General features: G+C 39.7%; 4 protein-coding genes, 1 long non-coding RNA gene and 2 other non-coding genes across 10 annotated transcripts in view; 5 read left to right on the top strand and 2 right to left on the bottom strand.

Moving 5' to 3' along the window:
- Window positions 1-6,743, bottom strand: part of CARD6 (caspase recruitment domain family member 6) — a 13,725-nt gene extending 6,982 nt beyond the window's left edge. The window contains 3 exon segments of the mRNA XM_032136035.3: window positions 4,417-4,865; window positions 4,867-4,972; window positions 6,461-6,743. Of these exon segments, the coding sequence (XP_031991926.1) occupies window positions 4,417-4,865; window positions 4,867-4,972; window positions 6,461-6,743 (838 nt within the window).
- Window positions 6,744-13,241: 6,498 nt separating this feature from the next.
- Window positions 13,242-18,444, top strand: RPL37 (ribosomal protein L37). Its single transcript, XM_032136033.2, has 4 exons — window positions 13,242-13,562; window positions 14,139-14,274; window positions 14,482-14,566; window positions 16,220-18,444. Exons 1-4 carry the CDS (start codon window positions 13,560-13,562, stop codon window positions 16,287-16,289), a joined length of 294 nt encoding a protein of 97 aa, XP_031991924.1. The 5' UTR covers window positions 13,242-13,559; the 3' UTR covers window positions 16,290-18,444.
- Window positions 16,058-16,137, top strand: LOC116457163 (small nucleolar RNA SNORD72). The gene has a single exon (XR_004244933.1). It is a non-coding gene; the product is annotated as a small nucleolar RNA SNORD72 (small nucleolar RNA).
- A 30,755-nt stretch (window positions 18,445-49,199) lies between the features above and the next one.
- PRKAA1 (protein kinase AMP-activated catalytic subunit alpha 1) lies at window positions 49,200-85,395 on the top strand. Of its 2 annotated transcripts, XM_032135202.2 has the most exons (9): window positions 49,200-49,512; window positions 70,224-70,365; window positions 72,613-72,706; window positions 76,249-76,393; window positions 78,614-78,701; window positions 80,434-80,658; window positions 82,897-83,383; window positions 83,495-83,621; window positions 85,116-85,395. In XM_032135202.2, the coding sequence occupies exons 1-9, from the start codon at window positions 49,386-49,388 to the stop codon at window positions 85,358-85,360; spliced, it is 1,680 nt and encodes a 559-aa protein (XP_031991093.1). In that variant the 5' UTR covers window positions 49,200-49,385; the 3' UTR covers window positions 85,361-85,395. The 2 variants fall into 2 exon arrangements, with proteins under 2 accessions (XP_031991093.1, XP_031991095.1); XM_032135204.2 differs by lacking the exons at window positions 80,434-80,658; window positions 82,897-83,383; window positions 83,495-83,621; window positions 85,116-85,395 and adding an exon at window positions 79,180-79,682.
- LOC131381629 (uncharacterized) lies at window positions 56,881-92,119 on the bottom strand. Its single transcript, XR_009210506.1, has 4 exons — window positions 91,868-92,119; window positions 85,246-85,295; window positions 66,203-66,459; window positions 56,881-57,568 (listed from the first exon to the last, which is right to left on the bottom strand). It is a non-coding gene; the product is annotated as an uncharacterized LOC131381629 (long non-coding RNA).
- LOC116457157 (small nucleolar RNA SNORA57) lies at window positions 57,318-57,445 on the top strand. Its single transcript, XR_004244928.1, has one exon. It is a non-coding gene; the product is annotated as a small nucleolar RNA SNORA57 (small nucleolar RNA).
- TTC33 (tetratricopeptide repeat domain 33) lies at window positions 92,050-134,829 on the top strand. 3 transcript variants are annotated; one of them, XM_032135201.2, is made up of 5 exons: window positions 92,050-92,214; window positions 101,268-101,489; window positions 117,764-117,845; window positions 119,634-119,765; window positions 129,847-134,829. In XM_032135201.2, exons 2-5 carry the CDS (start codon window positions 101,269-101,271, stop codon window positions 130,198-130,200), a joined length of 789 nt encoding a protein of 262 aa, XP_031991092.1. In that variant the 5' UTR covers window positions 92,050-92,214; window position 101,268; the 3' UTR covers window positions 130,201-134,829. The 3 variants fall into 3 exon arrangements, with proteins under 3 accessions (XP_031991092.1, XP_058286071.1, XP_058286070.1); XM_058430088.1 differs by lacking the exon at window positions 92,050-92,214 and adding an exon at window positions 92,269-92,290; XM_058430087.1 differs by lacking the exon at window positions 92,050-92,214 and adding an exon at window positions 92,486-92,592.
- Window positions 134,830-144,179: the final 9,350 nt, after the last annotated feature.

The following is a 144,179-nucleotide window of genomic DNA, read 5'->3' as shown; positions in this document are numbered from 1 at the left end:
TTAAAAATCACAATATATGAATTTGTTTAAAATCACTAGATGGGCTAACAACTAATTGGAGATGACAGAAGAAAGTAAATATCTAACCTGAAGAACAGAGAGAAAAAATATTAAAGAAAACTGAGCAGAGTCTCTGGAACCTGTAGAACAATACTTTTAAAACTCTAAAATTCATGTACTTGAAGTCTCAGAAAGAGAGAAGAGGTGAGAAAGAAAACAATCTCGGTAAATAACGGCTGAAAAGTTTCCAAATCTGATTAAAAGTTTTTTTATAGATTCAGGAAACTCTGCAAACACTAAGAGAAAAAAAAATCACCCCTAGACACATCAGAGTCAACTGCTCAAAAAAAATTAAGAAAAAATCTTGAAAACAACCAGGGATAAATGACACAGCACTTACAGAGGATCAATGATAAAATGACTGAAGATTTAGCGTCAGAAACAACAGAAGCTAAAAGACAGAGGAATGGCATCCATAACATGTTAAAGGCAAAAGTTGTAGAATCCTATATGCAGCAAAAGCAACCTTCTGGAATGAAGGCAAAATAAAAATATCTTTCAATAAACAAAAGCTAAGAGAATTTACCACCAGCAGACTTGTACTAAGAGAAATAATAAATAAATGTTTCAGGCTAAAGGAAAATAATATAAAATGAAAACCTGGATCTTCAGGAAAAAAGAAAGGCCACAGGGAAAGGTAAACGTATTGGTTCCACCCAATGGTTGAATCCAACAACAAGCTGGAGGGGGAAGAGAGTCAATTGATACTGTCTATACAAGCTGACCTTCTATAGTGCAGAGCACACAAGGCAATAGTTTAAGCCTTTCTGAGACTGTGACACTGTGATATTTTTTACATAAAATTTCACATGACAAAAAGCATGAAGACCTTCCTTTGAGTTAAAACAATTTTTTTCAGTTCTCAGCTGCACAGACAAATATTACTTGGGAAAGAAACAAAGAATAGCCACATGCCTCCAGTTAACTAGAGTGGATGGGCAGCCATTAGAATTACATTGCAGATCATAACTACATTATTATTAAGACTTTTCTTGATCTGTTTTGCTAAAGATGTTAGATTGATTGTAATAATGTCCCCAATTAATGGCCTTCTGGTATCCATAGTCTTTGCTATCTTATTTTGCAAGAAGTAGAACTTGTTTTCCCCCAACCCTAAACCTGGCTTTGAGACTTGCTTTTGTCAACAGAATGTGGCAGAAGTAATGGTGTGATGGGTTGAAGTTTGTCTCCCTCAGAAAGATATGGAGTCCCCCAGTAATGCAGAATGTGGCTTTATTTTGTAAATAGCATCTTTATCTTTACAGAGGTAATTAAGTTAAAATAAGGTCATGGGGGGGGAGCCTAAATCAGTATAATTGGTGTCTTAATAAAAAAGAAAAATTTAGACACAGAGACATGCACAGAGGATAGATGATGTGAAGAGACACAGGGAGAAAATGGTCATCTGTAAGTCAAGGAATGCACGAAGCTACCAGGGGCTAGGAGAGAAGCCTGAGACAAATCCTTTCCTAGCACCTCCAGAGGGAGCATGACCCTGCTGATACCTTGATATCAGGCTTCTGGCTTCCTGAACTGTGAGACAATAAATTTTTGTTGTTCTAAAGCCATTCATTTGTGGTACTTTGTTACAGCAGCCCCAGGAAACAAATACAGATGGCATAGATGGCATGATGATCATTCTAAAGCTAAGACTCAAAAGGCCTTCACTACTTCTCTGTCTCCCCGCCCCCCTACCTTGCTCTCTCTCTCTCCTTTACCCTCATCATAAGAATATACTTGGCCAGGCACGGTGGCTCATGCCCATAATCCCAGCACTTTGGGAAGCCGAGGTGGGTGGATCACCTGAGGTCAAGAGTTCGAGACCAGCCTGGCCAACATGGTGAAACCCCGTCTCTACTAAAAATACAAAAATTAGCCAGGCGTGGTAGTGGGCACCTGTAATCCCAGCTACTCAGGAGGCTGAGGCAGGAGAATTGCTTGGAGGCAGGAGAATCGCTTGAACCCAGGAGGCAGAGGTTGCAGTGAGCCAAGATCATGCCACTGCACTCCAGCCTGGGCAACAGAGTGAGCCCCCATCTCAAAAAAAAAAAAAAAAAAAAAAAAAAAAGAATATACTGCATCTATTCTGAAAACAAGCCCAGAGTAGCCTGCTAGAATATGAGAGACCAACCTTCAACCACCTCATCACAGATGCATGAGTGAACCCAGGGAAGACCAGCAGAACTGCCCAGCCAACCACAGACATGTGAACAATAATAAACTCTCAGTGTTTGAAGTGACCGAATTTTCAGATGATTTGTTATGTAGCATTATTGAGGCCAGGAGTTCAAGACCAGCCTGGGCAACATGGTGAAACCCAGTCAGTACCTGATACAGAAAAAAAAATTTCATGAAAACAAAACAATATGTAAGAGACGCACTGCAATATTAGAATGTTACCTATGGAAGAAGGTAAATGGGAAATGGGGAAAAAAACAGAATAGATAAACAGGGGATTTTTGCAGAATAATGATGATACTATGCAATGAATTAATTAATTCAACCCTATGCACCAAATAAAATAAATAAATAAAAATTAAGAATGGGGCCCCAAAATAATCATGTATTAAGAAGTTATTTGGGGGTGGGGCAACAGGCATGGGTTGAATTATGTCCCTCACAAAATTCATATGTTGAAATCCTAACCACCAGTACCTCAGAATGTGATGTTATTTGGAAATAGGGCCATTGCAGATGTAATTAGTTTTAATAATGTTATTAGGGTGGGTCCTAATCCAATATGACTGGTGTCCTTTTTTATTTTGGCCAAAGGGGTGCACACTCAGGGACAAGGCCATTTGAAGGTGAAGGCATATCAGAGGGATGCTTGCATAAGCCAAGCAGTGTCAATGATTTCCAGCAAACCACCAGGAAAGCTAGGATCCTTCAGATCACATCCTTCAGAAGAAAGCAACCCTTGTCCAGGCACAGTGGCCCATGCCTTAATCCCAGCAATTTAGGAGGCCGAGGTGGGTGGATTACTTGAGGTTAGGAATTCGAGACCAGCCTGGCCAACATGGTGAAATCTCGTCTCTACCAAAACTACAAAAATTAGCCAGGAGTGGCGGCACGCACCTGTAATCCCAGCTACTTGGGGAGCTGAGGCACGTGAATCGCTTGAACCCAGGAGGCGGAGGGTACAGTGAGCAAGGTTGCACCATTGCACTCTAGCCTGGGCGACAGAGCAAGACTGTTTCAAAAAAAAAAAGAAGGAACCAACCCTGTCCATACTTTGATTTCAGATTTCTAGCCTCCAAAAGAGTGAGACAAGAAATCTATGTTTATTGTTTAAGCCACTGATTTTGTGGTATTTTGTTACAGCATCCCTCACAAACTGATACAAGGTGTGATGAGGAAGAAATGACTCTCTTCCTACCCATAAGTGGATTGTGAGTCCCCAAGATTTGAAATGAATGTGAGATGGTAGTTACATTTTCATCCTCTACTCAGAACTTAGTGATGTTTATTTTCCCAGGCAATATCACTCCAATGAAACACTTCTTATATTTTGAATTTTCATTAAGAAATATTCAGATTTGGCCAGGTGCAGTGGCTCACACCTGTAATCCCAGCATTGTGGGTGGCCAAGGTGGACAGATCACTTGAGCCCAGGAGTTTGAGACCAGCTTGAGCAACATGGCAAAATCCCATCTTTACAAAATACAAAATTAGCCTGGCGTGGTGGCTGGCACCTGTAATGCTAGCTACTCAGGAGGCTGAGGTAGGAGGATCACCTGAGCCTGGGAGGTAGAGGCTGCGGTGAGTCGAGATTGTGCCACTGCACTCCAGCCTGAGTGAGACCCTGTCTCAAAAAAAATTTTTTAATAAGGAAATATTCAGATTCAAGATACAAATAAAATTCTCATCAAGATGGCATTATGTGGACTGGATCAAGCCAAGTAACAATATTTTGGGATCTTAGCCATTTAACTGACTGTTTTCACTTAAATAGTCAAACCCATAATCCCCACATCTCTCTGGTCACAAAGGCACTAAAATAACTAAAGTGGTTTAACCTGAGGAATAGGTTAGCCTGAAATTAATGATTAGCAACTCCTTGTATGTATAATGGGAAATTATGATTGGCAACTCCTTATACGAACTACAGAAATTTACAAACTGACAATCAATATTTACTTTTGCTTATGCTGTCCATCATTTCCTAGGTCCTGGGAGCTCCTTTAAGTCAACACCTACCTCGAGGAGATTCCAGGTCAGAGAGACACGAGGAATTTCTTAGTAGTTGATTTTCTGCTGACGTCTGTCCCTTTTTCATCTCCCATCCCCATTATGTCATGGCAAGCTTATTAACTTATTAAGTTATTGCCTAACTAACTATATATGATATTTCCATACCTTCTATACTTTTCTCCTGTTCGTCCTCCAATGAAAGGCTGGTTTCTGATTCCTCATAACTTGGTTCTTCACCAGAGAACTCTGTGGTTTCTGAATTCTCGAAGTCCTCTTCACCATCATATCCAATGTGCTCTGGGTCATCATAAACCTCCTCTTCCACAGTGGCTTCTGCATCTTCAGGGGAGTCAACAGATCCTAGATATTCCTCTTTTCCTAAGTATAAAGAATCATCTAGCTCCTCATATCTCTGTCCATCCTTTATATATGTAATAGTTGCTGGAACTTCATATCCAGCTTTCTCAACTGAATATGATGATGTGACTTCTGGTGTGTCATATTCCTTCTCATTTTTCCTGGCAGACAAAGCTGTTTCCTTATAACTAGTTTTCTTGTCCCTGAAAAACTCAGAGGTTTCCAAATCCAAGTGTTCCTTCTCACTGAAGAACACTGATCTCAGGGGCCTCAGGCTGTTTTATTCCAGGAGAAAAAGCATCTTCTGAATTATTGCTTGCCCCCATAGATTGAGGAGGTACTATATTCTCATGTTTTAAAACTTCTGCAAAGAAAAGAATTGTTTTTCCCAATTAAGAAAAAGAAGCTGTATTATTATAGCTAGAGTTCCTGAGGCCTCAAAGCATCATCCCTCTTCTTTTATTTATTTATTTATTTATTTTGAGACAGAGTTTCACTCTTGTTGCCCAGGCTGGAGTGCAATGGCACGATCTGGGCTCACTGCAACCTCCACCTCCCCGGTTCAGGTGGTTCCCCTGCCTCAGTCTCCCAAGTAGCTGGGATTACAGGCATGCGCCATCATGCCCAGCTAATTTTTGTATTTTTAGTAGAGACAGGGTTTCACTATGTTGGTCAGGCTGGTCTCAAACTCCTGACCTCAGGTGATCCACCTGCCCTGGCCTCCCAAAGTGCTGGGATTACAGGCATGAGCCACCGTGCCCACCTGCCTCTTATTTCACTGGAGGACAGGAATACCTAACACCTCCTATATAACTTGCATGTCAACATGTCAACTTTCAGAACGTTCTTTTTTCCACTAAAAAAAAAAAATCAGATCACACCACTGTCTTGCTTAAAGTTTGAGTCCTTCCTAGCAACCTTACAGGGTAAGCAAATAAAACAAAAAATTTGAATCATATGAACAGTGTTTACTTGTGGACTTACTGTGACTCACAACAGACTCAGGTCTCCTGGAGTCATTGCTAATGAAATCTGATCACAAATAATTTCTAATCAGTAAGCAAATGGCTCTAATTTCGAATAGTGTGCTTTAGAAATAATAAAAATTTCTAAGCATATAAATCTTGTCCTAAATTAGGTATCATTAACATTCATCTTTTTATCTGAGCCTCTACCTCTCTAACATCCCTTAAAATAATTTTGAATTTTTTTAGATTCCTAGAAAAGGAGCTACACCTAGTCCTAGTAGTAATTTACAGAATTGCTAAACAACTGGAAGAATTGCTTTTTCATGGACTACTAGTTATCTCTGAACCATTTAAGAATTAGCACTGGAATTGCTCCAGAAAACAGCTGCTGCTGGCATTCTTATCACCAAAAAAATGAAACTACTGATTTGCCATCTATGTGTTAAAAATTATTTTCCTTGTATTTTCAAAATGGCTATACTAAGTGAAAGATACAGCTTGTGGTCTTGGCACTGTAAATAACCACACATTCACCTACTTGAAAAACAAACCCTGGATGGTGTTATTATTAAAGTATTTTCCTTCCAACTGTGAGATTTCAGCATGTTACTGCCAGAATAATGAGCGATTTATGTTAGCATTAAAACAACTGCAAGTTTTGAATACAGTCTGAAAAACAAATTATCGATTCCGTAAACCAATAAGATGTTAAATTTCAGAAACTTCTTAAATTCCAGTTTTTCCCTATTTCATATTTCAACGAAAATTATCTCCAGAAAAAGACTAACAAAAATAAAAGGCAACAGTTTTCTTTCATTTTTTTTTCTTTTTCAGAAAGTCTGCCCCCTCCCTCTCACCCCAAAAAGTATACAAAGTCAACTTACCATGCCTTAAGCCGCAAATGGCAGCTGACTGTGGAAAAGTACTAAATAAACACTTGAGAAAATGCTGGCAGGTCGCCTCTCCCTTTTTCTGTACCAAAATTAACAGCTTCCGACTTTTCTTCAGGAGATCTGTAACATTCTCCAGAGTCTCATACTCTTCCTCAGAAATCAGCCTCCGAGAAGTTAACGTGTCTAAGATAGAATCAGGATCATGTTGGAGGATTTCAAGCAACTTTTTTCTTTCTCTTTCTATGATTTCTGAGGGAGTACTCTCGGTAGCCATTGTTCCTGTTTCCTCTAAACCAGGAAATGGATTATGAAATCATCCTAACGAATAAGTAAAAGTTAAAAAAAGAATGACAAAGAACAATTCTATTTGGCTAAGCTTTAACATGTCAATGATGCCTACTGTTGGAGAGTGCAGATACAAGCAGTGGGGCAACCCAGCTCGGAGCACTCTCTGATCCGGGGTCCTTGTGGATTATTTATCTGCTCTTTTGAAGTCTTGATAAATTCTCACCATGACTCAAACTCAGGGTCACCTCCTCCAAGAAGTCGCTCTTGAACTTCAGGTTGGACTAGGTATTCCCTGATCAGAGAACTATACTATGATGCCAAGAATGTAAATTATTGATATTTGAGCCGGCCGGGCGCGGTGGCTCACGCCTGTAATCCCAGCACTTTGGGAGGCCGAGACGGGCGGATCACGAGGTCAGGAGTTCAAGACTAGCCTGGCCGACATGGTGAAACCTCGTCTCTACTAAAAATACAAAAAAAATTAGCCAGGCGTGGTGGTGGGCGCCTGTAGTCCCAGCTACTTGGGAGGCTGAGGCAGGAGAATGGCGTGAACCCCGGAGGCAGAGGTTGCAGTGAGCCGAGGGCTCGCCACTACACTCCAGCCTGGGTGACAGAGTGAGACTCTGACTCAAAAAAAATAAAAATAAAAATAAAAAAAGATATTTGGCGGGCATCTGGCAATATACAGCAATAAATAAATAAAATTGAAGACAGACAAAAATAAAACTTCATATCCTTCAACCCAGCTATTCCAGTTCTAGGAAATTATCTTAAAGAAATAATCAAGCAAATGCCCAAAGATGTATGTACAAGAATCTGCATTACAACATTGTTTACAACAGTAGAAAATTGAAAATAACCAAAATTGGGGTTTAGGGAATAAAATATTGACGTGTCGACAGTGAAACACCAAAGAACTGTTAAAAAGGATAAAGTACATCTCTACATATTGACAAGTAATGATATCCATGATATATTGCTATGGAAACAGCAAGTTATAGATCTCATTTTTGTTTTAAAAAACTTAATGTGTATATAGTATATGTATGTAATATGTGTATACAGATATACATTATATTTTAAAGAAGACAGTCAAGAGATATCCCAAATTTTAACACTGGTTATCTCTGAGAATATGATTACAGGGAGATTTATACTTCCACTTTAAACATTACTATTTAATATTTTACATTTTTGGTTTATTATTATTATTTATTTTAAGAAAATTACCTGGTTGGTCTTTATTTACTTCTTCATAGTTCACAAGAACCTGAAAGCGATCTGCATAACCAGCAACAGGATACTGGATGAATAAACTGTGATATTTCTGATAACATAATATTACATGGCATTCAAAAAGAATGAACTTCAGTGACCCACAATATAGAGAAATCATAACAATAGTAAGGAAAAACTGTAAATCCCAAAAGATTATATACAGTATGACACCCTTTTTAAAAGTTGAAAATAAACACACCCTTACATTTAAGAGTATACATGAAGTCATTAAAATTATACAAAACAAAAAGCAAAGAATGATAAATATGAAATTCAGAATGATGGTTACCTCACATATGGGGAGCTTGGGGATGGGATGGGATTGGGGAGGAGATCATGGATGTCCTACAATGTAGGAGGTGGGCCTATCACGGCTACTGTATTGTTAAAGGTAAATAGCTAATATATAAATAAAAGCAGAACATGCATGAACCAATGCTATTAGGAACCAAGGATAATGAGTAATACAATTCTGGTATCTCCAAGGTTAAAAAAGAATTTTAAAATCCTGGCTGGGCGAGGTGGCTCATGCCTGTAATCCCAGCACTTTGGGAGTATGAGGAAGATCACTTGAGACCAGGAGTTTGAGGCCAACCTAAGCAACATAGAAAGACCCTGTCTCTACAAAAACTTTAAAAATTATCTGGTCATGATGGTGTGCATCTGTAGTCCCAGCTGCATGGGAAGGGAGGCTGAGGCAGGACAGCTGCTTCGGCCCAGAAGTTTGAGGTTATAGTAAGTTACTCTAGCCCAGGCTTTTAAAAAAAAATCCTCATATGATATTAAAAATTAATATTAGGTAAGAGTTTTATAAAATTGAAGAGTTTTAAAATTTTTATTTACTTTGACCAATTATAATCATATATAATTATGGGATATTCAGTAATTTTATATGTATGCAGTGTAGAATGATTCACTCAAATTAACATATACATCACCTTCAATACTTATAATTTATTCCTCCTGTCTGTGACTTTGTATCCTTTGACCAGCACCCTTCCCTTCTCCGCAACTCCCAGCTTCTCTCTGGTAACCACCATTATACTCTAGGTAAGAGTTTTAAAATATGTATCTCAAAAGTATGGCTTTCAAGTGATGCATCCCACCTCATGCCCACAATTTGATTGGCACTGTCATAAAGATTGCCAATTTTCTGTTGTTGTTGTTCAACTTGATCAGGAAGGTACTTTAATAACAGGTTTCCCAAACCACCAGTCTCCTCTCCAATGCTCCACCCTACAGATGCTCCTTTCTCACAATAACCTTTCTGAGATTTCAAAGCCAATGGGAGAAAAGTGTTCACTTGAAGTGGGAAACTTAGCACTGAGATTTAAACTTCCTTCTAGAAGTTTTCGTTTTGTTTTGTTTTGAAACAGAGTCTCACTCTGTTGCCCTGACTGGAGTGCAATGGTACAATCATAGCTCACAGCACCCTCAAACTCCTGGGCTCAAGCAATCCTCCCCCGTCAGCTTCCTGAGTAGCTGGGAGTATAGGCTTGGCCAACCAGTTCAGCTATTTTTTTTTTTTTTTTTTTTGAGACGGATTCTCGCTCTGTCGCCCAGGCTGGAGTGCAGTGGCGCAATCTCGGCTCACTGCAAGCTCCGCCTCTCGGGTTCACACCATTCTCCTGCCTCAGCCTCTCCGAGTAGCTGGGACTCCAGGCGCCCGCCACCACGCCTGGCTAATTTTTTGTATTTTTAGTAGAGACGGGGTTTCACCGTGGTCTCGATCTCCTGACCTCGTGATCCGCCCACCTCGGCCTCCCAAAGTGCTGGGATTACAAGCGTGAGCCAAGCTCTTTTTAAAAAAAATTTTTGTAAAGACAGGGTTTCACTACATTGTCCAGGCTGGTCTCAAACTCCTGGGTTTAAGCAATCTTCCCACCTTGGCCTCCCAAACTGCTAAGATTACAGGCGTGAACCACATTTTTTTAAATTATTTGTAGAGATGGGGTCTCCCTATGTCGCCTAGGCTGTCCTGGGCTCAAGTGATCCTCCCACCTTGGCCTCCCAGAGTGCTGCGATTACAAGTGTGAGCCACCATGCCAGGCTGTCTAGTTTAAATTGTTTCTTGATGGCCGGGTGCAGTGGCTCACGCCTGTGATCCCAGCACTTTGGGAGGCTGAGGCAGGCGGATCACCTGAGGTCGGGAGTTCAAGACAAGCCTGACCAACATGGAGAAACCCCATCTCTACTAAAAATACAAAGTTAGCTTGGCATGGTGATCAATGCCTGTAATCCCAGCTACTTGAGAGGCTGAGGCAGGAGAATCACTTGAACCCGGGAGGTGGAGGTTGCGGTGAGCCAAGATAGCATCATTGCACTCCAGCCTGGGCAACAAGAGCAAAACTCCGTCTCAAAAAAAAAAAAAAAAATTGTTTCTTGATAACAGAAATTTGCATAGCACACACAGCCTTAGAATGCAAAGGAAGTGGGCTGGGGGAAGGGTGAGTGTAACCAGGATGTTCTCTATTATATAAAATATAGCCAGGAGGTACAAAATTGAAAGTATAGACCTCAAATCGGAATGAATAACACAAGACTAAAAGTTTTAAATGTGTTCTATTTTATTATTTTTTGGGGGGTTTTTTATTGTTGTTGTTGTTGTTAGGCTAGTCTCGAACTCCCAACCTCAGGTGATCTGCCTGCCTCAGCCTCCCAAAGTGCTGGGATACAGGCGTAAGCCACCGCACCCAGCCTTATTATTAGTTGTTGTTAATCTTACTGTGCTAATTCATAAATTAAACTTTATCATAGGTATGAATGTACAGAAAATTCTCCCTTGAATTGCTGCTAACGAATTTATGTGATGTTTTAAAGACAAAAGTCAACAGTAATTTCATGTATTGTAGAAATAAAAAGAGGCAGGTCTCAGTGCTGAGTCCTGGTGGTCAAGGGACTTGATTGTATCAGAAGCATGGATGCAGGACTTAACAGAGTTTCTATCACGGCCAAAAAGCAAAATGTCAGGGGGTGAATGCCTAGGCTAACAGCCTTAGATCATCCGTTTCAGATGTTGATCTAGTCCTGACTGGGCATAGTGGCTCACACCTGTCATCTCAGAACTTTGGGAGACTGAGGGGGGGCTGATCACTGGAGGTCAGGAGTTTGAGACCAGCCTGGCCAACATGGTGAAACTCCGTCTCTACTAAAAATACAAAATATTAGCCGGGCGTGGTGGCGGCGTGCGCTTGTAGTCCCAGCTACTTGGGAGGCTGAGGCACAAGAATTGCTTGAACCCGGGAGGTAGAGGTTGCAGTGAGTCGAGATGGTGCCACTGCACTCCAGCCCAGGTGACAGAGTGAGACCCTGTCTCAAAAAAAAACAACAAAAAAAAGTTGATATAGTCACTAGTCCTGACCTAAACCTAGCAATTGTATAGAAAATTGGAGGGTCTGACTAGCCTTCATAGACCTCTAGAAAGCCAAGGGTTTACTTGGTCAGGGCAAAATTTACATGGTTTGACATACACCAAAAAGAACCACCTAACACTAGAGAGGAGGAAAAATAATTCTCTCCTGTCTTCAGTTCTGGGAATGTCTGGAGTAAAGAGACTGACATAATGCCTGTCACACTGCTTGGTTCCTTAATGGTTGACACCTGTCCTACCTTTTCTACACTGACCTCATTTCTCATAGCCCCCGTGGTAGGCAGAATAATGGCTGTCTCCAAAGATAACAAGGTACTAATCCCCTTAACCTATGAATAAATTAGGTTATGTGGCAAAGGACAATTATAATTGCAGAGGGAATTAAGGTTGCTAATTAGCGAAACTGAAGATAAGGAAGTTATCTGGGTGGAGTCAACATAATCACAAGGGGCCTTAAAAGTAGGAGAGGGATGGCAGGGCACCCAAGCCCTTTGAGAGACCAAGACAGGAAGGTTCAGGAGTTCAAGACCAGCCTGGACAACAGTGAGACCTTGTCTCTACTACAAATAAAAATAAAAGGAAAAGAAAAAGAATAAGACGGATGCAGAATAAAGAGTAATGCAATGTGAGAAAGACTACAGTAGTCTCCACTTATCCAAGGTTTCCCTTTGCAGGATTTCAGGGTTTGTTACCCCATGGTCAACCATGGTTTAAAAATAGTTGAGTACAGGACAATAACATATTTGGAGAAAAAGAGACCGACCACATTCATATAACTTTTATTACAGTATACTGTTATGATTGTTCTATTAGTTGTTGTTAATCTTTTATGGTGCCTAATTCATAAATTTAACTTCATCACAGGTACACATGTACCGAAAAAACAGTATATATAGGGTTTGGTGTTGTGGTTTCAGGCATCCACTGAGGGTGTTGGAACTTAACCCACAGAAACGGGGGAAACTACAGTATCTCTGGTTTTGAAGATGCAAGGGAGCAATAAACCAAGGAGTTTGGGCAGTCTCTAGAAGCTGAGAAAGGAAAGAAAACAGATTCTCCCTCCTAGAACCTCCAAGAAAGGAAAGCAGCTCTGGCAACATTTCATTTTTAGTTTTTGGGTTTTTTTTTTTTTTTGAGACAGAGTCTCACTCAGTCACCCAAGCTGGAGTGCAACGGCGCAATCTCACTGCAGCCTCCACCTTCCGGGTTCAAGCCTCCCTCCACCTCACCCCGAGTAGCTGGATTGGCAGGCGCGCGCCACCACGCCTGGATGATTTTTTGTATTTTTTTTGTAGCGACAGCGTCTCCCTATGTTGTCCAGGCTGGTCTCCAACGCCTGGGCTCAAGAGATACGCCCGCCTCAGCCTCCCAAAGTGCTGGGATTACAGGCGTAAGCCACGGCGCCAGGCCCTTGGAAACTATATTGAGCAAGTTCCATGTGTGATTCCTTGGCACAATGAAATATGGGATCAGATAACTTGCCTCTGACTTTACTACAGTAACAACAACAACAACAAAATCACTGTCTGCCTTTCCCTTTACATTCTAAGCTCCAGCTGCATGCCTCCGTACTCCTCGCGACCTCTCACAGGAAAAGTCAGCGTTGGCCAAAAGCTTCCGGGATCGGAATGAGGAGGCGGCTGGAGAAGTTGCTTTCTCCTGAATAGGGATTATCCCAGGCGCACACGGTCATTACACGCCGGGGACGCTCAGTCGGTGCGGGTACCCCCGGGCAGGGCCAGCCTCGCATTCCAGGTTTTCCATGTGCCTAGAAGACAGAAATAGACGGTATAGCAACAGATCTGACTGCTAACGTGCGAAACCGATCAGTACTAGCAGTAGCACCAGCAACAGCAACACGAAAAGCAAAACTGTAATCTAAACGGCCCTCAGGGTCCAAGAGAGCCCGGCGAAGACCCGCCCATCCGGTCGCCAGGAAACTGGGAGTCCCGCCCGCCTTTCCGGCACCGAAACGCGATCGGCCCTGTCTGGTACCGCATCCTCCTCTTGACCCCAACGACACTACGACGACGGACGCTTGACAACGCTGCACCGCGCCCCGCAGGAAGTACTTCCCTGGGCGGAAGCTTCTGAGCGTGATATAGCGGAAGTGCCTTCTCTTCCGGTCTTTCTGGTCTCGGCCGCAGAAGCGAGATGGTGAGTTGTGACCGTGGTTCGTGTGAATCGCGTTCCATCCTCGTCCTTTGTGCCTCCGTGCTTGCTGTCCTTTGGGGGTTGGCAAGATTCCGGATAAGGGGAACTGGTGGGCAGGAAAGAGGCATGCGGTGGCCCTCAAGAGCCAGAAGAATGACTGCTAACTGGTGCCTGGGTGACCGATCCCGCCGTAATTGTGGAGCTAGAGCTGCATTGTGTCCTTTGCCTCGGTCCAACCTTTGGAGACCTTTCACAGCTCTAGCCTTGGTTGGGAGTCGAGGGAAGGAGTTTGGGAATGTTTGGCTCTGTGTAACAATGAAATAATTCATTGGTGATGCTGTCTGGCCGGAGTCTATAAAGATAAAGTGTATTTCAGAACATTGCAACTCTTGCGGAGGGCTTTAGGTAACGTAAAATGCGAGTAGTGGTCTCTGACTTGGCATTCGTGGAAAGAGGCTTCTCCCAAAGTTTCGACCTTTATGATTGCCTTTAAATTTTATCAGTAATTGGTTCCCCGGAGAACTCGAGTAAATCTAGAAGTTGCCAGGTTTCAGAACTATTTATTCCTTTAATGTGCAGACGAAGGGAACGTCATCGTTTGGAAAGCGTCGCAATAAGACGCACACATTGTGCCGCCGCTGTGGCTCTAAGGCCTACCACCTTCAGAAGTCGACCTGTGGCAAATGTGGCTACCCTGCCAAGCGCAAGAGAAAGTGTAAGTAACATTTTCCGGGCCAACTGTGTTAGCTTTTGTTTGTATTGCGCATAAGTGGGGGCATAGGTTTGAACTTTATTTGGTGCCGGTCTTAAAACTTGTACATCTGTATGCCGATGAGGTGGCATAGAACTCGTGTGTTAACAATACCTACAAGGTGTGTGGGGGGGAAAACCGTTTGAAATCTTTTCTGAACTTATGTTTCAGATAACTGGAGTGCCAAGGCTAAAAGACGAAATACCACCGGAACTGGTCGAATGAGGCACCTAAAAATTGTATACCGCAGATTCAGGTACAGTTTGTATGTTCGATCATAATTGGTCCTATGGGCTTGAATGAAACCCCCGTGTTTACTTGTAAACAGATAACACTACCCTGATGGTTACTGGGGATGAGATGTTGGAAGATTTTTATTTTTTGTTGTTGTTGAAGTAGGGTTTCACTATGTTGCCCAAGCTTGAGTGTAGTGGCACGATCACGGCTCACTGCAGCCTCAATCTCCCTAGCCACAGGTAATCTCACCTCAGCCGCCCGAGTACCCGGGACTACCGGTGTGCGCCGCCACATGCCCAGCTAAATTTGTATTTATTGTAGAGAATGGGATTTTGTCATGTTACCCAGGCTAATCTCGGAATTCCTGGGCTCAAGCCATCGGCCTGCCCAGGGTGCTGGGGTTACAGGCGTGAGCTACCGCCCCAGGCCAGATGTTGAAAGCTTTTATCTTCTGCCGCTGTAACCTTGACATAAGTTAGTTTGGATTTTATTAGTAGTTTTTTCACTAAACAGTAGTATAAATTTAAATATCAGTAGCATTGTTTGAACTAGGGTCCCAAAGTGTTGATATTTATTAGGTTTATCTTTAGTGTCAAAATTTGTCAAGATAGTAGTGAATAAGGTCTGGAGTCAGGCTTGGTTCAACAGAGAAAGGTTCAACCTTTCTCTGGGCAAGAGTGCTGTAGAAAACTGCACTGGTTGCTGCTATTGCCTTGCGGTCTTGTTACTCAAGAGTCTTGGCCTTAGAGTTATGAATGCAGAAATCTCAGCTCCGCCCTAGACTTAGCTGAGAGAACCTGCATATTAAAGAGGAGTTACTAAGAGATTAACCCATCTAAGATCTCAGCTAAGATTCAGAATGATGCAGACTTAACTTTAAAGCTGGTGCTCCTTCCGTTACTATGTTCTATTTCAGCAATTCTCAGCTGTTGATATTTTGGGCTGGATAATTCTTTGTGGTGGAATTGTCCAGTGCAAAATTGAATATTTTGCAGAATCCCTAGCCTCTACCCACTCAGTCTCCAGAGTGTCCAGTTCTAAAGATAACAAGGCAGTTCAGGGCTTTGTAGACACCCACAGGTGTGTTCATGTGCTGAAGCAACTTTCTTCGCATTTAGGGTCATAACGTTTTTGTGGACTTAATATTGAGTGGTCTGTTAGTACGATACAGGAGTTAAGAGCTTGAACTGAAGCCAGGCTTTTAAAAGTAGGATAGTTGACCTTAGCGTAGATACGGATGTTAAATAAGTTAAAATGCAAAGCTCTTGGTTTAGAAAATGTCTGCCATTAAACACGCTCATTTTTTTTCCTTGCTTAGTGAAAGTAGTTGGGATCTATTCTCAGCATAGGAAACCATTTTCACAAATAATCTGTGATCTCTTGCCAAATACGAACAAACATACTGGCCCAATGACTAGTATAGCCAAATAAGTTTTTGAGCCTTTATTGCGATTGTGATTAACTATATCCGAAAATGGGTATCTTTAAGCAAAGTGAAGTAAAGAATTGCAGCTTATCAGTGATGTTGTAAAAATAAATGTCTGAACATATGAATGCAGTATTGATTTCAGCATTGAACTGAGATAAGCGCATTGAAATCTGTTTAACAAAAATTAAAATTGATGCATCGATGTTGCTGAAGTAACTTGTTCTTGTTTTTGACATCGTGCAGGCATGGATTCCGTGAAGGAACAACACCTAAACCCAAGAGGGCAGCTGTTGCAGCATCCAGTTCATCTTAAGAATGTCAACAATTAGTCATGCAATAAATGTTCTGGTTTTTAAAAATACATATCTGGTGTTTGGTAAGGTATTTTTAATCAATTAGGCTTGTAGTATCAGTGAAATACTGTAGGTTTAGGGACTGGGCTAGCTTCATATTAGATTTACTTGTTAAGTGACTGTTTTGGAATGTTTACTTTTGGACTGGGGTTGTAACACGGTTTAAGGCAATGAGAAACAAGCAGAATTCCAGGAGTCCTTGAAGCAGGGGGCACTGGAAGACAATATAGCAGATTAAAATAGCACAGCTCATGTGGCATAGATGGATATTTAAGATGTTTGAGTAAATTTGAAAGAGTATGATGTTTAAATTACCTTTAGCAGCATGTTCATCTGCTATACTGTCATGACTTTAGGGGGATGATTATTAGTCACATAGAACTTGAGAGTACCACTGGAAACGTATGGGTAGGAGTGGCTTCTGTATTTCAAAAGATGATCTTATCCTAGTATCTGTAATGCTCACTTGGCACACCTGATTTGTGGGCTGTGTGTAAGGTAGCTAGCTAAGTGAAAAAAGCCTGCTAGGTGTGAGTCAACTTAAGAATATGTAAATAGGTTTGACAAAAAGTAGGGCTGGGTGCAAGTAAAGATTGAGCAGGAAATAAAGGAAAATCAAGTATAAACCCTGAGATTTGTACACTAAAGGCAATGATGTGGGACTACTTGGTCGAATTTTTTTAGCCCTCAACTTGGTAATTGGGTGTTTCTGTGTTAAAGCACTGAAACTTGCTGTCGTGCCTTCCTAGTTTTGGTGGTTTATTGACAGGGTTGGGTGTTTTTTTGAAATGAAGGGACAAAGTCAACTGGACTGCTGAGTGAGAGGGCAGGAGCAGTTGAAGGGAACATGAATATGAATGCTAGAACAGCTACATAAAATAGTGATGTAGCCAAGTCATGCCATTTAAATTATAATTCTCCACTGTGTTTAGAATAACATCTGAGGTTCTTAACCTGGCCTTGGAAGGGTATCACTTTTACTTGTAACCTGGAATGGCTTTATAATGTGCTAGCTAATTGCTACTCTCATCTTGTATTTTAACTCCGAATTTACCGTTCAGGTCTCAGCTTCTGAACATTCACTTGTAAAGAAACCCTGCTGATTAAATCTCTTGGGCTTCCTCCCGAAATGTGAGACTATACTTTAAAGATGTATGGTTAGAGTCCAATTGACATTGCCTTTCTTGTTTACAGATAGTGCAGTGGCACAATCGCAGCTCACTGCGCCTCTAATTCCTGGGCTCAAGTCAAGTGGTTCTCCTGCCTCAGCCTTGTGAGTAGCTGGGACTACAGATGCACACCACCACACCTGGCTAATTTTTGTGTGTTTTTTGTAGAGATGGAGATTCGCTTAGCTAATTCTTTTTGTATTCTTAGTAGAGACTGGGTTTCAACATGTTGGCCAGGCTGGTCTCGAAATCGACCTCATGATCCACCACCTCGGCCTCCCGAAGTGCTAGGATTACAGGTGTGAGCCACCGTGCCTGGCTGTCATCACCAAACTTTCAAGTGAAGATAGTCTATTGAAGATTGAACAATGACCTTGAAAGACAGCTGAGTTCCTATGGGTATAATGTAAAGCTGGTGAAGTTTGCCCAGTTTGGGCTTCAGAAGTCTAAGTCTAGTGAAAGTACCCTGACCCCCATATAAACAACCCTTGAGGCCGGGCACAGTGGCTGACGGCTGTAATCCTGGCACTTTGGGAGGCTGAGGTGGGCAGATCACAAGGTCGAGATCGAGACCACCCTGGCCCACATGGTGAGACCCCAACTCCACTAAAAATACAAAAATTAGCTGGGCGTGGTGGCATGTGCCTGTAGTCTCAGCTACTTGAGAGGCTGAGGCAGAGGTTGCAGTGAGCTGAGATCATGCCACTGCGCTCCAGCCTGGTGACAAAGTGAGACTCGCCTCAAAAAAAAAAAAACCCTTGAACTGATGACTCAATTTTCAAATGAAACAAAATAAGCAGTGGATCTTGCATTGGAGATGGAGTTAAACTATGTTGCCCAGGCTGGTCCTGGACTCCTGGTTTCAAGTGATCCTCTCATCTTGGCCTCCCAAAGTGCTGGGATTACAGGGACGAGCTACCACACCCCACCTGTTGTCTATATTTCTATCTTTAACAGCATTTAGTCCTGCCTTAAGTTATAGTTATGTATAGAGACCCGTTATACTTTAAATTTTTCAGCAGAAATTATGCTTTTATCTTCTCTGCAGTGTTATATGTAGGTGTGCAAAAATGTTAAATTTATTTTTCCTAAGTACCCCATGTGCTTTTCAACTGTCCTCTGCCTGAAAAGCCTCCCTCCAGCCCCTACTTCCCTCCCATCTTAGTTCACATGTCAGGTTGATTTGCCCCCAGCTGTCAAATAAAGCAGACTACCTGTTTCCACATGTAACTGGTTATGTTCTGTAAAGTTACAAAAATAGAAAGGTTGAATCTGTGGCAGCCAGGCGTGGTAGCTCACGCCTATAATCCCAGCACTTTGGGAGGCCAAGGTGGGTGGATCACCTGAGGCCGGGAGTTTGAGACCAGCCTGACCAACATGGAGAAACCCCGTCTCTACTAAAAGTACAAAAAAATTAGCCAGGCGTGGTGGTGCATGCCTGTAATCCCAGCTACTAGGGAGGCTGAGGCAGGAGAATTGCTTGAACCTGGGAGACGGAGGTTGCAGTGAGCTGAGATTGCGCCATTGCGCTTCAGCCTGGACAACAAGAGCGAAACTCCGTCTCAAAAATAAAAAAGGAGTCTGTGGCGTTGAAAACCTTTGGGAATTATACCTTAATTGTAACTCCCATAGTAAATGTGTCCTGCACTTAATAAACAAGTAGTAAAAGGCAGACTCATTCAGTAAACTAGTGAGCCAAAGTTGAAAAGTACAATTACTTCAGAGGCCTCACCTCTAATTGAGACACAATTATATATTATTCATATATATATATATATATATATGCACTTTATGATGGATAAATGCATGAGTTGCTGTGAGAGCGTTGGAAAGGAGTTTGTCACTCAATAGGTGAAGCCAGGCCAAGATTTAAGCTGAGCCAGGGAGGACTTGAAGGAATCATGATGAGAGAGAAGGTAAGTGGCTTTGCCAGCAATGAAACAGCTGACATAATGGTAACCAGTCAGAGGAGGGCATAACTATGAAACTGCGGACACCTTGGTTGTCAGGTTAGAAGGATGGGGTGTAGGGTTGGTAAGAAAAGAATTGAGGGAAGAGCAGTGATCAGATCATGAAGAATTTGTCTTGAGAAATTATAGAGGATTTAAACCGGAATGTTAGGAATAGTTATTCTAGCAAGATGAATGTGGAAAGTGTTAGTGTGCATGTGATGAGTCTTGAAGCTGGAAACTAGGTGACAGGTTCTTAAATAGTTCATGTGAAAATCATGACAGACCAAGGCAGTGGCTGTGGGGCTGTCGGGGAGTTCCCTACAGAGAACATCTAAAACTTGAATGTGCAAGTGAGTAGCTAACTTCCAAGCTTCCTGTTTCTGTATAATTTAAGCACGAAAATGAGAACACTGAGATTTGATAGGCATTTAGAAGTCAGAGTAAGCAAGAGGACTTGAGTTCGTCGATGAACTTCAGTAACTATCCTTGACTTAGTATTGGTGGAAACCATTTGTGAATTTACAGACTCCAAAAACAAAAGATAATTTAGAGTCTCAAAGTAAGATTTGGAGAGATGTCCATTGGAGACAGAAGTGGAGGGAGAAGTTCATTTGTTGACATATTTATATGTGGTGCACCTACTGTATGCCAAGCCATGTTAGAGATACCGTGGGAGCAAAACCAGACGTGGTTCCTGCCCTCTGACTCCAGTCGTTGCAGAATTAGCCCAGGAACTAGAATTGGATGGAGTCACACAAACCAAGAAAGGGGATTGTTTGACGGGGGCACTCGGTCACATGTGGCTGAGGCCAAAGAGAATGAAGATATATTTTAAAATTCTGGATTTGGCAAAATTTAGGCTAGTGTTTACTTTTCATAAACCTCTCTCATGTTAGAGCATCAAAGAAAAAAAGTTTGTCAAGAGGTCAGGAGATTGGGCAGTGAGGAATGGGGAGTTTCGTTTGAAAGACAACACTAGATACTTTTGGAAGTTTACCTATTCTGATGTTCCCTTTTATTGACTAAATGGTGCCCTTCATTCATGAAGCAAGTATCTATTTAGTGACTACTATGTGTCAAAAGCTGTTCTAGGCCCAGAAACTTTTAAATGGAAAACAAGACACTCTGCTCTGACAGATTTCAATCATGCATATACTGTATGTATGTTTGTGGAAGGTGACATAATAGACAATTGCAGATAGTGATAAGTGTGTAAAGACAAAGATACCATGAGCATAATAGTGGGGATGGAGGAACTTTTAGAAAGGTGGTTAAGAAAGCTGAATCATAAGGAGCCATTCTTTTGTCTTTACCTGAATGACTTATCATTCAGCCCTTTTTGAGTTTTGGGTTGCTTGCAGAGTTCAACCTTGCCTGTAATTGAAACTTTCTTTTGTAATAGCATAACTTAAGAACAAAGCAATACATTACAGAATTATTTTACTGAAGAACTTGTTTCAGAGAAAGAGGCTGTTTCATATTTATTAGCACATTTGGATTATATTTAGGTGTGTCTGTTTTTTTTAAAACAAAGGAGTTTGGATCATAATACAAGAGAAGCACAGGGCGAAGACTGCATAACCTCAGGAACTAAGAATGGAAGGACTGGCCAGGCCCGGTGGTGCACACCTGTAATCCCAGCTACTCAAGAGGCTGAGGCGAGAGAATCGCTTGAGCCTGGGGGGCAGAGGTTGCAGTGAGCTGAGAGAACGCCATTGCACTCCAGTCTGGGCGACAGAGCGAGACTCCATCTCAAAAACAAAAAAGAAAGAAAAAGGAAGGACTTTTTTTTTTTTTTTTTTTTTGAGGCGGAGTCTCGCTCTGTCGCCCAGGCTGGAGTGCGGTGGCGCAATCTCGGCTCACTGCAAGCTCCGCCTCCTGGGTTCACGCCATTCTCCTGCCTCAGCCTCTCTGAGTAGCTGGGACTACAGGAGCCCGCCACCACGCCCGGCTAATTTTTTGTATTTTTAGTAGAGTCGGGGTTTCACCGTGGTCTCGATCTCCTGACCTCGTGATCCACCCGCCTCGGCCTCCCAAAGTGCTGAGATTACAAGCGTGAGCCACCGCGACCGGCCAAAAGGAAGGACTTAAGCAAAATCTTCCTTATAAGTAGAAGGATGTTTTGACAAGAAAAGTTGCAATGAAAAAATGGTTCTTACGTACACGAGTATGTAGAATAAGCATCGTGTGTGGATTGGATTGAGATCAAATCATTGCTTTTATTTTTGTGTCTTTATACGGTGGGAGTATACCCTGGTGCCCCAGGATGAAGACTTGACCTGACCCATATATTTTTAGATTACAGATAACAAAAAGTATTTTCATCATGATTAGTTGTGAAAACAGTTTTATTTCAATAAGTAAAATGTGCAGTCCTATGTAATCGTCAGAAAGTAATCTTAATTCTAGCTTGGGTGTGCTTTAAACTGCAAGCTGGCAGTGGAGAGAGCACGATTCCTCTGATTTCAGCTTTCTCCTTATACTTTTCTGGTGCTGTGAGCTTCAAGTTAACTCCTCAGTGGGATTAAACTGTAGACTGGAGGTACGAAAGGTGAGGAGTGAGTTGGGGTGGTTCTTCCTTGGCTGGCTGGCTTCATAATCCCTGGAGCCCGCAGATAATTAAGCCGACTTTTTCTGTCTCCGGTATTTGTATGACCTCTTTGGAGGTTCCCTGCTGGGTTACCTCTCATGTAGTTCCCTTGTATCTGATGGACCCATCTCAATTTAAAATAGTCTGCCAGGTTCGGAGGCTCATGCTTGTCATCCCAGCGCTTTGGGAGGCTCAGAGGTGCCGTTCGCTTGAGCCCAAGAGTTTGAGACCAGCCTGGGCAACCTGGTGAAACCTTCTCTATTAAAAATACAAAAAATTAGCCAGGCATGGTGGTATGTGCCTGTAGTCCCAGCTACTCGGGGCTGAGGTGGAAGGATCGCTTGAGCCTGGGAGGTCAAGGCTGCAGTGAACCTTGATTGTGCCACTGCACTCCAGCCTCAGTCCTGAGGTTTTCTTTACCTCTGGGGGGCTATTTTATGCCGGCTGTCTCCTGAGTGTCACACATCTGGTCCTCAGGAAACATTCTCACATCCCTGGCCTGAAAAAAACAATTCAGGGAGATTGCATGGCAGCAGCCCTCTCCGGGCTCCCCAGCTAAATGGTTGTAGGAAACACATTTCAAAGCTCTCTGAAGGGTTTCCTTGAAGTTCCTTTCACTGGGTTTCAAAGTAGAAGGTAGTAACTCCTTTGTCCAAGAAGGCTGAATTGAGCACTTAGAATTCTCCAAGGAAATTTCTTCATTGGTCTCTATCCTAGACCCCTTCTGTATCCTTGATAGGCTGAGGATTCTAAAAAAATGACCAGTCTTACATGTGAGGGCTGGGATATAAAAAATAAAATAATAAATAATGATAAAACCTGAAAACTGTGACCACGTTCTTGAATATGTTTTCTTTGGGTTGTGTGTGTGTGAGACCATTTTGATAGTTTCCCAAAGTAGGAAAAATCCCATTCTAATAAGGTGTTACATTTATGTAGCTCTGCAAATAAACATCTAGCAAATGTAAAAAGAATTTTCTTGGCCTTAAAAAATGATTAAAATTATTTGAACTCCTGAGTAGTGTTGTATGAATAAAATTATAAAGTTATTTGGAGGAAAGTTATTTTTTAAAAAGACAACTGGTAAAACAGGGTACAGGAGAAAGGCCACCTTCCTCAAGTGAGGACAGTTGTGTAGAAGTGACTGAGGAGTGCCAGGCGCAGAGGCTCACATCTGTAATCCCACACACTTTGGGAGGCTGAGGCGGGTAGATCACCTGAGGTCAGGAGTTTGAGACCAGCCTGGCCAACATGGCAAGCCCCCGTCTCTACTAAAAATACAAAAATTAGGTGCTGTGGCACACACCTGTAATCCCAGCTACTCCGAAGGCTGAGGAGCAGAAGGATCACCTGAGCCCAGGAAGTTGAGACTACAGTGAGCTGAGACTGTCTCAAAAAAAAAAAAAGTGACCGAGGAGGAAGAGGCCAGGTGGCAAATGGAACAGAATCACCAAGGGTGAACAGGACTAAGGCAATGTAGTATATGGCTCAGCTACGTCAGAGTGGAAAAGGTGTAATTAGAGCAGAAACTATGATCCCTGTGTCACAGGGAAGCAACTTACAGAGAAGCAGCAGCTCCCCAAGGGAGGAGAGATAGGAAGCAAGAAGCCTCAGAACAATTGTCCTATTAGGGATTGCTCTGCAGAGAGAAACCTCTGGGAACATACCCCTGTGAGGCAGCACAGCACAATGCTTTTAGAATCGTACGAGAGTTGATAGGCCTCCATTTGTTTTGGAAAGGAAAAAACTAAGATACAGAGACATTATTTGTTAAAGGTATGTATTTGGTAATAAAGATGCTGACAGTGTTGCTGGAATGCATTTCTTTAATAAAGATATTGTACAATGAAATATTACTTTTGCAGCAAATTTGTTTTAAATAGGATCCATACTACGATATGGCCTGGATGTGGAATCACAGTGCTAATCATACGCCATAAAGTACAGAGATCTAAGACACCACTCACATAAAATTTTAGCATTGGGCCAGGCGCGGTGGCTCAAGTCTCTAATTCCAGCACTTTGGGAGGCTGAGGCAGGCACATCACGAGGTCAGGAGTTCAAGACTACCCTGTCCAATATGGTGAAACCTCATCTGTACTAAAAAATACAAAAATTAGCCGGGTTTGGTGGGGCGCCCCTGTAGTCCCAGCTATTGAGGAGGCTGAGGCAAGAGAATTGCTTGAACCTGGGAGGCGGAAGCTGCAGTGAGCCGAGATTGCACCACTGCATTCCAGCCTGGGTAACAGAGTGAGACTGTCTCAATAATAATAATTTTAGCATTGGGTTAGCTCATCTAAAAGGTAATAGCAAGCCATTTTCCAATAATTCTGATTAGATCAAATCTGCCCTTTTCTGATCCCCCCACAACCACAAGAAAGGTTCTATAAGAGCATATATTGTGGAGTAAAATCCTCAAAAGTTTTAAAATTTTTGAACAGTTAAATTTTGAATAGATTTCATATTTATCAGAGAGACAACCCTTGGGGTCTGAATAGATGTACTACCTGGAGATTTAAGGATGGCATCACATTCTGCCTTCTGGCATTTTTCAATGTCTTGAGTTCAGATCAATGTTGAAAATCTGTAGATGCAAGCATAGACAGGCACTATATATATGTAGTGAACTACCATGTTTTAGCCCACTAACCAAGATTTTCTTATTTCTTTGCAATAAGTAAACCTTGGGCCAGCCGTGGTAGCTCACGCCTGTAATCCCAGCACTTTGGGAGGCCAAGGCAGGCAGATTGCCTGAGCTCAGGAGTTTGAGACCAGCCTGGACAACATGCTGAAACCCCATCTCTACTAAAAATACAAAAAATTAGTTGGGCATGGAGGCAAGCAGCTGTAATCCCAGCTCCTCGGGGGACTGAGGCACGAGAATTGCTTGAACCCAGGAGGCGGCGGTTGCAATGAGCCGAGATCGTGCCACTGCATTCCAGCCTGGGTGACAGCAAAACTCTTGTCTCAAAAAAACCAACAATAAAAAAAAACCTGATTATTGGACTAAAACACGGGTAATTCACTATATACATACAAATAACATGTAGAGTATAAAAATTTAAACATTGGTCAGCAACAGAATAAAGTAAAAAAAAATCTAATAAAAACAGCATATCAGAGTTCAGTGAAGAGAAAGAAATAACAGTAATTTGAACATGAAAAGTTTAAGGGATTCAGGTAATGAGGGGCTGGGTATCAGAAGTTAAAGAGAACTCTAAAGAGAAAGAAATGGAGTAGCCACTATCCCTGGAGCTGAGATAGAGCACCCAAGGAGGAGTCCTCCTTATCCCCAGAGCTGAGATCTAGATGTCAGAGAAAGCGCAACATAGCTCACTAGATGATGTGTCTTGCCTCTGGGACATCCTGGAAAACCACCAGAAAGAGCACCAGTTGCACTGAGGAGGTGCCTTGTCAACAGCATTCTGCTGTGAAGCTGCTCAGAAAGGTTCTTTGGGAAGCTTGTAGTCATGAGGTACTTCTGGTCAGTGCACATGACAGGAGCCTAATGCTGGAGAAGCCACCACATTGCAGGAGCCTAGCCCTGGAGGGCACCTTTCTGACGTTTACCAATTATCTTTTTTTTTTTTTTTTTTTTGAGATGGAGTTTTGCTCTTGTTGCCCAGGCAGGAATGCAATGGTGCGATCTCGGCTCACCCTGCAACCTCTGCCTCCCGGCTTCAAGTGATTCTCCTGCCTCAGCCTCCCAAGTAGCTGGGATTACAGGCATGCACCAGCACGCCCAGCTAATTTTGTATTTTTAGTAGAGACGGGGTTTCTCCATGTTGGTCAGGCTGGTCTCAAACTCCCAACCTCAGGTGATCCGCCCACCTTGGCCTCCCAAAGTGCTGGGATTACAGACATGAGTCATCACACCCGGTCCCAAATATCATTTTAATACAGCTTAGAGCTTGCTATGGTTTGTATGTTTGTGTTCCTTTGTCTTACTCTGTTTTTTGCTGCTGTAACAGAATAACTGAGACTGGGTACTTTACAAAGAACAGGAATTTATACTGTTACCATTTTAGAGACTGGAAGTCCAAGATCAAGGTGCAGGCAGCTTGTGTGGGCCTTCTTACTGCATCTTCATATGGCAGAAGAAAGAAGGACAAGAGAACAAAAGGAAACTGAATTCACCCTTATTAATTCCACTCATGAGAGCAGGATCACCTCTTCTTTTTTGTTCTGTTTTTGAGACGGAGTCTCGCTCTGTCACCAAAGCTGGAGTGCAGCGGTGTCATCTCGGCTCACTGCAATCTCTGCCTCCCTAGTTCAAGCAATTCTCCTGGCTCAGCCTCCCAAGTAGCTGGTACTACAGTACATGCCACCACACCCAGCTAATTTTTGTATTTTTTTTTGCAGAGATGGGGTTTTACCATGTTGGTCAGGCTAGTCTCGAACTGCTGACCTCAAGTGATCCACCCACCTCAGCCTCCCAAAGTGCTGGGATTACAAGCGTGAGCCACCTTGCCCAGCCAGGATCATTTCTTAAGTGTCCCACTTAACACTGTTATAATGACAATTAAATTTCAACATACATTTTGATGGGGATAAATATTCTAACAATAGCTCACTCCAAAATTCGAGTGGAAACTTAATGTCCCAATGTTATAGTATTGAGGTGTGGGGCCTTTAGGAGGTAGTGAGGTCATGAGGGCTCATCCCCATGAATGCAAATAAGGACTTTATCAAACAGGCTTTCACACCCAGTATGGCCCTGTTTGCCCTAAGCCTTCCATCACATAAGGAAATAGTGTTTGTCCCCTTTTGTCTTTCTATCCCTTCCACCATATGAGGACACAGCATTTGTAAGGATGCAGCATTCAAGATACCATCCTGGGAGCAGAAATGGCCCTCACTAGACACTGAATCTGCCTACACCTTGATCTTGGACTTCCCGGCCTCCAGAACTGTGAGAAATACATTTCTGTTGTATATAATTGATATAGTTTGAATATTTATATGAATATATAGTATCATTTGAATATATGTCTCCACCAAATTTCATGTTGAACAGTAATCCCCAGTGGTGGAAGTGGGGCCGGGTGGGAGGTATTTGGGTCATGAGGGGTGGGCCCCTCATGGCTTGGTGCCATCCTCTAGATAGTGAATTCTCATGAGATCTGGTTGTTTGAAAGTGTGTGGCACCTCCCACCACTCTCGCTTACTCCTGTCATACCATGTAAGATGCCTGCTCCCGCTTTGGCTTCCACCATGAGTAAAAGCTCCTTGAGGCCTCCCCAGAAGCCGAGCAGATGTCGTTGCCATGTTTCCTGTATAGCCTGCAGAGCTATGAGCTAATGAAACCTCTTTTCTTTGTACATTACCCAGTCTCAGGTATTTCTTTATAGAAATGCAAGAATAGCCTAACAGAATAATCTACCCAGTTTATGGTATTTTGTTACAGCAGCCCAAACAGACGAAGAATAGTTTTACAACTTGCCTCCATGGTTAATCATCAAAGTGATTAATTCACTCCCAATCAAAACTTGTTTGAACATTGGTTTGCTAATGATCAAAAATAATTGTCAAACAGGCAGAATATCCTTGATGACCTGACACACACTTTTTCAACTCTAAAAGGGCATCTTATGTTTGTTTTCATAAGGAAGTACCTTTCTATGGCTTGCATGAACTGACCAAAGAGGGAAGAAAGTAGGGAATCTTTACTTTAACATAGAACTAGTAGGTAAGGCACACTGTTTAAGATCAGACATAGTGCGTTAGAACACAGCCACACACAGCTTGGTTGATTACATGATACACCTGATGCAAGTGGGCCTGGACCTGAAACTAGACCTAATAACTAGGAGGAAATTTTGGGAAACATTGGACTAGCATTCCCAACTCTAAACATGTGCACTATCACAAAGACACAATGTTTTACCCATGGAAATTTGTTGCTGTATTATTTATAATACAAGGAAATAGAGCAGCTGTGCTGGGATTACAGGATGTGGTGGCTCATGCCTGTAATCCCAGCACTGTGGGAGGCCAAGGTGGACAGATTGCTTGAACCCAGAAGTTCAAGACCAGCCTGGACAACATGGCAAAACCCCATCTCCACAAAAAATACAAAATTTAGCCAGGCATCATAGCACATACCTGTAGCCCCAGCTACCAGGGAGGCTGAGGTGGCAGGATCACTTGAGCCCAGGAGGTTGAGGCTGCAGCTGTGAGCATGCCACTGCACTCCAACCTGGGTGACAGAGTGAGATTCTGTCTCAAAAAAAAAAAAAAGAAAAAAGAAAAAGAAGAAGAAAAAGAAAGTAGAAAAGTAGAAACAACTGGCCAGGCGTGGCTCATGCCTGTAATGCCAGAATTTTGGGAAGCCGAGGTGGGTAGATCACTAGAAGACCAGCCTACCCAACATGGTGAAAACCCACATCTCTACTAAAAATACAAAAAATTAGCCGGGCATGGTAGCAGGCACCTGTAATCCCAGCTACTTGGGAGGCTGAGGCAGGAGAATCGCTTGAACCCAGGAGGCAGAGCTGCAGTGAGCCGAGATCGCACCGTTGCACTCCAGCCTGGGCAACAAGAGTGAAAAGTGAAGGCTGGGCATGGTGGCTCACACCTGTAATCCCAGCACTTTGGGAGGCTGAGGTGGGTGGATCACCTGAGGTCAAGAGTCCAGCCTGGCCAACGTGGTGAAAACCCCTCTCTACTAAAAATACCCAAAATTAGCTGCGCGTAGTGGTGGGCACCTGTAATCCCAGCTACTCACGAGGCTGAGACAGGAGAATCGCTTGAACCCGGGAGGTGGAGGTTGCAGTGAGCTGAGATCATGCCATTGCACTCCAATCTGGGCAACAAGAGCTAAACTCTGTCTCAAAAAAAAAAAGAAAAAAAGAAAAAGAAAAGTAGAAATAACTAAATCCCCTAAGTAGAGGTTGAGGTTGAGTTAAATAAATTATGGCACATCTTAATGGAATCGTAAAACAGCTCTTCAAACAAACAAACAAACAAAAACAACCAAGGCTTTACTAGCTTCAGTAGTCAAGATAGTGAGTATTGGTGTAATAATAGATATATAGACCAGTGAAATATAATGGAATCCAGATATAGGCTCACACATATATGGTCACTGATTTTTGACAAAGATGCCAAGGTAATTCAATCAAGAAAGGATAATCTCTTCAGCAAATGGTACTGGAACAACTAGACATCCATGTGCAAAAATAAAATAAAAATAGAGGCTCTGTTCTGAGACTTAGCAGAGTTAAATAAATAAATAAATAAGTAGAATCTCTGCAAGGAACTGCAGGCGAACAGAAAAAATATTTTTAATAAAATTAAAAGACTCTCAAACCTTGACTTGTACCACTAAGTCGGGATGGATCAACGATATAAATGTAAAACCTAAAATTCTAAAAACTTATGAGAAAAACAGGAGAAAATCTTTGTGACTTAGGGTTAGGGAAAGATTTCTTAGATACGACATAAAAAGCACTATTTTTTAAAATGATACATTGGGCTTTATCACAACTAAACCCTCTGTTTTTCAAAAGACACAAGAAAATAAAAAGACAGGTTTGGAGAAAATATATAAGTACATATATGATATGTATATATATATACATATATACCACTTGAACCCGGGAGGCAGAGGTTGCAGTAAGTGGAGATCATGCCACTGCACAGAGTGAGACTCCGTCTCACTCTGTCACCCAGGCTGGAGTGCAGTGGCATGATCTCGATCTCGGCTCACTGCAAGCTTTGCCTCTCGGGTTCACGCCATTCTCCTGCCTCAGCCTCCTGAGTAGCTGGGACTACAGGTGCCCACCACCACACCTGGCTAATTTTTTTCTTTTTTTTTTTTTTTTTTTTGTATTTTTAGTAGAGACTGGGTTTTACCATGTTAGTCAGGACGGTCTCGATCTCCTGACCTCATGATCCACCCCCCTCGGCCTCCCAAAGTGCTGGGATTACAGGCATGAGCCACTGAGCCTGGCCAAACCAGTTTTTTTAAATGGGCAAAAGATTTGAACAGATAGTTCATCAAATAATAAATATGCATGGCAAATAAACAGATGCAAAGATGCTCAACATCATTAGTCCTTAGGGAAATGCAAATTGAAATACAATGGAATAGTATTGCACATCTACTAGAATGGCTAAAATAAAAAATATACAATGACAATATCAAGTGCCAATGAGAAATTCTTTGCTAGTAGAAATGAAAAATGATATGGCCACTTTGAAAAAAATTTGGCTGTTTCTCACAATTCACAATTGCAAAGATAACCAACCTAAGTGCCCATCAACCAATGAGTGGATAAAGAAAATGTGTTATATATACACAGTAGAATACTACTCAGCCATAAAAAGGAATGAAATAATGTCTTTTGCAGCAACTTGGATGGAGCTAGTGGCCATTATTCTAAGTGAAGCAACTCAGGAATGAAAAACCAAATATATGTTCTCACTTATAAGTGGCAGCTAATCTATGAGGATGCAAAGGCATAAGAATGATGTAATGGACTTTGGGGACTTATCAGGGAAGTTCAGGAGGAAAATTAGGCATAAAAGACTATTTATTGGGTACACTGTACACTGCTTGGGTGATGGGTGCGCTAAAGTTTCAGAAATCACCACTAAAGAACGTATCCATGTAACCAGAAACCACCTGGACCCCAGAAACTATTGAAATAAAAAATTTGTAATGTGGCTGTTTCTTATAAAGTGAAGAATACGTTTACTATACAACCCCAGCAATCCCACTCTTAACTATATTTACTCGAGAAAAATGAAAACACAGAGTCTTGTGTGTGAATGTTTATAGAAGGCTATTCCTGCTCCAAGAACTGGAAACAACTTAAACACTGTAAGTAGAGAATGGACAAATAAATTTTGGTATATGCATACAATGGAATACTATTCATCAATAAAAATAAATGAACTACTGATACATGCAACACAATATGGATGAGTCTCAAAACAAAAGGATTATGCTAAGTGAAAGGAGTTGGATACAAAAGGCTACATACTGTACAGCTCTGTCTCCCAGGCTGGTGTGCAGTGCAGTGGCAAGATCTCGACCCACTGCAGCCTCCGCCTCCTGGATTCAAGCAATTCTCCTGCCTCAGCCTCTGGAGTAGCTAGGATTACAGGTGCTCACCACCACACCCACCTAATTTTTGTATTTTTAGTAGAGACAGGGTTTCACCATACTGGCCAGGCTGGTCTTGAACTATTTTTTTTTTTTTTTTTTTGAGATGGAGTCTCACTCTGTTGCCCAGGCTGGAGTGCAATGGTAGGATCTCGCTCATTGCAACTTCTGCCTCCTGGGTTCAAGCAGTTCTCCTGCCTCAGCCTCCCTAGTAGCTAGGATTACAGGCACCCACGACCAGGCCCAGCTAATTTTTGTATTTTTAGTAGAAACGGGATTTTGCCATGTTGGCCAGGCTGGTCTCCAAACTCCTGACCTTTGGTGATCTGCCCGCCTTGGCTTCCCAAAGTGCTGGGATTACAGGTGTGAGCCACCACGCCCAGCCTGGTCTCGAACTCTTGACGTCAGATGGACCACCTGCCTTGGCCTCCCAAAATGCTGGGATTATAGGCATGAGCCACTGCACCTGGCCACAATTCTCTTTATATGACATTCTGAAGAAGGCAAAACTAGAGGGATAGAAATCAAAAAGGCATAAGGGAATGTTTTTGGGTGATGGAGGTATTTCCTATCTTTATTGTGGTATTTACACAACTATAGACAGTTTATTTTCTTTTTTCTTTCTTTCTTTTTTTTTTTTTTTTTTTTTGAGGTGGAGTTTCGCTCTTGTTGCCCAGGCTGGAGTGCAATGGCGCAATCTCAGCTCACCACAAACTCTGCCTCCCGGGTCCAAGTGATTCTCCTGCCTCAGCCTCCCTAGTAGCTGGGATTATATGCATGTGCCACCACATCTGGCCAATTTTGTATTTTTAGTAGAGAGAGGTTTCTCCATATTGGTCAGGCTGGTCTCGAACTCCTGACCTTGGGTATCTGCCCGCCTTGGCCTCCAAAAGTGCTGAGATTACAGGCATGAGACATTGCGCCTGGCCACAACTATATACATTTTTCAAAGCTCATAGAACTCTACACCTAGGCCAGGCAGGGTGGCTCACATCTGTAATCCTAGCACTTCAGGAGGCCAAGGCAGGAGGATTACTTGTGCTCAGGAGTTCGAGACCAGCCTGAGCAACATTGTGAGACTCCGTCTTTACTTAAAAAAAAATTAATAAAATATATATATACACACACACATATATATACACATATATATACACACATATATACATACACATACATATATATATAAAACTCTACACTTAGGGTGAATTTTACTGTATGTAAATTATACTTCAGTAAACTTAACTTTGAAAAGAAAGAATAAGAGAAATTAGAAGACGATGGAGCAATACCTTCAAAATTCTGAAGGAAATGTTTTCCAACTTAAAACCCTATATATATCCAGCCAAACTATAAAGTGTAAGAATAGAATAAAGATTTCCAACAAATATAGTCTCAGAAAAATGTGCTTCCCTGAGCCTTTCTCATAAAACTACTTGTGGGACACGTTTCTCTTAAAACTAGGGAGGGAAAAAAAAGAAAAAAACACACCAAAGGAAAACTATGGCATACAGAAAACAATAAATCCAACACAAGAGAAGAAGAAAAGGCATATCCAGGATGGTGTTGAAGGAAAAATGTTGGGTGATAACTGTGAGATGGGAGTAGGAGGCAAACAGTTGAAGCAGGTAAGAAAGCTCCAGGATAGCTGTGTTCAAGATGAAACTGATAACACACCGCACGCATTTCAATGTCTTGAAATATTTCAGACAATTGGTAGAGAGTTTGGGTTGAATTAATAATAAGTACATAGAAGCCTAAGCAAGTAAAAAACATGATAAAGTCTTAATTCCAGACCAAAAAAAAAAAAAAGGCTTTTAGTAAAGGCCAATTTATAGCATATGTAATCCAATGAAGCACCTAGAAAATCCTGTGTTAAAATTTCTTAGTTAAGCAATCTAGACCCATTTCAGAAAAAGTATATCCGAGCAAATTCCTAACAGAAAGTGAACTTCCCTTGTAAAACCAACTTAATTTCTGAAATTAAAAGCTCAATACATTTCATGATATACTTGAATTTAGTTGTTTTACTCTGTGTAAGAGAAATAACAGATACAAAGACTGTGAGAATTAAATTAGTAATTCCATATACTGATTATGTATGTGTCTTAATTTGTTTGGGCTGCTATAACAAAATGCCTTAGACTGGATAATGTATAAACAATAGAAATGTATAGCTCACAGTTCTAGAGGCTGTAAAATCAACATCAAGGCACAGGCAGCCTTGGTGTCTGGTAAGGGCTCTCTGCTTCAAAGACGGTGCCTTCTTCTTGCTATCCTCACGTAACAGAAGGGAAAAGCAGCTCTCTGGGGCCATTTTAATAAGGCCATTAAATCCCATTGACAAGAGCAAAGTTCTCATGATCTCATCACCTCCCAAAGGCCCCAACTCTTAATATCATTGAGGGTTAGGTTTCAACATCTGAATTTTGGCAGGATGCAAACATTCACACCATAGCATTACGTAAGGAATAATGTTCTTTACAGAAAAAGAAAAATAATTAGGTCTTTATCTTTTCTTTCTTACATTATTAATTACTGAAACCACCAAAGCTATACAATTGCTTAGTTCTTTGGAGTATTTTCTCTTGAAATATACAGTTAATGGGCCAGGTGCTGTGGCTCATGCCTATAATCCCAGCATTTTGGGAGGCCGAGGCGGGCAGATCATGAGGTCAAGAGATCAAGACCATCCTGGCCAAGATGGTGAAACTCTGTCTCTGCTAAAAATACAAAAACATTAGCCGGGCGTGGTGGCTCTCACTGTAGTCCCAGCTACTCGGTAGGCTGAGGTATGAGAATCACTTGAACCTGGAAGGCAGAAGTTGCAGTGAGCCGAGATCGTGCCACTGTACTCCAGCCTGGCGACACAGCGAGACTCCATCTCAAAAAAAAGAGAAATATACATTTAATGTAATATTTGACAAAACTATACCATTGTAAGATTCCTTTAAAAAGTATAAACTATTTTCAAATGTTTGAAAAAATATATTCAACTGGAGACCAATCTTGCTTAAATGTTTTTATGTTTTATATTTTGCTTATTGCAAAAGCATTTGAGGCTGTCAGGAAAGATATGGATGATCCTTAAATGCACATTGCTAAGGGAAATAAGCCAGTCTGGAAAGACTATATACTGTATGAGTCCAATTATATGACATTCTGAAAAAGGCAAACTATAGAGACAATAAAAACAGGTGAAGGGTTAAATAGGTGAAGCACAGGGAATTATTATTTTAGGGTGATGAAACTATTCTGTATGATACTGTAATAGTGGATATATGACATTATACAGTTGTCAAAACCTACAGAACTTTATAGCACAAAGTGAACCTTAAAGTATGCAAATCCTCAAAAAAATCATTTTGGGTTGGGCGTGGTGGCTTATGCCTGTAATCCCAGCACTTTGGGTGACTGAAGTGGGCAAATCGCTTGAGCCCAGGAGTTCAAGGCCAGCCTGGGCAAAATGGCGAAACCCTGTCTCTACAAAACATACAAAAAATGAGCCAGGCATGGTGGTGTGCACCTGTAGTCCCAGCTACTCAGGAGGCTGAGCTGGGAGGATCAGATGAGCCCGAGAGGTTGAGACTGTAGTGAGACATGATCATGTCACTGCACTCTAGTCAGGGCTACAGAGTGAGACCCTGTCTCAAAAAAACAAAACAAAACACCCCATAAAACATTTTAGAGGTTGCGGTTGTGGTGTAAGGCCTAAAATTAAGGCTCAATATTATGTGTTGTCTTGACATCTGGTAAAACTGGGAGGGCCTTGAATTGCCTAGGGGTAAGTTCTCCTTCCGACTCTGCTCCCGTGTGTAAACTCCCCAGCCAAACAACCCTCTTTGTCAAATGGACGGGGCCAAGTTCTGTTAATCCCTGAGTAGTGGGTTTCAGTTTCCTGCCAGCTCTTGGAATTACTCAAACAACGAATTATATCCTCCACAGGAACCAGGGGCACCCCATCCTCTTGATACCACAAAGCCCGCCTCCCACAGCTTGATTGTTCATTCTGCTCCTGAATGCACAGTGTGGCCCTGAGTGGTATGCAGTGTTCTTTTCCAGGCTGTGAGTATATGTAACTAATAGACTGCTGTTCACATCATCTGTTCTGTGTTGGGTGTTATGTGTTTGGTCATCCCCATTACCCTAGGGCAGGAATCCCTCCCTCACCAACAGGGAGAACAGCAAGTGATTAAAACAGATTGGGAAAAATCCCAGATGGAATGCAGATTGTGACAACATAACCTGTCTGGTATGATACATGTATGAAACAACCTCACTGAAAAGAGTGGAGGATGGGCCAGGCTCGGTGGCTCACACCTGTAATCCCAGCACTTTGGGAGGCTGAGGCGGGTGGATCACCTGAGGTTGGGAGTTCACGACCAGCCTGACCAACATGGAGAAACCCCGTCTCTACTAAAAATACAAAATTAGCTGGACGTGGTGGTGCATGCCTGTAATCCCAGCTACTCGGGAGGCTGAGGCAGGAGAATAGCTTGAACTTGGGAGGCGGAGGTTGCAGGATGAGCCAAGATCGTGCCATTGCACTCCAGCCTGGGCAACAAGAGCAAAACTCTGTCTCAAAAAAATAAATAAATAAATAAAAGTGGAGGATGGCCAGGCATTGTGGCTCACACCTGAAATCCCAGCACTTTGGGAGGCTAAGGTGGGTGGATCACTTGGGCCTAGGAGTTCGAGACCAGCCTGGGCAACACAGCGAAACCTCATCTCGCTAAAAAATACAAAAAAATAGCCGGGTGTGGTTGCGTGCGCCTATAGCCCCAGCTACTCTGGAGGCTGAGATGGGAGGGTGGCTTGAACCCAGGAGGTGGAGGTTGCAGTGAGCCAACATTGTGCCACTGCACTCCAGCTGGGGGGACATAGTGAGACCCTGTCTTTCCACAAACAAAAAAAAAAAAAAAGAAAGAAAGAAAGAAAAAGAAAAGAGTGGAGGAAATAACGTGCTTATCTAGGGAAATGGTAGAGTCTAAGATTACCCTTGGAAATGAGTGGAGTCTGTAAGACTAAAGGCAAAAGGAATTGCACCAAAGCACTGGACTTAAGAAGATGATAAAAAAAATTGATACTGACAAGGATAAGGGTTAACAATTTGCATATTTCTATAAATGTACACTTGAACAATTAAGTAAACGGATAGTAGATTATGGAAGCTAGCGTTCTTACTGTTGGAGTGGGAGTTTATAGATAAGCAAAGGTAGGAGGCTAGAACAATCCATGGGGTAGTGGATTAGAATTGATTGTATGGATCAGTATGAAGTCATGTTTAGCTTAACATAGATAAGGATGTGCTATGGTCTGAATGTTTGTGTCCCCCCAAACCTTATATGTTGAAACCTAATCACCAATGTGATAGTATTAGGAGGTGGGGCCCTGAGAGGTGATTAGGTTATAAGGTTAAAGCCTTCATGAGTGGGATCAGTGCCCTTACAGCCAGAGAGCTGCCTTACCCCTTCTACCATGTGAGGACAAAGCAAGAATGCACAATCTATGAACCAGGAAACAGGCCCTCACTAGACACCAAATCTGCCAGCACCTTTATCTTGGACTTCCAGCCTTCAGAACTGTGAGAAATAAATTTCTGTTGTTTATAAGCTACCCAGTGTATAGTGTTTTGTTACAGCAGCTCAATCATATTAAGACAGGATGGTTCCACTGTGGAAATATTTAGAAATATGGATGTTTTCATTGGTTAATACGCACACATCTATTTCTTTGCTCTATCAGCAGATAGGATCTAGATGCAACAGCACTCTAGACACAATGAGCAAACCTAGCACTGAATCTTGGTTTCTATTACTATTCTCCAATAAAAGTAATCAGGACTCCTTGGAGAAATGGCTGATTCTAAAACTAGGGCAAGGGATATACAGAATGGGTCTGGAGCATCTTGTAGTGGCAGAAAGTAAGAAAGTGCTAAACAAAGAAACAATACAAACTATGTTGATGGAGGTATATCAAAGGGATACAGGAGCCAGCTGAAAGCGCACCCAAGGACTAAGGCTGGAATAACTTGAGCAATAAGATAAATTGACATTAGTTTATAATCCAGTGCATAAAATAAGCCCGTGAGTCCACACTGCTATAAATAAATGATTGATTGAATACATAAATAAATTGAAAAGAAGAGACAAATCTTCCACGAAGAATTCCAAATAATTTTGGTAGACATCCCACTCTAGAAAACAGGGAGCATAAATCACCATTTCTTAAGTGTGGGCTGTGCTCACTGACTTCCTTCCAAATATTACATAATAGAAAGGGGAGATAAACAGTAACTTTACATAGAAAAACCTGACAAATAAACCTTAGCCAGGCAACCAAGGTAAACGTCTACAGTGGTAACTCATGTTGACAGTATGTACCCTTGGTATGATATGGACCATTATCTCTGTGTTCTTCCTCCCCCAAACCCATAATACTAGTCTAGTCATGAGAAAAACACCAGAGGAATTCCAACAGAGGGATGCTCTACAAAACAATGGACCAATGCACCACAGAACTGTACAGGTCATCAAAAACAGAGAATGTCTGAGAAATTGTCAGAAGTGCCTAAGGAGACATGGCAACTGTCTTAGCTTGGATGCTGTAATATTGTTATAAAATAAATACATATTTGGGAGGCTGAGCACAGTGGCTCATGCCTGTAATCCCAGCACTTTGGGAGGCTGAGGAGGGTGGATCACCTGAGGTCAGGAGTTCGAGACCAGCCTGATCAACATGGAGAAACCCTGTCTCTACTAAAAATACAAAATTAGCCATGCGTGGTGGCGCATGCCTGTAATTCCAGCTACTCGGGAGGCTGAGGCAGGAGAATTGCTTGAACCCGGGAGGCAGAGGTTGCGGTGAGCTGAGATTGCGCCATTGCACTCCAGCCTGGGTGACGAGCGAAACTCCGTCTCAAAAAAAAATATATATATATATGTATGTGTATGTATGTATGTGTGTGTATATATATGTATGTGTTTATATATATTTGGTCTCTGCTGCTGGTTCCTAAAGCACTCATAAACAGGGGCACCAGGAAAATCTTTTCTTCTAATATTTGGTCTTTGTCTTCATTTCCTGACATGAAGCTCCTAAATCTCTTGGAATTTCCTGGGTGATAGGAACATTTTTTGTTCTAATAAGGCAACTTTTGATGGGCTCATGGACAGCCTTCACGATGGAGGCTGGGTACCAAGGGAGCCAACTATGGAATTAGAGGATTGAAACTTTTCTGTCCTACCTCCCAACCTCTGGAGAGGGGAGAGGGGCTGAAGGTTGAGTTTATTACCCATGGCCAATGATGTAATCACTCATGCCTACTTAATGGATCCTCCATAAAAATCCAGAAGGACAGTGTTTGGAGAGTTTCCGGACTGCTGGATATGTGGAGGTTCCTGGGGGGTGGTGTGCCTTGAGAGGGCATGGAAGCTCCATGCCCCTTCCCAGATGCTTTGCCCTATGAATCTCTTCCATCCAGCTATTCATCTGTATCCTTTGTAATAATATCCTTTATAATAAACCAGTAAACATAAGTAAACTGTTTCTCTGGGTTCTGTGAGTGCTTTACAAATTAAAAGAACCTGAGGAGGGGGTTGTGGGAACCTCTGATTATACCCAGTTGGACAGAAACATATACAAGTCACAACCTGGAGTTGTGGGGGTGTAGAGTCTTACAAGACTGAACGCTTAACCTATGGGATCTGGCATTACCTCTAAGTAGACAGAGATAGAAATAAGTCAGAATGGAATTATAGGACATGCAGTTGGTGTCTGCTGGAGAATCTGGTGTCAAAAGTGTTGTATTGAGTGGTGTTTGAAACTATAAAAAAGTTTTGTTTTTTTTTTTCCCTATCTCATTCAGTTGCTGTAACAGAATACCATAGACTGGGTGGCTTTTTAAACAACAGAAATTTCTCACAGTAATGGAAGCTGCAAGTTTGAGATCAGGGTGCCAGTATGGTTGGGTTCTGATGCGGGCCTCCTTTGGGTTTGCAGACTGCTGACTTCTTGTTGTAGCCTCATGTGGTGAAAGGAAAGAGCCAGAGACTTCTCTGGAGTCACTTTCATTTATGAGGGCTCTACCTTCATGACCTAATTACCCCCCAAAGATCCACCTCCTAATATAATCACATGGAGAATTAGAATTTCAATACATGAATTTTGGGAGGGACACAAACATTCAATCCATAACATCTAAATATAAGACAAGGCTCGGAGCAGTGGCTCATGCCTGTAATCCCAGCACTTTGGGAGACCAACGCAGGTGGATCACAAGGTCAGGAGTTCCAGACTAGCCTGGCCAACATGGTGAAACTCCGTCTCTACTAAAAATACAAAAATTAGCACTGCTACAGGTGGCACACGCCTATAGTCCCAGCTACTCGGGAGGCTGAGGCACAAGAATCGCTTGAACCCAGGAGGCAGAAGTGGCAGTGAGCCAAGATTCCGCCACTGCACTCCAACCTGGGCGACAGAGCGAGACTCCAATCTAAAAAATAAATAAATAAATACATACATAAATACATAAAGTATCCTGGATGGGATTCTAGAACAAAAAAAGGACCTTAGGTAAAAACTAAGGAAGTTGGAATAAAGTGAAGACTTTAGTTACTCATAATATATCAACATTGATTGGTTCATAAATCATAACAAATGCACTAAAGAATGTAAGGTGTTGATAATTGGGAAAACTGCGTGTAGGGTATATGATAACTCTGTATTAGTTTCACAATTTTTCTGTAAATCTAAAGCTGTCCTGAAAAATGAAGTCTATTTTCAAAAAGCATTTGGGAAGGCCGGGCACTGTGGCTCATGCCTGTAATCCCAGTACTTTGGGTAGCTGAGGTGGGCGGATCGCCTGAGGTCAGGAGTTCGAGACCAGCCTGGCCAACAGGGTGAAACCCCATCTCTACCAAAGATACAAAAATTAGCCAGTCATGGTGGCATGCATCTGTGGTCCCAGCTACTTGGGAGGCTGAGGTGGAAGGATCACTCGAGCCTGGGAGGCAGAAGTTGGAGTGAGCTGGAATCCTGCCACTGCACTCCAGCCTGGGTGACAGAGTGAGACTCCATCCCCCAAAAACAAAACAAAACAAACAAACAAACCAAAAAGTATTTGGGAAGCTTAGAGAATAATATCCAGCAAAGTAAGTAAGTAATAAACAAGGAAATAAGGATCTTAGGGGAAGGAAAGTAAGATAAATCAAGGGATGAGGTTAGAATACTAAAATGCATGCCTTTAAGTGACTACATCTTTGTTAGAGTTAGCTGTCAATGTGAGTCAGCTGAATTGAAAAAACTTTGCAGATTTGTTTCTTAGAACATCCCCCAGGGCCTGAGGCTAGAGGGCAGCAGCACAAGGTTGGAGGGAGATGAGCTGGGCCAGCTGCACAGGAGGTAATCTATAAGTGATATTATACACACCACCACCACCACTCCCACCCGCCCCCGGAGGCCTGAAAACATCACTAGAATTTCTATTTACCTGAGCTTCTTACCTGAGCTCTTCTCAGAGGGATGTGGTTAAACAGATCTACTTTGACAAACCACTTGGTCAGGGGCGGATAAAACTCCCCAACCCACAAATACACATCTAAGAAGTCAGGGTCTGGTTACCACAAGGTCATTGTTCGCTGGGACACTGATCCAGCAGTCCTCTTTCTCTGCCTTTCCACTCAAATAAATGTTGGACAGATTTTTTTTTTTTCTTTTGAGACAGAGTCTCGCTGTGTAGCCCAGGCTGGAGTACAATGGCACGATCTTGGCTCACTGCAACCTCTGCCTCAAGCGATTCTCCTGCCTCAGCCTCCCGAGTAGCTGGGACTACAGGTGCGTGCCACCATGCCTGGCTAATTTTTTGTATTTTTAGTAGAGATGGAGTTTCACTGTGTTAGCCAGGATGGTCTCGATCTCCTGACCTTGTGATCCGCCCGCCTCGGCCTCCCAAAGTGCTGGGATTGCAGCTGTGAGCCACCGCACCCAGCTAATGTTGGATAGATTTTTAATTAATTTTGTTTTAAAGGAGACCAAATTCCTGGTTTGAATGGAGAGTCAAATAATTAGCTTACTAAAGACATCTACATGTTTATCAGCTCTTTGTACTACCAAAGTATAAGTCAGTAAAAGCAATTCTAATGGTGACCAAAAAACAGGACAAATTACTCTCCCTTGCTGATGGTCTCAAATGATCCAAGGGTACAGTTTAGACTATCAGCATATTCTTCAGGTGCCCATCCAAGGATATACTTTCTCTTAGCTGATAAGAATAGGGCACCAAAGAATTTAGTTACGTCTTCTGGCAAATGAATATACTTTGTACTGCTGATTATGTATAGATACATACATCTGATAATCAGCAAGTCAAGTGAGGGGTGGGCAGGGTTGATATCAACACTAAAGAATCCAACCAGGACTAACCAACCACATCCGCATGGAGACGGGTCAACAGAGTCCTTGTGAACGGTGCCAAGATGTTCCCTAGAAGACAGTTCTGGGAAAACTGAGTGGCTCACGCCTGTAATCCCAGCACTTTGGGAGGCCGAGGCGGGTGCATCACAAGGTCAGGAGTTCCAGACCAGCCTGACCAACATAAGTGAAACCCCATTTGTACTAAAAATACAAAAATTAGCCGGGCATGGTGATGCACACCTGTAGTCCCAGCTACTTGGGAGGCTGAGGCAGGAGAATCACTTGAAACCGGGAGAAGGAGGTTGCAGCGAGCCGAGATCATGTCACTGCACTCCAGCCTGGGCGACAGAGCAAGACTCCGTTTCAAACAAAAAACCAAAAACAAAAAATAGGTCTGGGCCTGTTCTATAAGGGCAACTGAGCTTAAAATTCATCACTGTGAAGGGGTTGCAAATATCTTAGCCTAAAATAATTTTAAGACCCAGTGCGGTGGCTCACACCTGTATCCCAGCACTTTAAGAAGCTGAGGCAGAATTCCTTTAGCCCAGGAGTTGAAGACCAGCTTGGGGAACATAGTGAGACCCCATCTCTACAAAAAATTTAAGAAATGAGCTGGGCATGGTGGCACATGCCTGTGGTCCCAGCTACTCAAGAGGCTGACATGAGAGGATCTGTTGAGTCCCGAGGCTGAGGCTGCAGTGAGCCATGATCACACCCACTGCACTGCAGCCTGGGCGACAAAGCAAAAGCCTGTCTCTTTCTAAATCAGGAGCTAGAAATCATCTATCATAGGTAAGGGGAGACAGTTTTCTACAAGCTAATTTTAATCACTGTAACTTCTTGGGGAGCTTCTAATATGAATGGACTGCTGTTCTGTCTCTTCCACAGGTTTGTATTGCTTCAGGATCCTTTAATTATCCACGTTTTCTTAGTAAGTGCTTTGTCCTTGGATCCCTTTATAAAGTGGAGAGACCACATCCATATTCGTTGCTCCACTTCATCTGCCATCTGTTCGGTGATGACAATCTATAACACTGGGCTGACTTTTAAAAGAAATTAATAAGTGTTTTATTGATATATAATATTTCTACATATTTATGGGACACATGTGATGTTTTGTTGCATGCATAGAATATGTAACGATCAACTCAGGGTATTTAGGATATCTAGCATTTTGAGTATTTATTATTTCTATGTGTTGTAAACATTTCAGATGATCTCTTTAAACTATTTTGAAATATATAATACATTGTTAACCATTAGACTGACTTATCTTTGGAGTTATAGACCTGCATGACCAGTATCATCATGGATATCTTTACCTCTTTACCTGAAGTCTCTTTGATGTTTTTTTTGTTTGTTTGTTTGTTTTGTTTTGTTTTGTTTTTTGAGATGGAGTCTCGCTTTGTCACCCAGGCTGGAGTGCAGTGGCACAATCTCGGCTCACTGCAACCTCCACCTCCCGGGTTCAAGCGATTCTCCTACCTCAGCTTCCCAAGCAGCTGGGACTACAGGTGCGTGCCACCACGCCTGGCTAATTTTTTCTATTTTTTGTAGAGAAGGGGTTTCACCATGTTAGTCAGGATGGTCTTGATCTCCTGACCTTGTGATCCACCCGCCTTGCCCTCCCAAAGTGCTGGGATTACAGGCGTGAGCCACCAAACCCGGCCTTTTTGATGTCTTAATGTTACAAATACTCGTAACTTCAGTTGAACACCCATTCCTCTAAAATCCTACCTGAATCCTGGGAGGTGATTAAGATTCCTTCCTGGACGGGCGCAGTGGCTCATGCCTGTAATCCTAGCACTTTGAGAGGCCGAGGCAGGTGGATCACAAGGTCAGGAGTTCGAGACCATCCTGGCTAACACAGTGAAACCCCGTCTCTACTAAAAATACAAAAAATTAGCTAGGCATGGTGGCGGGTGCTTGTAATCCCAGCTACTTGGGAGGCTGAGGCAGGAGAATCTGGTGTACCTGGGAAGCGGAGGTTGCAGTGAGCAGAGATTGTGTCACTGCACTCCATCCTGGGCAACAGAGTGAGACTTCATCTCAAAAAAAAAGATTCCTTCCTTTCCCTCTCTATGCACATCACTCCATTCCTTCCTTTCTAATTCCACTTTACGAATAGGTGTTGAGTTTTTCCTTTTCGTACGTGGTGGCTGCCTCATTTCTTCATTAGGTGATTGCAAGTTTCCTAATTTACCACTTTGGTCTTGTTCTTCTCTAATCTATATCCTCCAAAATAAAGTCAGAGTTTTTAGAAATTTTTCTAAAAGTTAACTTTTTTGATTCTGTAATATATGCATAAGGCTCTAAATAAAAATTTACAAAGAGTAAACAGAGAAAAGTCTGCCCCTTGCCCCTGACTCTTAGTCACCTAATTTTTCTTCCCAAATGTACCTTACCCACAGCTACCAATTTTGGAGAAAATAATTTATTTCTAAATTGCATCTACTTCACATCTTTCCATGGCTTATCACTCTACAAGATAATGTCCAAACTGAGAAGCACATGAGGCATTTCAGGATTTTGTCTGTTTAACTTTAGTGGGTTTACCTCTCATTTCTTCTAACAAGTCCCTCTGTACATCAGATTCCAGCCCCTGTAACAATTAGCTCTTCCCTAAACAGCCTACTTCCCTCTGATTTTCTTTTTTTTTTTTTTTTTTTGAGATACAGTCTCGCTCTGTCACCCAGGCTGAAGTGCAGTGGCGCGATCTCGGCTCACTGCAACCTCCACCTCCCGGGTTCAAGTGATTCTCTTGCCTCAGCCCCCCTAGTAGCTGGTATTACAGGCGCCCAACACCATGCCCAGCTAAATTTTGTATTTTTAGTAGAGATGAGGTTTCACCATGTTGGCTAGGCTGCTCTCGAACTCCTGACCTTTGGTGATCCGCCCGCCTCGCCTCCCAAAGTGCTGGGATTACAGGCATGAGCTGCCGTGCCCGGCCCCCTCTGTGATTTTATATCTGCTCTTTTTCCTACCTGGAATGCCTTCCCCACGTTCTCTCCATCCCCCATGCCACCTGTTTTCTTTCTTTTGTTTACTTTTTTGTTTTTTTTTTGAGATGGAGTCTCGCTCTCTCACCCAGGCTGGAGTGCGGTGGTGGGATCTTGGCTCACTGCAACATTTGCCTCCCAGGTGCAAGCGATTCTCCTGTCTCAGCCTCCCGAGTAGTGAGATTACAGGTGCACACCGCCATGCCTGGCTAATTTTTTGTATTTAAGTAAAGAAAGAGTTTTACCATGTTGCCCAGGCTGGTCTCAAACTCCTGAACTCAGGCAATCCACCTGCCTCGGCCTCCCAAAGTGTTAGGACTACAGGCGTGAGCCACTGTGCCCAGACTTCTTTACCTTTTTATTTTTATATTTTTGAGACAGGGTCTTTGTCACTCAGGCTGGAGTGCAGTGGCATGAACATGACACACTGCAGCCTTGACCTCCTGGGCTCAGATGATTCTCCCACCTCAGCCTCCTGAGTAGCTGGGACTACAGGCATGCACCACCATGCCTGGCTGATTTTTTGTATTTTTTGTAGAGATGAGGTCTCACAATGTTGCCCAGGCTGGTCTCAAACTCCTGAGCTCAAGTGATCCTCCTGCCTCGGCCTCCCAAAGTGCTGGGATTACAGGCGTGGGCCACTGTGCCTGGGTGGCCTCCCTTTTTTTGCGTGTAGAAAACATCATCTCTTAATACTTCTCCATAAACAGATTCAAGTTAAAGCTTTGGCAGACCTCCACAGATAAAGGTTATCCTGACCTCTCATAATGGTCTTTAGCACCATATATGTTTTCATTTTTATTTATTTTTTAAGAGATAGGGTCTTGCTCTGTCACCCAGGCTGGAGTACAGTGGCATAATCATAGCTCACTGCAGCCTCTACCTCCTGAGCTCAACTGATCCTCACACCTCAGCCTCCAAAGTATCTATGACTATAGGTGTGCACCACCAGACTCAGCTAATTTTGAATTTATTTTTTTTTGTAAAGACAGAATCTCACTACATTGCCTAGACTTGTGTTTTTATTATAGCACCTATAACATTGCTTTGTCTCCTGTTAGAAGGCAGAACCACGTTCCTTTGTTTTTTAAGTCCCTAGGATCTAGCAAATTGCCCAGTACATAGTGTTTGTTTAACAAAAATAAAATATTAGTTACAATGTAGCTACAAGTAAGCTAAGGAAATATTAGGCTGCATTAATAGCAGTGTAGTACTCAGAAGTTTTAGTTCCAGCCACCATATTTAGAGATAGTCATTGGAGAAGTTTAATATCCACCTGGAAGTGTAGAGTCTAGTAATGCTGTAATGACCTTGAGAAGAAAAGACTCCGAGGAGGCACCTGCTCCCTTACAATGTCTAAAGGGCTAGAGAGGAAGCAGCTAACTGCTAACCACACAGTTCCTCCATGAGGCTGGACATTCTCCACCACAGTGTTGCTATGTCTTCATCAGTGCTGAGATGTACTGTAATTTATTTGTACTAATAAAAGCTACAGTACTTAAGTTTGCAAACAATTTACTTTTTCCCTACTTTTTTTTTTTTTTTTTTGAGACAGAGTTTTACTCTTGTTGCCCAGGCTGGAGTGCAATGGCACGATCTCAGCTCACTGCAACCTCTGCCTCCCGGGTTCAAATGATTCTCCTGTCTCAGCCTCCTGAGAAGCTGGGGTTACAGGCACATGCCACCACACCCAGCTAATTTTGTATTTTTAGTAGAGACCGGGTTTCTCCATTTTGGTCAGGCTGGTCTCGAACTCTTGACCTCAGGTGATCTGCCCGCCTCGGCCTCCCAAAGTGCTGGGATTACAAGTGTCAGCCACTGCGCCCGGTCTGCTTTTCCCCCACTTAAACTAAAAAGGAGTCAAGTAAGTATACTTCTATAGGCCAGGCTTGGTGGCTCATGCCTGCAGTCCTAGCACTTTGGGAGTCTGTGGTGGGAGGATCGCTTGAGGCCAGAGGTTCTAGACTGGCCTCGTTAATATAGGGAGATCCCCATCTCTACAACAAATGAAATGAAAAATAGTCGGGTGTGGTGGTGCACACCGTAAGTCCTAGCTACTCTCTCGAGGCTGAAGTAGGAGGAATGCTTGAGTCCAAGAGTTCGAGGTTACAGTGAGCTGTGATCTAACCACCGCACTCTAGCCTGGGCAACAGAAGAAGTGCCTCTTAAAAAAAAAAAAGTTACTTCTCTAGTGTAACTCCTGCCCACTTATATTCCAATACATTTTACTGAGATGGGGTAGAGTTACAACAGATAGGTCCGGAAACTGAGAGTAAGCCACAGTCTACCTTATCTTTGCTTTCCCCTGGTAGAATGTTGAGTATGTGAATATTCTCTCTCCTGGATGGGTGGGGGATGGTGGAATATAGATGACTGCTACTGTAGACCATGAGCTCTTTCAAGGTAGGGACCATGACTTTTCGTTTTTTAGAAAAATGAAATTTTCTATAGCGTCTGGCAGTTAACAAAAGCTTTAAGAATGAAGGAAGTGAACATTTGGGGATAGATCAATGGGAGAATGAAAGGAAGACAGGGTGGAAGAAAATGTGACAAAAAATTTAAAAAGGTAATTAAGAGAAAAAGCAAAGGAATACAGGAGGCTTCTTAAGACAGTAGTCTTACAAACAGTGAATTGGATTCAGTTTTTAACTCAACATGAATGGAAACAAAACCAAAATTAAAACACTGAGCAATTAAAGCTGCTTTAAACAGAGACTATGGGAAACTGGATAAGATGATGTCTAAGTTTCTATCCAATTTTTTGATCCATAATTCTAGGTTTTATCTCCCCAACAATGCTTTTAAGTGTAAATGCCATTTAATGACTATTTATTAAATAGAATTATAATCTACAACAGCACAAAGCAGAAACAAACCGATGTTTCTACTAAAAAAAAAAAAAGATTATGTTACTTTCTTGAGTTTTCATAGTTTCATGAAGAGACTGGCAAATGGATTTGCAAAACCCAGCTTCAGTTTGTTCCCTTGCAACATGCTCAGTGAGTGGTACACAGATGAGGTACTTTGCGATCTTTTCCTTTTTTTTTTTTTCCCCTAGGGGCACTCTCCCACCCTTGGGCCTGAGAAGAGATGTTGTCAGATCTTTTTCTTTCAGGTTAGAAGAAATGGCAGAACTTTCCTGGGTTAAATTCTAGATATAATAAAAACTTAAAGTAATTTAAGGTGCTATTTGGGGAGGGGAGGGAGTTTAAGGTTCCCTGCCCAACACGGGAATCCAGAGAGCTATTTCTGTTTTACAGAGATCCAAAATCCAAAAATTCTGCTTTACAGAGATGCCTTGTGTAGAAACTCACAAGGCAAACAGATAAAAGTGAAAAAGCCAGACACCAAAAGTTACAACAGTAACCACTATAACCACCTGCCCCCCAAATACATCAGTAATCAAAGATTTCTTAACTTTTTGCCCTTCAAACAATGTGCAGTCCTCAATACAGTAGGAACTTGATTAAGGCTAGCTGGAACTGTTTCCTGCTTATCTGGTGTAATTCTAAGCTCAAAGGCAGAAACTTTTGCTTCCCCTGCAATATCTTCCTTGGAACAAAACAGTGCCTAATGCGTGTTACTTTGATTTCAGAAACAGAGAGGCGAAAATCAGGAGAGTTGAGTAATTGATTTTTGTGGGATTAAAAATGACATTTTTAGTTTTTTTCTTTTTTTATACTGTTTTCATGAAGGTACAATTTTTTTGGGGGGCCACTGACATTGGCCCAATGCTATGACATTCCAAAATTGAGAGAATATAAACTTTCTAAAACAGAACACTTGATTTTGACTACTAATTAGAGGAGTGGAATTGAGTAACTCAAACATTTTATGAAAAATAAGCAGACTTTATGCTATGGTATGGTTCCATTTATGTTTATATAATAGACTAAGTATTACTCATTACAAGTACAATACATATTTGTTGATCCGGTTGATGTAACCGTTAAGCCTTGTTCTCAGTCCAAGTGAACGTATACATTTTACTGATAATCTAAAAGTATTAATTCCTATACACCAAAAGATCTGCGTATCATCCCCCTCTTGGAAAACATATTCACTTGCACATATCCCCGGCCTGCTCCTCGCAACAAAGCTTGCTTTGGGGAGGAAATTTCAGGATCACCTCCAGAAGAAAACACTGACAGCGTTCCTAGAGCCATCGTGATGCCCACTAGCAACTTATGGGCTCCAAGCGAAAAAAGAGCGCGGGTTCGTGGCGGGGGGGGGGGGGGGGGGAGCGGGGAGCGGGAAACTCCATCACAGACGCAAGTGAAAACTCCTGCGGCTTCTAGATTCCATCCCAGAAGGAAAGATGAAAACCAAGGTTAGAAAGCAGTGGCAGGGCGGTGTCCCCTGCCTTGCTTTAATTCACGCGGCTCTCGTTAACAAGCCACAGATCTGCATCACTCAAGCTGGCTTCCCAGTCCTCATCTCCCCTCTGGAGTCACCCGGAGAAGGCTCTTCTCCGACCGCAGAGTGGTAATTAGGGAAGATCGCAGCGGGCAGAAACTCCGCCAGAGGAGAAAGGAGCCTGGGGGCGACGGTCCGCCTAATCGTTCCAGGAAGCCCCTCCGCGTGCCGGTGGGCGGGCGCCCAGGCCCGAGGATGCGGGGCGAGGAGGCGGGTACTGGTGATTCTCCTGGCAGCCCCCGCCCGCCCCGCCAGGGGGAGCGTCTGCGCCCGACGGCGGCTGCGGGGCCTGCGCTGGCGGCGCAGGGCGGTGGCTCGGCTCGGCGGCTGCCCTCCCGCGTCCCCACCCCCTCCTCGCCCGCCCCCGGCGCGGCCCTGCCCGCCCCCTCCGCCCCCTCCCGCAGCGCCATGCGCAGACTCAGTTCCTGGAGAAAGATGGCGACAGCCGAGAAGCAGAAACACGACGGGCGGGTGAAGATCGGCCACTACATCCTGGGTGACACGCTGGGGGTCGGCACCTTCGGCAAAGTGAAGGGTGAGAACCCGCGGGACGAGGCTCGGCCCCAGCTGGGGAGCCGCACGACTTCCGCTTTCCGCACCTCTTCATCTTCCCCCGTCCGCTGCGTCCCTTCTTTCCACGGCTGGGCAGCCCCTGTCCCGGATCCTGCGGGAGCTCTCCCCAACCGCCGCGGGGCTGCGGCGCGGCCAGCACAGGCCGGGTGGGGGTGGGGTGGGGGCCAGTCGCCATGGCGACGGCGCCGCGGCCGGAGGGGCTGGTAGGTGCGAGGGGCTGGGATGCGAAGGTGCAAACTTTCCCAGGCGGGGCAGGCGGGCGGCGCGGCGCGCTCTGGGTGCTGGGAGGGGGCGCCGGGCGCGATCCCCGGGGAGGCGGCCTCTTGTGCGCCCGGGTTGTGCTCCCTTGGCTCAGGGCCAGCCCATCGCTTCCTTGGCGGTCCTCGGCGTTGTCCGTATTTCCGTCCTCTGTAGGAGGCTGTCGATTTACCGGCCCCTGCTGTTTCCCGAGTGCGAAATGTGTTTCCGCAGAAGTAAGGTTTCTTTGTGGGTAGCCTACATCATTTTTTTTAAAGGCCATGTCGTCGGAAAAGATCACTGGTTTCCTTCGGAGCAGTTAGTGAATATAAACTGGTTCAGTATTTGCGATGCATGGTTTACGTTCTGAATGAGACTGTGCCTTTAGTGTTTCCGAATTAACAGGAGTTTCTCCGTGCGAAACTTGGTTGTTAGTTCAGATGTTGCCTCCAGATAGTATTTATTACTTTATTAGTACAGTTCGTTTCCACTTATTTTCAAAGGTTATTTGTATTCTAATAAACGCTTTAAGTGCACATCATTTGAACTTTTGTTTTAAGAAAGGTGTATTGGGTGCATTGTACACCATTCGGGTGAAGGGTACGCTAAAAGCCCAGACTTCACCACTATGCAGTTCATCTATGTAACCAAAAGCCACTTGTACCCCTAAAGCTATTGAAATTAAAAGAAAAGTGTGGACTCTTTCAAAACAATATTCTGGAAATAAGCTTGCTTTACAGTCCACCAATTCTGGCAAAAAACGTTTAATTGCAAGTTTTGTGAGGCATGATTTTTTTTTCTTTAACATATTTGACTTTGCTCTAAGGGATGCAGAGAAAGGAAGTTTGGAACTGATAAAAATAATTCATGCATTGGCTTTGGATAAATAATAGACGGACTTGCATATACTGAGTTCTTGGTAAATATTGACTTGAAAGAAAAAAAGTTTGCTAAAGTCTGTACGGTAACTCAACTGAGCCTTACTCTTCCAGAGCTAAACATTTTCTGATTTTATTTAGGGTTAGAAGAGAAGAACCCTTCCTTCCCTTGTCATTTTCTGAGTCATAGAATTGGAAAATTGTTGTATATCCCACAGGGAAGCAACTGCCTGAACCTTCTTATGAAAATCGGCAAGGCGGACAATGTCAGGAGGAAGTAAGGAGCAAATGCCAGAATTGGGTAATAACAGCTCTTAGGACAGGTCCATATAAGGCCAGTAAGATGTTTTTTACCCTGGAAGTTTTAACTTTATCTTTGGCTATGATATTTCTTGTTAGCAATTACAAACTACTTTTTAGTTTACAAGTGTTTGTAAAAAAAAAAAAAAATGTTCATTTTTGCCCCCACCCCTTCCCAGAGTTCTGCCTGGATTAGGGTGTTCATCATTCCCCTAATATAGACTTGAATGCTTGCATAAAGTCAGGTCTTTTTTTTTTTTTTCTTTTTTCTTTTCTTTTTTTTCCCGAGACGGAGTCTTGCTCTGTTGCCCAGGCTGGAGTGCCGTGTGGTGCGAACTTGGCTCATTGCAACCTCCGCTTCCCGGGTTCAAGCAGTTCTTCTGCCTCAGCCTCCTGAGTAGCTGGGATTACAGGCACCCACCACCACACCCGGCTAATTTCATATTTTTAGTAGAGATGGGGTTTCACCATGTTGGCCCGGCTGGTCTCGAGCTCCTGACCTCAGGTGATCCACCCATCTCAGCCTCCCAAAGTGCTGGGATTACAGGCGTGAGCCACCGTGCCCGGCCAGGTCTATTTTCGTATTTGCTAAGTGGTTTTTGGCATGGCAGGTAGTAAAGCAAGAAGAGATTTTTCATCTTCTGGATTTGATCTGTGATATGGCTGTGACATGAATGTCTCCAGTGACTTTGCTGTTTCTTAACCTTCACTTCTCCACCCACATGAACTTCTCTTGGATTACCATATTATGTTAAAGTCAACAAACTCTCCAAATGTACAAAGGCCAATATTAGTCCAAGGATCATAGGTTTCATAGATACGGTTAAATCTGTTCATAATCACATTTGTTGATGTTGATCAGAATCTTTAACCTGTTCATTTTTCAAGTTAACAGTTGGGATGCTTTTTGCCACAAGTAATAGAAAATCCAGCTTCACCTAGTAAAGAACTTATCTGTGGTTTTCTCTCCACAGATAAGTCCTTCCAGCAGGGAAGGCCAGCATACCTCTTATGAGTCTCATTGGTGCATCCAGTCCCTCTGGCTAGGAATGCCATGTGCCAATTGGCTTATGCTTGTATTCCTAAGCAGGCATTAGCAAGGAGGATGGCATTGCCCTTGGAGGAATATGACCCACCCTTTGATGTGTGTGCAAGAGAGGTGGGTGGGTGGGAGACATCTTCTTTTTTTAAAAATTTGTTTTATTTTTTAAATTTTTCTTTAAGTTATTGGGGTACAGATGGTATTTGGTTGCATGAGTAAATTCTTTAGTGGTGATTTGTGAGATTTTGGTGCACCCATCACCCGAGCAGTATACACTGCATCATATTTGTAGTCTGTTATCTCTCACCCCCCTCCCACTCTTCAAGTCCCCAGAGTCCACTGTATCATTCTTAGGCCTTTGCGTCCTCATAGCTTAGCTCCCACATATCAGTGATTAGAACATATTATGTTGGTTTTCCATTCCTGAGTTACTTCACTTAGAATAATAGTCTCCACTCTTATCCAAGTCACTGCAAATGATGTTAATTCATTCCTTTTTATGGCTGTGTAGTATTCCATCGTGTGTGTGTGTGTGTGTATACACCACAGTTTCTTTATCCATACGTTGAGTGATGGGCATTTGGATTGGTTCCACAATTTTGCAATTGTGAATTGTGCTGCTATAAACATGCATGTGCAAGTATCTTTTTCAAATAATGACTTCTTTTCAGAAGGGATTGCTGGATCAAATGGTAGTTCTACTTTTAGTTCTTTAAGGAATATCCACACTGTTTTCCATAGCAGCTGTACTAGTTTACATTCCCACCAGCAGTGTAGAAGTGTTCCCTGTTCACCCTTTTCAACAAATGGTGCTGGGATAATTGGCCAGCCACATGTAGGAGAATGAAACAGGATTCTCATCTCTCAACCTTATACAAAAATCAACTCAAGATGGATTAAGGACTTAAACCTAAGACCTGAAACTGTAAAAATTCTAGAAGATAACATTGGAAAAACCCTTCTAGACATTGGGTTAGGCAAGGATTTAATGACTAAGAACCCAAAAGCAAATGCAGTAAAAACAAAGATAAATAGCTGGGACCTGATTAAACTGAAGAGCTTTTGCACAGGAAAAGGAACAGTCAGCAGAGTAAACAGACAACCCACACAGTGGGAGAAAATCTTCCTAATCAATACATCTGAAAAAGGACTAATACCCAGAATCCACAATGAACTCAAATAAATCAGAAAAAAACAAACAGTCCCATCAAAAAGTGGGCTAAGGACATGAATAGACAGTTCTCAAAAGAAGATATACAAATGGCCAACAAACATGAAAAAATGCTCAGCATCACTAATGATCAGGGAAATGCAAATCAGAACCACAATGTGATACCACCTCACTCCTGCAAGAATGGCCATAATCAAAAAATCAAAAAGCAGTAGATAGATGTTAGTGTGCATGTGGTGAACAGGGAACAGTTTTGTTTTTTTTTTTTTTTTTGGGAGCATTTTCCTTTTTTTCCCCCAGGCGGGGGGCAGAGGGTGCAATGACAGCTCATTGCAACCTCTGCCTCCCGAGTTCAAGTGATTCTTCTGCTCCACCTTCCCTAGTAGCTGGGATTACAGACGTGTGCCACCACATCCTACTAATTTTTGTATTTTTAGTAGAGGTGGGGTTTCACCATGTTGGCCAGGCTGGGCTCGAACTCCTGACCTCAGGTGATCCCACCAGCCTCGGCCTCCCAAAGTGCTGGGATTACAGGCCTGAACCACCGTGCTGGGCCGGGAGACATCTTCTAAGTACTTGGATAGTGTGGGGGGACAGGGTAGACACCTACACATAAATGGGTGTTGTTAGGAGAGAGAAAGGGGGACATGGATACTCAGTGAACAGGCAGAAATGGCCACTATCGTGGTGATGTTGGTAATTAACACCAACAGCCTTAATTATGCAAGAGTTCTTGCAAATAATAGGGTTAGCCATAAATTTAGACAAGTTGGAATAAAGAAAGCTTTAAAAATTAGTTACACATATTAGTAAATTTAACATGAAGAGGGATCTAATAAAATATATGATACTGATACGCAGAAAAAGTCTCAGTATGATATTCCAGGCTTATAGGAAATTTAATTTTGCGGGGAGAGTAGGCTGGAAGTTCGGAGTGATTGTTTCCTGTTATAGGCCAAAAAATTTGTTTGGTTACTTAGTGGTAGCATTTTGAGAGGAAAGTTTACCGAAAACTAGGGTTATTTTGTGATTATGCTTGAATTGTCTCTGTTGTTTCCAAGGCATCTTTTTTTTTTCCTTCTACTTATCAAGATGTTAGGTTCCATGCCCTTGTGGGCCTTCCCTCTGCCCAAAAAAAGCATGGATGAGCAAAGAGTCATATCATTAAAATGGCAGTCTTTGTTAGTTTTTCTAGAGAAGATGATCTCTTTGGTAGGCTGGGTGTATCTTCGGCAAATGAGTTGTTTATACATATAAACTATTAAGTTGGTAAGTCTTTCTTTTTTTTTTTTTTTTTTGAGATGGAGTTTCACTCTTGTCGCCCAGGCTGGAGTGCAATGGTGCGATCTCAGCTCACTGCAACTTCCACCTCCTGGGTTCAAGCGATTCTCCAGCCTCAGCCTCCCAAGTGGCTGGGATTATAGGCGCCCACCACTACGCCCAGCTAATTTTTTTTTGTATTTTTAGTAGAGATGGGGGTTTCACCACGTTGGCCAGGTTAGTCTTGAACTCCTGACCTCAGGTGATCCACCCACCTCAGCCTCCCAAAGTGCTGGGATTACAGGCATGAGCCACCACGCTTGGCCTAAGTTCGTAAGTATTTCTGTGTAAAACTGCAATTTCAGCTACATAGGTAACTGTACTCCTTGTGAATGAATCATAGTAGAAGTTATTTAAAAATTCCTTTAAGTAAAACATATAAACTTGAACTAGAGCTATATACATCAGTGTGAATGAATCTTAAAAATATAAGGTTAGACCTCGAAAGCAAGTGCATAAGAATATGTATAGTCTGCTGTTATTTATATAAATTTTAGAAACTTACAGAACCACTCATACAATGCTGGTAGAGTATAAATTGGTATCCTACCTCTACATGAGAGAGTGACAGCATTTATTAAAATTAACCTAACAACTCAACTTCTAGGAATTATTCTATAGATGTACTCATGTGTATGAAATAATGGGTTATTTGTTGCCATATTGTTGTAAATATTAATACAAAACTTTTGAAGTAACCTTTCTAATAGTGTAATAGTTATGGTTTATCCATATAGTGAAATACCTTGCAAACATTAAGGAAGAAAAAGGGAGGAACTTTGTATATTTTAGAGAACAATTTCCAAGGTGTATTTTTAAGAGGAAAAAGTAGAACAATGTGTTCAATATGCCTACCACTTATGTATAAAAGGCAGGGGCAAATCTGTATCTTAAATGTGACTGCTTTTATATATAGAGTGTGTCTGTTTAAAGATACACACAAGACTGGTTACGTTAGTTGCTCAGTATAGGGGACTAGGTACAGGAGGACATTGCGTTGCACTGTGGATGCTTTTGTACTTTTGAATTGTGTGTATAGTGCAGGTATTGTGTTATCAAAATATATACAATGACATTTGTAAAAATAAACATGAAAAATAATGTTACTATATTTTTTATAGATTCATACCCATGTAAAAATATATAAACGTGGGAAACACAAACACCAAATTCAGAATAGTGGTTACTTCTGAGGACAGATGAAGGATAAGGGAATCTGGGAGGAGTCATGCAGGGCTTGAGTTGTATCTGTAATGTTTTGTTGCTTAAGCTGATGGTGGCTCATGGGTATTTGGAATGCCCTTGGTGTGCTTGAAATGTTTTGTTTGCTTTCTTAAATTACCATCTATAGCTTTTAAAGCCCACCCTTCCCCAGGATTAAGCTATTTCCTTAACACATTTTTATTCTTTCAATTTTAAAGTGGGAATGAAATGGTTAGGTGTCTAGAATATCTTTAGTAGCTGTTTCTATCTTTGCTGCCTCTCTGTCCTATTAAAATCCTCTGTTTCAAAGTATGATCTTATTTCCCTTCAGGATTATATATCTAATTAGAAGAGCATTTGTTACAATGTTATGCAGTTAGACAAAGTTCCCTTTAGATAGCAATAGCCTGGTTGTTAGCTAATATTTAGTTGACTAATCTGCTATTCTTGTAAGGGAATGCTGGTAACATTTGCTCTGAGTAACGTGCAAGTCTTCCCTTTCATTTAAAAGCAAAACCTTAGCACTATTCTAAAAACTGACAGTCTGAAGAATAAAGTTTGAATTTTGAAAAAGGGGGGAATCCCTTAGTAGTGCATATGCCTGACAAAGTCCATTTACTACATTCATTGATGAACTATGGAACAGCATTTAGTTTGGCTACAACTGAGTTTACTCACTGGGGAGAATATTTAGCCTGGTTTTGAGAAAACAGTTTAGTTTCTGATACCATGCCAAGCCCTTTGTCCCTCTCACTGCACAGTGATGGTTGAGAGAGTGGATAGGTCAAAAGACTTGGGAGTCAGAAGACCTGTCCCAACTTGATCACAATAGCTTTACTTCCACAACTTGCAGAATCTTTTAGAGCCTCAGTTTCTTTATCTGTAAAAGACAGTACCTCCATCATAGGTTTATGCTCAAATGTGATAATGTGAGTGTCTCCTAAGCTATTAGATGCCATGTTTTAAAAAGTACTATGCTACTGAAGGCTGGGCGTGGTGGCTCATGCCTGTAATCCCAGCACTTTTGGGATGCCAAGGCGGGCGGATCACGAGCTCAAGATATTGAGACCATCCTGGCCAACATGGTGAAACCCCATCTCTACTAAAAATACAAAAATTAGCTGGCTGTCGTGGCGTGCGGCTGTTGTCCCAGTTATTCGGGAGGCCGAGGCAGGAGAATTGCTTGAACCCCGGAGGCGGAGATTGCAGTGAGCCGAGATTGTGCCACTGCACTTCAGCCTGGCGACAGAGCGAGGCTCCATCTCAACAACAACAACAAAAAACAAAAAAAAGAGAAAGAGTTGACTCCTGATAGACTATGAAGGCTGGGATACAAATTCAAAAAGCGGAAAACCACATGAGCTGGAACATTCTAGGCAGGGAGCAAAAAGCCCTATCCTGCTAAATAACTCCTACTGCTGTCGCTGTGTGAGGGTATAAAGAGCAGTTGATACTCATAAGTTAACATTTGTTTGGTTCCCAGTCTTCATGTACAGTGTGTTCCATTTAAGAAGTCATGATCATGTGTAGTACAATTAGAAAACCTGTTTTCAAAAAATATTACTTTTGTTAACTTGTTAATTTTAATGGTGAATATCATAGTTTAGAAAATCCACCCTCCTTTTCTTGTCGGACTGAATGTGTGGTCCTGCTCCTGTTATGTATGGAGGCAGAGGGAAAGGGCTCCGGCCCCCTCAAAATCATGTCTTTGGTGCCAGACGGTTCTGTTCTCAGTGGCCTGGATACTGAACTTCTCTGAGCAGGGCAGAACTGAGATCCAGTAGGCTCCTCCCCAGGATGCCTACGCTTTCTCGTTTGATTTCAGGTCTCCTCTTTCGCTTCCTATTGCAACCAATGAAGGCCATTCCTACCATGAGTAAATAAAAAAGAAAATCTATCTTTAATAAGTAACAATTGTATATATTTATGCGGCACAATGTGATGTTTTGATACATGTATACATTCTACACTCATCAAATCAGGCCAAGTAGTATATCTGTCTCCTCAAATATTTATCATTTCTTTGTGGTGAGAACATTTAAAGTTCCCTTTTTTAACTCTTGAAAAATTAATATATTTACTGTAATCATGATGCTATGCAATACAATACCAGGATCCTGTTCCTCCTGACTGTAATTTTATGTAGCCATTGGCCAATATCTTCCTTTTTCCCTCCAGCCCCACTTACCCCAGCTACTGGTAATCACCATTCTACTCTCTACTTCTGTGAGTTTGACTTTTTTAGATTCCAAATATAAGTGAGTCTCAGACACCTCTGACATACTGATTTCAGTTCCTTTGGGTATGTACTCAGTAATGGGATTGCTGGATCATATAGTAATTCTATTTTTAGTTTTGTGAGGAACCTCTACACTGTTTTACAAAATGGCTGTATTTATAGTTTCACCAACGGTGTATAAGTGTTCCATTTCTCTGTGTCCTTGCTAACACTTGTCTTTCACCTGTTTGATAATAGCCAGTCTAACAGGTGTGAGGTGATACCTTATTGTGGCTTTCATTTGCATTTCTCTTATGATTAGAGATGTTCAGCATTTTTTCATCTATCTGTTGGCCATTTGTTTGTCTTTTTTTTTATTTTTATTTTTGAGACAGTGTCTCACTGTGTTGCCCAGGCTGGAGTGCAGTGGCATGATCATGGCTCACTGCAGCCTTGACCTCCTGGGCGCAAGTGATCCTCCCGCCTCTGCCTCCCAAGTAGCTGGGACTACAGGCATACACCACCACACCTGGCTAATTTATGTATGTTTTATAGAGACAGTGTCTCACCATGTTGCTTAGACTGGTCTTGTACTCCTGGGCTCAAGTGATCCACCCGCCTCGGCCTCCAAAGTGCTGAGATTACAGGCATGAGCCACTGTGCCTGGCCGGATATTAGCTATATATCTGATGCATGATTTGTAAATACGTTTTCTCAGTCTTTGGGTTGTCTCTTCACTCTATTTGTTTTTGCTTGCTTGTTTGTTTGTTTTTTTGAGATGGAGTCTCCCTCTGTCGCCCAGGCTGGAGTGCAATGGCGTGATCTTGGCTCACTGCAACCTGCGCCTCCTGGGTTCAAGCCATTCTCCTGCCTCAGCCTCATGAGTAGCTGGGACTACAGGTGTGCACCACTACGCTCAGCTAATTTTGTATTTTTAGTAGAGATGGGGCTTCACCATGTTGGTCAGGCTGATCTCGAACTCCTGACCTCGTGATCCACCTGCCTCGGCCTGCCAAAGTGTTGGGATTATGCGTCTGGCCTGTTCGTTTGTTTTTTGCTGTACAGAAGCTTTTTAGTTTGATGTCATCCCATTTGTTTATTATTGCTTTTGTTGCCTGTGCATTAGGGGGTCATATCCAAGAAATCATTGCCCAAACCTGTGTCATGGAGCTTCTCGCCTAGCTTTTCTTCTAGTAGATTTGTAATTTCAGGTCCTAAATTTAATCCATTTTAAGTTGATATTTGTTAAGGGGTGAGATAAAGGTCCATTTCCATTCTTCTGTATGTGGCTATCCAGTTTTTCAAATGACATTATTGAAGAGACTGTCCTTTCCCCATTGTGTAGTCTTGGCACCTTTGTCAAAACTCCATTGATTATAGATAATATGCATTTATTCTGGGCTATCCATCCTATTCCATTGGTTGACATGTCTGTTTTTATGTCGGTGCCATGCTGTTTTAATTACTATAGGTTTGTAATATATTTTCAAACATGGTAGTGTGATGCCTCCAGCTTTGTTCTCTTTAGGCCTAAAGTCTATTTTGTCTGAAATAAGTATAGCTATCTCTCTTCTCTTTTGTTTGCATTTGTATAGAATATCTTTTTCAGTCCCTTCATTTTCAGTCTATGAGTGTCTTTTATGGTGAAGTGAGTCTCTTTATAGGCAGCGTAGAGTTGGGTCTTGTTTTTTATCCATTTAGCCACTCCATGCCTATTGTTTGGAGAATTTAATCTGTTTACATTCGAAGTAATTATTGATAGGTAAGGACTTAGTAGTGCCATTTTGTTAATTGTTTTCTAGTGTTTCTCTAGAACCTTTGTTCCTTTCTCTATTACTTTCCCCCTTTGTGGCTCGATTGCTTTCTGTAGTGGTCCACTTTGGATTTTTTCTTTTTATCTTTTGAAAAAGCAAAGACTTTTGCTTTGTAGTTGCCCTGTGGCTTACACAAAACATCTTATAACTGGTATACAAGCTGATAACAAGTTAACTTTGATCATATACACAAATTCTACATTTTTACTCCCCCTCCTCCATGTTTTATGTTCATGATGTCACAATATACATTTAAAAAATAATTTGTATCTTTAACAAATTACTGTAGCTTTATTATTATTATTATTATTTTTTTGAGACGGAGTTTCACTCTTGTTGCTGGGACTGGAGAGCAATGGCGTGATCTTGGCTCACCCCAACCTCCACCTCCCAGGTTCAAGCTATTCTGCTGCCTCAGCCTCCTGAGTAGCTGGGATTACAGGCATGCGCCACCACGCCCGGCTAATTTTGTATTTTTAGTAGAGATGGGGTTTCTCCATGTCGGTCAGGCTGGTCTCAAACTCCCAACCTCAGGTGACACGCCCGCTTCGGCCTCCCAAAGTGCTGGGATTACAGGTGTGAGCCACCATGCCTGGCTAGCTTTAACTATTTTTAATAGTTTTCTCTTTTAACCTTTATACTAGATATATAATTGATTTACTCACCACCATTACAGTATTAGTGTGTTTTGGGTTTGACAGTATACTTACTTTTTCCAGTGAGTTTTATACTTCTCATGTTTTCCTGTCACTCATTAGTGTCTTCTTTCTTCAGCTTGAAGAACTTCCTTTACCATTTCTTTTTCTGTTTCTTTTTGTTTGTTTGTTTGAGACAAAGTCTCACTTTGTTGCCCAGGCTAGAGTGCAGTGGTGAGATCTCCGCTCACTGCAACCTCTGCCTGCTCTATTCAAGCGATCCTCCCACTCAGCCTCCCAAGTAGCTAGGATTACAGGCGTGCACCACCACTCGCAGCTATTTTTTTTTTTTTTTTGTATTTTTAGTAGAGACAGGGTTTCACCATGTTGGCCAGGCCAGTTTTGAACTCCTAACCTCAAGTGCTCCTCCTGCCTCGGCCTCCCAAGGTGCTGGGATTACAGGCGTGAGCCACCATGCCTGACCACTGTTTTTCATTCTTTATCCTTTTTTCTTCCTCAGATCGTATGATTTCCAGTGGCCTGTCTTCTAATTACTAATCTTTTCTTCTGCTTGATGTAGCCTGTGGTTGAACCCCTTTATTGAATTTTTCAGTTCAGTTATACTATTCCTCAGCTCTATGATTACTGTTTGGTACTTCTTTAGAAAATCCACTTTTCAGCTGATAAACTAACTATATCCGTTTCTAGGGTTGCATAACAATGCCACAGACTCAGTGACTTACGGCAACAGAAAATTATTCTTTGCCAGTACTGGAGGTCAGAAATTTGAAATCAAAGGGCCATCAGTGCCATGTTTCTTCTGAAGGCTCTAGTGGAGAATCTGTTCCTTGCCTCTTCCAGCTGCTGCTGATTTTTTTTTTTTTTTTTTTGAGACGGAGTCTCACTCTGTCACACAGAATAGAGTGCAGTGGCGTGATCTCAGCTCACTGCAACCTCCACCTCCCGGGTTCAAGTGATTCTCCTGCCTCAGTCTCTCAAGTAGCTGGGACTATAGGCGTGTTCCGCCACACCTGGCTAATTTTTTTATTTTTAGTAGAGATGGGGTTTCACCATGTTGGCCAGGCTGGTCTCGAACTCCTGACCTCAGGTGATCTGCCCGCCTCTGCCTCCCAAAGTGCTGGGATTACAGGCGTGAGCCACCGTGCCCGGCCCTCTTCTAACTTTTTGTGGCTCCTGATGTTCCTTGGTTTGTGATAGCATCACTCCAGTCTCTGCCTGTCTTCAAATGGCTGCACTCTCTCGCTCGCTAGCACTCATGCGCTCTCTCTCTCTCTCTCTCTCTCTCTGTGTGTGTGTGTGTGTGTGTGTGTGTGTGTGTGTGTGTGTGTGCGCTCTCCTCTTCTTGTAAGGATACCAGGCATTAGATATAGGGTTCATCCTAAATCCAGTAAGATTTCATCTTAAATCCTTCACTAGTCACGTCTGTAAAGATCCTATTTCCAAATAAGATAACAATCAGAGATTCTGGGTTGACATGGATTTTGTGGGGATATTATTCACTTCACTACACTTGTTTTTATATTTTGTATACTTTTAGTTTTATGCTTTCTTTCTTAGTTTTTGAGTAACTTTTAAATTGGTTTGATATAATGTATTAGTAACATGTCTGTGGGCTGGGTGTGGTGGCTCATGCCTGTAATCCCAGCACTTTGGGAGGCTGAGGGGGGCGGATCACCTGAGGTCAGGAGTTCAAGACCAGCCTGACTAACATGGTGAAACCCCGTCTCTACTAAACATACAAAAATTAGCCGGGCGAGGTGGTGGGTACCTGTAATCCCAGCTACTCGTGTTGAACAAGAGGCAGATTGCGTAGCCGAGATCACTATTGCACCCACCTGGGAAAAAGGAATCTGTCTCAAAAAAAAATAAAAATAAAATAAAATGTCTGTGGAATTCTATGACATTGAAATTGATATGAGGCAGGTTTTCAGTACACTGGATTCATGTTCTGATACAGGAAGGAGGTCATAGTAGCAGTGCCTGGCACACAGTAGGTGCTGGTACTCAAATATTTCTTTTTTCTTTTTTTTTTTGAGATAGAGTCTTGCTCTGTCACCCAGGCTGGAGTGTAGTGGTGCGATCTTGCTTGGCTCACTGCAAGCTCCGCCTCCCGGGTTCACGCCATTCTCCTGCCTCAGCCTCCCAAGTAGCTGGGACTACAGGCGCCTGCCACCATGCCCGGCTGATTTTTTATATTTTTATTAGGGATGGGGTTTCACTGTGTTAGCCAGGATGGTCTTGATCTCCTGACCTCGTGATCCACCCGCCTCGGCCTCCCAAAGTGCTGGGATTACAGGCGTGAGCCACTGCACCCGGCCGTTCAAATATTTCTTGAATGAATGAATTTGTATGATAGAATGCATTTCTGGATAATTCTTATTAGTACAAGGAATTCAGTCTATTCTTTTCAAAACTGTATATACATTAAGAATTTCTCTGATATGTTTAACTTCCATTTATGTTTTATTGAAAGGATGTGTATGCTTACATGTCTTTCTGAGGATTATCTTTTTAAAAAAATCAAATTTCACTTACCATGTTCGGAAAAAGCATAACTTTTCGAGTCTGACCTGGGTTGAAGTTTTGGCTTTTCCACTCATTAGCTGTGTAACTTTGGGCAAGTTATTTCATCTTTCTGTGTCTCAATTTCCTGTAAAATGTTGCTAATAATGCCAACTCTTCCAGGTTGGTGAGAGTATGTCATTATGTTTGGGTACAAAGTGAGTATGCTGCAAATATTAACTAGTAAGTTGTATACCTTAATTATGTATTGTAAAGGAACTAGATTTATGGTGTAAAAAATTGTTTTTGTTAAAAAAAGCCCTTGTTTATTAATAATCACATCAAATTAAGTTGCTTTTTTCCTCTGTGTTCTTCTATGACCAAACAAGTGTTCCTATAGTAGGTGAAATCACTGTCAAGGATTGGTGTTATGTGTATATATGTCTGATAGTAATCTGCTGAACATTAACCAGAGTCAGGAAATGAGTTGAACTTTGGAAGGTAGAAATCTGAGGATTGGTGGTAGTGGTGGTGGGGTAGGAGTGGTGGAGCGGGTTGGAGGGATTGAAGTATATGGGAATGGAAGCTAGATACATTAAAATGACAGCTATTATTTATTTAGCACTTATGTACCTGGATAAAGGAATGCTATTGCATCTAAATGGATAGGGAGCAGCAGTCAGAGCTGAGATAAAGCTGGCTATTCAGAGATTAAAACAAATAATTCAGGGCTGATTAGATACAGATGGGGGAACAGGCCTGGGAGCAGTGGAAAATAAATAACCCTAAATAATAATGGCTACCATTTATTTATCAATCACTTCCTATGTGCCAGACATTGTGGAAAGTGCTTTACAAACACTATTTCATGTATCTGTTATAGTCACCCTTATGGAGTATGTGGTATTCTTATTTTACAGATGAGTAAATAGAAGGTTGTAGTTTCTTTAACTTGCCCAAGTCAAACATCTAGTAAGTAACTTCAAACAGGAATAAAACTGAGGTCTGTGCGACTATAAAATCTATGCTTTGTATACATACTGCTTTCACTTGTGCAACTGGAATTAGGGGTTCAACCCTATTCAACTCTACTCCCAAAAAAGGTGAATCTGCTAATACTACTTGTAATTGTTTTTTCCCCTTTGGAAATTTTTTTTTTGAGATAGAGTCTCGCTCTGTCACCCAGGCTGGAGTGCAGTGGCATGATCTCCGCTCACTGTAACCTCCCCCTCTCGGGTTCAAGTGATTCTCCTGCCTCAGCCTCCTAAGTAGCTGGGATTACAGGTGCGTGCCAACACGCCTGGCTAATTTTTTTGTATTTTTAGTAGAGATGGGGTTTCACCATGTTGGCCAAACTGGTCTTGAACTCCTGACCTGGTGATCCACCCACCTCGTCCTCCAAAGTGCTGAGATTACAGGCTTGAGCCACCACACCTGGCCTTGGAAATTTTTTTTCTAACTGATAAGAATACAAAGCAGCAAGTAAAATTCAAAAAGGATCACAGTGGAATAACTATTTTCATTTTAGCATATTACCATTTTTATATAAATTTCTTTGTGTAGCTAAAAAATGTAAAATGCATATTTAATTTGTTTTTCACTTTTATAAGAACATTTTCTATAGTTTTCCTATGAGAGTCTGTTAGGTTGGAATAACAATGTGTTAAACAGTTCTCTGAAATTGGTCAGCCTTTTGTTCTTACATAATACACTGTAATGAACATATTTATGCACATTTTTTTCATCAATATTTAAATCAGATTCTTAGAAGGAAAACTACAGATTAAAAAAAAAGATCCTGATCATGTAATTTGTGTGTGTGTTTATGAATTTGAATGATCTGTTGGCATTGCTGTCAGTGCACCGCCTCTCTTCCTGCCGCTGTGATATGATCATACTTTTGTGATTTCTTCTATTACTTCAGAAGGGAAGAAGTTATACCACCATACTTTAAAACAATTAATTTATAATTTGATGAAATGCTCAAGTATTAGAAAAAAGTTTTATGGTATATCTTGATTGGTTATGGATTTTGTTCTGTTTATTATGCCTTCTTTTGGGTTTTTTGGGGGGCTACTGTTATTTACAGGTGGATTAATATTCTCCTCCGTATTACTCGTGAGTTAAATTATACTCAATTCCCTATTCCGTAGTTACCACCTTCCCTCCTATTTTTGCCAATTTCCTCCTCATTTTTTGTTGTGTGTTCTATAAAATTTCCCATCACATTATTATTGCTACTACCTACTGTTTTCTAAATGATTTTAATTGTATTGTAAAATTCTTCTTGCTCTGCTCTGATTTCATACTTCCTATATTTTCTTATCACTCTGAAAATAGTTAATAAATTTTGCTAATACAATCATGCATTTCATGGATGAGTTTAATGTCTATTCTTTTTTTTTGTTTTATTCTTTTGTATTATAAGACTTTTTGCTTTTTCTCATTTTACTGTTATTTTTGTTATCATTACAGGCCGGGAAGGTCCCATAGCCCAGGTTGCTTTTGGTCAATACTGTTTTCCCCAGCAGCATTAACTGGCATGTAGGAGATGCTCAGTACATAATGCCAAAATAATGAATTTGAGAGAATGCTTTGAATTCCTATTCCAGTTCCTTATTAAATGACAGAATATATGTCCAGAGTTTTGGATAAGCTCTAATCGTTTCTTAAAGTTAATTGGGGTTGAAATTCAGTTGAGCAAGGTATCATAGGAGTTTGGTTGGTTTGTGATGGTTTGGGAGTCCAGGCCCAAATTGGATTCTGTCTTAATATTCTTTGCAAGTCTGAGTCCACCAGTATTATCCAGTATTGTGGCTATTTCCCAGTCCTGTTTCAGCTGAGCAGCTATCAAGAGAAAGTCTGTGCCAAGCCAGAGCTTGGAGATTCTTGGAGGATGTGTTTAGTACCATGCTTAGGTTTTAATGTACTTGTTCTAAGAAAAAAGGTACTTCCTGAAGCAAGCTTTAACAGTCAAGTTGGCTGCTCTTAATCACATCTAATTAGTACTGGATATTGGAGAAAGCCTTATTAGAAATTAGAATGTGCTTCATTTCCACAGTTGATTTCAGCTGTGATTATAGGGTTGCCTGCCTTCTTTCTCTTATACATTTCATACTACACCCCTATCCTCCTAATACAGTTATATCGTACTTTTAAAAAAACCTATATTTGGTTTTTTCATAATTGTGGCTGTGTAAATACTATTTGCTAAGTCAGTATCTATGAGTATGTTTTATTTCTTACAGAACTTTAATTTTACTGGCATTCATGAATTATCTCATTTTTCTCATTTGTTTAATTTTTTTTACCTAAAGCTTAATTTCTCACATCTTCCAGTGCCTTTGTAAAATCCCTCAGAAATAACTATCTTGGATTCTCTGTCACATTCCTGTCTGGATTTGTTGCCTTCTAGGCCTTCTCCATATCTGTTACTGTGACTTTGCTTCACCATTTTGAGATTCTCTTAGTTTTTCTCCTATATTGGATCTCTTCGTTGCTGGATTCCATGCCATCTTTCTTGGGTTTCTTCCTGATTTTGATGGAATATATATTCTCCAGTAGGTTCCTGAGAAAGAGTGCACAAAGGTTAAATTTTTGGAGACAGCCTCATGACTGTCTAAATTCTACTGGTGCTGATCATATCCCCAAAAGACCAAATCCCTAATGCCGTAATCCCAAATGTTGAAATACTGAAAGATCAAAATCTCTAAAAATCAGAATCCCTAAATTCTAAAAACCTCACAGATCTGAAATCCTGAAAATCAGAATCATGAAAGATTAAAATCCCAAATGTTGAAATGCTGAAAGCCAACACCTGGGGTAGAAATTAGTGCATATTCGGTTGTATGAAAGATAGTTGCATCATTTTACTTGCATCATATTAGGTGGAATGGATTGCCTTTTTATTGTATTTATCTGGAAATTAAGTATGGTTTAAGGAGATGGTTTATGGGTGCCAAATTGACGAGGGGTGGATTCATGGATTTAATTTTAGGTGTTAACTTGACTGGATTAAGGAATACCTAGAAACTTGTTAAGGCATTATTTTGGGTTTGTCTGTGAGGAGATTAGTATGTGAGTCTGAGTGGACTAGGTGGGGAAGATCTGCCCTCAATGTTGGTGGCCACCATTAAATCTGCTGGGGGCCCAGAGAGAACAAATCGTTGCCTTTCTGAGAGCTGGAACGGACTTTCCTTCTGCTGAATTGGACATCAGAACTCCAGGCTTGTTGGCATTTGGTCTCCGGGATATACACCAGCAGCCCCCTGGGTCCTGGGCTTTCAGCCTCAGACTGAGACCTGGTTTGGCTTGGTTCTGAGGTCTTTGGACTGAGCCAAACTACCAGCATGCCAGGGTCTCCAGCTTGAAAATGACCTGTCGTGGAACTTATCAGCCACTATAATTGCATGAGCCAATTCCCCTAATAAATCATCTCTCATATATCTATGTATATGTATATCTCATTGGTTATGTCTCTAAAGAATGCTCTCTGTTGAGAATTATGTCTGACGAGAATGCTGACTAATACAGATTTGGTATTGAGAAAGCCAAATATCATTCCTTCTTACTGTATTCCTTACAGCACAATGGAAGAGACCTGTGAAATTGTTCCCTTGCAAAAAGGCTGTGATAAATTAAGTATACCAGGCTACTTAATGGTGAAAGAGAAAAGTTTAAAAGCTAATTATTATTGGTGTTGTGAAGACAGAAAATCACTTAATTGCAATAACCAGATTTCTAAATGGTCAGCATATACTTACAAAATTTTTAGACCACAACCGCTCTAGTCTAAGCACAAGTGAATGTTTTGAAGATCATAGAAGTGAATATGCAGGTGAAAAATATGCAGGTGAAAAAAATTCAATCAGTTATGACTTCTGCCCTTTCACACATAGTGCCAGTTTGCTATGCTATGTATTTTATCTTTGCATCATTTCTAATATTGCAGGTATAAATTCTGTAAAGGCTTTTAGAGAATTCTAATTCATTTTATGCACTTTTTTTGCATATTTGACTCCATGACAATGCATTATCACAATGTGACGTAATGTGTAAACATTGTGCATGTACATAAAAATGTTGAAACTTGCTCAGTAAATTAAGAGATGTCTGTTTTGTTCATCTGTATTTGTGAAAGATAAAATTTCTCAAGATCTTGGCTCTTTGGGTGACTCTATTGCAGTTTTTATGCAAGCGGTAGTGACCCATTGCAGTTTCTGATCGATCTTGTCAGAAGATTCAGGTTGTCTGGTATTTCAGATGACCACAGTTATGAATCTGGGTGCACCTGATTACCAACCATAGTGATACGTGTTTATCCATTTTGCTTTTTAATCTATTTCTTCATGAATACATTTTATCTGTTCCTATTATACCCATGCAATGGTTGTTAGTATACCCGAGTGTTTATGCTTGCAAAAATATGTTATTAGTGCCTATTTTATTGTGAAAGGGGCCTATGAACTGTTCCGTTGTGTTTTTGTTTCTCAAATAAATCTTTTAAAAATGGAAATAAATGTCTTTTAGAGAACTTTTTACAAATTATTTTTCCAGAATTCTATTTTTAGGATTTTGTTCTTTTGGGATTGTGATTTTTGGAATTTTAGATTTTAGGGATTTTGATCTTTTGGGATTTCAACATTTGGGATTATGGCGTTTGGGATTGTGTCTTTTGGGATTATGTCCTAAACCCAAATTCTGTCACCACCGACTGTCTAGTGATAGCATTTAAAATGGAAAGATAAATTGACTTGATTTTTTTTTTCCTTTTATTTTTAACTGCATTTTGAAAAATAGAGGCTGGGCATGGTGGCTCACACCTATAATCCTAGCACTTTGGGAAGTTGAGGCTGGTGGATTGCTTGAACCTAGGATGGTGGATTGCTTGAACCTAGGAGTTTGAGACCATCCTGGCCAATATGGTGAAACATCATTTCTACAGAAAAATACAAAAAAATTAGCTGGGTGTGGTGGGGCCTGCCTGTAGTCCCAGCTACTTGGGAGGCTGAGATGGGAGGATCACCTGATCACCTGAGCCTGGGGAGGTTAAGGCTGCAGTGAGCTCTGATTGTGACACAGCACTCTACCCTGGGTGATAGAGTGACACCCTGTCTCAAAAAAAAAAAAAAAAAAAAAAATTAAAAAACAGGAAAAAAAATTTAAAACATAGAGAAACCAGAAAAACTAGAAACCACATGCACATGAACCAGAATTTCAAAGGTATAAGAGGTTATGGATGGGGAAATGTATCTGTGGCATGAGAGAGTCTTTTGGGATGAGGGAGCTGTTCTGTATCTGACTATATAATGCTGGTTACACCAATTTCTATATGTTTTAATATCCATATAAATGATACTAAAAGAAAAATTTCAGTCTGTATGTGTGATAGGTTAAAAGGTGAAAAATTAAAAGAATTTAAAAATACAAAAAGGTATATAGCAAAAATTCTCCTTCCCCTCTTTGTTTAGTCTTCTAGCTTTCTTTTCTGGAAGAAACCACTGTTACCAATTTCTTAGGTATTGTCCTATGTAATCACTCTTAAACATCTGAACATTGGGATGCATCTGGCAAAAGAGAAAAGAACTTACATTTGCTTAGCTATTTTCTGAGGATGCTAGATAACTACTCTTATAATATATGTCTAAATATATTATTATTTTTATTTTGTTGAGACAGAGTCTCAATCATCACCCCAGACTGGAGTGCAGTGGTGCGATCTGGGCTCACTGCAACCTCTGCCTCCCAGGTTCAAGTGATTCTCCTGCTTCACCTCCCAGGTAGCTGGGATTACAGGCATGTGCCACCACCGCACCCAGCTAATTTTTGTATTTTTTGTTTGTTTGAGACAGAGTTTTGCTCTTGTTGCCCAAGCTGGAGTGCAGTGGTGTGATCTCGGCTCACTGCAACCTCTGCCTCCTGGGTTCAAGCGATTCTCCTGCCTCAGCCGCCCGAGTAGCTGGGATTACAGCTGTGTACCAGCGTGCCTCGCCAATTTTTTGTATTTTTAGTAGAAATGGGGTTTCACCATGTTAGCCAGGCTGGTCTCGAACTCCTGATCTCAGGTGATCGGCCCGCCTCGGCCTCCCAAAGTGCTGGGATTATAAGCATGAGCCACCACTCGCGGCCATTAATTTTTGTATGTTTTAGTAGAGATGGGGTTTTGCCATGTTGGCCAGACTGGTTTCGAACTCCTGACCTCAAGTGATCTACTCGTCTCCACCTCCCAAAGTGCTGGGATTACAGGCGTGAGCCACTGCACCCGGCCAGAAAATGTGTAAATATATTATTAGTCATACTTAGTACTAATTTATTAAATTACTTCTTTTACAGTTGGCAAACATGAATTGACTGGGCATAAAGTAGCTGTGAAGATACTCAATCGACAGAAGATTCGGAGCCTTGATGTGGTAGGAAAAATCCGCAGAGAAATTCAGAACCTCAAGCTTTTCAGGCATCCTCATATAATTAAACTGTAAGCTCTGTTTATATTAAATATAGTCCAGTCATCTTTTCATCTTTTTTGTTAACCTACTTAATGTGACAAGTGAGAAAAATGACTGACACTTCTTTTTGTTTCCTGAGGGTTTTGAAAAGTTTCTTCCTAGGCCGTGTGCGGTGGCTCACACCTGTAATTCCAGCATTTTGGGAGGCTGAGGCAGGCGAATCACCTGAGGTCAGGAGTTCGAGACCAGCCTGGCCAACATGGTGAAACCCCGTCTCCAGTAAAAATACAAAAATTAGCTGGGCATGGTGGTGGGTGCCTGTAATCCCAGCTACTTGGGAGGCTAAGGCAGGAGAATGGCTTGAACCTGGGAGGCGGAGGTTGCAGTGAGCTGAGATCGTGCCATTGCACTCCAGCTTGGGCAACAAAAGCGAAACTCTGTCCCCCCAAAAAAATAAAAGTTTTTTCCCATTCATGTATTTTTCTAACCCCACTGATGGTCATTTAAGCCTATGTTCATGTTTTGCCCTTGTGCTTATCAGCTGTTATCTTCTCATTCTTTCCTGTCTTCTGGAAAGATGCCCTTCTGGTAATGTTTGGTGCCCCATTGCTGTAAAACCAACAATGATCTGCTAATAACAACTCTTGACCTCCAAATGCCCACATGATGTCAGTTAGCCTCACTAGTGAGAATGCGGTAGTAGAAAGGGTTTTTCCGCATCCTGCTTATACCTGAACATACAGATAACAAAATTTCAGGAATCCAATATTTCAAAAGGGCAGTAATCTTACTGTTGTTTTACAGTTGCCAGTTATAGAGTCTACAAATAACTGTTTCCTGCTCAGCTTCTGCTTTGTTATGCGGGCAAGAACTTAAAGCTGCTTAGGTTTTTCTCCTGAACTGGCTGACTCAAATTTGTTTCGCTCTTACCTCTTCTCATTTGTTGAGTGCTATGGTTTTAAATACCATCCATACGCTGACCACCCCTAAATGTACATCTCTTGCTTTAAGATCTCTTCTTTTTTTTTTTTTTTTTTTAGACAGTCTTGCTCTGCCGCCCAGGCTGGGGTGCAGTCTCGGCTCACTGCAACCTCCACCTTCCGGGTTCATGCCATTCTGCTACCTCAGCCTCCCGAGTAGCTGGGACTACAGGCACCCACCACCAAGCCCGGTTAATTTTTTGTATTTTTAGTAGAGACAGGGTTTCACCGTGTTAGCCAGGATGGTCTCGATCTCCTGACCTTGTGATCCACCTGCCTCGGCCTCCCAAAGTGCTGGGATTACAGGTGTGAGCCACCGCGCCCGGCCAAGATCTCTTCTTACACCAGACTCATTTGCTCACTGCTGACTTTACATTTCCATTTGGATGTTCGCAAGGCATTTAAAACTCAACCCGGCCCAAAATGAACTCTTTATTACTCTCCCAAACCTGCTCTTCCCACAGTTTTCACCATCTTGGCTAACAGCCAGTTACCCAGGGCTAAAACTTAGGAACCATTTTTAACTTCCCTGTTTCTTTCACTTTCTACCATCCATTTCCTTTCTTCCTTCACAATCAAGCTAGGATTTGATTGCTTCTCAGTTCCTTTATTGCTGTCAGCCTGGTCTCAGCCACCTTCATCTGTCTCATGAAATCCTGAAGTAACCTCCTGTGGCTACCTTTACTGTTGACAGTTAATTCTTCACACTGCTGCCATAGTTTTCCTTTTAGTATGCCAGATCACATGACTGCTTAAAACGTACGATAGCTTTTCATCTTCCTTGGAGTAAAAGCCAAAGCCTTATCATGGCTTATAAAATTCTGTGTCTTCTGGCCTGCAGTTAACACCTTTGACTCTACATCCTATTTCTCTCTTAATATTCCTCAAACATGCCAAGCAGGCTTCTACTTGGGGAACTTTGCAGTTGCTATTCCCTCTCCCAGTTTCACTTTCCTCCTAGATAATTACATAATTTGTTCCCATTCTTCTTTTAGGCTCAGCTCGAATGTTACTTTATTAGAGGCTTTCCTTTAGCACTCTGTATACAAAGATTCCCCTTTATTTGCTTTATTTTTCTTCATAGCGTGTTCCACCACCTGAGATATTGCTTATTTATTTAGTGTCTGTTTCCTGGTTCCTGGAACATGAACTCCATGAGAGCAGAGAATTTTTGTTTCCTGCAGTTTTCCTAGCTCCTAGCCTAGTACCTGGTATACTATAGGTGCTTAGTAAATATTTATTGAATGAATGAATATACGTGTTTTAATATTCGTAGACAATGTTTTCTCTCACCAGGTACCAGGTCATCAGTACACCATCTGATATTTTCATGGTGATGGAATATGTCTCAGGAGGAGAGCTATTTGATTATATCTGTAAGAATGGAAGGGTAAGCTGTTCTGCTTTAATTCTGTATGTATTTTGTAACCCCCCTTTATCCTTTACTAGCATCAAAATGTCAGCAAGCAATTTTAAGAGGTCTATTTAATAACCAGTTCCCTTAGTCATATATTTGTTTAGAATCATAAACTATTTAGAACTAGAAGGGATCTTAAATATTATCTCCTTAGCCTGTTTATACAGATGTGGATACTGAGCCTCATAGCTTATATGTTTGCTCACAGTAACGTGATTTATTAATGATGGAATTGGCTTGAGACCCCAGAACTTAGAATCCTCAGACTTATGCTTCCAGGGTATACAAATACTTTGAATATGTATCTTAATGTAATTAATCGTTACAAAATATATTATTACTTAAAGATCTAGTCCTTACTAGTCAATTCTAGCCACATTTAAATTGCATTCATTTTTTGGTTTCAGAAATCTGATATACCTGGAGTAGTAAAAATAGGCTCCACGAAGGAGGTAGGAATTAGATATAAAGAATTTAGAGCTGGAAGGAACTTTATAGGACATTTTGAACACTACCTTAAGTTACAGATACAAAAACTCAACACTGCCCTCTGCCCATACTTTTTCTCATACCCAGGTTATGTGGTATACAAAAGCCCCTTTGTGGGAGAGCTGTATCTAGCCCTGAAAAGAAAGCTTTTCTCCCAATCTTAAGTTATTTACATTACTCATTCATTTGTTCCATATAGCATGTCTATTTACTTTTATCAAAGTCAAACTTATTAACCAAGTTAATTTTGATTTTACTATTTCTTAACATGATTCATTTCTGTTTCAGTTACTCCCCTTTACTCCTGCTTCTCCTTACCAAAAAAAAAAAAAAAAAAAAGTTCTGCCTGGAGAAACGGGAAACAGGCACAATTGATATATTTTTTCTTATCTTTTCTGTTGTTGTTTATTTCTTGGTTTTACCTTGTGGGTATTTCTTCAGTTTTACCAGTTGAATATTAAAATTTCAGCACCCATATTTTCTATTTCAAAAGTTTCTTATTTTCTGAAATTTTCATTTCTTTAGTCTGCTGTTATTTGCCTCACAGATGTAATAACCTAGTCTGAGGATGGCATTTTAAAAAAAGTTTTCCTCTGTTCCATCTTGTTCTGTACCTTCTGTGCTCTCTGCATTCATTTTATTCATTTTTGTCTTTGATGCATGGCCCTTCTTCAGATATTTGGTGATTCTTGACTGTCCACTAAATATTTAAGAATAGGGTGTTAAATGGCAGGCTCATGTGGGTAGGACTTATTGATTGCTGGGTTTTCTCATAGCTTGAATAGGTAGGGACTTGTCTATTTTATTACTGTATACCAAATGCTAATAATAACAAATACGTTTTCTTGGATCAGATATTTGCTCCAGAAGAAACCTTCCCATTTCCTTAAAGGCCTTAGCTTAGCTGCCAGTGCTGCAGGAGCTGAGTGGGGAAAAGAGATGCAAGTCTCACTAGTTAATATGTTGACTTCGTCTTAGCCCCCATGTTTTCCTTAGGATGCCTTATCCCTGCCTTGGTGTCCTTGAGAGCAGAGCTGGTTCAGCCTTACTAGAGTAAATTATAGGTCTTACTCCCCAGTATGGGTGAGTTTAAAAGCTTCTTACTTCAAGCACTTGTCCTGTTTTCAGCTCATCTCTCACTTCTACCTTGAGCAGTTCCCTATGTTTCCAATTTCTAAGGCTTCCCAGGCTTTGTGTGCAGATGTTTATTTTTTACTGGTTTCTACCCCTATAGGCGTAGGTTTCAGCTTTCTCTTGTAGGCTTAGTCTTTATTACTGTTTATCTATTGTCGTCCTTGGTGACTCCTCTTGATTACTGCTGTCTCTTTTGTTCTTTTTGTCTTTATATGCGTCTTTTATTGCTGATGCCATTTTAGTGATGTTTCAAGAGTTGGAGACAAAAGATTTAATCTGCTATGTTTAATTGGAAATGTATTTTGACTTTTCTAACCTTCCTTTATAGACATCCCTTTCTCCATCCTTTGTAATTGTACTTGTTACTAATACAGTATAATTTTCATTTTTGTAGCCTGTCTAGTTATTTTACTTTTTATATTTTGTTTAATCGTTTTCTCCTATATTTTCATATTTGAACAGATACTCTTTTTTTTCCCCATGAACCTACAAATCTAGAAATAAAAGTATTAGAATGCTAAAGGATTAGTATTTTTCTAGAGGAACAGTATCTTATAATAGTTTCTTCTTTCAAAATAAATTACTGATTTGTATTTTCTCCCAGATTATCCATGCCCTTTAAGGTGTATGTCTGGTTTTAGAATGCTAATTTGTGACCTATGTTAGAGAATTGCATATTGGAGTCCTTCGCCTAGAGGATTAATTGCTTATTTATTAAATATGACTTCTTGGGAGCACGCATGTCCAAGTAATGGTTGTCACTTATGTTGAAAAAAGTGATAAGAATATATGGATACATAGAGAAGTTTAAAAAAAATACTTCAGGCCGCATGCAGTGGCACATGCCTGTAATCTCAGCACTTTGGGATGCTGAGGCGGTAGATTGCCTGAGCTCAGGAGTTCGAGACCAGTCTGGGCAAACATGGCAAAGTCCTGTCTCTATCAGAAATACAAAAATTAGTGGGCGTGGTGGCATGTGCCTGTGGTCCCAACTACTTAGGAGGCTGGGATGGGAGGATTGCTGGAGCCCAGGGAAGCCGAGGCTGCAGTGAGCTGTGATGGCACCACTGCACTCCAGCCTGGATGAAAGAACGAGACTGGGTCTCAAAATATAGATAAATTTAAACCCCCCCCCCCAAAAAAAACCAAACAAAAACAAAAATGTAGTTGCTACATAAGATTTTTTTTTAGCAAGCATATTAAAGATAAAATGCTATGATATTTTATTAAATGAATTAAGGTGTTTCTTGTTAAAATGTCTTCTATTTTAGGACATACAGCAACATAGTTGCTTGCTGGTTTATGAATAGCGCTTAAATATTACTTCCTCATGGTCTAAAATAGTATCCCCCACCCCACTATCACTCACTGCACCCATATTTTGCTTTATTTTTCTTCAAAACAGTGTCACTCCTTCAGACTATATTTATTAGTCTATTTTCATCAACTAGATTAGGGTCTTTGTTTTATTCATTGCTGTGTAATGAGTGTCTAAAGCAATGTATAGCACGTTGAAGGTATTCAGTAAATATTTGTTAAAAGAATGAAAGATTAAACATTTCCAGCTTATAAAAGGAAATATGCCAAATTTCAAGTAGATATTGAAATTATTTGAAATAACTCATGAGATATAGAGGAAGGCAAGCTGTTACAATGTAGTCATATGCAAATGATAATATTAGAAACTTGAGTTACTGATTTGGGTTCCAAGACCATCTTAGCATTTCTGTTTTGTGCTGAAGGTATCTCCTCCTCATGTCAAAAGTATCTTATAAGTGAAGTTCATTCGGAAGATTTTCATGTTTTTTGACAATTTTATAGGTTGGAGAATTATAGATAGGACAATTTACTTTGAAAGACACACCTTTAAAAAGCCTCTCTACTTTTCTTAGCTGGATGAAAAAGAAAGTCGACGTCTGTTCCAACAGATCCTTTCTGGTGTGGATTATTGTCACAGGCATATGGTGGTCCATAGAGATTTGAAACCTGAAAATGTGCTGCTTGATGCACACATGAATGCAAAGATAGCTGATTTTGGTAAGGATAATTTTATAGTTTCTTAACATTCATTTCTAATGTTCTTATAGTTTCAATGAACCTATGTAGAATTCTTCAGATAACTGTAAAAGATTACATAAAGTAATAGACTGAGTATATCAAAGTATTCTGTTTTGTCTGTGAACATACAAAAAGGAGAAAAGCTAAGAAATCATCTTTTCTTAGCTTTAAATGTCTTTATTACTATTACTATTATTTTATAGAGGCAGGGTTTCGCTTTGTTGCCCAGGCTGGAGGGCAGTGACGTGATCATAGCTCACTGCATCCCCAAACTATTGGGCCAGGTGACCCTCCTGCCTCAGCCACCTGAGTAGCTGGGACTGCAGGCATGCACTACCATGCCAGGCTAAGTTTTGTCTTTTTGTGGAGACGGGTTCTCACTATGTTGTCCAGGCTGCTCTTGAACTCCTGGCCTCAAGTGATCCTCCTGCCACAGCCTCCCAAAGTATTGGGATTACAGGTGTGCACCACTGCACCTGGCTCTTTAAATATCTTTAAAATTAAATTTTAAACAACTTAAGTTGGTAGCATTAGAGAGACTATTTGAAAAGAGTATTATTTGTGAAAGAGAAGGTAGCAGCTTTATTTCCAGTATGTTCAAAAGAATCAAATATGGAGAAGGAAAGTGAGTGGGATGGAATTATTTAAAACTTTGAAAGCCAGAAGTGAACTATGTGAATTTAATTATTTAAAATTATTTAAAACAATTTTTTAATTAAAAAAATTTATTTAAAAATTATTTTAAAATGTTTTAACTGATAGTAAATTATAATTTGTTTAAAGAACATTTTGATTGTCAAAAATGAATTTATTTTGGCTGGGCGTGGTGGCTTATGCCTGTAATCCCAGCATTTTGGGAGGCCAAGGCGGGTGGATCACCTGAGGTCAGGAGTTCAAGACCAGCCTGGCCAACATGGTGAAACCCCATCTCTACTAAAAATACAAAATTAGCCGGGCATGGTGGTGTACACCTATAGTCCCTGCTACCCTGGAGGCTGAGGCAGGAGAATTGCTGGAACCCAGGAGGTGGAGGTTGTAGTGAGTTGAGATCGCCTGTCCGGCCTGGGTGACAGAATGAGACACGGTCTCAAAAAAAAAAAAAAATTATTTTTTCTGTATTTCCTATATAAATTGCCATTGACCTTACTAAACCTAAGAGAAAAAGGAATCTCTTCAGTTCTTTTCTTTAGGTTGGTTTTAGTTCAAATCAGATAACTTTTTTTTTGTTTGTTTTTTTGTTTTGAGACAGAGTTTCACTCTGTCACCCAGGCTGGAGTGCAGTGGTACGATCTCGGCTCACTGCAACCTCTGCCTTCCAGGCTCAAGTAATTCTCCCACCTTGGCCTCCCAAGTAGCTGGGACCACAGATGCGGGCCACCATGCGCAGCTATGTTTTTTTGTATTTTTGGTAGAGATGGGGAATCACTATGTTGGCCAGGCCGGACTCGAACTCCTGAGCCGAAGTGATCCGCCTGTCTTGGCCTCCCAAAGTGCTGGGATTACAGGCGTGAGCCACCATGTCTGGCCCAGAGAACATTCTTATAAAAATTTTCCTCAGTTTTGATAGATATATCTATATCTATAACTATATTTAAATGTTCAGAGATTAACTGGAAAATGCCAACCAAACCTGAGCTGGTGGTTTTGGTGTTTTTTTTTTTTTTTTTTAAATAGTAATTGGCTAAATTATTTGAATTTCTTATTCCTCAGTTGATTATTTTTATAGGGTGCATTTCTGAGGGAGCAACAGTTTCTTTTTGGAGTAAAACTATGAGGGAACTTTGAAATTCAAAATTACTGTTTTTTTTTGTTGTTGTTGTTTTTAAAGAATCAGAACAGGCTTAATAGGAACTTTGAATTTTAATCCTTCTATTCTTCTGTTATAGATTATTTTCCCTAGTAATTTCTGTACTAATAAAACTTAAACATGCCAAGTTTTTTCTAATAAGCAAAATAACCAACAGCTTAATATATTTGCATTAAACTCTAACAGTGCACTAACTTTAAATGTTGAAATAGATTACACATTTTAGGGCATAATGGCAGAATATTTGGCTACAATAGACCATAGGATTTTGTTGAAGCAAATAACAAAATGATGATTTATCATTTTAATGCAAACTCGATTTTATTGTTTAATGGGATTTTAATTTTTGTCTTTGGGAAATCTTTTGAGTAGCTGATTTTGTGCACTTTCAGGTCTTTCAAACATGATGTCAGATGGTGAATTTTTAAGAACAAGTTGTGGCTCACCCAACTATGCTGCACCAGAAGTAATTTCAGGAAGGTAGTATTTGATACCCTGCCGCCCTCGATACATTTGAAATTGTCTTTTTCTCCTAGATTTTGTTAGTCTGTAGTGTCATATTTAATTCTAATGAAAGGAAAGAAATATAAGCCTTATTCTTAACCACATTTATACGTGAATGAGGGTTAAGGACTACAAGTCAACATTATATTAAAGTTGTTAGAAGAGAGTACATTAATTTTTTTCCCAGGTGGAAGAAATGGGAAATTTAAAACTAGGGTGTTTAAAAAGTAGGTAAGACACTGGAAACTTGAATAATACAGAAATATCTAGTAGTTAGAAAAGGATTACTATTTACTTAGAGGAAAAATTAAACATGTAATGTGTAGCTTTAATTTTTTACATAGATGGCATTTTGTAGTACCTTTATGTTTCATGATAAAACGTCTTGGGGAATTGGGCTGAAGTAATCTTTAGACTTCATTTATGTTGAATCTTTGTTCTTTAAACCTTTTAGAGACTGCAATATTATAAGAATTTTAACCTCTCAATTTACTAACTACCAGCATTGAGAACATGAAGATATTTGTACAGTGTCACTTTTTGAATAGTTTGGAAAACAGGAGAATTTAATATTTTTAAGAGTAACTCTTTGTCCTTCACTATACTACTGAAATTGAAAACAGAAGCTGAAGTTTGCTAGTTTTTATAATGAACTTTTAATAACTTTTCACCCAAACCATGCTTATTTGTGTGAATGTTTTGCATCTTGATTAACTCAATGCAGAAATACTGTAGTATTTTCTTTCCGTTTTTATAAGCTTGTTGGCCTAGACTGCTCAAAGAAATGAGATTTGTGTAAAAATACGGCTGTAAGGCAGGAATACCTAATTTTAGATTTGTCAAGTTTCATCTTTTTTTTTAATATTAACTTAATGTCAAAAATTATTTAAAAATTTTTTTAAAAAATTGTGTTGTCTGTCTTAATTCTTTTAGGAATAAAACAATTCAGGACATGGAGACTGTGGAAAGTGTTATTTAAATAAATAAAAAGAAATGTTATAACTGTGCATATATGCAATGGGCTATTACTGAAATTTAATTTTTCTAGTTTGGATAAAGTCTTTCTTCAAGCTCTTGGTGTATGAGAACTTTTACTTTCAAAATAATATTTATCGATCAGTTCAGCAGTACATAAATTTAAAGAAATCCTTTTCCTGAATCCAGACTTTGAATGGGTGATCTAACTAGTCTGCAGCTAGTTAAGGCACTTGACTACAGTGCACTGCAGATGGGATTTAAAAACTCTGTGAACCAATTTGCCTGGCTTTCTTTCACAGCCTCAGGATCCTCTCACCTTGGTGTAAGGGGTCTTGTTTTATTGGGATTGTGGGATCAGAGTCCATTACTAAAGAACATTCTCAGTTGATGAAATGTCACTTAATCTCTCCTCTGTAACAAAAACCAATGGTTTTAAATTGAATAGTGATATGTTTGTTCAAGATTTGGCCCTATTGTTAGATCCCATCAGGGCCATAGTAAATAGTAGAACAGAATTTTAGCCATGGTGTGTAATTTACAAAACTTCTTGACGTTTGTTTTCAAAGATAATACTGATGGAATTAACGTTATGTGTAACATGTAGTAGTGGCTATAAAAACCATATTCTGCTTATGAATTCTTTATGAAATATCCATATTTGAAGTTTTTGATTAACTGATTCTTAGGTTAAAATGATTCTTTAATCCAATTGGGTTATTTCCTGTTACAGATTGTATGCAGGCCCAGAGGTAGACATATGGAGCAGTGGGGTTATTCTCTATGCTTTATTATGTGGAACCCTTCCATTTGATGATGACCATGTGCCAACTCTTTTTAAGAAGATATGTGATGGGATCTTCTATACCCCTCAATATTTAAATCCTTCTGTGATTAGCCTTTTGAAACATATGCTGCAGGTGGATCCCATGAAGAGGGCCACAATCAAAGATATCAGGTAATAAAGCAGTTTGGAAGTTATCAGATCTAATAGTATCCATGATAAAAGTTATGTGAAAAAAAAAAGTTGCAGAACAGAATATACAGTGTAATCCTGTTTTTATGTGAAAAAATAGAGTGTATAGACACATTTATTTTATTTTGTTATCAGAAATACATAGTAAACTGGTTACCTTAGGGAAGTAAGATTAGTAAGAGGGAGGGCTTTCACTTTTTACTTACACATCTTTGTTTTGAAGTTTTTACAGTGAACATCATATTACTTTTTAAATTAACAAAAAAGCTAATGAAAAACTGGTGCTGTGGCTCACACCTGTAATTCCAGCACTTTGGGAGGCTGAGGAAAGAGGATCATGTGAGCTCAGGAGTTTGAGACCAGCCTGGGTAACATAGCGAGGCCCCATATGTATGTATATCTTTTATTTTTATTTATTTATTTTTTTTGAGACAAGGTCTTGCTCTGTCACCCAGCCTGGAGTGCAGTAGTGTGATCATAGCTCACTGTAGCCGGTAACTCCTGGGTCAAGTAATCCTCCCACTTTAGCCTCCCTAGTAGTTGAGACTACAGGCATCCACCATCATCCCTGGCTGTTTTTTGTTGTTATTGTTTTGTTTTTTGTTTTTGTTTGTAGTGACAGGGTCTTGCTATTTTTGCCCAGGCTGGTCTTGAACTCCTGGCCTCAAGTGATCCTTGTGCCTTTCCCTCCCAGTGTGGGGATTACAGGTGTGAGCCAGTATGCCTGGCGTTAGAATTAATACTTTTCAGTAGTAAATTTGTGGGTTGCTGTTTGATTTCTTATCTCATGAATTAATGTATTTTTTTCTCTTTTTTAAATCCCAAGTAATGAGATTTAGTTGACATGTTTTTCCTGGTAGTATACATTGAATTACATGCAAAATTCCTGTTTTGTAGGTAAAAGTCAGTATTACCAGTTTCATCTGGTTCAACCTAATAGTATAAATTAGACAAAAATGATGATGACACATTTTCTTCTCAAATTTGGGTGAGCCATTTCTGATGAAGACTTAAACAATTTTATTGCAAGCTTTGTTTCTTTTTTTTTTTCCTCCTATGGAAATTTTGGTCTCTTTTGGTCTTCTAATGGCTAGACTGCACATTTATCTGAGAAGGAAGGAAGAAATCAGATATAGATCTGGGAATAGTAAATACGAAAGCATTAGTATAATGAAGAAGAAGGAAAGATTATATGTGGAACTTGAAGCTTGATTACTTTCCACTTACTACACATGTTTTAGACTAGCTAAAAAAGAGACCATGAATGGCAGGGCATGATTTTATCACCAAAGGGAAAGGACAAATCATTCTCTAAAATTTATATTTTAAGATATCTAGGTAAGAAATGTTTTTGCTTGTATTTTACCTATTTTCTTCCAATTAAAATGTAATACATGACAATTGAAAAGACTTAGAAAAACACCAACAACAATAGAGAATAGAAAATTATCTTTAATCCCATGACCCAGAAGATAACCATTGTTCTTTTTTTTTTTTTTTTTTTCCCTCTCTGGATTTTATTTAGTTTTAGCAAAGTGACATAGTTCAGGTCAAACATATTCTTAAATATGTGAAGTTAGGGAATTAGAATAGGAAATCATTCAGGGCATGGCCTTTCCAGTCACACAGAACTGGGTTGTAATCCTGGTTCTGTCACTTAACTGTCTTTGTGACCTTGAGCATGTTCCTTGATGTTTTTTTTTTTTTTTAACCTCAGTTCCTTCATTTAAAACAAAGAGATATTATCTTCATATAATTGTTTCGATGATGAGGGGAGATAGTGTATATGAAGTGTTTAGCATAAACTTAGCACATAGTAAGTACTCAATAGTTGTCTACTATTTTTCTTGTTGTTATATTATTTTCACTTAACATTATATCAAAAGAGTATTATAATGAAGCTACCTAATATGTTCTCTTTCTAAGCTGGAAATAAGCTGTTCTTTTCATTGTTTGTCATTGTCATTTGTCCCATAACTTTTTTCCCCCATTGCTGTATCAATACATTCTCCCTCTTAAAACTGGAGGGAGATTGGAGCATTTCCCTCGACATACACAATGAAGTGCGAGCTAGAAGAGGAAAATTTCAGTGCAAAAGGTGACAATAATACAGTATGAATATAAATATAAATTAGGTCATATTCTAAATTCCTTAAACTGTTACTTTCAGTCTCAGCTCTATTCAAAGTCCTTCTCCTGATCCTGCCATTTTTCTCTCAGGGAACATGAATGGTTTAAACAGGACCTTCCAAAATATCTCTTTCCTGAGGATCCATCATATAGTTCAACCATGATTGACGATGAAGCCTTAAAAGAAGTATGTGAAAAGTTTGAGTGCTCAGAAGAGGAAGTTCTCAGCTGTCTTTATAACAGAAATCACCAGGATCCTTTGGCAGTTGCCTACCATCTCATAATAGATAACAGGAGAATAATGAATGAAGCCAAAGATTTCTATTTGGCGACAAGCCCACCTGATTCTTTTCTTGATGATCATCACCTGACTCGGCCCCATCCTGAAAGAGTACCATTCTTGGTTGCTGAAACACCAAGGGCACGCCATACCCTTGATGAATTAAATCCACAGAAATCCAAACACCAAGGTGTAAGGAAAGCAAAATGGCATTTAGGAATTAGAAGTCAAAGTCGACCAAATGATATTATGGCAGAAGTATGTAGAGCAATTAAACAATTGGATTATGAATGGAAGGTAAGAAAGAAAGAACATTTTGATTATTAGCATATTTGGTAAACCCATAGTCTATAAAATGTTTTATAGAAGAATTACTTTTGACTTGGTTTTTGTTATACCATGTGCTAGGTTGTAAACCCATATTATTTGCGTGTACGAAGGAAGAATCCTGTGACAAGCACTTACTCCAAAATGAGTCTACAGTTATACCAAGTGGATAGTAGAACTTATCTACTGGATTTCCGTAGTATTGATGGTATGTACATCACACAAAACAGCATAGATTAGACCTTGTTACTAACTTGATATTTTACTCTTTGATTCTTTTGAGGCTTCTTGACTTGTTCCTAGTAATTCAACTGGAAAGGAATAAAAAATGTGACTTCTTGTGCCTTTGCAATATTAACATTTATGAATCTTATTATTCTTGTAATCTTATAGCATATTGTCCTTTTAAGATTATCATCTTGTAAAATCCTTAAAGCCAGGTGTAGTCTGATCCTAAGGTGATAGTTTTCTGCTGCATTTGTTTTTTTGGTGTAGTTCATTTTGATAAGAGACAATGCTTTATTTAGAAATAAATATTGACTCTTCTGTAAGCTTTTATTTATTATTAAATAAGTTTTCAGTTAAGAATGAAGTTATGGCAGTTCTTCATTGGCCAATTCAATTGCATTAAGCTACACTGTTGAGCGTAGGTGTGGTGGCTTAAGCCTGTAAACAGCCCAGCACTTTGGGAGGCTGAGGTGGGAGGATCGCTTGAGCCCAGGTATTTGAGACCAGCCTTAGCAACATACTGAGACTCTGTCTTTACAAAATATTAAAATATATATATATATAGTATCACCTTTCCTTATGGAAGGTTGCATAGAATTATTAGATGAGGTTCACCTTTGAATTTTTTTCTTCTTTATAAATTCAAAGATAGTACACACATAGTATCAGAAAGACACAGGTTTGAGCCATGATATGTTGGCCAAACCAGTTTGTCTGGTTATCTTTAGGTCCATATAGTATGTATCTGCTAACATATACTAATGCGGTCTGAAATACGGAATGAGTTTTATTTTTCTTGTATTTGGATCAAATTTGCAACCTTAGATTTACTAGTACTGGGGTATACCAATTGAATGCCCATTTTTGTTTTTGTATTGTGTTCCCAACCTTAGTTTTTCTTCGATTTTTATTCATTGGAATTATTGCTCTTTTATGAAATACTAAATGAAATATGAAGGGAAAGTGGAAAGTAAAAAGCACTGAGCTGAGAGTTAGGAGAGTTGGGTTCTAGACTTACCTTTTTGTTCACTTGTTACCTTGGGCAAATCACTTCTCTGGGTTTGTTTTCTTATCAATAAAGTGAGGGGTTGGATGAGATGGTTTCCAGTATACCTTCCAAATTTTAAGTGCATTGATTCCATGACTTTAATATAGAGGGATTACTTTTTATTGCTATAGAATAATATTTATTAATCCCTAGATTGTTGGTTTACTGGGCTCTTAACGTTGGATTGCAACTGATGAGTAGCTATACTGTACCCAACTTTGATTAGCTATCTTGAGAATACATACTGTATGTAAAAAAGGTGAATAGTTTAATACAGGCTCATTGACTATTTTAGAAGGTATTTAGAATAAACGTGCTCTTGATAGCTGGCCAGCAGCCCCACTTAAAGAAGCAAATTCAATACTGTTACAAAAATTTTTGGGAGAAGGTCATAGACTATAATAAATTGAAATTCTTTTTACCCAGATGAAATTACAGAAGCCAAATCAGGGACTGCTACTCCACAGAGATCGGGATCAGTTAGCAACTATCGATCTTGCCAAAGGAGTGATTCAGATGCTGAGGCTCAAGGAAAATCCTCAGAAGTTTCTCTTACCTCATCTGTGACCTCACTTGACTCTTCTCCTGTTGACCTAACTCCAAGACCTGGAAGTCACACAATAGAATTTTTTGAGATGTGTGCAAATCTAATTAAAATTCTTGCACAATAAACAGAAAACTTTGCTTATTTCTTTTGCAGCAATAAGCATGCATAATAAGTCACAGCCAAATGCTTCCATTTGTAATCAAGTTATACATAATTATAACCGAGGGCTGGCGTTTTGGAATGCAATTTGCACAGGGATTGGAACATGATTTATAGTTAAAAGCCTAATATGCAGAAATGAATTAAGATCATTTTGTTGTTCATTGTGCAGTATGTATATAGCATAATATACACAGTGAATTATAGGTCTCTCAGGCTTACTTGATTTTTGGCTATTTTATATTTAGTGTACACAGGGCTTTGAAAATATTAATTTACATAAAGGCCTTCATATATTATTACATGTTATATATTTGCTTCATAAATTTATTCAATAAATATTTGCCTAGAATTCTCAAGACCTTTATAGGTGGTTTTGTTTTCTGGGCTCCTTAACTTCTTAAATAGCTAGTATCTTCCAGCAGTAGTAACAGTCTGGATAACTTCTTCCATATCCCTCCCTCTTTGTTTTTTTGAGACAGTCTCAGTCTGTCACCCAGGCTGGAGTGCAATGGCATGGTCTCAGCTCACTGCAACCTCTTCCTCCCGGGTTCAAGTGATTCTCCCGCCTCAGCTTCCTGAGTAGCTGGAACTACAGGCGCGTGCCACCACACCCGGCTAATTTTTCATATTTTTAGTAGAGATGGGGTTTCACTATGTTGGCCAGGCTGGTCTCAAACTCCTGACCGCGTGTGATCCACCACCTCAGCTTCCCAAAGTGGTGGGATTTCAGGCGTGAGCCACTGCACCCGGCCTCCATATCCCCCTTTTAAGTGTAGTGTATGGTAAGTCATATCAGATATCAGACCTAATTTAAATTTCATTTTAGCTTTATAAGTCCAAAAACACAGAATTTATATATTCAGATACTCTAGCACTAATTTTAATCTTAAAATATTCCCACGATATTCTGTACACAAAATGTTCTTTTTGTTACAAGAGCTGAGTTGCATATACTGTAAATAAATCATATTATTTTTGCCAATTTCACAAATTCCTCTGGCTCATGTCAGTCATTACTGAGTATATGCAAACATTGCTAGTTATTTGATTATGTATCTTTTAAATTGATTCAGTGCATAGAAAACTATCTCTTACAAACTTTAAGTGCTCTGATATGACTTCCCCCCCAAATTTTATCACGAACATTTTTAAAAACAGAAAAATTGAAAAACTGTTCGGTAAGCACATGTATATCTACCATTTAGATTCAGCAGTTGTTAATGTTTTGTCATTTGTTTTCTCTATACCTATATATGTATAGATACAGCTAGTTATGCATATATGTGTTTGTGTGTGTATGTATATATGCTTTTTCCCCCCTGAACCATTTGGATGTTACAGACATACTTAACACCGTGAAAATACTTCAAGTATCTCCTACAGATAATGACATTCTCCTAAAAATCCGTAATACCGTTGTAAAAGTAATAATTCCCCAATATCATCTAATCAAGCCATATTTAAATTTCTGAAGTTAACTCCAAATTTATAGCTGATTATTTCAAGCTAGGATCCAATTAAAGTTTACATATGACACTTGGTTATAACTCTTTAGTTGGATATAACATTATTATTATTTTGATAAAATATGGAACAAATCAATTCTATTAATACGTGGTCACATTTGTTTTGGGCTTAAATTACTTTTTAAAGATATTGGATTTTCCTAAGATTTCTGATTTACATTGATATTTTCTTTTTGTCATTAATAATTGCATCACACAATAGATGTAAATGAAGATTTAGTCACCTCAGATAAAATTGGTATCGCATATGATAATATTGTATCATTTATATATTTGCCTATGTTAACTTAAAGAAATTGATTTTTTTGTATTAATCATTTTCCCATTGCAACAGAGCTATATTTTTTCTATTTTAAGAATCATATTTTAGGATTATTTTTGGCAAATCCAGTGAGCACTTATGTAACCAGATGATAATGAACTCAAATGTCATGATAGCTTGCATAAATGGTGACTCTAGTAGATTTGACTAAAGCACTTCTAGAATCTTGCACTGAATTCAAAAGAAAAATCTTGCTGCTTTTTGTCCAGGGCTTGTTCTATTCAACTTCTAATTTGAAAGCTGTACAAATAATAGAAGTTCCATTTAAATATGAGTTCAAAACTGTATTTACTTGTTATGTGGCCCTCTCTTTAGGGGATTCTAATTTTACTTAGGGTCTCTAAATGCAGCATAATGTTCCTGATGTTAACAGAAGACTGTATTTTTAAAGTTACAAATTTGTATATAGAATTAAGTAATGGCACTATATAAGCTGTTGTGGGTAGGGGGGAAGAAAAGGAGGAACCAGTTAAATAGGACCTTCTAAAAATTGTTAATTTTGTAAACTTTGCTTCTCTTATAAGTTATTGTGATTCATTTTAGTTACTGCGTTTTATTTTGAAAATATTTAAATATTGCACTTCTATAAATAGTATGACAAATGCACAGACAATTGCAGTAAATTCTTTTTTAAGCTAGGATATTTGAAATGACAACCTTTGGTTAAGTGTGTCAAGGTTGCAACGGAATTTTCACAATTTTTTTGTTGTTTGCAAATTGTTACTAATATTGAAGAGGTAAGGGAGGCAATGCAAATGATTTTTAATCTTTTTTTATTATCTTTTCAGCAATTTATATTTTTTGTGACTTTATGCAACCATATTTTTACTTTGTCTTGACAACCGAAAGATGTATAAGGTTTTTTGCCAGAAATGTACTGTATACATAGTTTTAAATATAACAGATTTTACTGAAATGTAAAAATTTTGCCATTAAAATAATTGATTTCTCACTGAGAGGAACTTTTTTACCAGGTTGGGGCATATGGGAGCTTAATATATCATATCTAATTTAAAATAATTTCACTGAAATAAACTCCATTGCTTTTACCTAATTTTTTTCTTGAGGTGCTTTTGTAGTTTTTCAGAGTTTTAGATGATTTTATACAAAATTCTCTGCCTAGCACTGCTCTTTTTGATGTTGTAGTGACACCATTCACATTGAATTAATGCTTGGTAGCCTGGGGCTAGATGTGGAACTCCATGCATCTGTGTTTTGACTGGCACCTTTGGAATGAAAGAAAAGTGTGTGCTGTCCAAATTTTTTCCCCTTAATTCTTTCCCTCATCTTCCCACCCATAATAGAAATTTTATTTCCATTGTGAGTTCTGACAAGAATGAAATTCCACATACAACGTAACTGTAAATTGTTGGTAGACAGAAGTTAATATTTGTGGTTCATGTATATTTTGACCAGAGTATATTTAAGTATATAATTTCAACTTCCTTGATTTAGAAATATGATATAATAAAGAAAAACTCCATTTATCATCTGTTACAATGTACTAATGTTTTTTAACCTCTGGGAAAACTCAATGGAAAAAAAAAAAAGCTAAGTATCTGTGCACCTTTCTTTTTAACAATGTACCGACCAGGTGCAGTGGCTCACACCTGTAATCCTAGCCCTCTGGGAGGCCGAGGTGGGTGGATCACCTGAGGTCAGGAGTTCAAGACCAGCCTGGCCAACATGGTGAAACCCCGTCTCTACTAAAAACACAAAAATTGGCTGGGTGTGGTGGTGGGCGCCTGTAGTCCCACCTACTCCGGAGGCTGAGGCACGAGAATCGCTTGAACCTGGGAGGTGGAGGTTGCAATGAGCCGAGATCATGCCACTGCACTACCAGTCTGGGCAACAGAGCAAGACTCTGTCTCAAAAAAACCCCACCAAAACAACAACAAAAAAAGTACCTAGAAATATAATAGTGCCTGACCACATTTAAGTTTTCAAACATTGTGATTTTTATCTCGACTACATGAGTCTTGATTTCATCTAAAAACCAACCACTTGAACAAAACATGATAGATACAATAAAAGCCAAAGCAACTACCATTTATCAGTTGCTAACAGTTGATTTGGTTAGAATCCTACTACTGTTAGAATTCAATTAATATTAAATATTGTATCCATATGGCATGATCAGGCAGGGGCTTGTGCTAGATTGTTGACACACTTATCTTTAAAACAACAAAAGAAAACTGCTAAAGAGTGTTATGAATAGTATATAAGGTTTTTTTAGGGAATGTATAAATTGCTGTAGGTATTTACCTTGGCTGTACAAGAATTGTCCAAGAAATTCTTGTTTGAAAAATCAGAAATTTTGAAATCTTATTTATTGTAAATAAACTGTTCTATTTACTGTAAATGCCAATAAATTATGATAAATTTAAAGGATTTTGGAACATGATCATGTTGTCTTAAAAAGACAGCATAAGACATGTATTAAATATGTTAGGTGAATCAAGATCGTAGACCAGTCAGAGTTAGTAGAGAAGTGGTGGGTGAAGCATAAAAACTTAGTGGGAGCTACCCTTAAACACAGTAGAGGAGATCAGGGTTAGGTTACTTGAGAGATTTAGCAAAGACCCCTAGGCAGGGGGCACAGCTTCAAGTACCATTTACTCACTCTGCAAACTCTATTCCTTCTTATGGCTGCTATGAACTAATGACACTATGAATGTGACCATAAGATAAATCTTATGAATCTTACGAATTTTCAGTGTTTCAGGTACACAGGAAACATGACCATGTAAACTTCTAGGCAGATTAAGAAACATTGCCACCACCTTAGTGTCTTTTATAATTAATATCAGAAGTGATAAACGGTCACTTCTGCCCTCTTCTGTAGGTAACACAGACCAACCCTGGTACAATGTAGGAAGGCATTGCATAAGGATGTGAATGCCAGGAGTGAATGCCATCTTGGAGGCTGGCTACCGCAGTCATGCATTGATTGTTTTCAAATACTACTGGTTCACTTATGCAGCCTGCACAAATATTGATGTATTTAAGCAAACAATGTAAATAAAAGTCACAACTGATCATCACTTATATCAGAAAATTCTGGAGATACTGGGAAGCTGCCAAGATCATTATGGTGAATACCATTTTTCCAAAATCATATTTTTTTGCCTAAAATCTTGAATTTTATCATTGACAACAAACTCGATTTTTTTCTTTCCTCCCTCCCTCTCTATTTCTCTCTTTTTTTCCTTTCCTTTCCCCTTCCTCTTTCCCTTTCCTTGTTTTTCTTGAAGTTACAGATTCCCTTTGTTCATTTTCAAGAAAGGTTTGTCAAATACCCAAGTCTGAATAACCGGTTTGTCACTCATCTTAGTAAATATCTTTGTGTTCCAGGAAAAAAAAGTATTTACTTCAGTTTATAATGCCATCTCACAATAGCTCTTCTTTGATACATCATACTTCAATATGCAGCGGAAGTACTTTGTGAGGACTTCCAAGTTTTTACAAAGAATATTAAGTGTCGGGGTGGTTATAATAAAGTAACTTTTACAACTTCCTCGGGGATATTCTCTGGTGACAGCATCCATTTTTCCATTTTTTGTTTGTTTGTTTTTGAGACCAGGCCTCACTCTATCATCCACGCTGGAATGCAGTGGCATGACCTTGGCTCACTGCAGCCTCGACCTCCCAGGCTCAAGGGATCCTCCCACCCCAGCCTCCCGAGTAGTTGGGATTCGGGTGCGCGCCGCCAGGCCTGGCTAGTTTTTGTGTTTTTGGTAGAGACGGGGTTTCGCCATGTTGGCCAGGCTGGTCTCGAACTTCTGACCTCCCAAAGAGCTAAGATTACAGGCGTGAATCACCGCACCCAGCCCATTGTTCTTACTGTGAGCGTGTGGTGGTGAAGAGCTCCAGTACGGTTGGGTGTCATTACTGTAATTCCTGTGGACGTGCCGGCACCTTGACCTACCATTGCTTTTCCACCATCAGTGCAAACGTCAGCATTGTGCAAAGGGCAAATCACGTCTTCATATTAGTATGAAAATAATTTTGGCTTTGAAAGGGTGTCGGTGACCCTCAGGACAATCGCTGGTCGACATCAGTGGTTCTCAACGGGGCAGGGTGGAAGGGATGGTTTTTCTTACAGGGGAAATTTCACTGTCTGGGGAAACCATTGGCTGTCACAATTGACTGGTGGTGACATCCCGTGGACAGAGACCAGAGATGCTGCTAAGCACCCTACAATGCACAGGACACCCCGTCCCCCAACAAAGCATTATCCAGTTTGAGATGTTAATGGTGCTGAGGCTGAGAAAGTATGAATTCCAAATTAGTCTTCTTTTGGGCAGGAGAGTTGGATAAATTAACAATCTTGATTACCTTTGTTACATGTGCTCGTTTATTTTCAAGACGTGATGCACAGCTACGTTCAGGCCGTAATTCTGCCTTCTGGGTCCAACTCACTTGTCACTTTCACGTGAAGCCTGCAGTTCAGCCTCGAGCCTCCCTGACTAGCCTCCCCGCCCGGCCGCCTCGAGCCCTTTATAACTGAGTTCTGCCTCTGTTCTCTGCGTCTGGCCGACCTCATCAGCTAGGCTGTAAACCCCTCCGGGCAGGAGCATATCCTAATCCTTTGAATCCCGTAAAATAGTTTTCCCCTCACCTTGTTCCCCACTGACGGGACGCCACGCTGCGCAGTACGGCGGGGGAGGCTCCTCTCGGTGCGCTCTTCAGCCCGCGCAGCCTCATTTTCCCGCGCTCGTGCGCTGCGGTCACTCAGGGCTGCTGCTAGAGGGCGCGCCCAGCCGCGTGGCCCTGACTACTACAAATCCCAGAAGGTCATGCATTGGGGGCGGCCGCGGTGACTTCTGGGATTTGTGTTCCCGGAGAAGGGATTGGCGGAGGGGAAAGACTGAGTCGTCTTTCCTTTGCCCGCTTCTCTGGACTGTTCGAACGCCCAGGGGTGGGCCAAACCCGTTTCTTAGGAAACCAGGGATCCAGGGCAGGCAGGTAGGAATTTGGGCGTGATAATTTCTGCTTCCAGTGGGAAAGAATGTAAACACGGGGCCTTGGGAACCGTTATCAGGTAACTGGGGCTGCCCGGTCGGCGGTGGAAGCTGAGGAAGAGGAGGAAAAAGAGGCGAGTGGGTGCTGTGATTAGGGGAGAAAGGACCTTCGGAATGGGAGTTGAAACCCGACGGGATCCGGCAGAGCCTGGTCGCTAGGGTTGGTCTCCAGGGACAAGCGAGTCTGGGGGTCGGGCCCGCCGTGGCACCTTCGCCGAGCTGCGCGGCCGCAACCTTCCCTGCGCGGTGGGACGGGCGGGACCAAGCCGGCCGCCCCCGCTGGAGAGGTGTCTGCGGCCCGGGGCGGTCCGTAAACGCGCAGGTGACGTCCGGGGCAGCCTTTCTGAGCATTTTTATTATTGTTGACCGATGAAGGGAAAGTCACTAATACTCGTTTTTCTCTTGCGGTGGCGTTTTTGGGTAAATCGTTTCTTGGATTCCTCACCTCCGAATACCTCCGTTTACCCAGAAGGATGCTGTTGTGATTTCCTGATCTTGTTCATGTAGTGGTTTTTCCCTTTGGGTGCTGCATTCTCAGACACACTCAAGACAAGCCCTCTCTGGAGGCTGGGTAAATGTCAAGCCGTCAACAGTTATTGAGCGCCTACTATAGGGATCATTTTAACAGTACAGGAATTTAGAATACAGCGTCGTTATTTAGAATCGTTATGCCATTCCTGAAATATAATCCTGTATAAAAGGTTGAATTTGTCTGGTTTCACGAGTTTAACATGAAAGCGGTGTGATTGTGGTTTACTCTCATGGTTTCTTACTCTGGTAAAAAAATGTTAAGTCTAGGATGTTGGCGCCTCGTGCTTCTAACTAGACTCAGGAAAGCCTCCTTCATAAGAAGTTTTAATTTCATGTTCAGATAGTCATAGAGGAACAATAAACTCGTACGGCTTAAGATATCTGAAATAACCGGGAGTGTTAAATTTTCCAATGCAGAAAGTGCTTTGCATGTTCTAGGATTCACATACCTTTTTAAGCCTGGCTAAATTTTCTTCAAAGCTTAAGTCCTCCAGAAAGCCTCAAGTGTGTCCCTTCTCTGATGTCATGGCATCCTTTGTTTACTCTCTTGTAGCACATATCGTGTATTGAAATTGACTGTACTCTGTTGTTTCCAGACACTTTTCAAGAAAATATAAAACTTTGCTAATGGCCTTTATAACAGATTCATGCTTTTACACCGTAGTGGGCCCTTGATACTACTGTTTGGTATCTCTATTTTTCCTTTGTTGCTTTTCCTTATCTCCACAGTGACTATTTTAGATCTTTTCCCTTTTTCTCAAGAACTCAGATCTGTTATTTTCCTTTTACTTTGAGCAGATGACTAGCCGCTGTTTGCTGGAGAAATGTGAAGCTTGGGGCATGAAATTCCTCATTTTCCTTTCCCTCCATCCCTGAACTTGCCTGTATGTTTCACTCAATATTAACTCCTCTTTTTGTCTGAGAGGAATGTATTTTTGTCTGCCTCTTTCAGGTTCAACTTGTCGATTGCTAGTGGCATCAGGCCTCCCACACTCTCATAACCTCAGTCTGTCCTGACCTCTGCAGCCTCTGATCTCTAGAAGGTCTCAAGGGGTCTATGGAGGAGATGGCTCACACACCTGAGGCAACAGTGGCGTGGTTTTTTCACATATGGTTGAGAACCACCACCTTGGGCCTTAACTTATACTTGTCCCCAGCATTTATAACAGTGGTTTGGGTTGGAAGATGGGGAGGGTAATCGGAGTCTGAATGGCCTATTAATTTTAAAAAATGTGTGGATCTGTTTCTCACTTTCCTTTCCTTCCCACCCTATCACAGCCCCTCATATAATCTACCGATCTGATCAATGATTTTTTTTTACTTTTTTTTCTTTTGATCAATGATTTTTATTGTAATTTACCTCCAGTAAACACACTAGGTTTCCATTAGTATTGGTAGGGTTCCCACAGTGCCTGTTGCCTCACCTTATGAATAAAGAAAGTTTCATTTGGAATCTTGAAACCGGAAAACGTGGCCATCATTCTTGTTACCATTAGGGATAATCATAAATACAAGACTTCTTTTTATCTTGTCTTACACTGATATCTTGTGAGTCTTTTCTAATGATCTGTATTTTCTCAGGTTGTCCTCACTGTGTGCCTTTTAACTTCCATTCCATAGTATCCACACTTCCGTTTTCAGCCATCTTCTCCTACGATACTTATAGTCATTTTCAAACATGGGAAACTCATTCTCCTATATTATGATCGGCCTGGGGAGAGAGTTTGCATTGTCCTTATTCCCCAGCATAGTTTATAATCCATTAGTCCTCCAGATTTTAAAAAAAATCTCAGTTCCTGTGGAAAGCTTGTGGTTCACCTATATCAGCCTGTATATTTCTTTCTTTCTTTTTTTTTGAGATGGAGTTTTGCTCATGTTGCCCAGGCTGGAGTGCAACGGTGCAATCTCGGCTCACTGCAACTTCTACCTCCCAAGTTCCAGCGATTCTCCTGCCTTAGCCTCCCGAGTAGCTGGGATTACAGGCATGCGCCACCATGCCCGGCTACTTTTTGTATTTTTAGTAGAGATGGGGTTTCACCATGTTGGACAGGCTTGTCTTGAACTCCTGACCTCAGGTGATCCGCCCGCCTCTGCCTCCCAAAGTGCTGGGATTACAGGTGTGAGCCACTGCGCCCAGCCCAGCCTGTATATTTCTTGATTGCTGTGATTTATTGGCACTCTGTCATATTCATTAAGAACTCAGATATACGACTCACAATTTTCTTACCCCTCCAAATTCTGCCATTACCATAGGTCTTATCATGTGAATGACCTCACAGCCACCCTCACTTTTTTTCTCACCTTTCTTCTAGTAATTACAGGGATCATTTTATTGTGCTTCACTTTATTGCACTTCATAGATACTGTGTTTTTGCACATTGCAAGTGCACGGTAACCCTGTGTCCAGCAAGTCTTTTCGTGCTATTTGTCCAATAGCATGTGTGCAGTTAATGTCTCTGTGCTACATTTTGGTAATTCTTTTTTTTTTTTTTTTTTTTTTTGAGACAGAGTTTCGCTCTTGTTGCCCAGGCTAGAGTGCAATGGCGCGATCTTGGCTCACTGCAACCTCCGCCTCCCGGGTTCAGGCAATTCTCCTGCCTCAGCCTCCAGAGTAGCTGGAATTACAGGCATGCACTACCACGCCCGGCTAATTTTGTATTTTTAGTAGAGACGAGGGTTTGAGGCTGGTCTCGAACTCCTGACCTCAGGTGATCTGCCCGCCTCGGCCTCCCAAAGTGCTGGGATTACAGGCGTGAGCCACCGCGCCCGGCCTCATTTTGGTAATTCTTGAAATATTTCAGACTTTTAAATTATTACTGTATCTGTTATGGTGATCTGTAATCGATATTTGGTGTTAACAATTGTAATCGTTTTGGGGTGCCATGAACCATGACCATATGAACTTAATCAATAAATGTGTGTTTTGAATGCTGTACCACCAACTAGCTATTCCCATCTCTCTTCTTCTCCTTGGGTCTCCCTATTTCCTGAGACACAGCAATATTGAAATTAGGCCAGTTAATCCTACAATGCCCTCTAAGTGTCCAAGTGAAAGGAAGAGTTACACATCTCTCATTTTAAATCAAAAGCTGGAAATGATTTTAGAAAGACCTGTCGAAAGCCAATACAGGCTGAAAGCTAGGCCTCTTGCACCAAACAGCCAAGTGGTGAATACAAAGGAAAAGTTCTTCAATGAAATTGAAAGTGCTACTTCAGTAAACACACAAATGATAAGAAAGCAAAAACAGCTTTATTGCTAATATGGAGAAGCTTTGAATCGTCTAGATAGATCAAATCAGCCACAATATTCCCTTAAGCAGGAGCCTAATTTAGAGCAAGTTTCTAACTCTCTTCAATTCTGTGAATGCTGAGAGAGGTGAAGAAACTGCCAATGTTTGAAACTACTGGAGGTTTGTTTGTGAGGTTTAAGAAGCCATTTTCATAACATGAAAGTGCAAAGTAAAGCAGCAAATGCTGATGTTATCCAGAAAAGATCTAGCTAAGATAATTGATGAACTTGCTACACTAAATGAGATTTTCTTTTTTTTTTTTTTTTCTTTTGAGACGGAGTCTCGCTCTCTTGCCCAGGCTGGAGTGCAATGGCGTGATCTTGGCTCACTGCAACCTCCACCTCCTGGGTTCAAGCAATTCTCCTGCCTCAGCCTCCTGAGTAGCTGGGACTACAGGCATGCGCCACCATGTCCAGCTGATTTTTGTATTTTTAATAGAGACAGGGCTTCACCATGTTGGCCAGGGTGGTCTCTATCTCTTGACCTTGTGATCCTCCTGCCTTGGCCCCCCAAAGTGCTGAGATTACAGGTGTGAGCCACTGCGCGTGGTCACAAGATTTTCAGTGTAGATGACACAGGTTTCTATTGGAAGAAGATACTCTCCAGGACTTTCATAGCTGCAGAGAAGTCAATGCTTGGCTTTAAAGCATCAGAAGACAGGCTCACTCCTTTGTGAGGGCTAATGTAACTGGGACCTTTAAATTGAAGTCAATGTCTATTTACCATTCTCAAAATCCTATTGCCCTTGAGAATTATGCTAAATGTACTTTGCCTGTATTCTATAAATGGAACAACAAAGCCTGGATGATGGCACATCTGTTTACAGCATGGTTTACTGAATATTTTAAGCCCACTGTTGAGACCTGCTCATGAAGAAAAGATTCCTTTCACAATATTACTGCTCATTGACAGTGCACCCTGTCATCCAAGAGTTCTGATGGAGATATACAAGATTAATGTTGTTTTCATGCCTGTTAACACAGCATCTTTTCCTCAGCCCATGGATCAAGGAGCAATTTTCACTTTCAAGTCTTACTATTTAAGAAATACATTTTGTAAGGCTATAGCTGCCATAGATAGTGATTCTTCTGATTCATTTGGGCAAAGTCAATTGAAAACTTTCTGGAAAGGATTCTAATTATAGATAACCATTAAGAATATTTGTGATTCATGGGAGGTGGTCAAAATATCAACATTAACAGGAATTTGGAAGAAATTGATTACAACCTTCATGGATAACTTTGAGGGGTTCAAGACTTCAGTGGAGGAAATAACTGCAGATGTGGTGGAAATAGTAAGATAACTCAAATTAGAAGTGGAGCCTGAAGATGTGACTGAATTCCTGCAATCTCATGATACAATTTGAAAGGATGAGGTGTTGCTTCTTAGGGATGAGCAAAGAAAGTGGTTTCTTGAGATGGAATCTACTCCTGGTGAAGATGGTTGAAATGACAACAAAGGATTTAGAGTACATTATATAAACTTAGTTGATAAAGCAGTGGCAGGGTTTAACAGTATCGACTCTAATTTTGAAAGAAATTCTACTGTGGGTAAAATGCTACCAAATAACTTCATTGTTGTCGTGTTTTTTTTTTTTTTTTTTTTGGAGACAAAGTCTTACCCTGTCGCCCAGGATGCCAGGGTGGAGTTCAGTGGTATGATCATGGCTCACTGCAGCCTTAAACTCCTGGGCTCAGGTGATCCTCCCGCCTCAGTCTCCTGAGTAGGTGGGACCACAGATGTGTACCACTACGCCTGGATAGTTTTTTAAAATTTTTTGTAGAGAGGAGGTTTTGCTGGTCTCAAACTCCTGGGCTCAAGCCCTCTACCTGCCTTAGCCTCACAAAGTGCTAGGATTACAGGCGTGAGCCAACATGCCTGACCACTGTTGTCATATTTTAAAAAATTGTCACAGCCACGAGCGTTTAGTAACCACCACCCTGATCAGTCAGCAGCCATCAACATTGAGGAAAAACTCTCCATCAGTAAAAAGATTAGACTTGTTGAAGGTTCAGATGATCATTGGCATTTCTTAGCAATAAAATATTTTTAAATTAAGGCATGTACTTTTTTTTTTTTTTTTTTGAGACAGAGTTTTGCTCTGTCACTCAGGCTGGAATGCAGTGGTGCAATCTCGGCTCACTGCAACCTCTGCCTCCCGAGTTCAAGCGATTCTCCTGCCTCAGCCTCCCGAGTAGCTAGGATTACAGGCGCATGCCACCACGCCCGGATAATTTTTGTATTTTTAGTAGAGACGGGGTTTCACCATGTTGTTCAGGCTGGTCTCAAACTCCTGACCTCATGATCTGCCCACCTCAGCCTCCCAGAGTGCTGGGATTACAGGTGTGAGCCACTGCACCTAGCAAGGCATGCACATTTTTAAAGATATGATGCTATAACACTTAATAGACTATAGTATAGTGTAAACGTAACTTTTATATGCTTAGGGAGACCAAAGCATTTGTGTGACCCACTTTTTGGTATTATTTACTTTATTGCAGTGGTCTGGAACTGACCGTGCAACAACTCTGAGATAGGCCTGTACTTATACATCACTTCAGCCATGTGTATCAGTAATGAAGACCTTGAAACTTGCTCGAACTTATGCAGTATTTCATTTCTGTCCCTCCCATACTCCCACAATGCCCATTCTTTGGTAGTTTCATAAAGCCTCTGATTCGTTGCTTTTCTTTTCTTTACGTTTTTTGGTTCATCACTTTTTTTCTCTGTTTCTCTAGTTGATCATTTGATCAAAATCTCCTTGTGGTTATAGACTCCTTTAAGAATGGAATGAAAGCTTAAACACTGTTCTCCAAAAGGTACACAGATATAAAGAATTTTGTGCAATTTATATACAGTTCCCAGTGTTTCTCAGTATCTTGAAGACCATCTATACAACTAGTAAATTTTTGGATCCCTCAGTTAATCTCTTCTCTAAATAAATATTTGTTGAATTATTTCAGGATTTCCGTTAACTTTGTTTTATCATTTATCCTCTCTTTATTTCTTACATTTGTATATCATTGCAGATTTACCAAAAAGTTCAGCATCTGTTATTTATTTATTTATTTTTTGAGATGGAGTTTTGCTCTGTTGCCCAGGCTCACTGCAACCTCCGCCTCCCGGGTTCAAGCAATTCTCCTGCCTCAGCCTCCTGAGTAGCTGGGATTACAGGCATGTACCACCACGCCTGGCTAATTTTTGTATTTTTAGTAGAGATGGGGTTTGGCCAGGCTGGTCTCAAACTCCTGACCTCAAATGATCCACTGGCCTTGGCCTCCCAAAGTGCTGGGATTACAGACGTGAGCCACCGTGCCCAGCCAGCATCTGTTATTTTAAAATTTACCCAATAATTTTGTGAGTTAAGTCATTTACCAAGTTTGAATCTTTTAAAACCTTTTTATTATGGAAAATTTTAACACATATGAAAGGAAAAAGTACAATGAACACTGTGTACTCATCATTCAACTTCATTAGTTATCAATTAAAAGCAATTTAATTTCGTGTATATTTTCTCTTCCATTGCACTCCCAACCTCCACTGATTACTTTAAAACAATTCCTAGATGTCTTATAATTTCATATGAAATATTTCAGTTTATATTTCTAAAAGCTAAGGGTTCCTTTTGTAAGCATAATTACAATACCATTATCACACAAAAGAATTGCCATAATTTGCCAGGTGCGGTGGCTCACACCTGTAATCACAGCAATTTGGGAGGCTGAGGTGGGTGGATCACCTGAGGTCAGGAGTTCAAGACCAGCCTCACCAACATAGCAAAACTCCGTCTCTACTAAAAATACAAAATTAGCCAGGCATGGTGACGCATGCCTGTAATCCCAGCTGCTCGGGAGGCTGAGGCAGGAGAATCGCTTGAACCTGGGAGGCAGAGGTTGCAATGAGCCAAGGTCGTGCCATTGCACTCCAGCTGGGGAAATGAGCAAAACTCCATCTCAAAAAAAAAAAAAAAAAAAAAAACCAGTAATTTCTTAATATCATCAAATATCAAATCGGTGTTCCCATTACTCCTATTTCATAAATGTTTCCTTCTGGCTGGGTGCAGTGGCTCGCGCCTGTAATCCCAGAACTTTGGGAGGCCGAGGTGGCAGATCTCCTAAGGTCAGGAGTTTGAGACCAGCCTGGCTAACATGGTGAAATCCCGTTTCTACTAAAAATACAAAAAATTACCCAAGTGTGGTGGCGCCTGCCTACAATCCCAGCTACTCGGGAGGCTGAGGCAGGAGAATTGCTTGAACCTTGGAGGCAGAGGTTGCAGTGAGCCGAGATTGCGCCATTGCATTCCTGCTTGGGCAACAAGAACGAAACTTTGTCTCAAAAAAAAAGTTTTCTTCTCATTGGCTTTTCTGAATCAGGAGTGAAACAAGATCCACACGTTATGTTGGTTAGTATGTCTCTTAAGTCTCTCTTAATTTAGGAGTTACCTCCGTTCTTTCTCTTCTTTCTTTCCTGGCAGTTTATTTCTTGAAGAAACCAGCTTTATTTTCCTTTAGTTTCTGTTTTTTGCTATCTGCATCTCTGATGTGTTATTGAGCATGCTTCACTTTATCCCGTGTTTCTTATAAAATGGTAGAGGCCTGGTCTGACTCAGGGTTAATTTTTGTAGGAGCACTTACTTCATGAGTGGCATGCTGCTTCCATCAGGAGGTGTGTGATGTCCAGTTGTCTTTCTTAGTGATGTTAGTGGCCATTGATGATTATTGCCTACAGCCACTAATTAGGGTTGAAAAATGGTGATAGTCTAATCCTGTTATTTCCTCTTTACCTATTGGTTGGAATACTTCCATAAACCACCAAGTTTTGGGCCGGGCGTGGTGGCTCATGCTTTTAATCCCAGCACTTTGGGAGACCGAGGTGGGCAGATCACCTGAGGTCGGGAGTTCGAGACCAGCCTGACCAACATGGAGAAACCCCGTCTCTAGTAAAAATACAAACATTAGCCGGCGTGGGTGGTGCATGCGTATAATCCCAGCTACTCGGGCGGCTGAGGCAGGAGAATCACTTAAACCCGGGAGGCAGAGGTTACGGTGAGCCGAGGTCGTGCCATTGTACTCTAGCCTGGGCAACAAGAGTGAGGCTCCATCTCAAAAAAAAAAAAAAAAAAAAAAAAAAAAAGACCAACTTTGAATTTTAAAGCTCTTTCTTTGTAATTTTCCAGAATGGCTTCCTTTGGGTGGAAGAGGAAAATTGGTGAGAAGGTCTCAAAGGTCACTTCCCAGCAGTTTGAAGCTGAAGCTGCTGATGAGAAGGATGTAGTTGACAACGATGAAGGGAACTGGCTTCATGCCATTAAACGTAGGAAAGAAATTCTTCTTGAAGGCTGTGCTGAGAAAAGTAAACAGCTGAAGGACGAAGGAGCCAGTTTGGCTGAAAATAAAAGGTACATATTTAAAGTTTTTTTTTTTAATGGAGAACAGCTTACATTTTCTAGCTCACTGTCAGTAATGGGATGAAGAGTTATGAATTTGATAAATTCATGTTTTTAAAATCTATTCTAGGTGCGAAATTAATCAAAGAAATAAGGTGTTTCAAAGTCACCTGAAAAATGAAAGTTTGTAAAATAGTTTTCAGGATGCTAATTATGTCCCTGCTTTGCCATCATTTTTGTTGTGCCTAAAGAAGAGTAAATGCTAAGTAAAATGTAATTCAAGTGATTGGTCAGTAAAAGGTGGTCTTATCACTGGAAACTTTCTGCTTATGACATTATGTATCAGGTAAATTAGGCATTTTCCTGAATAGCTTTGAGGGCACATACATTAAAAAAATAGGTACTTAGTTATTCTTTGCCATTTACTTCTTATATACTTGAGTAAATATGACTTGCTGTACAGGAATTTGATAATAGCTTCATTTATTTTTAGCCCTTCCTTAGCTAAGTTGTTCCTATATGCACCCATTTTTTTTCTTTTTTCCTTTCCGCTTTTTCTTACTTTTTTATTCCTTTTCTCCTTTTTCTGCTTAGATTTTTAAGAAGAACCAAAAATCATTTTTCATTAGTCAGTGGGGAAAAGACAAATTTTTTAGTAGATTCTGTTGAGAAAACTGGATTACTACATAGAGGAAAATAAAAGTGTATCTGTATCTAATACCATGCACAAAGATGGACCCTGGAGGGATTAAAAATTTGTGAAAGGTAAAACTATGTAATTAATAGAAGAAAATATAGAATGGTATCTCTATAATCTATGGTGGAAAAGGCCTTTTTTATTTTGAAAAAATTTCAGATCTGTATTAAAGAATAGTACAACTGGCTGGATACGGTGGCTTATACTAGTAATCCCAGCACTTTGGGAGGCCAAGGTAGAAGGATCGCTTGAGCCCAGGAGTTCGAGGATGCGGTGAGCTATGATCTTGCCACTGCCCTCCACCCTGGGCAACAGAGCGAGACCCTGTCAAATAAATAAACAAATAAATAAATATCTAGTATGATTCCAGTTCCAGTTTTAAAAAATTCTGGCTGTGTGTGGTGGCTTGTGTCTGTAATTTCTGTGCTTTGAGAGGCCAAGGCAGGATGATTGCTTGAGCCCAGTGGTTGAGGCTACGGTGAGGTGTGACTCTGCTATTGGGCTCCAGCTTGGGTGACAGAGTGAGACACTGTCTCCAAAACAAAACAAAAGAATAGGACAATCTCGTATTTCCTCTATCTAGACTCAACAATTCTTAATATTTGCTTTATCCCTGTCTTTCTACACATGCATACACACACACACACGCACAGGCATACATAATTGCATATTTACAGGGTTTTTTTGCTGATCTATTTGAAAGTAAGTTTCAGACATTATGACACCTACTCCTAATTCCTCATATTTTTTCTAAGAATAAGGATATTATCTTACCTAACATATCTTTTACCAAACCTATGAAAATTAATAATTTTATATCTAATATTAGTTCATGTTTAGGTTTTTCCAGTTTTCCCCCAAATGTCTTTTACAGGACATGTTTTTAAAACCAGGATCTAAGGAGTTCACACATTATATTTGGTTATTATGTCTCTTTAGTGTCTTTTGGCATCCTTGGGTTTTCTACTTTTATCCCCCATGACATTGACTGATGGAAAAGTCCAGACCAATTTTTTATTTGATTGCTTCCTTGTGTGTGTCATTTAATTTGTTCCTCTATCTCATGTGTAAACTGAAAGTTAGGTGTAGAGATTAGATTTACAGTCTAAATATTTTTGGCAAGTATATGTCATAGGTAACATTTGTGCTTTATACTGCATCATACTGGGAGATAAATAATATTATATTGCCTTCTCTATTAGTGCAACCATTAGAAAGATACTATGCCTTTGTCTGTCTCTTTGCTGTGTTTGGTATCTGTTGAGAGCCATATTTTTATAAAAATCTTAAAGCATTGTCCTCTGTGAAGAAAATATATTAGAAAAATTACACTTGACAGTATGAGAATCGTTGATTTGAATAAATACATGATTTTTAGAAGACATATGTATGACCAGCAGGAATAGTAGCCTAATAGGCCTTTGGTTGGGACAGAATACACTTCAGATCATCCAGAAATCTAAAATCAGGCCTGTGTGCCTTTGACTGGTATCTTCCATGTAGTGTTGAAGAGTTTGAGAATTTAAAAGAAAATGAAGTAATACTAAGCAAGAAGCACTTTTTTCTTTGTTCTTTAAAAAAAAAAAAAAAAAAGAACTGGTAAGAGTGGTGATAAGATTTCTTGTTAATAATTTTTGTAAACATGAATCAAAGTTGAGGAACCAATATATTAGCTTTTAGGTCTGTTTTTATTTTTGATTCTGGTGTAATCTTTTATTATAACTTAATATAAAACATAAAATGGTGCTTAAGCTATGAAATACTAGCATCTCAAATTGGGAATAAAGGGTGGAAAATAAACAATCAAGATCAATTAACTAGCTAATGTTAGGTTGTGAATTCTCATTTGTGGTGTTTTAGGCATAAAGATTTTTATCTTACAGAACTCTGTAAGGTTGACTAGTCTGTCTTAGAAGAAGACCAAATGTAAATTCTCCTCATTTATGAATACTTTGAGTACATCCATAAAACATCTTTAGAAACTCCTGTAAATGCCTGTTAAAAGTTCATTAACTTTGCTGTTTTTCTGGACCACACTAATGTATGGAAGGAAAAGCTGTTCTGTTATTGCCATCGGATTCCCTCTGAACTTCCTGTGACAGAGAAGAGATATCAGCATCGTAGACAAACACAATAACTCTTGTTTTCTGCCTGTATGTCGAAACATTGAGTCATTTCACTAAAACCAGTGGGATTGAATGCTTTATTTTGGATGGAGAACACTATAACATGATTATGTTTTTTGCTCTTTAGCATTTATTTTTGAGTAATCTATATACTGCTTTAGAAAATAACTAAAACGATATATATTTTTTTGAGGTGGAGTCTTGCTCTGTCTCCCAGGCTGGAGTGCAGTGGCATGGATCTTGGCTCACTGCAACCTCCTCCTCCTAGGTTTAAGCAATCCTCCCTGCCTCAGCCTCCCGAGTAGCTGGGATTACAAGTGTGTGCCACCATGCCCAGCTAATTTTTGTATTCTTAGTAGAGATGGGATTTCGCCATGTTGGCCAGGCTGGTCTCGAACTCTTGACCTCAAGTGATTTGCCTGCCTTGGCCTCCCAAAGTGCTGAGATTACAGGTGTGAGCCACCATGCCCAGCGAAAAAATATTTAAGAGGCTATTAAACTTGATCAAAAGTAATATAAGGAAGAATAATTAAATTAGATTTAAAAAAATACTGAGTCCCTGCCTACCAAATCAACTTCATCTTAAACTGTGCTTATTTTCACTACATTTTAGCCAGATGGGCCTTCTTCATTTTTTTGAACATAGTTATTGTACAACTTTGTGTTATGACTCTGTCTGAAAACCTTTTTTCTCTGGTTTTCTGATGCCTGTCTTCCTGTCCTTTGGATTTCTGCTCATTTGTCATTTTCTCAGCAATCTGCTCTCTGATTACCCAGTCTGAAGTAACATCCCCGTGCTCACCCTTTTTCTATCACATCAGTCCATTTTGTTTTTCAGCATTTCTCCCTTTTTGAAGTTACTGTATACACTTATTTAGTGTGTTTCGTGTATTTTGTTTATATGTTGTTTTTCTTTTGTAGGAATGTAAGCTCCAGGACAGTAAGGAATTTATCTAACTTTTATAGTGTCTTCAGCTCTTAGAATAATTTGTGGCACTTACTAGGCCCTCAGTAAATATTTATAAAGCTGTGATATTTTTTGGCTGTATTATAGCTAAAAAGGTTTTTATAAGCTAGCTACCATTTACTGCATGATATCTATAGAATATACGTTTAAAAACTCCAAATTAGAATATAGTATTCTGAGAATATATTTTATTTCATACCCAAACCACAAAGGGCCTTTGGGAATACAATTTTCTCACCCTCCTCCCGAAAGAAAATATGGCACTTGATAATAATTGCTCTATTCTGGGTCTTATTCTTTTTCTCTCTTGTTTTAATCTCACAAGGATGGCAGGATTCTTTTTCTCATAACCCTTACTCTTCCCATTCCCCTGTTGTTTTGTGTACAGAAGGTTTTGTTTATACAATAGGAAAATAACAACAGATTTTACAATACAGTGATTATGGTCTGGGCATTAGTGCCAGATGGCCTTGTTTCTTATCCTAGTTCTGCTGTTGACCAGCTTTGCAATATTAGGCAAGTTATTCAGCCTCTCTGTGTTTAAGTTTCCTTTTCTGCAAAAATTATCTACCTCATAACGCTGTTGTGATGGTGACATGAATTTACATATGCAATGTACTTAATATGTTGCCTGTCACATAGTAAATACTCAATAAATATTAGTTATTATTATTATTACTATTATAATAGTCCGAATTATTTTGTTCCTTGATTGGCTGTATATTTCTTCACTTGCAGTTGCCTCATGGGGTTCTTATAAGGCTGAAATCCAATAACGGATACAAAAATACTTTAAAAATTAGGCATGGATTTCTACTGACAGCCATGAGAGAGTTTCTAGAACTAGACCTGGATGGCCCCAAACAACTAGAAAATTGGACAAAAGATATATATTAAAAAAACTGTTTTCAACCATTGGACAGTAGTCAGCATAGGACTCTTATCTTTGAGAGAAGGGGCAAAAACAAGATGATCCCTATGAGCTTCCTTAATTTCTTTTTTTTCTTTTTTTTTGAGACAGAGTCTCACTCCATTGGCCCAGGCTGGAGTGCAGTGGCACAATCTCGGCTCACTGCAACCTCTGTCTCCCAGGCTCAAGCGGTTCTCCTACCTCAGCCTCCTGAGTAGCTGGGATTACAGGTGTGTGCCACCACGCCTGGCTAATTTTTGTAATTTTAGTAGAGATGGGGTTTTACCATGTTGGCCAGGCTGGTCTTGAACTCCTGACCTCAGGTAATCCGGCATCCTCGGCTACCCAGAGTGCTGGAATTACAGGTGTGAGACACCATGTGTGGCCGAGCTCCCTTAATTTCTACCTGAAGGTAGTCTCCAGGGAATGGGCACATGGAAGAGGAAACCAGATAGACCACAGCGGTCTTGCTGAGTGAGGAGATGGAGATTGGACTTTGGAGAGGCTGACACAGCTAGAAGTTGCAGAGTAGAGTACCAGAGAAGAGGAAGCTACTCAGAGAAAAAGCTCCAGAAGTCTATGAGGTCCCTTTGGGTCTTTGTTGAACATTAGGCCATGCAACTATTGGGGAATTTCTGTAAATCCTGGGAAAATGACTGAGAAGTTGTAAGCTGAACCATTCATAGCATTCATACAGAGCAGAGAGCTATTCAAGCTTCAACCATTCAGAATGGAGTGTCTTCGATGGTCACCAGAAATATTTACTGGAGTCACAGGGGGTTATTTCTTAGTAGAATGACTACACTATCCCTGGAGGGAAGGCTACTCCAGACCTTCCCTAGAAAACCTTTAAAAATAGGTTTTGAAGGGTTCAAACTGATACTTTCAAACTTTACTGCCTGCCAGAATAGAGCCCAACATTTTTAGTCAACAGTGTAACATTTAAAATATTCAGCATCTAATCAAAAATTACTAGACATGCCAAAGAATTGGAAACTGTGACCCGTAAATAGGAGACAAATCAGTCAATAGAAACAGATTCAGAAATAACATAGATGATGGAAGTAGTGGACAAAGAGGTTAAAATGGTAATATAACTATATTCAGATAATTAAAGGGAAACAAACATAATGAGGAGTGAAATGGTAGATATATTAAAAAAAGGAACATCTGGAAATGAAAAATATGATATCTGAAATAAAAAATATACTGAAGTTATGCTAGTCTGGGTCCTTCTAGAAGCATATGCTAAGACTGGCTTAAACATGCAAAGATTTCACTAGGGGAATCACTGTATGAGAAGACGTGGGGTGGGAACTGAGTAAATCTGGGAGAGCTATGCTTGTCTAACCCCCAGTGAAGGGGAGAGGGAGGGAAGGTTAGATGGAAATGTCTTAGGCTGTCATATAATCTAAAGAAAGTTGGACAATACGTTGGATAGTCGTCAAGTCAGAGTTGTCCCTCATTGGAGTCCCATGCCCCTCAGGAATGAGCTGGTCTTATTTCTGCTACTTCCAGTTAATGTGGAGAAAAGCAATGAGATATTTATCCTTGCTGCATATGTGGCCATGGATTTCAGAGTGTAGCAGCTGAGGTCAGCTGGAGGCCTATGCAGGATAATGGAATGACATCATTTAGTTTTGAAGGAAAGTAAAACTGCCAACTTGGAATTCTTTGTACCACAAAAATATCTTTCAGAAATGAAGGCAAAATAACTTTATCGGACAAACAAAAGCTGAGATAACCCATTACCAGTAGGCCTGGACTTCAAGAAATATTAAAAGAAATTCTTTACGTAGAAGGAAAATCATACCAGATAGAAATTTGTGTCTAAGTAAAGAATGAAAGGGTTCTGGAAGTGGTAAACATGGGTAAGTATGAAGACTGATTTAAACAAAAAATTTAAATTCTTTAAAAAGATAATTGACATTAAATAACAACAGCAACATTTTGCAAAGTTATATAGAAGTAAATATATAACAATTGTAATAGAAAGCATGAAGGGATAAATGGAATTATATTGCTCTTAGGCTGTTATGTTGTATTCAAACCTAGACCCCAGAGAAACCATTAAAAAATAATAAAAGGCTTATAAGCCAATAATGGATGTAAAATAAAGCAATTAGAAGCTGAATACTTTATTTTTTTAAAAAAGCACCATTTGTAGTATTATTCCCAAATCTAAAATTGTTAGGAAAAAAATTCAGCAAAACATGTATAAAAACTATATGAAAACTATAAAATATTGCTGAAATGTTAAAAGACCTAAATAAATCAATAAATATACACTATACTTGTATTAGTTTGTCCTCACACTGCTATAAACAAATACCTGAGACTGGATAATTTATGAAGAAAACAGGTTTAATTGGCTCACAGTTCTGCGGGCTGCATAGGAAGCATAATGTTGGCATCTGCTCAGCTTCTCGGGAAGCCTCAGGAAAGCTATAATCATAGCAGAAGGCAGAGGTAGGAGCCAGCCCTTCACATGGCTGGAGCAGGAGGAAGAGAGAGTGTGGGGAGTGGGAGTGCTACACACTTTTAAGCAACCAGATCTTGCAAGAACTCACTATCACGAGAACAGTACCAAGAGGGAAACCTGCCTCCATGATCCAATCACCTCCCACCAGGCCCCACCTTTAACACTGGGGATTACAATTTGACATGAGATTTGGGTGGGGATACAGATCCAAACCATATCAATGCTCATAGATTGGAAGATAGTATTTTGTTAATACATCACTTCTCCCGAAATTGATCTTTAAACTCTGCAATTCCAATCAAAATCCCAGCAAGCTTGCATTTGAGATAATTGACAAGCTTATTCTAAAGTTTATGTGGAAATGCAAAGAATCTAGACTAGCCAAAAGAATTTTATGAAATAAAACGTACTTAGGGAACTTATATTACTTAATTTCAGCCCTTAACTGTGTTTTTGAATGTTATATCCTCATAGTACTAGTGTAAAGATAGACATACATGGATCAATGAAAATAATATATGATACAGAAATGACTCACATGTATGTGGTCAGTTGATATAAATGAAAACTTCTGGTTTTTAAAAGGCTTAATTGAGAACATGAAAAGTCAGGCCACAGACTGGGAGAAAATATTTCCAGTCCATATGTCTGACATAGGACTTGTTTCTGGAGTATAGAAGAACTCTTACAACTCAGTAGGAAGAAGACAAGCTATTCATGTAAAGAATGGGTAAAAAGCTGGAGCAGATGCTTCACAAAAGAAAATATATGAATGGCCAAGAAGCATACAAAAAGCTGCTCCACATTATTAGTCATCAAGAAATTTCAAGTTAAAACCACAATGAGATACTATTACCTAGTTACTAGAATGCTAACATTGAAAAGATTGACAGTATCAAGTGTTGGCAAAGATATGGAGCAAGTTAAACTTTTATACATTGCTCATGAAAATGTAAAATAGCTTTACCTCTTTGGCAAACTGTCTGGTTGTTTCACTTATTTTATTTTATTTTTGAGATGGAGTCTTGCTCTGTTGCCCAGGCTGGACTGCAGTGGCATGATCTCAGCTCACTGCAACCTCCACTTCCCAGGTTCAAGCAATTCTCCTGCCTCAGCATCCCCGACTAGCTGGGATTACAGGCACGTACCACTCTACACCTGGCTAATTTTTGAATTTTTAGTAGAGACGGGGTTTCACCGTGTTGGCCAGCCTGATCTCAAACTCCTGACCTCAGGTTATCTGCCTGTCTTGGCCTCCCAAAGTGCTGGGATTACAGGCGTGAGCCACTGTGCCCAGCCTGTTTCACATAAAGTTAAATATATACTTTATTGTACAATCTCACAGTTTTCTTCCTAGATACTAACTCAGAAGAAGTGAAAACATATATCCACACAAAGACTGTTCCAACAATGTTTCTAGCAGCTTTATTAATAGTGTTCATGAACTGGGACAACCTAAATGTTCATCAGCAGGTGAATGAATGAATAAATTGTGGTATATCCGTACAATAGTATTCTATTGAGCGGTAAAAAGAAATGATTGACATCTCAAAAACATGCCAAGGGAAAGAAGTCAGGAAGAGTACATACCATCTGATTCCAATTTTATAAATCTGTCTAAAGACAAATTAATCCATAGTGACAGAAAAAATCAATAGTTGTCTGGGGTCAGCAGTTGGGGTAGGTTTCCTGAGAAAGGGGCACAGATAACTTTTTGGATTGACAAAAATGTTCTTTATTGTGATGGTTGTGGTTGTATTTACATGAGTGTATACATGTCTCAAAACTCATCAAAAAGTATGCTTCAAGTGGGTTCATTTTTTGATATATAAATTACACACCAGTAAATTTGATTAAAAAAACAAAGTTTTGAGTGTCAAATGTAAAATAATTCTATATTTGTTTCATATATCTTTATATGTGTTCATGATGTATTTGTGTTCTGAATTTGCTGTTATATTGCAAGTTAATTGATAGAAGAGATAATTTAGATTTCAGTAAAATTTCGAATCTGGATATTATGTATTTTGGGGTCTTGGTTATTTTATCACTCTGTCAGCCTTCTTTAGTAACTCTTGTGCATCACCTGTAGGATAGTAGCAGAAGTCCCCAGTCTTTTTTTTTTTTTTTTGAGGTGGAGCCTCACTCTGTTGCCCAGGCGGCTGGAGTGCAGTAGCACGATCTTGTCTCATTGCAATCTCCACCTTCCAGGTTCAAGTGATTCTTGTCCCTCAGCCTCCTGAGTAGCTGGGACTACAGGTGCGCGCCACCATGCCTGGCTAATTTTTTGTATTTTTAGTAGAGATGAGGTTTTGCCATATTGCCCAGGCTGGTCTCGAACTCCTGGGCTCAGGTGATCTTCCTGCCTCGGCCTCCCAAAGTGCTGGGATTACAGGCCTGAGCCACTATGCTCAACCTTGAGTGGTTTTTAAATTCAGAAGTCTTACCTTAGAGTATTCATGATTCTTTTTAACAAAAATCTGGTTTACTCTTCTACCCAACCCCCAAGAAATTTTGGTGCTTATATGGTATAGTGAGTATAGTGGTTTAGAGTGTAGATTTTGAAGTCAGATTACCTCCATTCAAATCCCAACTTTATCATTTCTATCTACATAAACTTTGAGTAGTTATTTTTTGTCAATTTCTACCTCATAGGTCAAATGGTGATACATATCTTATAGAATTTTGGAGGATTAAAGAGCAAAGTCCATGTAAAAGCATGCCACCTAGCACCTAATAAGCACCAAGTGAATGTACTTTAGATATAATATTTTAGGATTTTATATGTTCTTGGTATATTTCCTGTAGTAGTAATATATATTTTTATAAATTGTTTTGTTCAAATGCCCTTTTCTAGAATTATTACAAACTAGGTTATACCTTCTCAAGAGTCACGGTGTTAGTCCCAACTTTGACATGTTGGCTTTTAAAGTTTCAGCCACTAGATGGTGATATTTGACTGTCTAGCTAACTGGTCTAATTTTTCTGTTAGAATCAGTTGTATGTGTATGAAGCAGGAATATAAATTAGAATTTACCATGCATTTTGTTCTTGTCTAGAAAAGTATACCTACTAATGTAAATTTGAGGGTGATCTTGCTGTGTGACCCACATTCTACAGATTACCCACATCAGTATATTTAATGACAGTGGTTTTGCCTCATGCTCTGTGGAAAAACATAGATACAATCAGTGTAGAATGACTTTATTTTCTCACCAGCTCATCTTCCAACCTTACTGTATTTGTGCCTGTATGATCTGTCATCATTCCGTTGTAATGAAGTGCCCTGCTCTTATCAAAGGCCCACCACTCCGCTTGTACTCTAGACCCCATCCCCTTGTGCCTTCTCAGGAACGTTGTTCTAAAATTATCCTCTCATTTTTGTATAATCTGTTTCTTCTTTTCTCTCGGCTACTTCTCACTGGCGTGCAAACATACCCTGATAACATCCATTTAAAAAGCTTCTGTCCGAATGCTCTGCCATTTCTCTGCTCCTCCTGGACTACAAACTCCATTTCTTGATGAACCATCCAGTCATATTTCTGTCCCCATGAATCCACTGAAACTGCTTTTGTAAAGGTTATCGATGACCTCTGTGTTGTCAAATCCAGTCATCACTTCTCTGTTCTCATTTATTGTGCTTCTCATCATTCAGCATAGGTGACCACGCTCTTCCTAAATACACTGCTGTCTCATCTTCCACACCACCATGCTATCATGCTTGTCTTTGTCTCCATGTCCTCTCCTTTTTAATCTTTGCTTGCTCCTTTCCTTTTGCTCTCCAGATCAACAATCATCTGTGTTTGTGGAGCTGTTGCCAGCTTAACATAGACCTTGTATTTATTCTTCTTTCTTCATGCCTTACTTCTGTTTTTCCCTCACTCTTGATTGCTTGGGATCCTATCCACTCAATAAAGATTTAGCCAGTAAGCTTTGGCCTCAGGCTCTGTTTTCCAGGTAACCCAAATTATCCTGGATTTCTTTCTTTTTTTCACTCATACCAAGTCCAAGTTGAGCCAACTGTACATTTTCAGTGTATTGTAAATCTTTTTTCCCCTTTCTGTTTTCACTTCTGCTATCCTTATCTAGGGTTATCTCATACCTAAATTACTTTGGTTGTCTCATATCTAGCCTCCCTGTGTACATTTTTGTGCCCTTACTGTCTATTCTTCTGGGTCTGACTGATCTTTTAAAAATGTAAATCAGTAATTCATGTCTCACTGTTATATAGAAACTCTGGATTCTTCATCACACGTACAATTAAATCCACATGCATAACTATGGCTTATTGTATTCTCTGTGATCATGGCTTCGGCCCACTTCCCTGACCTCTGACTTCCTTTCCTCTGATTTTATTTCCTGTCCACAAAACATGGTTTGGTCCGGCCCCAGTTTCTTCCCTTTGCCTGGAATGGAGTTTCTTCAGATTTTCAGTTGTCTGACCACATTTTGTCGTTCAGGTCTCAGCTTGAATGCGTTCCTAGGAAGACCTTTCTTGACCGCCCATTCCGAGTAGCCACTTGATCACTCCCTATCACATTCCTCCATTTGTCTTTTATCATGGCACTTATATTTTAACTTAGTTTATTGTCTGTCTTTCCCTGTCCCCTTCTAACATGCATACACTTTAGAAAGTAAGATCTAGAAGAATAGTAGGGACCTTTTATATCTTGTTGGGTGCTGCATCCTTAGTACTTATTACTAGAATTCTACCTGTCCCAGGGTAGGTGCCCAGTAAATATTTATAAAGTGAATAAGCTGTTAAGTATATAGCTCATTAAATTTAAAGCCACAGTAAATTAGAAGTCTAATTGGGAGTAAAGTAGCTAAACACGTTGACATTTCTATTTGGTAAATGAGTGTGCTATCTAACTTATTTAGCTTGATCACCAGCTGTTCTTTACCTCAGTGTAGGGCATTATCTCATCCTGCCCTATTGTAGTCCATGGAACTATTCCCTTTGCTTCCTTCCTTGTGCTAGTTCAGTTGCATACTGTTAAGATTGTCCTTAAACTGGCGGAATCAGACTTTGGTCATTTATTAACCACAGTGACTTTAAACCAAGTTTTTATCTTTTAATGCTTCCTATCCAACAGCTGCAGTAGGGCTGTGTCTGTTCAGTCTGTTCCAAACTGAAGTTGAATTAAGAGATATGCTGCAGAAGTTATGAGAGACTATTGATTTGTTCAGTGCCAAGTTTCCTGTGATCTAAAAATGGAGGAACTAAGTGGTGCCACCCTTTCTTTGCAGGCCAACAGAAGTAAACCAAAGAGAAATGAGAAGGGGGAAGAATTGAATAAGTTGATGATAGTGAAGTAAATACCCACCATTTCTTGCTTTGTTTAGCGTGGAAAACAGCTCACTTGTTCCTTTAAACCTTTGTAGGCCTCGTTGGCAACAAAGCACATTTCATTGAGTGATGCCTCTGCTGGCAGCAATGGTTATGTTTTCAAAATAAAAGGCAGTGCAGTTGAGAAGAGAGGAAAGTTTTCTTTTTTCTCAAATCTGTGAGCCTGTGTTTACACGTGTGTGTGTGTGTGTATGTGTGTTTGTACGTATATGCACACATGCATACCCGCCTAATAAAAAGAAAAAACTAGTGATGGTCATTGTCACCTTGAACCTCTTAGTTTATTTTGTACTTGGGACAACTTAAGCTTAGGAACATAAGCAGCTTTGTGGGGTTGGGGATGGGATAAGCCATCCTGCTCTCAGCAGTAGTGCTAGTGATATTTTGGGCAAGACAGCTCTTTATTGTGCAGGCTTGCTCTTTGCCTTGAAGAATGTTAACATCCCTGACCCTCTGCCACTTGTGCCTCCAAGTCACAGTGATGACCACAAATGCCTTCTATGGGGCGATAACTTCCTCTGGTTGAGTTGGGCAGAAAATAGGACTGGAAGTAAAAAGTAAATTTGACAGATATGATAAGCTTTTAACAGTGGTAGGGCCAAGTAGATTTAGGGCTGGCAAACTTTATTTATAAAAACAGGCTGTTTTTATAAATAAAGTTTTATTGGGACACAGCAATGCCCATTTTTTGAATGCATTGTTTATGGCTGATTTTGGGATACAGTAATAGAGTTGAATAGTTGTGATAGACTGTATGGTTCACAAAACCTAAAATGTTTACTATATGGACCTTTACTATGTCACCCCTTGCTCTAGAGACCAAAGACCTTCAGCCCCTTCCTCAAAAGCTGTCAAAGACTCCTGAAACCTCAAACATCCAAGTTCTTAAGATCCCTCTGCTAAACCTAGAATTCTAATGTTTTTGTTTTTTTCTACCTATATTCACATTCCCCTAGTCTTGGGATTTCTTATAATTTCTATATATGAAATAATGAACGGAACAAAGTAAGAATTTACGTTTTTACCACTTTTGTCTTAGGGTAGAATTTGTTTTTATTACCATTTTTTTTCCTGTTGTGTTAAGAGCATGCTACATCTGTCCCCTCTTTTCATGCTTTAGATGATGCTCTCTGCTGCCTTCAGGACTTGGAGAAGGTAGGGCAAATGAGGTAGATAGAATCTGTTATATTAGGCCGGTCGCGGTGGCTCATGCCTGTAATCCCAGCACTTTGGGAAGCCAAGGCGGGCAGATCAGTTGAGGTCAAGAGTTCGAGACCAGCCTGGCCAACATGGCGAAACCCCATCTCTACGAAAAAACAAAAATTAGCCAGGTGTGGTGGCATGTGCCTGTAGTCCCAGCCACTCGGGGGCTGAGGCAGGAGAATCACTTGAACCTGGGAGGTGGAGGTTGCAGTGAGCCAAGATCATCCCACTGTACTCCATGTACTCCATCCTGGGTGACAGAGCGAGACTGTCTAAAAAAAAAAATCTGTTATATTAGTACCTTCTACATTCCCAGAAATGTTCTGGGTACTGTAGAGCATATAAACAAATCTACCCTTTGATTCCTGAACTCGTTAGAGAAGAGAAGACAACAATACAAGGAGGAATTAGAGCAGAACTAAATGGGAGGCATACTTGATATAGTTACAGAAAGTATTGGTCTTGTATTTTTAAGAGCTAGCTTTAAATCCTGTCTTTTGCAGGACTTGGACAGTCCTTTAGCTGCTCTCAACCACTGGTTCCTCATCAATAAAGTGAGAACAAGTAATGCAAACTTGAGGCCGGGCATGGTGGCTCACCCCTATAATCTCAGCACTTGTGGAGGCCGAGGCAGGAGGATTGCTTGAGGCCAGAAGTTTGAGACCAGCCTGGGCAACATAGTGAGACCCTGTCTCTACAAAAATAAAAAAAATTAAAAAATTAGCTGGGCATAGTGGCATATGCCTGTAGTCCTAGCTACTCAGGAGGCCAAGGTGGGAGGCCCTTGAGCCCAAGGGTTCGAGGCTGCAGTGAGCTGTGATCACTGCCAGTGCAACAGAGCAAGACTATATCTCTCAAAATAATTTTTAAAAAAGCAAGTAATACCAAATTTATATTCACTTACTTTGAGTAGTAAGTGAATTACTTTTTGAGAAAATAATTGTGTGTTAAATAATTGTATTGAAAGTGCTTTGTAACACATAAAATGCTTTGGAAATATAAGTGTTGCTATGTGGTCTGAAGTGGTACTCATAGTTAGTGGGCTAGAGCCACTGGAGGAGGTCTTCATGAAGAACAGAGCATTTTAACTTGGTCTTAGAGGAGGAGCTTTTGAATAGATGAAGAGGAGTAGGAAGGCAATCTTAGATATGTGATATGGTTTGTCTCTGTGTCCCCACCCAAATCTCGCCTTGAATTGTAATAATCCCCGTGTCAAGGATGGGACCAGGTGGAGATAATTGAATTATGGGGGCAGTTTCTGCCATGCTGGTCTCATGACACTGAGTTCTCACGAGATCTTATGGATTTATAAGGGGCTTCCCTGTTTGCTCAGCGCTCATTTCTCTCTCCTGCCTCCATGTGAAGAAGGATGTGTTTGCTTCTCCTTCTGTCATGATTGTAAGTTTCCTGAGGCCTCCCCAGCCCTGCAGTACTGAGTCAATTAAACCTCTTTCCTTTATAAATTTCCTAGTCTTGGGCAGTTCTTTATTGCAGTGTGAGAATGGACTAATACAGATGTGTGTGTGTATGTGTAGCAGGGGATCCATACTAACAAAGGCATGATATGTGGGTAGGGACTATAAAAACCTTGCTGAGTGGAGCACAAGTATGTGTAGGGAGTGGTAGAAAAAAGATTGGACAGACAGTCCAAACTTTTCCTTCTAATGCTGGAGGAAAGACATTTGCTACTATTAAGTCTTGCAGAATTTATTACTGCTACCTTTGTTAGAAAATTGTGAGTGGAAGGACTGTTATGAAGGAATACATCAATAAATTAATTTCCAAAGTTTTTCCTCTTGCATCTATAATAACATTTGGAAATATTGTTTAGAGAGGCTTGAAATCACCCGCAATATGCCTAAAGAAGCAGAAGCACTTTCTTTTTAGGTGATATAGTTACTGCTTTTAGAGGTTATATCATTAAAGCTTAGTAGATAATGGCACCATGGTACTAAATTTATTTAATGTTGTATATACTTTTATTATTATCATAAATAATCAGAAATGGGTGTTAAATTATACTAAGTATTGTTTAGTGGCATGTACTTTTTTCTTCCTTATCTGTTACATATGAACCCATTTCTAAGTTTTTCTGAGCATACACTACATAATCATGTGGATTTTGTACTTTAATAAGTTGCTGGACTTAATTTGCTAATCTTTTATTTTGGATTTTTACATATATTTCATGGACTAGAAAGTAGTCCAAAAAACTGTTGAAGTGAAAGTACACGACTACTCCTCCTGAAAGTAGTCTAAGAGTAGAATGGTGTTTGCCCGGGGGTGGAGGAGGGGGCAATGAGGAGTTATTGTTTAATGGGTATGGAGTTTCAGTTTGGGAAGATGAAAAAGTTCTGGAGATGAATGATGGTGGTGGTTGCACAAAAAGGTGAATGAACTATATGTACTTAATGCTACTTAATGCCTCTGAACTGTACACTTAAATGGTTAAGATGGTAAATTTTATATTTTACTACAATAAAAAATTTTTTGAAAGTCTAAAAAAAGGCATATTGAAAATATGGCATTGATATAACTTTAACAACCACAGATATCGGGAGGCAATTCAGAAGTGGGATGAAGCACTACAGTTAACTCCAAATGATGCTACCCTATACGAGATGAAATCACAGGTAATAATTATGAAGAATTTCACTTTGCTTATGAAATTGTGCTATGTTTGTTCGGTGAGTGAGCGATGATGAAACAAAATAGCATTTTCTCCCATTTTCTTTTTCAAATACAATTTCTTTGGGAAAAAATATTTCGCCGTTATTTATGACTCTGTCTTATGCATAAAATTGGAAATTCATTTGCCTTCACAATGAAGTTAACTGTTATTTTAGCCTAACCATTGTAAGATAGGAATCGATGGCTGTCTTTTAAAGTCACTGGTGGGCAGGTGCCATGGCTCACATCTGTAATCCCAGCAATTTGGGAGGCCGAGGTGGGTGGATCACTTGAGGTCAGAAGTTTGAGAGCACCCTGGCCAACGTGGTGAAACCTTGCCTCTACTGAAAATACAAATATTAGCTGGGTGTGGTGGCACACACCTGTAGTCCCAGCTACTTGAGAGGCTGAGGCAGGAGGATCACTTGAACATGGGAGGTGGAGGTTGCAGTGAGCTGAGATAGTGCTACTGCACTCCAGCCTGGGTGACACAGCGAGACTCCATCTCAAAAAAATAAATAAATAAAAAATAAATAAAAAGTCACTGTTGAGCTCTTAGATGAAAAACATACGATTTCCTTGTGATTAAATGTAGTAGACTTAGCAAAATAGTTCAGTTTTCTTAAAAATGAGGATGGATTGGGTTCTAGATGAGATATTTCTAAAAATGGCTTAGTCCTTAGCAAAAGGTCAGCATAGATGCAATTTTATTAATAGCTTAAAAATAACATTTGTACTTTAAAAATATGTTTCTAATATTTTGTAGGAAAGTCTGTAAAGAAAACCTCTGAGCACTTGAATAGGTTATCCAAGTGATTTTAAAAGTCTCACACAGAGCATTAAACATATTTTTGGCAGGGAATTGTTGCAATTCAGCCTTAATCTGCACACCTAACAAATATTTTTCAAATCATGATCTCAAATATAGGACACACATTTGTCACCTTTCACTTTAGTTTATCCAGGAAAAACCCAAATAAATTATGTCACCTGAATCAAGTGATATGAGGACCTTCATTTGGATTCCTTTTTCAATCTTAAATATGTATATATGAATGACAGGTTTGTGGCAAGCTCTATGAAGACTTGTTTAATTTGGAACCTGATAATAATGTGTGTGTCACAAATCTTTTAAAGTGTTAATGGTCCTAAAGATTATAGATAAAATCCAGCCCTTTCCCACAGACCACAGTGGAGGGTACTAGAACTCTCTGGTAACCCTAACTCTCCCTAACCCTAACCCTAACCCTAACCCTAACCCTAACTTCCTAGTATGTATGGTTTGAAATGCCCAGTAGTGAGAAGGCCTAGGGAATGTTTTAAATAATTTTTATAACATAAAGATGTTCATTAGGGACAGGATGGCTGGTTGAACAAATTAATTCACCTAGTTTAATGGCAATACCTGGGGTTCCCTGAAAACCACATGGTAGATAGAATAAATAGAAGTGGAATTGAGAGTTCAAAATACCTCTGAGCCACCATAGTTAGGATATGACCACTTGGTTTTGACCAGATGGACATAAGATTAAATAACTGGAAAGGGAATGGTTTACATTTTCATAGTTATATCAGGGGTGAAAAGAGAACTATAATTTCTTACCCTGAATGACAGAATAAGGGGTAAAAATCACCGAAATGCTGTTTTTACTGGACTAAAAATATATCTTAAAAAATGAAAAGGGTTTTTTTTTGTAGTTGCTAGTTTATGAATATTACTGACAGATTTTTTGGTCTTTTTTTGCTTATAGGTGCTAATGTCTCTTCATGAAATGTTCCCAGCAGTACATGCAGCAGAAATGGCCGTCCAGCGAAATCCACATTCTTGGGAGTCTTGGCAGACTTTGGGACGTGCTCAACTTGGTTTAGGAGAGATAATCCTGGTGAGGAAGTCAGATTATTATAATGCAGAAATTTTAAGTATATTTTGACTTTTTTTTTTTTTTTTGAGATGGAATCTTGATGTCACCCAGGGTACAGTGCAGTGGTGCAATCTCAGCTCACGGCAACCTCCGCCTCCGGGGTTCAAGCGATTCTCCTGCCTCAGCCTTCTGAGTAGCTGGGACTATAGGCATGTGCCACCATGCTTGGCTAATGTTTTTGTATTTTTAGTAGAGACGGGGTGTCACCCACCATGTTAGTCAGGCTGGTCTTGAACTCTTGACCTCAAATGATCCTCCAGCCTCGGCCTCCCAAAGTGCTGGGATTACAGGTGAGCCAACATGCCCAGTCTATTTTGACATATTTTTGATTAACTGAACCCAAAAGTGAATAGCCATTTATCAATGTACACAAAAAATAATTAGCAAATTACTTCTTAAAGGTATTAATCCATAAGCAGAGTTCAGAGGTATTACTGAACATCTTTTTTATTATAGACACTAATTATATCATGATCAGAATATTTTTCAGTTACTTGACGTTATGGATATTAAAAAAAATTTAACATAAAACATTGGCATTTGGTAAACCTTATTTAAATACACAATAGGCAACTTTTTGGCTTAGTTCTTTGGATGATTAAATTTACCACATTATAAAGTGGTATTAGTATCACTGTGGAGACAAAACCGCTAATAGATTATATAGGGGAAGGAAGACAGTAGAATTTGGGAGAGTAATGGTGATGAACATTTAGACTGAAAAGTTGTTAGGCTTATTGAGGGGATAAAGAGGAAGAGTAGAAATGTGTGCAAATGAAATACTCATTGTGTAATGTTTACCATAAACTGGTACCTAATGCATCTCTCAACTTGTCTGGACTATACCTTGTTAGTAGCAGAGGCTATCTAGGTAAGAATTAGCTGTGACAGCTGTCCTGTTGTTTTTCTTTTGGCAGGGCTATATACACCTGATAGCTAACGAAATTTAACTTCTAACAAGTGTTTGTAAATCTAATATACAGTGCCACATTTCCTCCTTGTTATTAAGTAAATTAAGATTTTAAAAATGGTTTTATTTTTTACAGTTCAAAATAAAACGAATTTTAAAAGTTTCTTGCAAGACTAAAATTACTGATGAATTCAAAATTTAAACTTACTAACAGTGGTTTTAGTAAATTGTGGATGACTTAGATTTTTTTCTGGCGTTCTTATAAATGTATCATTATTTCTACTTACCAAAAAAGGTGTTTGTCAAATTCTCAGAAATAGTAAGGAATTTCTATGAGAAAATAATTGATTTGATTAAAGTAAGTTAATGATAATCTAAATGAGATTCACAGTGATAGAAACCATTTTAACAAAGTACTGTTTTTTTTCTTGCCATTTAGCATTGTCAACTTCTCTCTTTTTACGTGAGGACTTAAATCATACCAGAGTTGTAAAAAAGAGTTCAAAGAATTTAGTTTTCTAACAGATTAACAGGGGTAGAAAACCCTATCATGTAATACTTTTTCCTTGCCTCCCTTATTAAAAATTTATAAATCATTATCTCTTTTGCTTATAGTGTCTGTGGTAATGGAACAAATCTCTAGGACATAACATTTAGTAAAGATTGTCCTTTATAAAGAAAGAAAATATGCTGCAGGTGAGACAGAGATACTTTGAATCATCCAATAAAAATAATTTAATATTTAAATTTTTTTGAATAAGAGTACCAGTTCAACTTTTTTTTTCTGTTGATATGGCTCTATCCATTAATACTGTGAAATTCTTAGAAGAATTGAAAGTATTTTTTTTTGCCATTTAAGTGTAATTTTTAGGAATCTTCTCTGTTTTTATGTAGATTTAAGCTGTTCTCTTAAAAGACTAGAATGGTAAAAAAAAGACGACTCAAAATGTCATAATGAAGGGACACTATGTAAAATATATTGAAAGCAAGCTAGAATTTTTAACATCTAACAATTCTTACTAGATATACATAATGGACTAAAACCATAGGAAATTACATATGTAAATAGCACAGGCAGTAAATTAAAAGTCAGTAGTTGGGTATATCTCTATGAATAATTATTTAAACTTTGTAAGAGTTGAATGTGAACATTGGAAAATGTTTATAGGAGATATATATATGTATATGGTATACATTATATATATGTATATGGTATACATTATATATATGTATATGGTATACATTATATATATATGTATATGGTATACATTTTATATATATACATATGTGTGTGTATATATATATATAAAATATGAGAATGAGATTTTAAGAAGCGGAAGGATGAGAGAATAAGAAAGCTGAAGAGAATGGTTCTGGGAGTTAAAAATTCTGTATGAGGGAATGGGGATGGTGAGAAAGGAATACATAAGGGATTTATCCTGAAGAAGAAGGTAGAGAGGGAAGGAGATTGGGAAGGTAATGAATACCAGGAGATAACAGTATCAGGAAGGATTCTTCTGTTGGCTTTCCAGGGTTCTCAGCCTTCAGTGCTGGGACTAGCTTTGTGGCTTCCCTCGTTCAGGCTCTGTGTAATTCATTGCCAGCTTTTGCTTTTCTTCATGCCAATGTGTAATAAATACTAATTTTGTTTACTAATGTTTTCTCTGTTTTCCAAGTCTCATTTTAGCCATTGGTTTTAATATTTTGCAGGAGCGAATCTTTAATTAGAAATTTCAGCTGCGTCATTTGATTCTTTTTATTGTTTCACTTTTGTAATGGTAGTAATGGGATGAACAAGTGATAATTTCCAGACAAGAGGAAGATGATTGAGAGTTTTTAAAATTTCAGTTGAGGGGCTGGGCATCCTGGCTCACATGTATAATCTCAGCACTTTGGGAGGCTGAGGCAGAAGGATTGCTTGAGGCCAGGAGTTTGGACCAAGCTGGGTAACATAGGAAGATCCTATATTTACAAAAAAAAAAAAAAAAAATTTGTCTGGGCACGGTGGCTCATGCCTGTAGTCCCAGCATGTTGGGAGGCCGAGGTGGGTTGATCACCTGAGGTCAGGAGTTTTGAAACCAGCCTGGCCAACATGGTGAAACCTCGTCTCTACTAAAAATACAAAAATTAGCCGGGCATGGTGGTGTGTGCCTGTAGTTCCAGCTACTTAGGAGGCAGGAGAATATCTTGAACCTGGGAGGTGGAGGTTGCAGTAAGCTGAGATCGCACCACTGCACTCCAGCATGGGTGAGTGAGACTCCATCTCAAAAAAAAAAAAAAAAAAAAAAAAAAATTCATTTGTAAATTTTTAGTTTAGTTAATTACTGTAGATATTGTTTGAGTCAAGCTGCATTATCTTTTTTATAATTGAATGATACAAATTCTTGACTTATAGCCTTTATAAATGTTGTATGTTGACAAGAATTGAGGAGTTTTTTTATTGAAAAATAAAGTTTGTTTATGAGCTTTATTATTGTTCTGGTTTTTTTTTTTTTTTTTTTTTTTGAGATGGAGTCTCGCTCTGTTCCCCAGGCTGGAGTGCAGTGGTGTGATCTCGGCTCACTCCAACCTCCACCTCCCAGGTTCAAGCCATTCTCCTTCCTCAGCCTCCCAAGTAGCTGGGACTATAGGCGTGTGCCACCGTGTCTGGCTAATTTTTGTAATTTTAGTAGAGACAGGGTTTCACCATGTTGGCCAGGCTGCTCTTGAACTCCTGACCTCATGATCTACCTGCCTCAGCCTCCCAAAGTTCCGGAATTACAGGCATGAGCCACTGCACCTTGCTTCACAATTTTACTTTTTCAGTTTATGAATTTGCCTGTTTTAGAGATATCATATAAGTGGAATTATGCAGAATTTGCCTTCTGTGACTGGCTTCTTTCACTTAGCATAATGTCCTCAAGGTCCCATCCATGTTGCGTATTGTAGAATTTGCTTCTTTTTTGAAGCTGAATAATATTTCGTTTTATGTGTATACCATTTGCTTTATCCATTCTTCCTTTGATGGACATTTAGGTTGTTTCTACATTATTGGCTATTGTGAATAGTGCTGCAATGAACCTGGGAGTGCTAATATCTCTTTGAGATCTTGATTCTTTTGGGTAAATATCCAGAAATGAGATAGCTTTATTACATGGTAGTTCTAATTTTAATTTTTTGAAGAAACTCCATAATGGCTACACCATTTTGCGTTTTTACTAACAATGTACAAGGGTTCCAGTTTCTCCATAACCTCACTGACACATCTTGCCTTTTTTTTTTTTTGAGAGGGAATCTTGCTCTGTCACCCAGGCTGGAGTGCAGTGGTGTGATCTCGGCTCACTGTAACCTCTGCCTCCCAGGTTCAAGTGATTCTCCTGCCTTAGCCTCCTGAGTAGCTGGGATTACAGGCGCCCATCACCATGCCTGGCTAATTTTTGTATTTTTAGTAGAGACAGGGTTTTGCCATGTTGGCCAGGCTGGTCTTGAACTCCTGGTCTCAGGTGATCTGCCCACCGTGGCCTCCCACAGTGCTGGGATTATAGGTGTGAGCCACTGCACCTGGCCACCTTTTTTTGTGTATGTGTGTGTGATAATACCCATTTTAACAGATGTGAGGTGATATTTCATGGTGGTTTTGATTTGCATTTCCCTGATTAGTGATATTGAGCATCTTTTCATATACCTGTTAGCCATTTAGAGAAATGTCTATTCAAGTGTTTTGCCCATTTTTAGATCAGGTTACTAGGTTTTTTGGCTATTGAGTTATTTCTTATATATTTGAAAGTTAAACCCTTAGATATGATTTTCAAATATTTTCTCCCATTCCATAGCTTTGCTTTTACTCTGGTGGTTGTTTCCTTTGTTGTGCAGAAGCCTTTTAATTTGATGTAATCTCACTTGCCTATTTTTGATTTTGTTGCCTATGTTTTTGGTGTTATATTCAGGAAATCATTTTTAAGACCAATGTCATGAAGGTTTTCCCTGTTTTTTTTTTTTTTTTTTTTTTTTTTGTAGGAGTCTTATAGCTTCAGGTCTTACATTTAAGTCTTTAATGCATTTGGAGTTGACTTTTGTTTATGGTGTAAGATGAGGATCCATTTTCATTCTTTTGCATGTGGATATCCGGTTTTCCCAGCATCATTTGTCGAAGAAACTAGACTTTCCTCATTATGTATACTTGATGCCCTTGTTAAAGATCAGCTGACCGTGTTATGTGTGGATTTATTTGTAGGCTGTCTATTCTGTTCCATTGGTCTATATATCTGACTTTATGCCAGAATTGTATTGTTTTGTTTGCTGTCAGTTTGTAATATATTTTGAAATTCATGAGTGTGATGCCCCTAGTTTTGTTCTTACTTCTAAAATTGATTTTGTCCATTTACTTTGTGCCCAGCTCAGGGAAGGGGTGATAGCAACTTCCAACCCAAATATCCCTCTCTGTTCTTGCTAGCCCCCAGGCAGCTGGATTTTGCCAAATCCCATCAGTACTCCACTACAGGTAAGAGAAGCCAGTCCTTTTGGTAGTCCCCATAAAAACTAGGGCATTAGACACAGTGTGGACCAATTCTTTTCCTCCCTAGGCAAAATCTGGGAGCCGGGAATTTTCTTTGCTCAGTCTATGCCAAGCTGGGGAAACAGATACGGTGACCACTCTTCCAAACCTCCATTATCTCTGGTCTCCTGTGGGTGGTTAGATTATATAGGACTTGTTTTAACAGTGGTCCAAAAAACAGGCAAGACAGAAACCAGTACTTTTGGTAGCCACCGTAGAAGTTGGGGCATTGGACACTCAGACCAACTCATTCTTTCCCTTGAGGGTAGCTCGGAGCTGCAGGGTTCTTCCCAATCTTATGGAGCTGTGCTGGGAGTAGGATTCCGGTGAGAGGGTGTCCTGAATCTCCCTTCTGGCTTTGATGAGCATGGATTCTTATTCATCTAGGGTGCAGGAGCCTTTCAATTAGTTTCTGGATTTCTCACAAAGGAATTTTGTTTGTGAATTGTTGCTGAATTGGTGTATTTGTTGGATGAAGGAGGGTCCAGGGCTTCCCACTCTGCCATCTTACTGATGCTACTCCTCTGCCATTTTGGTTTGTGAAGTTCTTTGAAGAGGAGTGCCCTTGGGAGATTTTAAACTATCTTAAATTTAAAAATGTAATTGCAGCTCTTTGGATTTACTTTAAATACATATGTATATTTAAATTTAGTAAATATGGAAGCATTAGTAATCAAGACAGTATAGTACTTAGATAGGCATAATGTAGACATATAGATCAGTGGGATAGAACTGAAAGTACAGAAATAAGCCTACATTTTTACAGTTAATTGGACAAGGGTGTCAAGACAATTTAATGGGGGAAGGAATAGTCTTCAGCAAATGGTGCTGAGACAGTTGGATATCCACATGCAAATGAATGATGGACTCTTACTTCACATTTTATGTAAAAATTAACTCAAAAGCAAACAAAGACCTAAACATAAGAACTAAAAGTATTATAAAACTCTTAGGAGAGAACATAGGTGTAAATCTTTGTAACCTTGGATTTTTTAGGTATGATATTGGAAGCACAAGCAACAAAAAAGTAGATAAAAATTGGACTTCAAATTAAACACTTTTGTGCTTCAAAAGTTACTGTCAAGAAAGTGAAAAGGCAATTCACAGAATGGAAGAAAATATTTGTAAATCATATATCTGATAAAGGTCTAGTATGTAGACTCTGTAAAAAACTCTTACAACTCAATAACAAAAAGACAAATATTGTAATTTAAAAATAGGCAAAGGATTTGAAAAGATATTTTTCCAAAGAAGATACACACACAGCTAATGAGCACATGAAAGATGCTCAACAATGTTACTTGTCAAGGAAATGAACATCAAAACTACATTGAGATACTACTTCACATTCACTATCATAAAAAAGATGGACAATATGAAGTGTTGGTGAGGGTGTGGAGAAATTGGAGTCCTCGTACATTGCTGGTGGGAATGTAAAATGTTATAGCCATTTTGGAAAACAGTCTGGCAGCTCCTCAAAAAAATGAAGCATATAGTTACTATATGACAAAACAGTTCCACTCTTTATACCCAAGAGAAATGAAGACATATGTCCACATAAAAACATTTACATAAACGTTCATAGCAGCAGCATTTAAAATGGCCAAGAAGTGGAAACAACTGAAATGCCATCAACTGACGAACAGATAAACAAAATGTGGTATATCCATACAATGAAATATTATTCAGCATTAAAAAGAAATGATGCCTGTTACAACATGGATGAACTTTAAAAACAATATGTGAAGTGAAAGAAACCAGACATAAAAGGCTGTATGATTTCATTTATATGAAATATACAGAATAGACAGAAATATAGCAATAGCAAGTAAATTAATGCTTGCCTAGAGCTGGGGTTTTGGGGAGAAATGAGGAGTAACTGCCAGTAGATATGGAATTTTCTTTGGGGGTGATAAAGATGTTCTAGAATTGATTATGGGTAATAGCTATGTAACTGTGAATATTGAATTGTATGTTTTAAATGGGTGAGCTTTATTGCTGTTTTAAAATTTTAGTAAATATGAATAAAATACCTTTTAATGTTTCCTAAGGCATTAGCTTTATGCCATGAAGAGGTATTTATTTTTTAACACTTCTATATAGGAGGATTTTTATTAGAATATTAAGAACACATAAAGCACAATTCCCATGGTACCTTAATTTTTAATTTTTATTTATTTACTTTTTTTGAGACAGTCTCGCCCTGTCGCTCAGGCTGGAGTGCAGTGGTACCATCTCGGCTCACTGCAACCTCTGCTTCCTGGGTTCAAGTGACTCTCCTGCCTCAGCCTCCAAATTAGCTGGGATTACAGGCATACACCACCACACCCAGCTAATTTTTTTTTTTTTTTTTCAAGACGGAGTCTTGCTCTGTCACCCAGGCTGAAGTGCAGTGGTGCAATCTCGGCTCACTGCAACCTCTGGCTCCTGGGTTCAAGCAATTCTCCTGCCTCAGCACCCCCGAGTAGCCACCACGTGGAGGGCGCCACCATGCCTAGCTAATTTTTGTATTTTTTAGTAGAGACGGGGTTTCACCATTTTGGCCAGGCTGGTCTTGAACTCCTGACCTCGTAATCTGCCCATCTCTGCCTGCCAGAGTGCTGGGATTACAGGTGTGAGCTACCACGCCCGGCCAAATACTGCTTTATATACCTATATATACCTATCTCTGTGTATTTTTTTTTTATTTTTATTTTTTTTGAGACGGAATCTTGCTCTCTCATCCAGGCTGCAGTGCAGTGGCACCATCTTGGCTCACTGTAACCTCTGCCTCCGGGGTTCAAGCAATTTTCCTGCCTCAGCCTCCTAAGTAGCTAGGATTACAGGCACCACCACCATGCCCAGCTAATTTTTTTTGTATCTTTAGTAGAGACGGGGTTTTGTCATTGAACTCCTGGTCTCGAGTGATCCATGCTTTTGCCTTGGCCTCCCAAAGAGTTGGATTTACAGTTGTGAGCCATCATGTATCTATCTTCTTTATGACTTCTCTAAAGGGCCTATTAGATTGTAAATCTGTAGATTATGTGCAATCTTTTCTTTTTTTTTGAGACGGAGTTTCGCTCTTGTTGCCCAGGCTGGAGCATAATTGTGCGATCTCGGCTCACTACAACCTGCGCCTCCCGAGTTCAAGCGATTCTCCTGCCTCAGCCTCACGAGTAGCTGGGATTACAGGTGTGCACCACCACGCCCGGCTAATTTTTTGTATTTTTAGTAGAGATGGGGTTTCATCATGGCCAGGTGGGTCTTGAACTTCTGACCTCAGGTGATCCGCCTACCTTGGCCTCCCAGAGTGCTGGGATTACAGGCGTGAGCCACAGTGCCCAGCCGATTAAGTGCAATCTTAAAACTAATCTGTTTGCATGAGAATCTTCTATCCAGGGAGTAAGTATACTCAGAGAAAACAACATATAATAGATTTAGACCAATGGTTCTCACCTGGAGGGCAGTTTTACCCCCAGGGAACATTTGCCATGTCTAGAGACATTTTTGTTTATCACAACTAGGAAAGGAAGCTGTATTGGATTTAGTGAATGTAGGTCAGGGACGTTGCTGAATATTCTACATTATAGAGGACAGCCCTTCCAAAATAAAGAATTACTCAGCCAAATATGTCAGTAGTGCTGAGGTTGACCTTTATCCAGACTATAGTGGAGTTCTTGTGACTAAGCAGTATAATATAATGAATAAGAGAATGGACTCTGAAGCCAGACTGCCTGAATTTGCATCCCAGCTCTGCCACTTCCTAGCTGATACCTTTGGTTTCTACTATTTTTGTGCTTCTCTAAAATAGTACTGAAAACAATAACCATACCTACTTCATATGATTATTGTGAGGATAGATGAGTTAACACATGTAAATCTTCTTTTTTTTTTGAGACGGAGTTTTGCTCTTTTTGCCCAGGCTGGAGTGCAATGGCGTGATCTCAGCTCACTGCAACCTCTGTTTCCCGGGTTCAAGTGATTCTCCTGCCTCAGCCTCCTGGGTAGCTGGGATTACAGGCACCCGCCATCATGCCTGGCTAATTTTTGTATTTTTAGTAGAGACAAGGTTTCACTGTGTTGGCCAGGCTGGTCTTGAACTCCTGACCTCAGGTGATCCACCCACCTCGGCCTCCCAAAATGCTGGGATTACAGTTGTGAGCCACCGTGCCCGTCCCAATACATGTTTAATATACTGTAGTAAACAGTCAATAAATGTTAACATTGTTAGGATCTAAACTGTTAACTTCAAAGATAGCCACTTTGAAGTACCTTTGTGATTGTGATTGTGGGTTAGCCCAGGAAATCCCCAAATGTACATACTTACTGGTCTACTGAAGCTGAGAATAGATTTGCCTTATCTTTAGTCCTATTATGAGTACTCCCATTTTAATGGCTTTTAGTCCATAAGCATGTTGTCAGTCACTTTCTTTCACACTTCTGTAATTTTTTTGCCCAGTGTTTAGGGCAACACCGTAGCTTCCATCTTTTATGTTCTAGTACATTAAAATAATGCATTAGGATGTGTATGTGTACAGTATATATATATATATATATATATATAATTAAACATACTAATTTTTAAAAACAAAACAAAAAACTCTGCCCTTATTTTCTAGGCAATTCGAAGTTTTCAAGTAGCCCTTCACATCTATCCAATGAACCCTGAAATATGGAAAGAAGACCTCTCTTGGGCAAGAACGCTCCAGGAGCAGCAGAAGGTAGCACAGAGGATTAAAAAAAGTGAAGCACCAGCTGAAGTAACACACTTTTCACCAAAGTCAATTCCAGACTATGACTTTGAAAGTGATGAGATTGTTGCTGTTTGTGCGGCTATTGCTGAGAAAGAGAAGACAGTTTCAGCAAATAAAACAATGGTTATTGTGTCTGCTTCTGGGGCCGTAGAGACCGTAACTGAAAAGGAGGATGGTGCTACGCCACCAGATGGCTCTGTTTTTATAAAAGCACGATGAAGCAGTATGCATAGGATTATTTGAATCTGTCTTTTTGATTGCTTCTTGAAGTTTTGACATAGAGACATTTACTCTGGAGATAGATAGGAGAACTCCTGGTTGTAAAATATGTTTTTCAGATGAGGCATATACAAACTAAAATGGCAGGATTATTGTATAGTGTTTGGAATATGCTTTGATAAGTTATGATTCATATTTCTCAAGGTTAAAATTCTGAGTAAAATGGTCTTTGATTAATAAACTTAGTTTAATCTGATATGTAAATGAATACATTTTAAAGACAAAACTTGAAAAGTGTATTCCTGAATAGTGAATAATTTGATCAATGTTACTGAAATGCTGTCTCAACTTTTGTTTTATGACAAAGGAAGTGTGTGATTTCCCTCCCTCTGAGAAATAGACTGCGCTTATTATTTGCTGTCTTTTTCTTGCTTCATTAGAGTAAGTCTGTCAGAAAGCTTGAATATTTTTGACATTCATTTTGATTCAAAGTTGTCATTTGGTTATATGTGGAATCTTCGAAAATTTGGCTGAAAATGCACGCAAATGTGTACATTCTGAACATTTTCTGAAGTTTCTCTTAATTCTGATTTGTATTTCTGTTTTGACTTTGAAGTTTTAACAATGATAGTTGTCTCCTTCAGTATTTGGTAAAAGTGTGAAGTATTGATAAATATGAGAATGATGGTTTTATTTTTTAATTGTTACAGTAAGTAATCCTTACCACAAATGAGTCATTTTTAAAATATGCATTTTTAAGTGAATGGCTTTTGCAGATAGGTTAATGACAATTGTACTGCTATATTATCCCAGTCAAAACCAATACTTTCTTTTCTCTATTTTACAAAGCTTTAAAAACCCTGGAAATGACTTACTTCTTGCTTGTATCTTTCCGTGTGATGACGGGGAATTACTTTTCTAGATAACTTTTTTTGAAACTACTCAGTGAAATGAAAAATAATTACAATTTTAAATAGCTAATTATATCTTTCTGTCTTTTTTTTTTTTTTTTTTTCTTTTTCGGGAGAACGGGGTCTCGCTATATTGCCCAGGCAGGTCTCGAACTCCTGGGCTCAAGCTATCCTCCCGCCTCTTGCCTCCCTGAGAGCTGGGATTACAGGCGTGAGCCACCGCGCCCGGCCAGCTAATTATATCTTTCTAAAAATAAAAAAGTAGGGCTGTTATTAGAGTGCCAATGAATAAATAACTTAAGCATAAAATACATAGAAAATGGAATGTGATTTATAGTACAATCTCATGAGTATGAAAAGGCTATATTAAAAAATATTTTATTGAAAGTCCACAGTCACATTCACAAACCAATACTGTCATTGCTAATCTGAACTATTATTTTTATACTATATATTGTAGTATAATAATATAGAACTGTTGGGTTCTGTTACTTCTGACACTCAGGAAGATACTATTGGTGTATTAATTTTATCTTTGTTAGAGATGAAAGTAGCCCACTTTATGTTAAAGATCTTACTACTGTTGGAGCATATAAGTAATGATCTACATTTTGGTTTTTAAAACTTTTGTTTTATTGGAATGCATATCTCTTTTCAGAGTTGGAGAAATTAGCACTTGCCTTGAAAAGAATATTCTTTCCTTAAGTTACATCATCAGAAAATTAGCTCTGGTTAGAGAGGTTAGTTTCAGAGTGCTCCAAAAAATATGTTAATTATTTTATTTTGTTTAATAAAGAACAGTCTCAAAACGTAAATAGGTATCTAGAGAAGTGAGTACTCAACATTTGGTATATTGTTTTGAGTAATGGATGTTTGTTTATTGTGTAATTTGTGAATAAATAGTTTTTTTTCTGCATTTTGAAGATTTTCCTATTATTTTGTATTGTTAGCTTTTGAAAAATTAGATTGATCTACTTAATGTCTTTCTTATATGAACATAATATATTTAAAGTACCTTGCATGGTGCCTCACACATGAAGTAATGCTAGCTATTTCAGTAAATGCTAGCTATTTCTATGAAGAACTTGAGTTAGTTTGGAGATATTTAACCTCAATTTCCTCGGATTTTAAAAAAGGAGAACGTTTTTGTAATCCTTTCCTTATCTGAAAATAAGAAGTCTCTGCTTCCAGTATTATAGGAGAGATGTGGGATTTTTCTTGACAGGGTCTATAGCTCAAGCCCCAAAGAGGCAAGACTCAGGATGGAATGCATGTGGCCACTAGGCCCTGTTAGAAGAACCTAGTGTTTCCTCTATGTTGGCATGGTAGGCCAAGTTAGTCTCTTTCTTACCCAGATATAAGACATAAAATAGTTTAGACATAAGATAGAGGAGAAAAAGAAACAGTAAGTTATGGAGAAGGAAGGCAGCTCATTTCTGCAGGCCCTCCAAAATGCTTATTTTAGCTCATACCCTTCTATGCATGAAGAGAAAAATGCACCCATTATTTTACAAGGATGTGAATGCTGATACACAAACATTGACTAAGCTTGTTAATTTTAATAAATCTTTATGAATGTGAAGAGAAATAATTGATGTTCATGATAGTGATATAGATGTTTAATATACTTTCTGAAATAACACTGTTTACTGTTCAAGTTATATTGACTATAATTTACATTATTCTTGTTTGAGAATTGTATGGCATAGACACTCGTTAGTCAGAGTGTCTAGACATCCAGACCATGCCTGATAACACAAGAATCATATATCATTCTCTAGAAAACAGGCTGTTTGGTTATAGAGTATTTATCTTAAATATATTAACAGACACTACATAAATATTGAAAAGCCATCCAAGTTATAGATCACAGGAGCCAGGTCTACTGCAACATACAAAATTTTATGGCAGTGGTTTCAGTATGACAATCTTTTGAATTGATACCGTATGGTAAAACTATAAAGATTTTTTAAAAGCTCTGTCTCAGCTAGAATTTTTATGATTATAACTGATCAGTATAGCCCTTTTAGTTGTTTGAAAATTACATAATGATTCAAAAGCTTGTTTCACTGGACCAGCCATTCTGAGCTATGATTTCATGATACATGTATTAATATCTAAATGAGTTGTGAGTTGACATAAGAACCATAGTTCCATAATAATTATCTTCAAATCAATGGATATCTTAAATGTGTTTTTTTCTTCCTTAGAGATTATTATTAAACTGATGTATTTGATAATAAAGAATTTTGGGACTGAGAAAGTAAGTTTTTCTTACCAATAATAAGATATTGAAATATATAAATTATAAAACAGAAATAAAATGAAATAAAGGAGGTTATCCCTAAAGTCATATTTACTTTAGTCACTTGCAATTAAATATGGTTACTTTGGAAGAAGTGTGGCCCGAAAGCTAGTGTAACATGAATCATGCCCTAATACGCATTATATATGAACTACTTTGGTGAGAAGGCAGCGGCGGGGGAGGATGGCTTCCTCTCACAGTGCTTCTTAGGCTATCCATTTACCAAGGAATTCTAATCTCTTCCTCTCACTTCACCAGGAAAGGAGGGAGTTTAAGATACAGAACTGGGCATGCTAGCCTCTTTTTTCCCTTTTGTGGATTTGTCATAACTGCAGAGAGCCTATGTTGTGGTCTCTTGCCAGCCACATTGTGAATCTTGCAGTGTAAGTTCTTTGCCTCTGCAAAGGGAGATCTGTACTTGTGCAGAACTGCCCATGCCTTAGTAAGCAGGTCTGTCTAATTCTGAGTTCAATATCTGGTGGCTATTGTTGGCATAGACTTAAAGTACATGCTCCAACCTAGCCTTTTTCAGCAATAAACTTAATATATTGAATCTCCATCTGTCTGTGTCTCAAGTGGTTCAGAGGTCAGGAGAGGACAGGGACATTATTTTATGACTCCCTCAAACTTTAACAAGGACTAGTGCAGATTATATTTCGAAGTAAGCGTGAGACATATTAAAAACTACATGTGGGAATTCTTTCCTAATTTTAGATTTTTTTTAAATAATGGAAATTGTATTGAAATTGAGTAGTGTTAATTACAAGGCAACAGGTAAACATTTGTTCAGGATATTTAAAAGGTCTGCTGAGTTGGAATTGTGACGGACCACATTGTTGACTCTAGATTGAATTGGAAGGGAAGAATGTGAAATGAGTTAGGATATCCTCTGTTCACCTCTATTAACTTTCTTAAATGAGTATAACTTAGAAATAATAAAATGCAAGTATTTTAATGTTATAGTTGGGAGAGTTTTGACAAATGTAAACACCCACTTCACCACTACCATCCTGATATAATGTGTGTCCATCACCCAAAAAGTTCTCTAAAGCCCTTTTGCAGTCAGTTCCCCTCCACCTCAACAGCCATCCCTAGTCAATTACTTATCTGCTTTCTGTGGCTATACGTTAGATTTGACTTCAGAATTCTAGAGTTTGAAATAAATAGGCCATATAATATGCACTCTTTTTGTGTCTTGACTTTATTTTTTTGCCAGGCATAATGCTTTTGAAACCCATCCATGTTAAGATTCATCCATGTTATTGTGTATATCAGTAATAAGTTCCTTTTTATTGCTGAATAATATTCTAGTATAGAGATATACCACAATTTGTTTAGCTGTTCACCTATTGATGGACATTTAGGTTGTTTCAAGTTTTGATCTATTATGAATAAAGCTGCTATATGTATAAATCACAATTCTGTGTGTGGACGTATGTGTTCGTTTCTCTTATGTAAATACCTAGGGATGGAATTGCTGAGTCTCATGACCAGTTTATGCATAACTTTAAAGGAAACTGCCAAACTGTTTTCCAAATTATCTGTACCATTTGGGATTTCTGCTAGCAATGTATTTAATTAATTTCAGTTTCTCCATATCCTTTTCAATGATTGACATTGTCAGTCTGTTAAATTTTAGCCACTTTAGTGGATATGTAGTAGTATTTCATTGTGGTTTTAATATGCATGTCCCTAATGATGTTGAGCATCTTTTCATAGGCTTATCTGACATTTCTCTATCTTTTTTGGAAAGTACCTGTTCAAATATTTTGCCCATTTTTGATTTAAGTTATCTTATTATTGAGTTGTAAGGGTTTTCCTTTCTACTGGATAGAAGTACTTCATGAGCTATAAGTATTGTGTATATTATCTTCCCATCTGCAGCTTGCTTGTTTTATATATATATATATATATATAAAATAATATTTGCAAATATTTTCTCCCATTCTGGGTTGTCTGTTGGTAGTTTCTTTTGCTGTGCAGATGCTCTTAAGTTTAATTAGATCCCATTTGTCAATTTTTGCTTTTGTTGGAATTGCTTTTGGTGTCTTTGTCATGAAATCTTTGCCCATTCCTAGGTCCAGGATGGTATTGCCTAGATTGTCTTCCAGGGTTTTTATAGTTTTGGGTTTTACAAGTAACTCTTTAATACTTCTTGAGTTGATTTTTGTATATGGTGTAAGGACAGGGTCCAGCGTCAATCTTCTGCATATGGCTAGCTGGTTATCCCAGTACCATTTATAGAATATGAAGTCTTTTCCCCATTGCTTCTTTTTATCAGCTTTGTCAAAGATCAGATGCTCACAGATGTGTGGCCTTATTTCTGGGCTGTCTACTCTGTTCCATTGTTCTATGTTCTTGTTTTTGTACCAGCACTATGTTGTTTTGGTCACCGTAGCCTCATAGTATGGTTTGAAGTCGAGTAATGTGATTCCTCCAGCTTTGTTCTTTTTGCTTAGGATTGCCTTGGCTATTTGGGCTCTTTTTTGGTTCCATATAAATTTTAAAATATTTTTTTCTAGTTATGTGAAGAATGTCATTGGTAGTTTGATAGGAATAGCACTGAATCTGTAAATTGCTTTGGGTAGTATAGCCATTTTAATGATATTGATTCTTCCTATCCATGAGCATGAGATGTTTTTCTATTTGCTTGTATCTTCTCTGATTTTTTTGAGCAGTGTTTTGTAATTCTCGCTGTAGAGACCATTCACATCCCTGGTTAGCTGTATTCCTAGGTATTTTATTTTTGCAGCAATTGTGAATGGGATTGCCTTTCTGATTTGGCTCTCAGTTTGGTTGTTGTTGGTGTATAGGAATACTAGTGATTTTTGTATAATGATTTTGTATCCTGCAACTTTGCTGAAGTTGTTTATCAGTTGAAGGAGCGTTTGGTCTGAGACTATGGGGTTTTCTAGATATAGAATCTGCAAACAGAGATAGTTTGATTTCCTCTCTTACTATTTGGATGGCCTTTATTTCTTTCTATTGCCTGATTGCTCTGGCCTGGACTTCCAATACTATGTTGAATAAAAGTGGTGAGAGAGGGCACCCTTGTCTTGAGCCAGTTTTCAAGGGGAATGCTTCCAGCTTTTGCCCATTCAGTATAATGTTGTCTGTGGGTTTGTCATAGATGGCTCTTACTATTTTGAGCTTTGTTCCTTCAATACCTAGTTTATTGAGAGTTTTTAAACATGAAGGGATGTTGAATTTTATCAAAAGCCTTTCTACATTTATTGAGATAATCATGTGGTTTTTGTCTTTAGTTATGTATGTGATGAATCACATTTATTGATTTTCATATGTTGAACCAACCTTGCATCCTGAGGATGAAGGCTACTTGATCATAGTGCATTAGCTTTTTGATGTGCTGCTGGATTTGGTTTGCAGGTATTTTGTTGAGAATATTTGCATTGATGTTCATCAAGGATATTGATTGGCCTGAAGTTTTCTTTTTCTGTTGTGTCTTTGCCAGGTTTTGGCATTAAGCTGATGATGGCCTCATAGAATGAGTTGGAGAGAAGTCCTTCCTCCTAAATTTTTTAGAATAGTTTCTGTAGGGATGGTACCAGTTCTTCTTTGTACATCTGGTAGAATTCGGCTATGACTCCATCAGGTCCTGGGCTTTTTTTGATTGGCAGGCTATTTATTATTGATTCAATTTCAGAGCTTGTTATTGGTCTGTTCAGGGAATTGATTTCTTCTTGGTTCAGTCTTGGGACGGCGTATGTCTCCAGGAATTTATCCATTTCTTCCAAATTTTCTAGTTTGTATATGTAGTAGTGTTCATGGTAGTTTCTGGTGGCTGTTTTTATTTTTGTCAGCTCAGTAGTAACATTGTCTTCATCATTTCTAATTGTGTTTATTTGGATCTCCTCTCTTAATTAGTGTAGATTGTGGCCTGTTTTATTAATTTTTTTTCCAAAAAACCAACCCCTGGATTTGTTGATCTTTTGAATGTTTTTGAATTCTTGATTTTCAGCTCTGATTTTTGTTATTTCTTATCTTCTGCTAGCTTTGCAGTTGATTTGTTCTTGCTTCTCTATTTCTTTCAGTTGTGAAGTTAGGTTGTTAATTTGAGATCTTTGTAACTTTTTGATTTGGACATTTAGTGCTATGAATTTCCCTTAACACTGCCTTAGCTGTGTTCCAGAGATTCTGGTATGTTGTTTCTTTGTTCTCATTATTTTCAAAGAGCTTCTTGATTTCTGTCTTAATTTTATTATTTACTCAAAAGTCATTCAGGACCATGTTGTTTAATTTCCATGTAATTTTATGGTTTTGAGCGATTTTCATTGTGTTGACTTCTATTTTTATTGCACTGCAGTCCAAGAGTGTGTTTGGTATGACTTTGGTTCTTTTAGATATGTGGAGGATTGTTTTTATGTCCAATTATGTGGTCGATTTTAGAGTATGTGCCATGTGGCCATGAGAAGAATGTATATTCCGTTGTTTTTTGGGTGAAGACTTCTGTAAAGGTCTATCAGATCCATTTGGTCCAGTGCTGAATTTAGGTCTGGAATATCTTTGTTAATTTTCTGCCTTGATGATCTGTCTAATACTATCAGTGGTGTGTTGAAGTCTCTCACTATTACTGTCTGGGAATCTATGTCTCTTTGTAGGTCTCTAAGAACTTGCTTTATGAATCTTGGTGCTCCTGTCTTGGGTGCATATATATTTAGGATAGTTAGGTCTTCTTGTTGAATTGAACCCTTTACCATTAAGGTAATGCTCTTCCTTGTCTTTTTTGGTGTGAAATCTGTTTTGTCTGAAATTAGGATTGCAACCCTTGCTTTTTTCTGTTTTCCATTTGCTTGATAGCTTTTTCTCCATCCCTTATTTAGAGCCTGTGAGTGTCATTATGTGTGAGATGGGTCTCTTGAAGACAGCATACCATTGGGTCTTGCTTTTTTATCCAGCTTGCCACTGTGCCTTTTAAGTTGGACATTTGGCCAGTTTACATTCAAGGTTAGTATTGATATGTGTGGATTTGATTGTGTCATTGTGCTGTTAGCTGGTTATTATATTGGCTTGTTTGTGTGGTTGCTTTATAGTGACACTGGTCTCTGTGTTTGTGTTTTTGTACCAGCTGCTAGCGGTCTTTCCTTTCTATATTTAGTGTTCCTTTTCAAGATCTCTTGTAAGCAGATCTGGTGGAAATGAAGTCCCTCAACATTTGCTTATCTGAAAAGGATCTTATTTCTCCTTCACTTAGGAAGCTTAGTTTGGCTGAATATGAAATTCTTGGTTGAAGATTTTTTTCTTTAAGATGTTAAACATAGGCCCCCAATCCCTTCTGGCTTGTAGGCTTTCAGTTGAGAGGTCTGCTGTTAGCCTGATGGGGATCCCTTTGTAGGTGACCTGCACTGTCTTTCTGTCTGCCTTTCACATTCTTTCTTTCATTTCAACCTTGGAAAATCTGATGATTATGTGCCTTGGGGATGATTTTCTTGTGCAGAATTTTATAGGAGTTCTCTGTATTTCCTAAATTTGACTATTGGCCTCCCTAGCAAGATTGAGAAAGTTGATAGATGATATCCTGAAATATATTTTCTAATTTGTTTGCTTTCTCCCCTTTTCTGTCAGGAATGCCAGTGATTCATAGATTTGGCCCCTTTGCATAATCCCATACTTCTCAGAGGCTTTGTTCATTCTTTTGTATTCTTTTTCTTTATTTTTGTCTGATTGTCTTATTTCAGAGAACCAGTCTTCAAGTTCTGAGATTCTTTCCTCACTTTGGTTTATTCTGCTGTTAATACTTGTGATTACATTGTGAAATTCTTGTATTGTGTTATTCAGCTCCGTCAGACCTGTTAGGTTCTTTTTGATACCAGCTATTTTGTCCTTCAGCTCACAATAAAGTATCACTTTATTGTGATTCTTATTTTCCTTGGATTTGGTTTTACCATCCTACTGAATCTTGATGATCTTTGTTCCTATCCATATTCTGAATTCTATTTCTATCATTCCAGCCAGTTCAGCCTGGTTAAGAACTCTTGTTGGAGAACTGGTGCAGTTGTTTGGAGGACACCCTGACCATTGGAGTTACTGGAGTTCTTGCATTGGGTCTTTCTCATCTCTGCATGTGGATGTTTCTTTAATTGCAGTGTAGATTGAGTACAGTCAATAGGCTTCTTTTCTGGATGTTTTCACTGGGCTGAGGCTTTATGTAGGGTCTTTATTTGAAATTGACTTCTTGTCTCTGGTTTCAGAGTCAGGGTATGTTAGTGAGGTATTTTTGGTGTTGAAATTTTGGGGTGTGATCCAGCAGGTGACACTTAGGCTTATTGGTCAGTTGGTAGACTCTTGCTCAGTTGTATGGCTCCCCTATGTATGGTTCCTCACAGTTGCAGCCATGTTCCCTTTCAGTGCTCTGAAGGTGTGGGTTTCTCTACCCCTTGAGTGCTGGCTGTAATTCACAACTTGGCACTCCTGGGCTGCCTACTGCAGCTCTGGGGCAATCTCAGTGTTTATGTTCCTTCCCCATCATAGAGGCAGCAGAGGAAGATATCTTATTAGTGGTTGTGGCCAAGGGTCATTTGCTTGACTCCTGAGGGCTCCACCCCAGAGAAATGCAGGTCAGGAATCACTCAGTGCAGTCAGCCCAAGCCAGGGGTTCCCTGTCTGGTGACGAGCCATGGGGGATGTGTGCAACCCATGGGAGATGGACTGGCCTCCTCTCCTTGGGTCAACTGCACCTTGTTGAAGGTGTGGATGAGGAACTTAGAGTCTTTGCTCCTTCGTTAGTCCAAGGGTGGCAAGGGCAGTTTCACTGCAGAGGCAGTGGCATAGAGGCTTTCAGCTGCCGCTGGAGGCTCTGTCCAGGGAGTTGCTGAGTTAGTACTGGCTTGATAGCTCTGGGTGGGGGGTAGCTGGAGGCCCAGGCCTGGTGGACCTGCTTTTTAGTTTTCAATGACTCAGTCTTACCTATGTTTTAAGTTTATCCCTAAATATTTCACATTTTTGATGCAATTATAAGGAGTCTTTTTAAATTTTCATCTTCCAATTTTGATAACTATTACATAGAAATACAATTGATTCGTATATTTTGACCTTGTAACCTATAGCCTTGATGAATTCATTTATTAGTTACATTAGCTATTTTATAGATTCCTTGGAATGTTCTACATACATAACATGTCTTTATGAATAAAGACAGTTTTCCTTCTTCCTTTCCAAACTGTATGTCTTTTATATCTTTCTCTTGCCTTATTGCACTTGCTAGAACTTTCAGTACACACAGACTGTGAGAATAAACATTCTATATATACAACTTTTTAGTCTTTCACCATGAAGTGTGAAGATTGATGTAGATTTTTATACTTTTTTTATATTAAATTGAGAAAGTTCCCTTACTAGTCTGTGAACACCTATTTATTATGAATGGATGTTGAATTTTGTTCATTGTAGTTCCTGCATCTATGAGATAATATTTCTCTTTTATTCTGTTCATATGGTAAGTTACATTTATTTTTCAGATATTAAATCAACTGCATTTCTGGGATAAACCCTACTTACTCATGATGATTATCCATTTTATATATTGTTTGATTCCATTTGTTAACATTTTATGAAGGATTTTTGTGTCTGTGTTCATGAGGGATATTGGCCTATAGTTTCCTTTTCTTGTAATATCTTTGTCTGGTTTTCAAGTCATGATATGTTGACCTCATAAAAAATGTTGAGAAGTATTTCCACTTACTCTTTTCAATATAGTTTCTATAGATTTGGTGTCATGTCTTTCTATAATTAAAAGAACTCACAAATAAAATCACTTAGGCCTATGGTTTTTTTTGGGGGTAAAGTTTTTAATTACTAATTCAGTTTTAAAAATAGCTATTGTGTAAATATTATGAATTATATCACATTTGATAGTGTGGTTTGATTAAATCAGGATCCAAAAAAGTCCATTCATTGAGCCTATTGCTATGTCTTTTCATCCTTTATAATCTGTGACTTCCCCTTCCTCTTTTTTTTTTTTCCAACTTATCTTTAAAGGAACTGGCTCATTTGTCCTTTAGAATTTTCCGCATTTTGTATTTTGCCTGTGGCATTGTACCTGATGTCATTACTGTTTTTTCTGTTCCTATATTTCCTCTTAATTGGACTTAGATCTAGGGGCTTGATCAGATTCATTCAATGTTTTGGCAAGAATACATCATGGGTGGCCATGGGTACATTACTAGAAGTTAAATATTTCTTGCTATCTATTTCTCTTTGTAATGTTCGCAGCCATTGACTATGATTGTCTAGATCCATTATTTCATTAGTGGCTACAAACTGGTGATAATTCTGTTACTATTTTGGTACTAGAAAACTTTAAAGAAAAACTTTCCCTCATCAACTATTTTCTTATGCTGGAAAAACTACAGAGTAAAGGCCGTTTATATAATAAAGGCTTTGTTCTTTGTCTTCTTACCACTTTTCAGAATAATTAGTTTGGCTCCCTAGAATCCTCCAAAGGTGACCAATGAGGTGTTTTGTTTTGTTGTATCATTATAAAGTAATGCACTGAGATATAATTGGTATGTTTCAATCTCTGCAGTTACTTTTTTCATTGATGGCATATACATCCTGAACTTTAGCAGATAATACTAAGTTCATTTTTCAAAGTGGTTGTATCAATTTTGTACTCCCAAGAACAGTATATTTTCTGAAGCATACTTAGTGTTTTCATACTTTATATATTTTGCAAGTAGGTTTGGAGTATAAGGGTATATTACTGTGGTTTCACTGCTATTTCTTCATTTTTAAAAATTTAGGACATTAAGTACCGATATACTGATGAGTATAACTTAGGTCTCTTGTATTTCCCCAATATATTTACTACTTCTTTCTTCATTCTCAGTATAATTATAATTTAGGTTTCAATCTATATTTATGATGATGATGATGATGATTATTATTATTAAATTTTAGAGACAGGGTCTTGGTCTGTTGCCCAGGCTGGAGTTCAGTGGCACCATCTTAGCTCACTGTAACCTCAAATTCATGGCTCAGGAGATCTGCCTGCCTCAGTCTCCCGAGTAGCTAGGACTATAAGCACGTGCCACCATGCCTGGCTAATTTTTCATGTTTTTTTTTTTTGTAGAGACAGGGTCTCTCACTGTGTTGCCCAGACAGGTCTTGAACTCTGCTAGTGAGACCATGTGGTATTTGGTTTTCTGTTTCTGAGTTAGTTCACTTAGGACAATGGTCTCTAGTTCCATTTGTGCTACTGCAGAGGACATGATTTCATTCTTTTTTATGGCTGCACAAAAGGAGTTTGTGCAAGCAATCCTGTCTCAGCCTCCCAAAGCTTTAGGATTACAGGTGTGAGCTGCTGTACCTGACTGTATATTATTTGATATGAGTATAATTGTTACACATAATTTTGTTCACCTTGTATATTATGTTTATTTTGCCTTTCTTCCATCTCTCTTTGTTTTTCATGGAGTCAATAATTGCCTTTTTTTAATTCATTAGTTTCCTATGTATATATATTACTAATTTTTCTAATAAAACTATAATACTTCCTTCGATTTTACCAAACATCAAATAATCTATTAATTTTCCTTCTTTGTCTTTTTTTTGTTTTGTTTTGTTTTGAGACAGAATTTCGCTCGTTGCCCAGGCGAGAGTGCAATGGCACGATCTTGGCTCACCGCAACCTCCGCCTCTGGGGTTCAAGCAATTCTCCTGCCTCAGCCTCCTGAGTAGCTGGGATTACAGGCATGCACCACCACACTCGGCTAATTTTGTATTTTTAGTAGAGACAGGGTTTCTTCATGTTGGTTAGGCTGGTTTTGAACTCCTGACCTCAGGTGATCCGCCTGCCTTGGTCTTCCAAAGTTCTGGGATTACAGGCGTGAGCCACTGTGCCTGGCCTGCCTTTCTTTCTTTTTCTTTCTTTTCTTTCTTTCTTTCTTTTTTCTTTCTTTCTCTTTCTTTCTTTTTCTTTCTTTCTCTTTCTTTCTCTCTCTCTCTCTCTCTTTCTCTCTTTCTCTCCCTTTCTCTTTCTCTCTTTCTCTCTCTCTCCCTTTCTCTTTCTCTCTTTCTCTCTCTGTCTTTCTTTCTCTCTTTCCTTCTTTCTTACCATGGGGACATCGCAGAGACTTCCCCCCTGCCTCAGTATGGTTTCACTGTGCCCTTGGCCTATTGCAGAGCTGTTGCCTTGAGTTCTTGTTCATTGTTCTTGGAATTCTTTTTGCTCCTCCTTTGTATTAAATCCTATTTCACCCCTTCTCAAGAAAGAGAAATACTTACCTAATTGTTCAGATTTTAGTGTGTAGAGTTGCTGTGGTTAAAAGTTCTTAGGAAAAAGTTATGACTGGTGTTCTCTTCTGTCCTTCTGTTGCACGGTGGGAAACGGGGTGGATGGCCTGGCAAGGTAAAGGGAATGGATAAATGATTGAATGGTAGAGATGTTGATAGAAGGCCCAAAGGCCCAGCTATCTTTCTCTCTTCCTTTCTGCCAAGGTACTTCCAGTTTGGGGCTAAAGCACCAGCTGTAGCCCAGAGAAACCCCACAGTAAGCAATGGGACCAAATGCTCTTTCTTGTTGTAAGCGTCTTGTTTTTTTGGGTTCCATTTCTCATGTGTCTGGATGACAATCTTGAGATCATAATTGCAGCGTCTTAGATTCAGCCTTGGATGTAATGGGAGAAGGGCATGAGGTGGGGGCAGTATTGGCAGAAAGCAAACATGGTTTGTTCTGAGACTAGTACAAGTAGTTTAGGAAAAATGAATGTTTGTGTAATGGAAATTTTTCTGCATTAACATTTGAG

The sequence above is a fragment of the Hylobates moloch genome, unplaced genomic scaffold, assembly GCF_009828535.3.
Source record: "Hylobates moloch isolate HMO894 unplaced genomic scaffold, HMol_V3 SCAFFOLD_17, whole genome shotgun sequence".
In the NCBI taxonomy this organism is placed as follows: Eukaryota; Metazoa; Chordata; class Mammalia; order Primates; family Hylobatidae; genus Hylobates; species Hylobates moloch.
This window is presented reverse-complemented; position numbering and strand designations above follow the sequence as displayed.

Excerpts from the sequence above, each read along its gene's own strand:
- TTC33 (XM_032135201.2), top strand. The coding sequence starts at position 101,269 with ATGGCTTCCTTTGGGTGGAAGAGGAAAATTGGTGAGAAGGTCTCAAAG. Across the intron at positions 117,846-119,633 it reads TATACGAGATGAAATCACAG|GTGCTAATGTCTCTTCATGA; the intron begins GTAATAATTATG and ends TTTTGCTTATAG. Across the intron at positions 119,766-129,846 it reads GTTTAGGAGAGATAATCCTG|GCAATTCGAAGTTTTCAAGT; the intron begins GTGAGGAAGTCA and ends CTTATTTTCTAG.
- PRKAA1 (XM_032135202.2), top strand. The coding sequence starts at position 49,386 with ATGCGCAGACTCAGTTCCTGGAGAAAGATGGCGACAGCCGAGAAGCAG. Across the intron at positions 76,394-78,613 it reads TGCAAAGATAGCTGATTTTG|GTCTTTCAAACATGATGTCA; the intron begins GTAAGGATAATT and ends GTGCACTTTCAG. Across the intron at positions 78,702-80,433 it reads CCAGAAGTAATTTCAGGAAG|ATTGTATGCAGGCCCAGAGG; the intron begins GTAGTATTTGAT and ends TTCCTGTTACAG.
- RPL37 (XM_032136033.2), top strand. Across the intron at positions 14,275-14,481 it reads TGCCAAGCGCAAGAGAAAGT|ATAACTGGAGTGCCAAGGCT; the intron begins GTAAGTAACATT and ends CTTATGTTTCAG. Across the intron at positions 14,567-16,219 it reads ATTGTATACCGCAGATTCAG|GCATGGATTCCGTGAAGGAA; the intron begins GTACAGTTTGTA and ends GACATCGTGCAG.